This window comes from Manihot esculenta, chromosome 5, assembly GCF_001659605.2.
Source record: "Manihot esculenta cultivar AM560-2 chromosome 5, M.esculenta_v8, whole genome shotgun sequence".
NCBI classification, from domain to species: Eukaryota; Viridiplantae; Streptophyta; class Magnoliopsida; order Malpighiales; family Euphorbiaceae; genus Manihot; species Manihot esculenta.
In genome coordinates, this window is record NC_035165.2 from 4516041 (window position 1) to 4656121 (window position 140081).

At 35.6% G+C, this 140081-nt stretch overlaps 16 protein-coding genes across 27 annotated transcripts in view; 6 read left to right on the forward strand and 10 right to left on the reverse strand.

Moving 5' to 3' along the window:
• Positions 1–783: 783 nt before the first annotated feature.
• LOC110615540 (COP9 signalosome complex subunit 7) lies at positions 784–6171 on the reverse strand. Of its 7 annotated transcripts, none has more exons than XR_002487991.2 (10): positions 5725–6163; positions 5509–5584; positions 4566–4654; positions 3917–4006; positions 3568–3612; positions 3405–3475; positions 3106–3244; positions 1463–1568; positions 1249–1272; positions 784–1169 (listed from the first exon to the last, which is right to left on the reverse strand). XR_002487991.2 is itself a non-coding variant. In XM_021757438.2 (10 exons), the coding sequence occupies exons 1-9, from the start codon at positions 5881–5883 to the stop codon at positions 1251–1253; spliced, it is 825 nt and encodes a 274-aa protein (XP_021613130.1). In that variant the 5' UTR covers positions 5884–6171; the 3' UTR covers positions 784–1169; positions 1249–1250. The 7 variants fall into 7 exon arrangements, 6 of the variants coding, with proteins under 6 accessions (XP_021613130.1, XP_043812656.1, XP_021613129.1 ...); XM_021757438.2 differs by having other exon boundaries at positions 1463–1596; positions 5725–6171; XM_043956721.1 differs by having other exon boundaries at positions 1463–1548; positions 5725–6169.
• A 3417-nt stretch (positions 6172–9588) lies between these two features.
• LOC110616056 (leucine carboxyl methyltransferase 1 homolog) lies at positions 9589–15249 on the forward strand. 2 transcript variants are annotated; one of them, XM_021758364.2, is made up of 14 exons: positions 9589–9711; positions 9825–9935; positions 10175–10263; positions 10366–10508; positions 10808–10855; positions 11035–11116; positions 11276–11378; positions 11954–12074; positions 12228–12275; positions 12475–12558; positions 13144–13208; positions 14053–14104; positions 14351–14389; positions 14779–15249. In XM_021758364.2, the coding sequence occupies exons 2-14, from the start codon at positions 9856–9858 to the stop codon at positions 14851–14853; spliced, it is 1029 nt and encodes a 342-aa protein (XP_021614056.1). In that variant the 5' UTR covers positions 9589–9711; positions 9825–9855; the 3' UTR covers positions 14854–15249. The 2 variants fall into 2 exon arrangements, with proteins under 2 accessions (XP_021614056.1, XP_021614057.1); XM_021758365.2 differs by having other exon boundaries at positions 9600–9935.
• A 3927-nt stretch (positions 15250–19176) lies between these two features.
• Positions 19177–24627, forward strand: LOC110614972 (nitrate regulatory gene2 protein). Its single transcript, XM_021756667.2, has 4 exons — positions 19177–20587; positions 20776–20960; positions 21932–22155; positions 23568–24627. Exons 1-4 carry the CDS (start codon positions 19369–19371, stop codon positions 24352–24354), a joined length of 2415 nt encoding a protein of 804 aa, XP_021612359.1. The 5' UTR covers positions 19177–19368; the 3' UTR covers positions 24355–24627.
• Positions 24628–26114: 1487 nt separating this feature from the next.
• On the reverse strand, positions 26115–31248 carry LOC110615112 (serine/threonine-protein kinase D6PKL1). 2 transcript variants are annotated; one of them, XM_021756823.2, is made up of 3 exons: positions 30939–31248; positions 28628–29974; positions 26115–27159 (listed from the first exon to the last, which is right to left on the reverse strand). In XM_021756823.2, exons 2-3 carry the CDS (start codon positions 29923–29925, stop codon positions 26280–26282), a joined length of 2178 nt encoding a protein of 725 aa, XP_021612515.1. In that variant the 5' UTR covers positions 29926–29974; positions 30939–31248; the 3' UTR covers positions 26115–26279. The 2 variants fall into 2 exon arrangements, with proteins under 2 accessions (XP_021612515.1, XP_021612516.1); XM_021756824.2 differs by lacking the exon at positions 30939–31248 and adding an exon at positions 30461–30861.
• Positions 31249–43966: 12718 nt separating this feature from the next.
• LOC110614732 lies at positions 43967–44596 on the reverse strand. The gene has a single exon (XM_021756370.1). It carries the CDS (start codon positions 44594–44596, stop codon positions 43967–43969), a length of 630 nt encoding a protein of 209 aa, XP_021612062.1.
• Positions 44597–47401: 2805 nt separating this feature from the next.
• LOC110616212 (phospholipase A(1) DAD1, chloroplastic) lies at positions 47402–48801 on the reverse strand. Its single transcript, XM_021758561.2, has one exon. It carries the CDS (start codon positions 48761–48763, stop codon positions 47444–47446), a length of 1320 nt encoding a protein of 439 aa, XP_021614253.2. The 5' UTR covers positions 48764–48801; the 3' UTR covers positions 47402–47443.
• Positions 48802–54185: 5384 nt separating this feature from the next.
• Positions 54186–61979, reverse strand: LOC122723649. The gene is made up of 8 exons (XM_043956519.1): positions 61681–61979; positions 60233–60412; positions 57716–57955; positions 57065–57598; positions 56795–56981; positions 56434–56707; positions 56306–56313; positions 54186–54557 (listed from the first exon to the last, which is right to left on the reverse strand). Exons 1-8 carry the CDS (start codon positions 61977–61979, stop codon positions 54186–54188), a joined length of 2094 nt encoding a protein of 697 aa, XP_043812454.1.
• Positions 61980–69298: 7319 nt separating this feature from the next.
• LOC110614552 (phospholipase A(1) DAD1, chloroplastic) lies at positions 69299–70528 on the reverse strand. Its single transcript, XM_021756111.1, has one exon. It carries the CDS (start codon positions 70385–70387, stop codon positions 69299–69301), a length of 1089 nt encoding a protein of 362 aa, XP_021611803.1. The 5' UTR covers positions 70388–70528.
• An 8455-nt stretch (positions 70529–78983) lies between these two features.
• LOC122723651 lies at positions 78984–80621 on the reverse strand. Its single transcript, XM_043956521.1, has 2 exons — positions 79774–80621; positions 78984–79563 (listed from the first exon to the last, which is right to left on the reverse strand). Exons 1-2 carry the CDS (start codon positions 80619–80621, stop codon positions 78984–78986), a joined length of 1428 nt encoding a protein of 475 aa, XP_043812456.1.
• A 5290-nt stretch (positions 80622–85911) lies between these two features.
• On the reverse strand, positions 85912–92237 carry LOC110615904 (E3 ubiquitin-protein ligase RNF25). Of its 3 annotated transcripts, none has more exons than XM_021758112.2 (8): positions 91889–92225; positions 91363–91401; positions 91062–91199; positions 90407–90546; positions 90176–90285; positions 89162–89277; positions 88348–88713; positions 85912–86170 (listed from the first exon to the last, which is right to left on the reverse strand). In XM_021758112.2, exons 1-7 carry the CDS (start codon positions 92027–92029, stop codon positions 88348–88350), a joined length of 1050 nt encoding a protein of 349 aa, XP_021613804.1. In that variant the 5' UTR covers positions 92030–92225; the 3' UTR covers positions 85912–86170. The 3 variants fall into 3 exon arrangements, with proteins under 3 accessions (XP_021613804.1, XP_021613805.1, XP_021613807.1); XM_021758113.2 differs by lacking the exon at positions 85912–86170 and adding an exon at positions 88095–88182 and having other exon boundaries at positions 91889–92226; XM_021758115.2 differs by lacking the exons at positions 85912–86170; positions 89162–89277 and having other exon boundaries at positions 88095–88713; positions 90153–90285; positions 91889–92237.
• A 2585-nt stretch (positions 92238–94822) lies between these two features.
• On the forward strand, positions 94823–117882 carry LOC110615494 (glycine--tRNA ligase, chloroplastic/mitochondrial 2). The gene is made up of 36 exons (XM_021757351.2): positions 94823–95216; positions 95301–95351; positions 95490–95557; positions 95793–95874; positions 95975–96038; positions 96404–96459; positions 96543–96620; positions 96856–96930; positions 97020–97090; positions 97321–97437; positions 97530–97631; positions 97842–97968; positions 98404–98487; positions 98587–98673; positions 99174–99275; positions 99710–99773; positions 100372–100427; positions 101902–101973; positions 102156–102238; positions 103361–103409; positions 104008–104070; positions 104199–104288; positions 104363–104449; positions 105264–105335; positions 105428–105486; positions 105659–105752; positions 110168–110386; positions 111020–111114; positions 111678–111768; positions 111857–111961; positions 112999–113037; positions 113638–113727; positions 115718–115819; positions 115985–116066; positions 116199–116284; positions 117549–117882. The coding sequence occupies exons 1-36, from the start codon at positions 94971–94973 to the stop codon at positions 117645–117647; spliced, it is 3207 nt and encodes a 1068-aa protein (XP_021613043.1). The 5' UTR covers positions 94823–94970; the 3' UTR covers positions 117648–117882.
• A 1476-nt stretch (positions 117883–119358) lies between these two features.
• LOC110615615 (RGG repeats nuclear RNA binding protein A) lies at positions 119359–123463 on the forward strand. Of its 2 annotated transcripts, none has more exons than XM_021757589.2 (8): positions 119359–119434; positions 119552–119870; positions 120651–120957; positions 121037–121102; positions 121218–121365; positions 121784–121939; positions 122044–122100; positions 122948–123463. In XM_021757589.2, the coding sequence occupies exons 2-8, from the start codon at positions 119666–119668 to the stop codon at positions 123125–123127; spliced, it is 1119 nt and encodes a 372-aa protein (XP_021613281.1). In that variant the 5' UTR covers positions 119359–119434; positions 119552–119665; the 3' UTR covers positions 123128–123463. The 2 variants fall into 2 exon arrangements, with proteins under 2 accessions (XP_021613281.1, XP_021613280.1); XM_021757588.2 differs by having other exon boundaries at positions 119372–119470.
• A 1565-nt stretch (positions 123464–125028) lies between these two features.
• Positions 125029–129701, reverse strand: LOC110616322 (ras-related protein RABD2a). Its single transcript, XM_021758708.1, has 8 exons — positions 129495–129701; positions 128484–128556; positions 127123–127170; positions 126986–127033; positions 126576–126647; positions 126321–126476; positions 126081–126184; positions 125029–125548 (listed from the first exon to the last, which is right to left on the reverse strand). Exons 1-8 carry the CDS (start codon positions 129506–129508, stop codon positions 125452–125454), a joined length of 612 nt encoding a protein of 203 aa, XP_021614400.1. The 5' UTR covers positions 129509–129701; the 3' UTR covers positions 125029–125451.
• A 1621-nt stretch (positions 129702–131322) lies between these two features.
• On the forward strand, positions 131323–132218 carry LOC110616047 (mavicyanin). The gene is made up of 2 exons (XM_021758353.2): positions 131323–131548; positions 131663–132218. The coding sequence occupies exons 1-2, from the start codon at positions 131383–131385 to the stop codon at positions 132070–132072; spliced, it is 576 nt and encodes a 191-aa protein (XP_021614045.1). The 5' UTR covers positions 131323–131382; the 3' UTR covers positions 132073–132218.
• Positions 132219–133617: 1399 nt separating this feature from the next.
• LOC110615984 (protein mago nashi homolog) lies at positions 133618–136440 on the forward strand. Its single transcript, XM_021758264.1, has 3 exons — positions 133618–133928; positions 135064–135240; positions 136161–136440. Exons 1-3 carry the CDS (start codon positions 133710–133712, stop codon positions 136218–136220), a joined length of 456 nt encoding a protein of 151 aa, XP_021613956.1. The 5' UTR covers positions 133618–133709; the 3' UTR covers positions 136221–136440.
• Positions 136441–139355: 2915 nt separating this feature from the next.
• The window catches only part of LOC110616088, a 2700-nt gene continuing 1974 nt past the window's right edge, over positions 139356–140081 (reverse strand). Inside the window, exon 5 of the mRNA XM_021758408.2 lies at positions 139356–139922. Within this exon, the coding sequence (XP_021614100.1) occupies positions 139481–139922 (442 nt within the window). The 3' untranslated portion in view covers positions 139356–139480. The remainder of the gene's footprint in view (positions 139923–140081) is intronic.

Here is a 140081-nt window from a genome sequence, read left to right on the forward strand (position 1 = left end):
TTTTCTTTTCCTCCTTTTTTTATTCATTATTATTTTAAAAAAAATAAAACAATTCTTCTTTTTCTTTCTTTTTTTCTTTTTTATTGTCATCCTCTTTTTTTCTTTTCTTTTTTTTATTCTTTTTTTCTCCTTCATTATTGTCATTTTTTTAAAAATTATTTTATTAATAAAAAAATAATAAATAAAATAAATAAAAACATTTTAATAAATTTTTATATTTAAATATAAAAACTAATTTATTAATAATAATATAAAAAATTTTATTTACCAGTAAAATTAAATTAAAAAAAAATTATTCTTTATTTATTTTTAATAAAAAAATAAAAAAATTATTTCATAAAAAATAAAAACAAAATAAAATCATTTTAATAAATTTTTAAAAATATAAAAATAAATTTATTAATAATAACAATACGCAAAAATTAAATAATAAATATCTAAATAGATATGTATATACAGTTAAAATAAATTATATATTATTATATATATAATAAACTATTAACTGTAGATATTTTTAATAATAAATAAATAATATAATTTATACACGTATTTTACACACCAACGCCACCATCTCAACATAATTTACCGGCGTTTCAACTGCAATTACTCATCCGCTGTCAATTATCTACAACTGTCGGCCATCAGATGTATTAAGCAGGTAAATTAAATACGTCCTGAATCTAATAATTAAAAATTATACTAAAATTTTTAATCCAAAAATGAAAAATTCATTTTCTCATTCTAACTTCCAATCCTCGCTACTGGTTTACGAACACATAAACGAACGAAAAGTACAAAGTGCATAGATTTCAGGTTATTGAAACAAAGACAGCAAGCATTTATCAGGCAGATAGAAGCTTTACCACTACAAAAGAGACCTGTTAAAACTTTCAAGCAGGAAGCAGCTATAATACATCATCTGCAAGCTATTTTTGTGGCAAATTGAGGGGAAAGCATCAGAATTTTGGATTATGGGAATTATAAAATTGAGCTTCAGACCTCGTAAAATTTTCAGCCGCACCACCAACTCTGGTTCCATTCTCTAGCTAACTCAATATGCGTAATGGTAGGTTCAAAAACAAGGCAACAGTTTCCACATATCAATTCAAATTGACAATGAAAACTACAATGTCAGTGCAAGTGCAGTTATCCTTCAAAGCAGCAACCATCTGTTGTTAGAATGCCACGAATGAAAATCTGGCATGTTGCTTAAAAACCCATCCAATGAAATTCTTGATATATCTATACCTTCAAGATCTTGGATGCCGCCTCCTGCAAATTTCCCAAAGTTGACCAGTCGAACAATAATTGATAAAAGTTCCATTCAATAATGATCCAGATAAGTAAATAGTAAACATTATACCCTGTAGAACATATGCTCTAATCCATCTACTAGAAATTCAAACAAATGCAAGTATATGCACAATCTGACTTGCAGAAGAAAAAAATTGCATCATAATACCTTTTGGATCGGCTTCGGTCCTCATAGTCCATCACTCCACCAGGTTGAAAGTAGATCTCGTCATTGCTTCTGAAGTCAATGTCGGCCTGCTTACAGTGTGTAACTTCTGCCAGAACGTAAGTAAGACACATCGACTGAAATATCCCAGAAACTTAATAAAAACACCATTATCTACTATCCAAATTACCAAACTCAAGAAAAGGAATATTGGACAAAAAAATCCAACGTTTATGGTAATTTACGTTTATATCAAACACTTTGCCACAATTATAGCCGAGAAGACTAAATTAAATTTGAAAATGTAAATGACAAATTACAATAGTCTATAAAATTTTATATTATTATAAAACATATAATCCGTTAATTTAAATTTTATATTAAAATTAAATATATCTTATATTTATTATATGTAATGTTAAATATATTATAAATATTTATTACAAATAAATTCATATTATATAAAATATCACATTTCATTGAATGCTTATACACAATACGTGTATTTTTTATATTTGAAAAAGTTTACATTCTATTAATAATATTCTAAATAAAATAAAATATTATATGTTTTAAATTGTAAAGTTTATTTTTTTCCATATTTTAAGTTTAATTAATAATCTATGATATTATATAAAAGTGAAAAAAGGGGTAATAATGGAATTAATAAAAAATGACATTGTTGCAATAAAAATATATATTTAAGGACTATTTTATTAGTCCAATGCAACTTTAACGATTATATAATAATTTATCATTAACTTTTCAAAATCAATTTAGTCCTCTTAACTATAATTGTGGCAAATTGAAAATGTTTAGTTTTACCATCCAAAATTTAAATTGTTAAATATAAATATCAATTACCGTAATCGTTTGAATTTTTTTGCTCTAACACCCCCTCAAGAAAATCATCCTTCAGATGAAAGTGGACCTCATATTAGTTAAATTAGTTTTACATGGGCCCACAGGCATTTGAAAATAAGCGAGTTATGCTAATTCAATAAAGCATAGCTACAGAATATTCTAAATGATGCGCTACTTTCTTCCCTCAAACTTGCTAGCGTGCAGATTTAAAGGTTGGCTTTATTCTCTTAACTACACAATATAGTTAATAACTCCTCATACAATCACCAAAGGCCACAACGACAATGAGAGAGTCGAACCTACCTCCCCCTCCCCTCCTCTAGTTCCCCCTCCCCTCCCGCTTGTTCCACATAAAATATTTTTCAAAAAAATATTTCTATATTCTCTAATGTTTAGCGGTAATATTTTCACGGTCAAACGGAAAATTATGACATTTTAAGAAAAATGACTTCTTTTCAAAAGAGGAAACCATTTTTAAGACACTGAAAATTTTACTAACATTACTATATATAAATTTATTAATATTATTTATTTTTAACATTATAATTACATAATGGAAAATAAGTTTTTTTTCGGAAAATAATTTCCATAGAAAACATTTTTTAAAGTGAAAAATATTTTTGAAATACAAGTTATTTTCTACAAATAAATAAAAACTAAACTCACAAGCTTTGTACCCCAACACCAATGTCCAAAAAAAATGCATGTGCGTGAAATATTTCCTTAAATTAATTTGTTTCCAAATGAATTAAATTTGAAATACAAAACAAGAATCAACTCACCTTGAGGGAGAGGGACTTCTTTACTTCTTCAACCCTATCTTCCACATCCTTTCGGTGCTGCTTGTCCAATTCACTCGTAGTATCGGCCCATTTTATCTTCTCCTGAATTGATACAAGTAGATCCTCTGACGTGGCCAACCTAGACATCAGTTAGTATAAGGTTAGAAAAAGAAATTCACAGCAACCTGAACATAATGATCTCTATAGACAGAATTGAATTGTAATAAGTTGTTGCAACTAGGCAAACAAACATGCTAAGGTAATAGAAAATATAGTGACAAGACTTCCAGATATCCAACCAGTTTGATAGTGTTTGTAACATATTCCCAAGTTGTCCAGGTCTCAGATCCCTCCCAGCTGCAAATTGGACCTATATTTCACAAAACACTAGACAAGTTTAAATATGCTCAAATAATGAAACAGCAGCAGCATAAAGGCAATGTGATCACAGAATTCACAGACCTCAAAGCACCTTCGCAACTGATCCAACTTTCCTCTAACTATCCCCTAAAATAAACAGAAAATGAAATAAAAGCAGCAATTAGTATCTTATTATTTTCTCAAATACAAGTTATTGTAGTCTAAATTCCAACCTAACAACAAAACCTTCCCAATGCAAATGATGAAAACAAGTGAAAATTATATTTGAATAATCATCTGGGCAAAGAAGATAGCTAATAAAATCAACTCTCATCTGCTTCACTTTCAAAATAGATACCTTAAGAAAATAATAATAATAGTAATTTATATACCAAAAAGAGCATGCTATCGTGAAAGGGATAAGAATTGAATCCAGAAGCAATAAACATACCGCATACATGCACTCATTGATCAGAAAATCCTCAAGTTCACGAACATTTGTAACATCTAGCTCTTGCATAAGTTGATCATACGGTAGAACCTGGAGAAGGAAAACATCATAACAAGCTCAAGAGATGTGTCGATTAAATCACAATTCTAAGTGAAGAATATAACAGGTAATCATATAATATCCAACATTCAAATTGGACTGGAGCACACGCACAAAATACCTGAAAATATCAATGATATTCTAAATAGATACTCAATTCACAAAATATAATTTCATTGACTAAGAACAACATATATGAAACAACATTTAATCACAAACACGTAGGCTCCAATGACTTGTGCAATCAATTACCAAGAATTTATGACATTCAAAATCATTAGCTAATTTTTATTTTTTATTCAGTACAAACTCTAGTAATTCAAAATGATTTGAAGTTAAAGCCAATATCATTCTTTGACTCGAAGTATTGCCAATTAATTTCTCAAACTTAGGCCACAGTTTGACTAGACAAACCTTTTTTGCTTTTAATTGTAACTTGTGTCATTAAGTTCTAAGCAGCAGTTCATTAATCATCAGAAAGAAGGTAATAGATTACTCAGATAGACATAACTAGCATTGTGGAAAGGGCTAAGAATCTGAAGAAAGATACCTTGTTTGTTTCAGCGAATGTAAGCACAGTAAGTTGTTTAAGCTTGAGGACTTGATCAGGAATCAGCTCTGGAAGACGACCAGCATTGTCTGCAAATGCTAGGTTTAATTCCCAATTTCATATAATGTCTCCAAGGAAAGTGAAAAAATAAGGGCCGAGATAGAGGAATCTATTGTTTAGTAATCCAAAAATAGTCCCCTGGAAACAAGTCTTATGGGTTGCCTTTAAACCAATGCCACTAACTATCCACAACATATTTCTTTTATAGATTTCCTTCTCTGGAACTATATTTCTCATTGCATATTCCTTCCAACGGAGCAATCCTCAGCCCAACCACCCCCCCCCCCCCCCCCCAAAAAAAAAAAAAACCTAAAAAATGCCCTTCAATTGACTTTCACTTATATTTGGTCTTTTGTCAGCCCATCAAAGATTATAGCCTTTTCTATCTAGGATTCCACATCATGTTCTGTCGAAAAAGAGAACACTCCAACAATAGTGATATGAAGCCTGTAGCATATAATTCAGAACCTAAGATTCAAGCAAGCAGCACTGAAACTACACGTTTCTGAAACGCTTTTTCAAGCCAAACACCCATTTTTGCAATTAGCATCAGCAGACCATGCTACCTATTAGAATAACTGTTGGCAGAGAATTCAGGAGAACAGAACAGGCAAGAAGTACAAAGACGCCTGTGATTGAAAAGGACCCTACAGATTCATGTGATCACATGATCATAGAGAAGAGCGTGTAGCATGGATTTTTTTTTTTTTTTTATTATTAAGGCAGAGTAAGAGCTACAGATGTCAGTACCCTATAATCAAGGCCATTCACATGATGTGAAACTTTTTCCCGCGAGAGAAAAAGAGAGCTCAGAGCATATCCGCATGACCCCAATTACAGAGTAGTACAAAACCTACAGATAAAAAGAAGACTCTAAGCTTACTCTTGTAATCAGTCCATGTGCCATATGCAAACAACCGAAGAACGTCCAGGTACCGCGAATTTTCAGTTCCTTCAAGCTGCAAGAAGTCGATTAGTCATGCAGGAAAAAAAATTTTCACCATTAGCGAAAAAAGAAAAATAATAATCATAAAAAAAAAAACCAATAATAAATACAGTAAAATATCAAAGAATAAATAGAAATGGTTAGGATTCTGACCTCAGCAACGCTGGGTACAGCGAGAATCTCAGAGAACGCGAAGAGGGATGGATGAGCAGTGGCCTCAACAATAAGGGGCGTGAGGAGCGAGACTTGAAGAGTTGATGCTTGCTTGACGAAGTGATTGATAACTTCAGCTTGTTTTTGTTCGATATCCATCTTCAAAAACCCAAGCACAAGTCCTAAACAAATTGAAGTATTTACGAAAATTAATGATTCAGGACATTGAGAAAGAGGATGAGAATGAGTTTGGGAATTGGGATGGCGGTAATTGAGATAGGTTTGAGGGTTGGGTGTTGTCAAATGACCGAGTGTGCGATTTGGGAATGTGGCAGTGGAAGTAGCTTCTCCGATCGACGCCTGGCTTGCCCCTTTTTTGTAGCGATGGATGACGTGTGAAATTTCCCTTGTTAATCAGGCACATTGAGAATTCATTTTGAAATTATTCATTTCACAATGAATTGTGAAAATTTTAGGTGAATTTGGTCGTTATCCACTTCAACGATATTGAGGTGGATTCTATCTATTTTTTTTTAAAAAAAAATTGTTTATTTATAGTTTAGATATATTTTTATTCGTATTTAACCGGATTTAACTAAACATTTTTTCAATAAATCACTCAAATCAAAAATAGATAAAATATAATTATGTTTAATTTAAAAAATAATTAAATTATTCTATTTTGACAGGAAATGTTTGAGAAAAGGTCGGTAGGAAGATAGATCCTGATTCAGGCCGGTCATGATCAGGAATTGGAGTTTCTCGGCCTCTTCTTAATGGGGTTCATCATTTAAGCAATTGTTCCCTGCAGGGAAAAGATTGCTCCATTTTAACTGCTGACCCCAATCCAGCATGCATTAATTATTTTAATAATTAATATCTGTTTTCATAGTAATTAGTTAAAAATAAAAAAAAATCCATAATTTACTTACTAAAAACATTAAATACTAATTTAATTACGATCAAGCTCGTAGTGTAATTAAATGGTATCTATATAACTAATTTTGTTGCCACATATAGGAAGCGAAGAACCTGACCCGAGAATGGTTTGGAGGCAGACATGTTTGCAAATTAATTACCAATACTATCTTTCTTGTGTTTGGCTAAAGAGGAAGAATCAAAATTCCAGACAGATTTTTGACATCCTAAGCGCATTTGAAATACATCATAAGCATGCAGTTGTTCAAGTGATCAAATATTATGTAATGAATTTATCTGCTTAATGACTGGATTTAATGGCATTGAAGCCTTTTCTGTTGGCTGTTGAGAAACAAAATAAAATTTGAAAAGCCAACGTCATTTGAAGAACATAATACAACTTGTCAAGCGGTGGAAACGGTGTGGCGGTGCGTAGTGTCGGTTATGATTTGGATTATTTGTGCGTCATAAATTAAATTTCTGATTGACTTGTTAGGCTGTATTAATTTTTTATATTAAGTAAGATATGTACAACAATTTTAAAATTAAACAAAGACAATATAATAAAACACTTAGTTTAATTCGTTTATAAATTTATTTTTTAATTTATTATAAATAAAAAAGATAATTAATCACCTTATCTTTATAATTTAATTTAATTAATTAAAATATTTATATATTTTTTTAATTACATGAGAAATTTCTCTAATTTAAAATATATTCGTCCACTTATGCTCTTTTTGCTTTTAGTTTATAAAATATCCTTAAAGATAAACTTAACAGAACTCCCAATGCTTTTGTATTAACATAGATTATGCCCATTTTGCAAATTCTTTAATCTACATTTAAAACTAACAAGGGAAAAAATAATTGATGGATCACTACAACAAAAATTTGCAATTTCATACAAATAATATAAGGAGTACAATAATTTCAAAAAAAAAAACCATAGATAAAATAAGTTTGAGAAAAAATCAATATAAACAAACTCCATGTACAAATGAAACCATGAAAAAGATTTGAGCTTGCTTAGTGTGCTAGAATGATAGAAGAAACGAATAAATCAAGGAAGATGTGATGGATTTCTCGTAGCATAAATTGTGAAAAATAAAATATTCATATGAGTAAAAGTATAATAGATAGAATAGATAAATAAAAAAAAAATAAAAGAAAACGCACGTATTTAAGTTTGTATTTACAGTTAGAGAAAATAAAAAAAATTAATTAATAATAAAAAATATATAAAATTAATTAAGAATAATCACTTAAACTCTTTAATTATACACGCAATATGCTCAAAAAATTATTTATAAAGATATATGAAAAGAGGGAAAAAAAATCAATAAAGACTCCACGCAGATTAAACAATAAAAATTTATCAAACAAGTTAGTAAAAAATTATCTGATAAATTACCTTCAATTAAGTTCAAAACTTAATAATCAAGTTGTATTAAATAGAACTTAATAAATAGATTTTATACAAAAAATATAATTTCATATATATTTATGTATCATAAATAATTTCAGTCACGACACAGTAATTTTTAAGAAGGAATTAAGTTGATAATTGGTATCTCAAATTGTTGCGGATCCATCTTCTTCTTCATTACAATTAACCCATTTGAGATTACAACACATTGTATGAGTCGTACCATAATAATTTATTCTCATAAATTATTTTAATCATAGGTTACCTTTTCAAATCGATGACTATTGGGTTTTACGTATTTCAGTAAGGGGACCGAGTCCATAAAAGCAGCATTAGCCAAAGCTCACAAAACCCCAAGCAAGCCGGTCCAGTCCCCTCAGCCCGACTCAATCCCACGGAGCAAACTAGGCCATTCACAAACCCAGGCCCACTAACCATGAGCTCGGTCCAGTGACGTGATAAGAGGAAGGACAGCAGACTTAAACACCTTGCAGTCCTGTCTACGCTCGCCGAGAGAAATTAAATGACCGCATGACATAGAGATACTGTCTGATGTTTTCGTATGTACAAATCTACATGACAGAGGCAGATGATACTGTAGTAAAAAGGTCGTTAAACATCACTAGCAAATGAAAGGAAATAAATAAAAGGAGAGAGACATCTCTCTTCCATAGAGAAGTTTGGACACATATATTATAAATCTTATTATCTAAATCTCAAAACAGCACACACCATACATCAATGGCAACCTTTAAAACAATGTAAAATGTTTAAACACATGTGGGAAACTGAGCAGGTCAATAATGCGCTTGTGGACTTGGAGCTCAAATTTGTCCCATGTATTGGTTCCTTCACCGCAAGGAGAATTCTTGGTGGTAATGTAAGAACGTTTGTGGACATTCTCACTGGTCCCTTGATTTTTGGTCGCTTGTCCTTAGCTCCACGAATCAAGTCAGCATACTTTCTCAAGGTTTTTGACATTTTCAGAAGAGTGGTTTTTGATTTTGTGAATCTACTCCTGAAGTTCTTCCAACTCAATCTTTGTTAGCTTCATTGTTGAGTATGCTGCCATTTTATCCTTCACTTTCCTGCAAAACGAGGTAGAGGGAGTTGGCTGGCTTGGTAAAGCTTTGGGCATGATCATAAAGTTGTTGGCAACAACATCAAAGTTAGAGGAAGTTTATGGCTGATTCAATGGTTAAATTTGTAAAAGTAAGAGAAAATAAAGAGTCTGATTATATAGAGAGTAATTTTGCAATTAAAATAATTTCTCTCACTTTTGATTAGAAGAAAATATATGGATTAACGGCAAAGAAGAATAAAATGGATTTTCTTAATGAAATTAAATTTAATATAACTAAAAAAATACATGGACTTATAACTAATTAGATAAAAAACAGAAATACGGTAATAATTATTCCTAATTTATGTTAAAAGTTGATCTGCCGAAACAGATACGGTCTAATTTTTAACAAATTCTATTTACTGCGATAAAGGGGGGAAAAAACAAAAAATTCTATTTACCTTTCTCATTTTCGCTCCGCCAACAATTTCTAGATTTAGGTTTAGCGCGTAAAAGCACCAAACACAGTTCCTTCTTTCTTTTTGGAGTTAGAGCAGGACAACTCGTCTGATTAGCGGTAATCTGAAATCGCCATTTTGCTTTGCAATTGCATATTGGAAATCCTTCTATTCTCCATCTTTTTTCTCTTCAATTCACATCGTTAAACCTAAAACGGTGCGTTTTCTGGAGGTTTCCCTCTCTCCCGATAAGCACAGTAGCAATGGCAAATACAGCGGCTGATTCGCGCAGCAATAGAGCAGCAGTTCAAGCCACGAATGACGACGCTTCAGCCAGTAAATTGTTCGTAACTTTCAATTCTAATCTTCCCTTGTTTTCATCTCTCCTATATTTTCAAGTTTTCTTCATGCAACTGTTAATTTTTCTATTCTTTGTTGTTTGGTTGCCGAGAAAATTAAATAATATCGGAGAAAATTCTGTCCAATCGAAAATAATCACTATTGTTTTTTGTGCTATTATATGAGATAATGATGGCGGTATTGTGTTCTGAATGATGCTTTCTATCATTCTCGATCTTAAAGGTCCTGTGTTAAGAAGGGATACATGAAGGACGATTATATCCATTTATTTGTAAGACGACCTGTGAGGAGATCCCCAATAATCAACCGCGGTATGAGTTATTGAAACTACATCTCATTTTTGACGTTTTAATCTTTTTCTTTCTGTACTTATTTTTCGCTTAATTTTCTGGTTTTGGTTCTTTGTAATTCAGGCTACTTTGCACGTTGGGCTGCTTTTCGGAAGCTTCTATATCAGTTCCTTGATTGTGAAAAGAATGCTAATGAAGGCGGTCACATCAAGAAGCAGATATTGTCGCTCGGAGCAGGCTTTGATACCACGTACTTTCAGTTACAGGTGAATCACTTTTGATAAAATCAAGACACAACTGAGAGCTGATCTGCTTCATTCTTTTCCCACAAAACTACACTTTTTCACTCTTTTGTGTACTAGCTGTTTTACCAGCTTTTTCACGTGAGCAATTTGTGTTGTCACCTCAGCATTTGAAGCTTCATCTAAGCTTCTGCTTGAAAGAAAAGAAAGAAAAGAAAGGGGGACAGGGGCTGTTATGATCATGGCTGGGCTTTCTGTATTATAGTACTGTGTCAAATTAGAGATTGAGGAGCTTATTGAAGTTGTTTTTCCTAATATGACAGGATGAGGGTAAAGCGCCTTCCCTATATGTGGAGCTGGATTTCAAGGAGGTATGAGTTTCAAACATACATCACTATCATAGGGCTAATTTGGCAGTCAGGCAGGGTACTAGCATATTACAGCTATCTTAGACGTGTTATTATAATATCTGGAATGAACTTATGTAACCTATTTCCCTTGGTGTGACCCAAATTCTCTTTGCTCTCAACTTACATAAAGTTTTTATTAGGTAACTAGTAAAAAGGCAGCAATTATTGAATCCTACAGTCAGTTAAGGGACAAAGTTGGGGCTTCGGCATCAATCTCACGAGGTAAATTTCTTGAATTTCTGATACCTTGGACTTCTGAAGTATGTTTAAAACTCGCACCTGTTTCTGTTTGTCATGGATGTTACACTATTTGGTGTATTGATGATCTGGTATAAATTATTTCACTTTTCGTTTCTGGTCTGTGTTACTGCCTCTTTGTAGAAAAAGGAGAAGTGCTTAGTGACCAGTACAAGCTTCTACCAGTTGATTTGCGTGATATACAAAAACTAGATGACATCATCACATTGGCTAATATGGATCCCAGGTATGTGTAGAGAGTCGGTTTTTCTTCTCTTTTGTTGATGAAAAGCATCAGTCTCTGGGTTTTCCTTTTCTCATTATTTATCCATCTTGCTCTGATTGACATGCTATAAAGTAGAAACAATACAATTTTATGGTACATATAATAGTATTAGTGGTAGTTAGGAAGTAGTTGAGAATGTTGTTAGTTAAATAAAGCTATCATATAAACAAGGAGGAAGTAGATTTGGCAGGATAGTTGTTATATTGCATGAGCTGTATAAATACAGCTATCATGAACTGATGTTGACTACTCTTAAGGAAAAAAAAATTTTCAGAATTCTTCCTCTCTATTTTTCTCCCCGTTCCCACTCCATTCTCTCCATCTTTCTTCTTGTTTCTTCTCTTTCCTTCTTCTAAACCTGGACTGTGACTGATAGGGATTCAAGAATCCTAACAGTTTACTGAATCAAATTACTTTTTATAGATAAAACAATTCTCACTGTCTTGAGTTTTCCCATTTCATTTCTTTGCGGAGTCTGTTTATGTATCTTCATGTTGAGGGAACAATAATTTGCTTCGTTCTGATACTGTTATCAGCTTGCCAACGTTTATAATTGCAGAATGTGTCTTAATATACTTGGATCCAGATTCAACCTGTGCTATAGTTGGCTGGGCAGCAAAGACATTTTCAACTTCAGTTTTTTTCTTATATGAGCAGGTTACTAGACTACCCTCTCCTATTGATATTAGTATTTGTTAACACGCTGATTACCATTTTTTCTTAGATGTTCTCAACTTATTGGTTTGTATATTTTCATATGTTTCTGTTACACAAAACATGTTCCTTTACATTTCACAATGACGGTTACAGATCCATCCTGATGATGCTTTTGGGCAGCAAATGATAAAAAATTTGGAGGTTCGGATTTTACTTCCTTTAATTTGTGCTTTATGATTTCAAATAATCCTTTAAATAATTTGGAATTTTTCATGTTCTTCAACTATTAAAGTTGCAATTCTGTATCGATGCGTACTTGCTCACTGTTTTTATTATGTGTTTCAATATGTTATTGTGTTCAATTAAGTTCTGATGTTTATGTTCTTCCTTTGGTGGTTAGAGTCGTGGCTGTGGACTACTAGGGATTTATGCTACACCAACTTTGCTTGCAAAGAAAAAACTTTTTCTTGATCAGGGATGGCAGGTATACGTTGAGGAAAATTTTACTGGAATAAAACTATATTCCTACTTTTTCCTTGATAAAAAAAGGATATGAAATTGTTCAATGAATATAGTGTGATCAAATGCACAGGTCATCAGAGTTCACAAGTTTCTTGCTCCAGGTGCTTAATGTGTGGATTACAAATGCTCTGTAATGAAAGTAGGTTTATTAGTGATCATAGCATAGTTTTGTGGCAAAGAAATTTGGTACTCTAATCAATTTTTTGGGCATAGAATTTCTTCCTCCTAAGTGTGGCTTAAAGGGTGGTTCAAAACTATTTGTGCTACATGCAGCTGGAATTGAGACATTCAGAATTTGTTATTAGGCGATTGAAGCATTCAGATATTGTTATTAGGCAGTTGAAGAATTCAGATATTGATATTAGGCAATTGAAGCATTCAGATACTGTTATTAGGCAATTGAAGCATTCAAACTTGTGTTATTAGGGAACATAGAAATCAATGCACAGGGTTTTCTTTTCAGCAAAACTGTTTCCCCCTTAGCTTCATTCCTTTGCTGTATTTAATTAACTGTTTTTTCTTTCTTGCGAACTATGCGAGGTCTCAGAGGGCTGTTGCTTGGGACATGCTGAGAGTTTATAGCGATTTTATTGAAGCTCAAGAAAGGCACAGGTATTTGCTTCATTGTTTCATATAATTTCTTTTCTTTTTTATTTCCAATTACCGTTAATTTGATTCCAGAGTTGTCCAGTGGCTATTATTTTATGTAATAGATGGGCATGGGAGGGATTGTTTAGTACTTTGATTTTTCCTGACTTTCTACTGAATGAATCTGATGTGTTATTAAATAAAGTTAGCATCATGCAAGAATGCTGTGCTCTGAATGTTGCACTTTCTGTTGCTTCCTTTTTCACTAACACATGCGCGCACACACACTCTCTTACTTTTCAGAGACGACCTTTTCAATTCTACTGATCTTGAAAGCAAGACTTCTCATTGTCCCATTTCTGTAGATGCAACTCTACATGCTCAAGGGTTCATATGCAAAAAGCATTTGAATGGCCATTCAACCTAATCTAGCAGCAATATGTGACCCCAAGTTGTAACTGTTCTGTAACTCCATTGAACATGCTTATCCCTAGGTGAAAAGATGCCATTGCTGGCTGCCTAGGAGATTTTCTGGAAGTAGAAACTTTAAGAGGATCATATATTAGTCTAGAATAATAAGATATGATGAGGCTAGATTGAAATCACTGCTTAGTGTAAATATGACAGCCTTTTAAGATTCTTGCTTTGTGAAAGAAGGAATCCTAATGTCTATCTTTTTAAGATTCTACCATGTTGATTGTAGAATGATATAAAAGAAAGTTATTTCCCCGTTTGGCTGTTCACCCTTTTTCTCTCAATGTATTTCCATTAATAAATTGTTTATGATCTGTTCTGTACTGTCTAACTTTTATTTTCTTTCCCTCTGTCTCTCTCCCCCCTTCCTCATCTGTTGTACAATGTTCTCTAGGATTGAACGGCTGGAATTATTTGACGAGTTTGAAGAGTGGCACATGATGCAGGCAAGCTATTTCCTCGTTTGTGTTGCAAAAGATGTCAATTGCTATGGATTCTTACTTAATGACAATGCCTGATATTAATATGTGGGCCTAGGCCAAATAGAGTTTTCTGTTTAATGCTCCCATATGGAAGAGGCATTTGCCAAGTGGTGATTGATACTTTTGATGTCCATAAATTGCATTGAGCTTTTCTGTTATTTTTGCTGATGTTGTTAGTTCTCATTTTTGTCATGAACTGCTGTGTTTCAGGAGCATTACTGTGTGACTTACGCGATAAATGATGCCATGGTATGTACACATGTTAGCGCAATTGCATTTGGATATTATCTAATCTAGCCTCTCATCGTTAGCCATGTGATTTTCCATCATAACAATGTGGAATTACATTTTGTAATAAAAAGTCAAGGTGCATTTACTAGTTAGTTAATTCCTCTGCTAAATAAAATATAGCAGAGTACCAATCAACATTTGAAACTTTTCATCAAAATGAATATATTATTGTTTGAATCTGTCAAAAAAGCAAAAAGTGCTGAATGGTGCCCCCAGCTTTTTCTGCTTTTCTTGATGATATGATGAGGTTTATGAAACCATTTTGCCAAAAGATGCATATACTATTTGTTTTGATCCCCGAAGGATAAGTCTTGACACAGCATCCTGGTTTTCTTGTCATGATGCAGGGTCTCTTTGGGAATTTCGGTTTTCCTACCCACCAGCAGCACGTGATCAACAACCCAATTGTAGCATCTCCATGAAAGCCCAAGGTTGCAGTAGACCAGAGTGTGGCTGGTCTTGCCAACTTCGGTTAAACAAGTAGTATCAGAGCAGCACCAATGACTGACACGTGCCAGTTAACCAGGTTAAGAGGTTGTCAGGTAAGAAAGGTCTCTCAAGCTAGTAGTTAGTCTTTAACTAAAAGTCTCCATAAGGATTGATCGCTTGTGTGGATGGATCCCTCTGCATCATTTGTCTGACTCTAGAAGACAGATCCTTTCTTTTTCTTGCTAGCTGTTTGGCAAAAGAAATCGTGGTGGGACCCTACAGCACCGATTGTGTCATATAATGGCTTGGGGGGTCCATGTCATGTGGAAATATACGGGCATCGTTGGTTGCTTTTCAATGTATTCCCCCTAGATTTTATTTTTCCTTCACACAGTTTACACTCTGTTTGGTAGAGAGCAAAGGAAATAATTGGAAAAAGATAAGAAAATTCATTATGAGAAGAAAATATATACATAGGAGGAAAGTTGTTTTATTTAGTAAAAATAAAAGTAAACAAAAACTTCTAAGGATTCATTTGTTACTAAAAAAAAATTCCTCCAAATGAAAGTGATCTTTATAATTTATTTTCTATTCAAAAGTTCCTCCTTATTTTCCAAAATATAAAAGATATTAATCCTTCCTTATTTTCCATCTTTCCAGATTTTGTTATTTTATTTTAAGAATATTTACAATCTAGTCTTTTATGTTATGTTATTATTAATACTTTATTTAGTATTTCAGTTTTGCTTTTATCACTCTTAGATTATTTTATCTATTACTCTTGTTAATATTTTAAAATAAATTATTATTTCATTTTAAATATTACAATTATTTATAATTTCATTCATTAATTTTATATATTTGTTTTCTTTATCTCTCCAATGTTAGATTAGAGATAAAATTAAAAAAATATAATATTATTTTTTAATAATAAAATATTATTTTTTTCATTTAAAATATTAAAAATTTAATATTTTTTAAACAATATAAAAATAGAACTATTTTTGGTTTATTCGCTTACCTTTTTTGGGGGTTTCGCTAAGACGACCAAAATGCCAGTGTAGTAAATGTTACGAAAATCAATGCGAAATTGACCATCAATGTGCCATCCTAAGAACAGAGACCTGACTCTTTAGGTAGTTTGCTTGGATTGTGAGACTAGTGCCTGCATCCACAAGGGAAATTGATGGATTTTCACGTTAGGACCCAAAAGCATAAAACTACTTGCTTCTAATAGTTTGTTTAGCTTCATTTTAAACTGTTCTTTTTTAAAAAAAAAAATTAATTTCATTTTAGAACATATATATGTATAGTTTTGAAAAAACAATTCCCCTGTCGTAATATCTAGCCCGAGGAAGGAAAATGAGATATTTTAGCTCTATTTTCAACCCTTTGTACGCTTCTTATCCCCCAACCCAAAGAATGAGAAGGGAGATATGGTGGAATGGCCCTAAAATGCTTGCTGGCAAACTGATAAATAACAGGTTACGGAGGCACTGACCAAACAATTGTTTCGATAATGTTAAATTGCATAATGAACTTATTGATATTTTTGTTGTGCAATGAGCATCATCGTATGATGTACTTGGGATGTATATGATGCGAGTTTCTTGTGGAGAAGAGTTCCCCTCTTTTTTCAAGTGAAAAGAAAGGCCAAAAAGGGAAGCTTACCAAAGAGGACGTTGTCATGTAGATTGCAACTATAATTAGCGAATCCCACTTGAAAAAGTGAAAAAAGTAGTGTCAATTTTATGTTGTGTATTCTGAATCACTCGGTGGTTCTTTTGACAATGTTGTGCCATTGACAAAAATACTACTAGTCGACGTCGTCAAGTCCAAATAGTCCACGGCATCTTAATTCTAGTATTAGGATCGAGCCTCGTGGTTTCATGATAAATGAAAAGACAAAAATACTACTAAAAAAATGTTTATTAAAGATATTAAATTTTAATATAGGAGTTTTTTTCCAGATTTTCTTTTTATTTTTAAAAAAGTATTTTTAAATTATTAGTTCCTTTTAATTTTTCAACTGTCTCATTTGGGTTATGGGTTATAGTCTCATTTATCCTAATAAATCTTACATGTATGCCCTATGTTCAAAGTAGAAAAGTAATGGTGAGGCCCCACAAACGAGAAAAAACCCCGAATGTTTTAAAGATAAAATTATAAATCTAATGCTAAAAAATGGTACAGTTTTATAAACAGAGAGTGGACCAATGGTCCACTTTGTTTAGCTTTTTGGAAGAAAACAGTTGTATCGTTTTCTATGGATTGCCAATGCCGCCTACCATTTTACTCTGTTTGTTGAATACTCGTAACACCTAAATCCAGGGAAATTTTAGGGTTGCAGCTTTTAAGTGAACTTCCTTCGTTTACAGTTTTGGAGCATCATATTTTTTGTATTCGGTCATTTTTCTACCATTATTGTTCTGGATCCTGTTCCTGGTCCTTCTGCCAATGCATTTTTGTCGTATTCCTTTCCTTTTTCTTCTGCTGATGAAGATTGACAAACACCCATGGACCTAATACTCCCCGAGTTCTCTTTTCCACACCAATTAAATAAATGGGTTCTTGGAAATGTACCACAATAGTGCAAATTTTCTTTTCTCGTTCTACCCCTTTTTATGTGTATGGTAATTTTTCTTATTAAGTGATCAATTTGACGATATGGGCCATTTGGGTTTACTGATATTGATTTGAGCATATCGGCATTCACCTCCCAATCCCCACGCGGTTCAAGAAAAAGAGAGCAAAGTCTTTTTAAGACATAGCTAAAGAAAATAAAGCTAAGAATATATTGAAAGGAACACATCATTTTCTGAAGAATCCGATACTTGGTGAATGACCATGACGATATAGAGGTTGCCACAATTTCACAAAGGCAGGCCAACTCCAGATTAAAAGAATGATCTTTCACACCACTTAACGGTGATTAAAAAAAATTAAAAACTTGTATTTTTTAATAATTTCACAAAGGCAGGCCAACTCCAGATTGAAAGAATGATCTTTCGCACCGTCAAATTTAACGGTGATTAAAAAAAATTAAGAACTTGTATTTTTTAACAATTTTACAAAGGCAGGCCAACTCCAGATTGAAAGAATGATCTTTCACACCGTCAAATTTAACGGTGATTAAAAAAAATTAAGAACTTTGTATTTTTTAACAAACAGCAATAAATAAAAGGTAGAATATATTGTTGAGTCCAGCAGGGCCATGTAGTAGAAAGCTGAGGTCCTTAAGGTTGAGGAGTCCGAAGAAAGCTTAAAAAAAAAAAAAAGAGAAAGCTTTCATTTTCTCCTTTTCCGTCGTCAACTTTTCCCTGAAAGGATACACTTATTGCGGAATATCTATGCTTTTTTCTTTTTGTTTATGTTTAACGGTGATTTGGGAATGTGATATAGCAAAGTCCAAACAGTAGTATAGAGGAGTGTGGATTCTTTTTGGAGACACTCAACTAGCATAGAGATAATAAAAAATAAAGTTAAAATTCTGAAATTGCATATTTTGATTAGGTGGATAGACGGATGTGTGTGAATTTATATATCATTGATGATGAGTTGTTTTAATGTTGATTTTGATTTATGATTACGTATGTATGAGTTTATTCTTCAATAAAAAAATAAGTCGAAAGAAAAATCGGTATATTTATTTCAAAATTACGTCTATAAATTAATTAATTGGGATTTCAAATCAATTTTTAATTTTATTAATAAATATATTATTTATTTATTTCGGATTTCAGATCAATTTTTAATTTTATTAATAAATATATTATTTATTTATTTCTTAAAAACAAATTGAAGCTAAATAATTAGACAACAACCAACACTAGAAAGGTCCCAAAAGATCCGCCCCTTATCTTCCATCTCTTGCCTCCCAGCTCACCCGCTCAACCCCAGCAAAGCACCAACATTAACAAAAAGCAGTCTTCTGCTATACCATTATTTAACCATTAATCAAACGTGATCATGCCCGTAATTATTTCAATATAGAACAAATTTTTTTTTTAAAAGGGACTTTTTATATCGCCAGCAACTGGGAGTGTGACTATGATCAATATAGGAGAAGGAAAAAGACTTCAATTGATATTTAATCAAATTGTTTAGTATTATACATAAATATTCAATTATTTTAATTTAAATAGCAAAAAAATAGATTATTAATTAATATATTTTTTATTAGCCAAATGTATTCTGTATATACAAATAAAACTTTTTCATTTATTTTATTAGTCAGCCAGAATCTAAATTATCTTTTAAATTAATTATGTATTTTTATTTAGTAGTGGATACACATGAGACGTCAACTGGGGAGAGGACCAAGAATATAACCCTCCAGTTGAGCCTGTCGCTCGCTCGCTCACTCGGTCACTCACTTTACAGACAAAACCAGAGGCTCAAATCGGGCGCCACCACCTCAAAACGCGCCATCCACTCCTACACTCTACACTTGGGATTACGCTATCAATCATTTTAGCCCCTTTCTCTGTCCCTGCTTTCTCCTCTACATGGGTTGTACAGCGTCCAAGCTCGACAACGAGGACACTGTCAGGCGATGCAAGGACCGCCGCCGCTTCATCAAGGAGGCTGTCAATGCTCGCCACCACCTCGCTGCGGCCCACGCCGATTATTGCCGTTCTCTTCGCATTACTGGCTCTGCTCTTTGCTCCTTTGCTGCTGGCGAACCACTTTCCGTCTCTGAACACACTCCTGCCGTTTTCCTTCACTCTTCAAATCCCCCTCCTCCGTCAACTACTTCTTTACCTCCGCGTGTTGCTCCATCTCCGTCCCCTTCTGTTCACCCACCTCCACCGCCGCCTGCTTTTTCCCCTTCCCCTTCACCCACAATTGCTAGTTCTAAGCTGCCCCATATCCTCTCCGCTTCAAGCGTTAAGTCTGCTGCTAATCGCCGCCGTAAACCTCCGAAGCTCCCTCACATACTTTCTGAATCTAGCCTTCCCTCTTCTCCTCGAAGTTTGAAATCTAATTTCACTGGAAATTTTGAATATCCCACAGCTTATCAAGCGAATTCGACGTACTCGAGCACGCCATCACAAGCTTCCTCCGTTTGGAACTGGGAGAATTTCTACCCTCCCTCGCCTCCGGACTCCGAGTTCTTCGATCGAAAAGCCCAAAAGCAAAACCAAAATCACCAACATCGTCAGCAACACCACTTAGACACTGATGATGTACAAGACGAAGAGACCGAAACCGAGACAGAGACTGAAACCGAGAGATCGGAGTACGACTTTTTCCAATTACAAAACAAGAAGCACAACTACCACATCAACAGCAATACAGATAACAAGCAGCACAGTACTGTCGACGAGGAAACAGAGAGAGAGGAGGTTCAGTGCAGCGAGTGGGGAGATCATGATCATTATAGTACAACGAGCTCATCGGAAGTGGGGGAGGAGGATGAAGATAGGGAGTCCAGATCCGAGATCGGGACTCGGTCGAATTTCGGGTCATCGGTGCGAGCGGAATCGACGAAGCAGCAATCATTTTATGGGAATGCGACTAAGTCAGATGAGGCCGGGTCATCGGCGAGTTTCAGAACTGGGGAGATCTCTGATATGAGGATGGTTGTGAGACATAAGGATTTAAAAGAGATCGTGGAGGCTATTAAGGAGAATTTCGACAAGGCTGCGGCGGCTGGAGACCAGGTCTCGGAGATGCTCGAGATCAGCAGGGCTCAGCTCGATCAGAGTTTTCGGCAATTAAAGAGTATGTCTCCTAGGTTCTGGGTTTCTTAATCGAATTTGGCCTTTTCTTAGTTCAGATTCTGCTGTTTTCTGAAATGAAAATTGCGAGTTACTTGGCATTTGATTCTTTTTCTTTTTAAAACTAATGTTGAGGTTAATGTTTTCACGATCAGTTTTGATTTGATTTGGGCATTTCCTTTTTAATTGCAGAGACGGTGTACCATTCTACTAGTATATTAAGCAACCTGAGCTCGAATTGGACCTCAAAACCGCCATTGGCCGTTAAATACCGGCTTGACACTGGTTCGCTCAACGAACCGGGCGGCCCCAGAAGCCTTTGCTCCACCATGGAACGATTGTTGGCTTGGGAGAAGAAGCTCTATGAGGAAGTGAAGGTATTATTTATTTATTTTTAGCTGAGAAAACAAAGTTTCTAATTGGGCACTGTCATTGTTAAAGATATGCACTAGTGTCGAAGATTGCCAAGTCGACCGCAGTACCCAATTTACGGTCGGTGGGTTTTTTTTTTTGCCTTTTGACGAAAATGCCCCTCGATGTTTTTAGTTTAACGCTTTCACCTCTTTGTATTATTATGGGTATAATCGTGATTTCGAATGCTGTAGCTCTCGCTAAAAATTCTCTCGTTGTAGTTGCCTTATCCTTCCTTTGATTACGATGTTATCGTCCTGGTTACATAGACTAAAATACCCTTGACAAACTGCCAGAATGACAATAAACCCCTGCCGGTGCACTTTTTCACTTTGCTTATAATTATCGTGTTAGTAGCTCAAAGACTTTCAGTCCCCCCCCCCCCCCCCCCAAAAAAAAAAAAAAAAAAGAAAAAAAAAAAAGGAAAAAATAAAACAATTGGATGAGTTTTGAATATAAGTTGAAAATCTATTGCATAATCCATGATCCGTCTTAATATATTATATATAAATTTGCCCTTTTAATATATCACCCTTTGAAAGTAATGGAAAGTTTCGTTAAGATCTAAAAATCTTGAATCTGTGTTTGAGGCGAGAGTTTTTAGAATAAAGTTCAAAAACCTCTAATGTCGACCCACCAAATTGGTGGTTAAACGAGCTTTTCTCTGGGAAGTGGTATATTATCAACTTAGAATCTTAGATATATGGTTAATTGAACATTTACCCATTAAAGAAGGTTTTGGATTCTATTCTTGATTCAATAGGATATAATGCGATACTCAGACGGAGGTATTTGTGGGTCCATCTAATTTCCATTATGCACAAACTTTGTGTTTTGCCATGCATACATTAAAATTTAAAAGAAGACAGTTTGGTAGAGAGACTTTCAAGCTGGCAATTGCTAATGCAGAAAAAAAAATTGTTTGATGTATTATTAGGCTAGAGAAAGTGTGAAGATTGAGCATGAGAAGAAGCTGTCAACACTACAGAGTCAAGAGTACAAAGGACAGGATGATGCAAAACTAGACAAGACCAAGGCTTCAATAAAAAGGTTGCAGTCCCTAATTATTGTCACATCCCAGGCGGTTTCCACCACTTCAACAGCCATCATTGGTCTGAGGGACACTGATCTTGTCCCTCAGCTGGTGGAACTATGTCACGGGTAATTGATTTCTTTCTATGGAACTCTGTTGAGATTATTACTTTTGTGATAAATCATGTTTCCAAATTTATCTCTATCTTGGCCTCCCTCTTCAGTATTTCCCTATTATTGGAAGAGCTGGATTTTTCCAGGATATATTAATAGAATCCAGATGCTTTGTTCTGTTCCCTATTTTAAAATTTTGCGTTCCCAAATAAAGCACAGGAGTTGAATTTTTGAGCTACTGCCACCTCTTCTTGTTCTTCTTTTTTGGGTTGTGGTGGGGATGCTCTTTGGACACTCACTGTTTTTGCAATTTCTTCTTAGTTTATATTATTGATGGTAATCCTAATTTTTGTATGCCAATTTTGCCACCTAAATTTATATAGTCTGGCATTTTTCTTTAGTAGGTGAATCGCTACAAAGCATTTATACTTTGCCACTTTCTTCATTCCATGAAACAACATGTGCCTTGTTGTTAACTCTCTAATTGCTATACCTCTTAAAGAAAGAGTGGGCCCAACTCTGCACCTCTTCAGTGCTAAAGCTAATTGATGAGCGCAGAGTTAGGTGCAATGGACTAACTGCGATATGACCCACCTTTGTCTTCTATTAGTTATTGTGTGTTAGGTTTTATATTGTAGTAAATTTAGTCAATTTTGACTTACTATATTATATGTCAGAACGTTAATAGCAAGGATAATCAGGTGGCGATTCTGCATAGGTATGGATGATTGATTGCACAATGAACATTCTAGGAAGACAGTTTTGGTTGCTTCTATCTGTGTTTATCATGTCTGGATTGTGTTATGACTTGTCTCACCATAAAAGTAGTCTTGAACATTCACCATAATGGATTGGGAGACCTATATTCTAAATTCTGAAGCTTTATTTAGCATTTTAGTATCCAGGTACTCTGTAAGATTGTTTCACGGATTTACATTTGCTGAGCAGATGGGCAACTTTATTATGTTAACAGGCTTCTGGAACTCTGTTAAGGTGTCCATGCCAAACTTGTACTGATAAACTGAAGTTGGGGTAACTTTGGAGAAGTTTAGCATTTAATAGTGGTATAGAGGAATAGGTTGAGGAAGAGAGAGATTGCCCTGGTTTTGGGGAAGTAGCTATTGACAGTACAACATGTGAAGCGAATGCAGTCTGTCCCACTTTTTCATTTAGCTTTTAATGTTAATATAAACATCATCATTGCTTTCTGTATTTCTAAATCATGACAGATATATGATATGCGTGGTCTGAATGTGCTACTCCCAATAGGTAACAGAGGCAGCATTTGAGGGTGAAACTAAATTCTCCTTTGCACCATGTTTTGACAGCATTCTCCTTCCTTATTATGAATGGTGAAACAGTTTGAATGTTTAACTGATGTCCATTAAACCATTTATGAAGTTGCTTATCCATAATACTCAATGCAGATTCATGTACATGTGGAAATCAATGCACCAGTACCATGAAGTTCAGAATAACATTGTTCAACAAGTCCGCGGCCTTGTGAACCGATCAGCCAAGGGTGACTCAACTTCTGAACTGCATAGGCAGGCAACTCGTGATCTTGAGTCGGCTGTCTCTTCCTGGCATTCCAGTTTCTGCCGTCTAATAAAGTTCCAGCGGGACTTTATACGATCTGTCCAAGGTTGGTTCAAGCTCACCCTTCTGCCTGTGAGCAATGACAATGTGAATGGCAATGTGGAACACTCCGATGCATATGCATTCTGTGATGAGTGGAAGCTTTCTCTTGACCGTGTTCCAGATACAGTTGCTTCTGAAGCCATCAAGAGCTTTATCAATGTTGTTCACGTGATATCTGTAAAACAGAGTGAGGAGCTTAAAAGTAAAAAGAGAACTGAAAATGTATCAAAAGAGCTGGAGAAGAAGGCTTCTTCTCTGCGAAACATTGAAAGGAAGTTCTATCACTCATATTCCATGGTTGGTGTTGGGCTTCCTGATACTGGACCTGATAACGGACAGGGATTGGATGCTCGGGATCCACTGGCTGAGAAGAAATCTGAGCTTGCAGCCTGCCAGAGGCGGGTGGAAGATGAGATGGTGAAACATGCCAAGGCAGTGGAACTGACAAGAGCTATGACACTGAATAATCTTCAGACAGGCTTGCCAGGGGTTTTCCAGGCATTGACCAGCTTTTCTTCCTTATTTACGGAGGCACTCGAATCGGTATGCAACCGTTCCTATGCCATTAAATAGTTATACATTATTTTTCCAGTTGGATTTTTGAGGAAAGCTGAATTCATGAGGGCTGGGATTTTTTGGCTGTGGGCTCTTGTGATAATTGTTATTATTTTTTGGGGGGTATTTTTGACATGTAAATATGTGGAGCCTTTTTGCGGTTTTGTCATCCTTTTTTTCTTTCAGACCAACGGGAGGAAAGTATCTATGTACAGGAATTTGGTTGGATTGTTTTATCTGAGGTTCAAAATTCAGCATGATGAATAAATTATACTCATTTTCAAGGCTTTATATTTAAAATTTCATCAGTGACCTTAATATCTTTGGATGAAAATGTAGAATAATTAAAGAATAAGTAACAGAAACAGGAAGCCAGTTTCAAACTTTCAATAGCGTTTGGCCTTCTTGGGACCAGAAGATAATTCATTTATTGATATGTGGGCTCTGTTTGCATGATAAAAGCTTTGGATCTTGTTGGAGTTGTGTACTTATCCCTTCTTATCTTATCTCTTCTTTAATTTCTTTGCTAGTAGAGGAAGCTGTATGCCTATAATATCAAATAAATGAGCACAATTTCACATGAAGCATTTATTTGATTTATCATTTGTTTGTTCCCTTAAGATTTGATGAATGATGAAATGAAAGAGTCTGTGTTTCAGGCTTTCATAAACGATGATCTTATCATTTCCTTTCATGTCATTCAACCTCATTATTTGTTAATTTAATAGATAACAAAGATTTTTTTCTTTAAAAAGAAAAAAGGAAAAAAGAAAAAACCCATGTGGTTGACAGGTTTGGATGTAAATATAATGGAATGAAGACAGGTGGAGGAAATAATATTCATTATAATTTCCAACTACATTGGAAACTATTATAATTGCAGAACAAGTGGTGTCTGTGGCAGTGGTTGTCAGAGTGTTGCTCTTCCAACATGCCGCATGAGAGGATCTCTGAACTGACAACATTTCATATTTAAATCTCATTTATGCAAGTAATCATTTCAAACTATAATTTCTAGTTGATTCATTATGCTATGATGTATAACTTTGATTTGGAAAGTTGACGATAAGATCTAAATTTAGATATGTTACTAGATTTATAGTGATAATAGAAGGATCAAATTAACAAGTCCTGATGTTAATATTAGAGTATATATTATTATCTAAAAAAATGGATCAACTTTGACGCTCTGGCAGTAGTTTCCTGTCTTCAAGTTTTTATTTTTATTTTTATACATTTATATACTTATTTTTTAGTGTTTTTGAAAGTAATCATACTTGAGTTGAACAAGAATTAGTATTGTCCGATTTCAGATTTTTTTTTCTTTTTTAAAATGATCAATAAATTTAATAAAAAAATCAGATGAAACTAAATCAAAATTAAAGTTAAAAAATGACTTCTTTTTTTTTTTTTAAAGAAGAAACCATTAATCTAGTTTTCAGTCATCTACTCCTGAAATTGGAATCGACATGCCAGTCCAGCTTTGGGCAGAATCCATATCTTGGGAGGCCTAATTTGGATGGCCCCATATCCATATATGCAAAAGGTTTGAGCTTTGACCATGGATGCGAAGTTGGCTGTGCTTCCAAATTTTAGTCACTTGGAAAACAGACAGCTACAGTGCGAAAGCGGCTCATGTGGATGCCCATTTGTGTAATGTTTGAAGATACGAATAATTTTTTTTTCTTTATAAAACTCGGCATTAGTTCTTATGAAATGATAGATTGCCTTTAAGTAATTGCTCAAAATGTCAAAAAACCATAGACCAAGCCATCGAGTGAAAACTAAAAATACTTGTGTGAATTAAAGCTACTCATTTCCAATTGATACTTTTTTACTCCTATGAGGCAGGTGAATTGAAGTTCATTATCAGAACAGAATACAGGCATACTCTTGTTAAGATGAACTAATACCAATACAACACAGCACAGTCAAAGCCTGTGCTAGAAGAACTCGAAGTCCAGATATTTACCTCCAGACTTCATGTCCGTCCCCACCATTCTTTTACTGCTGCTGCCCACCCCAATTGGATCAACTGCCCCAAATTTTCCAGGAAGCTCAGTCTCCATGGGTCTCGGCACTTCTGGAGGTGTGCTGCATCTTATTAGAGCCCAATTTACACCTTCAAAGAAAGGGTGCTGCTTGATCTCAGTTGCACCCCTCTTCACTCCTAACCGGTGCTGTGGTTCCTTCACCAGCAACCCTCGAATCAAATCACGGCTAGCATAGCTGGTTGCTGGAGAGTCTGGGAATCTAAGCTGTTGCCCCACCACATTGAACAGTGTAGCACGGTTTCCTGAGCCTTTGAATGGTGTTTTCCCATACAGTAGCTCGTGCAAGAAAATTCCAAATGTCCACCAATCAACAGCACTACCATGCCCTTCTCCCTTGATAATTTCAGGGGCTAGGTATTCATGGGTTCCAACAAAGGACATGGATCGGGCTGCCGTGGGTTCTGCTACAAGCTCTGGAAGTGCACTAGCAGGCAGTCCAAGCTCTGCTCGAGGTTTTCTGGTCTTTTTCTTACCTTTTTGTGGGAAGATTCGCGGAATAAAGCATGCAGGTTGGATGCATACGGAGGAGGGCTCAATACAGGCAGGCTGAACACAAAAGGCACCACCACCAGCTCGTTTTGAAGGATCAGAATCAAATGAGGTTTTTATCAGTGTAGGTGAAACTGCACATCTAAGGGACAGGTCAAAATCTGAAAGCATTATGTGGCCATCATCACGGACAAGAACATTTTCAGGCTTCAAGTCCCTGTAGACAACTCCAAGCATGTGGAGATATTCGAGTGCCAACAAAACCTCAGCAGCATAAAATCTGCATGAAGAAAAACTAGGATCATGTTCATGAAAAAAATGTTCATGCTATTGAAAGATATTCAAATAAACAAGGAATCATATCATGACACTTTTACGTTTTGTTATCAGCAAGAAGAAAAACTAAGGTTATGCAATTGAAAAATATTAATGCTATTGAAAGATATTCAATAAACAAGGGCAAGCAGTCATATCTCAACAGTATTGTGTTGTCATATCTCAGCATTTACTATTCAAGATATTAGTAGTTGATAGAAAATAAATTAGGAATGCAGTAATTTTAGCTCAATCTAAACACAATATAAGCATACTTGCTAGTTAAACTATAAGTAGAATAGGGGTCCTTAATTTTCATAATTGTAACTTAGTACACTGTAGACTAGAGCTACTAAATTGTGAAGTCTAGCTTCACAAGCTAGTGTTCTTCATACTGCAGTTTGTCAATAAGATGGCAAAACAGGAGTACAGGGAAAATTAAAAAAGAATAGGAAGAAGAAGAAAGAAAGAAAGAAAAAAAAATATTATAAATAAGATATTAATGGCAACTAATAATTTGCGGCAGTAAAACCTATCTTTTCTAACTATTGTAGGGTTCCAACTGTTCTAATAGTTAATCAGGAGCCAATGGTCTTCCCATGCTAGTAAGAACCTTAAAAACATCCTATTTTTTCTATTTAGACAGTGACATTGTTAGTGTTGATTTCAAGAACCTTTAAAACATTCCACATTTACTTATGTAAGGCTTGAGATAGTGAGATGATAATATACACCCTTTCCAATTAATAACCGTAAACCAGGTATGGATAATATAATTTTTTTTCTTACAAAATGATAAAAGACGTTATGCTGGGCAGTTTTAAATTGCCAGTGCAGAAATCAAGTGATGCAAAGTCAGAAAAGAGTTAAACATAAAGAAGGTGACAGGGAACAACTTAAGGCATCAATATTCAATACACAATTTGGAGACCTTATGAATTCTTCTCCAATTTCTAACATTGGTGGTGTGTGCGTAAGGAATTACAAAATTGTGGATAAGGTTCCAGTTCTTTCATAGGATTTGGAACAGCAAACTAGGAATTTATGCTTCATAAGCACTCAGAAGGTATATTTCCGTAAATTAAAACCACTTTGCTGCCAAAAGTCATGAAAGCTGAGGTATGTACATACTACCCACATGCTACTGGTAGATTGACTATCCATACTTTTTTATTCAAATATCGAATCCAAAACTCACAAAATGCAATGTCATGATCATGAGAACAAACTGGAACAATAAAAGAGAAGACCTTGTCAGGTGCTAACTACTCCAAAGGCAGAGCAAAAACTATGAAATTGAACCTTAGGAGTTGGGAGACATTACAGGACACCAGCAAAAAAGAAGAAAGCTGACTAGGGCAAGGTTGGCTCATGGATTAGAAGAGATCCATGCCAAATATAGAGCAAAGCGTGATGTTCTAATAAAAACATACCTCGCAGCATACTCAGAAAAATGTTTCCCAGGTTGCCTTTGCCTCAGAGTGTGCAGATCACCCCCTGGACAGTATTCCATGACCAAACATGAGAATCTGTCAGTTTCAAAATGTGTATACAACGTTGGCAGAAATGGATGATCCAAGAGCTGCAAAATCTCCCTTTCTGTCTGAGCCCTAGTCAACTTCTTCCTGCTTGCAAGAGATGCCTTGTCCATTACTTTCATTGCAAAATAACAGCGAGTCCCACTCAGTTCTGAAAGATACACACTACCAATGTCACCACAACCAAGCCGTTTTAGCAGTCTAAAGTGGCTCATGCCTAAAATTCCATCTCGTGTTCGAATGGCAAGAATAGCTTTCCACCTAGGATCATTTCCCTTGTGGGGCTTGTTTGCACTCCCAGTAATATTGCTCCAATTGCTGTCATCACTGAGGCCACTGCTGTCACTTGCACGGCTAACACTGGTCTTTGCACTCTCCAGTGAGTCTCCTCTAACACTAACACTCCCTTTGGTACTTTCGCAGTTTCTCTCCATGCTCAGCATGCCATCACTTGTAATAACATCACTTCTATAAGTACTGGCACAGCTATTAACGACGCTCATGGCTGTGACAACACCAGTACTGTCGATGCTACTATGTGGACTTACATTACCACTCGGAGGCAAAGAAGCATCCCACACACATTCCTTCTCCTCTGAATCAGGTGGAAGGAGAGAGTTCTCTGTATTTTGTGATGCACGAGGAACTGAAAATGGCGAATACAGAGTGACCAAGTCATTAGGTTCTTCAACCAAACTTTCTGTTGGTGAAAGAACAGCTGGGCTTGGTTTCTTAGGAGGAACCCTAATCGAAAGGTCTTCCAGGAAAGGCCCCTTCACAGACATACTCTTCATGAGGCATCCAGCCTCAGATTTCTTCTGCCCAATTGGTACATACATCATTGTTTTCATTAGATCTGTATCAACTGGTTCTGGTGGATGACTAGCTCCAGAGAAAGAACTGGGACCACCTTCATCAAAGGATTCACTACTTCCCTTAGATGCAACAACATCAAGCATTAGCTCTTCTTGTACAAGCAAAGAGTCTTTTCCCTTCCATAGTCTTACAGGTTCATGTGAATCTGCAACTTGGGAGCCTTGTCCAGTAAATCGTCCTGATACTTCCCTTGCCAAGCCCATCTGCAACTTAGGTACCTGATCCCCTTCTCTCCCCAACACCATGCGTGTATTTGATACCTGGAACACAGCAGGGAATTTCCCAATAAGTGCTTTTGATTCTGTAACCCTCTCCATGTCCGGTAACCTCGTAACATCACATGCAGTAATGTTTCAATGAATAACCCTGCAAATGGAGATTGGAGAATTCAGTAGGAGCTTCATTTTACTGTAGACCTTAATTACCATTAAACACTTATCACTCATTCTATTCCTATTTCCTAATAGATCTACTACGTCCCTTTATAGTCCCAATATGATCAAGGAGCATAAAGCCCTTAGCAAGCCATGAGCCAATCTACAGCAGAAGCTTCCATTTGGATGCCACTGATCTATCTACGGTACAGAATATGAGAAAATTGCAATTCATTGATTTAGTTTGCTAATTCATTAGATACTATACATCATAGCAATAGTAGCAAAGCATAAGCTATTTGGGCTTAAATAAAAGAAAATCGAAATAGCTAAGCCTCAGATTCTTTTCCCGTCAATATCTTCAGCCCAAAATAGAAAAAATGGTTAAATCGAATTTAAGTAAAATTAGCAATCAGTTTATGAAAGGTATTAAGCATACACATGCATGATTTATAAAGGAAAAGAAATCCTCACTAACCGTCTGCCAGGAGCAGAGCACCTTGAACCGGCAAAACCACCCGGGAGGAAACCCTAATTAGAAAAGCTCCTAGAAGAAGCTCACTGGATCAAGCAACTAAAACCCACAAGCGACTCATTGCACTCTTAACATCACTCACAATCAATGGGGACACCAGTACAGAGAGTCTAATCAACTAGGAAAAAAGAGCTAAAAAAGCGAACCCTCAAGTTAAAGAAAGCGAGAAATGCAAAATTCTCCGACGATACTGTATTCACAGTAGCATCCCTATCCTTGGATAACCCTTCATCTCCACGCAAAACAAAAGCCAAAAGAGACCAAAACAGAGAATCCAAAATTACACTGTAGTAGAACACAAAGAGATCTCGAAATCCCAAAAAAAAAAAAAGACCAACCAACATAAAGCACAACGAACGCTCAATCAGAGCAAAAGAAAACGCACAAAAACAATGAAACGAAAAAAAAGAAATTAACGCACCAGCGAAACGAAGAGTAGGAATCTGTACGGAGTATCGAGTACAAGAATCTGAGGGCTTCAGTGAGGGTAGAGCTTGAGAGAGATAACAGAGAGTAGAGTTCTTTTTCTTTCCTCTCTAGAAGCTTTTGAAATAATAGCAAACAAGAGATTTGTAGAGCCCGAGCAAAGAGATCAGAGCTCGAGCTCTTCTTTCTCTCTCCATCTCCAACACTGCAGTTTATCTCTCTTAATTTTTCTTTTTTTTTTTTTTTTCTTTTTGTCCACTGCAGTGTATAGGGTGGCTCTGCAACTAAAAAAGCTTTTGCTGATGGGTTATTAGTAGCTTTTGCTTTTTTATCTCTTTTCTTTGTATGGGCAGCTTAGCGTGCGCTTTTGCTGTGAGAGATTGGTGGGGCCCGTCAACTTGGATGACCCCACATGTGGGATCCACCCTGTTTCTTCTTTAAGATACAATGCTTTTCAAGGAGTGGGGACAATCTTCGGCCCTGTGTCTCGACTCTTGACTATGAACCATATTTCAGGATCGGGTTTGGATTATGGGAATAGAGTCGTATCACTTTCGTTCACATTATTATTTTTTATTGTTTCTGTTAGTATCATAAAATTTTATTAAAATGAGTGATTCACAGGTCAATATATAAAACTAAACCCTATCAATAATCATAATAATAAGGTAGGGTCCACCAATATTGGCCAAGGTGGGCCCTCACCTCTGAGAGCTTGAGCATCTTTGACTTACCACCGTAGGTATTATGTAGTGTTGGTGTGAAATTTGTAGCAGGGTATGGAGTAGACCTAATTTTTTTTAAAAAAAATTCAATTTAAATTTGATAAAATCAACAAGTTGATGAGAATTCATAATTTAATTTGTTAAAAAAAATAAGCGAGTATGCTATCGCGACAAATATTAAAAATTTCATTGGACACTCCTTGTAGTAGTAAAGATTCTGATTGGTGGATTGCAGCAGAATTGGGCTGTGACCGTAACAGTATAGTGCAATTATGAACAGTCCATTATTGGAATGTGTCTGCTACGGCCAAGATGCGTAGTTGGATTGGGCAGTGCGCTAAAAGTATATAATGTCCAAATCACCCACGCGACACCACAGCTAGAATGTAGCTGAAACAAGGGTCATTTTTGACCTTACCAAAAAGGACAGGTACGCGTGCATGGTCAATTGACAACGTCTAGCGTGGCTGTCAATAATGGACAAAACGGTTAAGCCAGTAAACTGTAGAAAAATCACCGAGTGGTCAGCTTCTTCCTGTTCCTGGCTATGGCCGTTGCTGGTGACCGTGTCCCATTGTGTTGCCGCATACGACAGCGTTTCCTACCTCCACGATTATGCAAGGTTTAGTAAAATATTAATCATGTTGGGGAAAGGTGGTCAAAGAAATTAACTTTTTAAAAATATTTGGATACCCAAATCTTAAATTTACATATTAGACTTGGTTCTTTTGAGAGAAAAAAAAAGTTATAAAAAAATGGGTGGATGATGCGGATCATGATTGGTGAACTTTATTGATGGATGGTGAAGATGAAATGGACAAGTGAGACTCTAATCCCAGTAAAGGCATAGTTGGTGATTAAAATGATTAGGGCAATATATATTTAAGGAGTGGGATGCGAAATCCTCACAGCCACGTTTCCGAAAAAAGAAGAAATTTGTAAATGTGGGGGTAGGGTTTGTTCCCTTGCTTTTTGAAAAGGGGAAAATTAGAGGTTTGAAAGTGTGGGTTAAGAGTATTGGAATTAGGAAAAGGGCGGCATTCAAAGGTGGGTTCTCTCATGATTCCATTCTCACTTCATATTTTGGTCCACCACCAATTACTTTCTCGGTGGAACTTCTTTCATTTTACCTGGGAATCCTGCACTAAATGTGGAGCATAAACTTTACTCTTTTTTCCTTTTTTTTTTAATAATGCTCTTCTGAGAAGCACAGCTTAGTATTAATATTAATTTGAGAGAGAATCAAATTTAAATTCAATTGGAATTTCTACTGTCTTATTGACTTGTTGCCTTATATTACAACTGTTTCACTGTATAATTTCTCTGGAATCATCGGGCCATTATGACTGAATGAAGGAATCAACTGGGCAGATGCACGTCAAGTGATCTCCAACTCCCAAGAGGTAAACAAGCCTACACGGCCCACTGCGAATGTGAAGAAATTAAAATTGTAATGATTTGTTTGGGCCTGGAAGTTCAAGGTTCCTAATTGGGCCACCAATGGTCCATATAAGCTCAGAGGCCTTTTATATTGTCGGTAGCTATTAGCTAACCCACATGGAGAATTGGTGAGCAGTGCAGGATCTCTGTAGCTGGACTGCTGAACAACTAGCTGATAAGAGACCTGATTAGCCTCATTGAATAGGGAAAAACAAGAAAAATATCACAGATGGGTTATGTCCCATTACGTTTCAGCTTACTACAGATTTGCTCTGTGCTAATTGTTTTCAATAATACTTCATTTAAATTTGTTTTCAAGTGAAATTTTAAGTTAATAATTAATTATTTAATTTAATAATACAGAAATTGATAGAAAGAAAGTAAATTAAATTAAATTAAATTCTTATAAATATATTAATTTTAATTATGAGATAATGATTTACTTTCCATCTTATAATTTTTATTCATTTTATTTTTTTATAAAAAGATAAAATTTTTAAGTAATTTTTCAATTATATCAATTTTAAAAATATTAAATTTTATTAATTACTAAAATATTTTTAAGAAATTCTGAAAATAATATAAAATTAAATAGACTTCTAATAGTTAATTTACACATTATTATAATATAAAAAATTGGAGAATAATTTTAAAATAATAAAAATAAATAAATAAAAATTATGAAATGGAATAAATAATTTCAGACCTTGTATATTTGATAAGTGGAAATAATAGATATTTTTCAAATGAATTAAGAAAATATAGGTAATATAATTTTTTTAAAAAAGATAGTTATTATAGTAAAAATAATAAAATTTATTTATCTTTTTAATATATCATCACTATTTTTAGGCTCTATTTATTTAGAAATAAAAGTAAACACTTTTGACTTCGTTCCTTGCCATGCGGTTATAAGTCATGCTAAGTTTTCCCTAGCTTAAATAATTTTTCTGATATAAAAAAAAAAACAACTATAAAGTATAAACTGTTTTCAAAGGTTTTATTTTTATTATTTTTTTAACAATTACCTATTTATTAGTAAGGGCTCCTCTTTGATTATTTGGGTCCATAATTGTTATTCTAATATTATTGAGCAATTACATGGTGTTCTTTCACTTCTAGTCATCTTTTTCTATATTCTACATGGTGTATCAAGTGTGTTGCTAACAAGATAAACTTATATATTACGGAGCTTTTCATGTCACAAATTCAATGAATTTATAAAATCTGCAATGCGTTTTATGTAGGAAGCAATATTTGATTTAAATAAAAAATCAATGAAATTAAATTAAGTTAAAAATTCAGTCTAATTTTTTATTTTTTTTATTTAATTTTTATTTTTAAAAAATTTTAATTATTTCGGTTCGGTTCAATTTAATAAAAAACAATTGAAAATCTAACTGAACCGGTTAGTAAGCAATAATATTGATGTGACTGAAATAATTCAATCTACAAGAAAAGGAAAGTGAGGTGATAGGTGCTTATACCAGCCACTCTAACGCTCAAACTAGTAAACTAAAGGAAAGTGTGAGTGTAATGAGATGTTTTGAACTCAAGAGTAGTTGTATCCGAATACATACATTGATCTCTATATTCATTTGCTTTTATACTGTAGAAAGATAGGGTTGGTATTCAAACCTCCTACAAATTTGACTAGCACTAGCCAGTGAATACGGTATTCCGTGATTATAGGTGTAATTGGAATCTGCTAGATTACATTCTCTAATCATAACTTTCCGTGAAATCTCATCCTGCTGAGGAGAGGGCGAGTCTGGTGAAGGACCTTAAACTACGGTGTCCGGATCTTTCTTGCCGTGAGTCCATGACAGGGGTGGTTTCCCTAGAGTGAGGGCTACTTTCATTTTTCCTTCCACCGCTACTAGGGTTCTTCCTACCCATTTGATCGAGGCTTGGTCCCTGACGAGCTGCTCCTCGGGTAATTTCATTTGCTGGAAAACCAGGTAGAGTAATAGATTCACCTTGTTGTCGTCGTTCATTAGCACCTTATGAACCTTGAAGTTATGGATGACTGCTTTGATGATCAAGGTATCATCGTGGAGCATCTGCACCCCTTGTGCATCATCTGATGAGAAAGAGATGGTTAGTTGGGAGTGTTCAGCGACTTGCATCACCTTGGAACCACTTTCATTTTCGTTTCTGCCTCTCTTCTTCCCCTTCTACTCATACGGCCTCTAATTTCTCCAACAATCATGTTGATTGTTCCATTAGAGCCGTCAATTATTGGTGTCCCGATCTATCTCCTAAGCCTTTCTCTCGCTGCACCTTGCTATTGCCTTTGGCCCTCTGGCTTCTTCACAAAATTTTGAAGATGACCTCACTTAATCATCCTTTCTATCCCGTTCATTAACTGATAACAGTCGTTTGTGTCATGACCGTGTGTTCTGTGGTATTGGCAATATTTATCCAAGTCTCTTCTGCTTGCCTCTACTTTCATGGCCTTGGGCCATTGCACAAAATCTTTGTCCTTGGCTGCAACGAGCACCTCAACTCTAGATACGCTCAGGGGAGTGACTTCAGTGGGGAGCCAGGGCTGATAAGGTCTCTATTCCTTTATTTCCCATTGGTGTTTGTTCAATGCCTCCAGTCCCCAGTCCTATCTTCTCTTTGACCTGTCTTATCTTTTGTCCTCCCCAATCCTACCTCTTTCTTTGTCATCTCTCGCAAATCAACTAGTCATCAAGGCGTTATTATGCTTTATATATTTCTTTGCCTTTTTCATCAGCTCTGACAGTGTAGTAAGGGGCTTCCTGCACAGTGACCCAAAGAACTCTGGAGAGGTTGTGCCCTTTTGTATGACTTCTACTGCTTTTCCCTCATCTAGCTCGAGTATATGCAAATCTTCATAATTGAATCTGGCCACATACTCTCTAAGGGATTCATTCCTCCTCTGGCGCACAATTTCTAAATAGCTCATTTTTCTTTCTGAATGAACCCTAGCAATGAATCTGCTGATGAATACATTGATCAGGTCTTTTAAAGTTCTTGATGCTCCCCTACTCCAAGCGCTATTAAACCATGCATGGGGCTAGTCCTGTTAAGGTGGTTGGGAAGACCTTATACATTAGGGCGTCCGAATGGGTCTGCAATTCCATGAATGTCTTGTAGTTCAAGACGTGCCCTCGGGAGTTTCTCGTTCCGTCATAGGCTACCATATGTGACTTCATAAACTTTTTTGGTATGGTTTATTGTTAAACCTATTTCACAAATGTTGATGAGTTGGCAACAGGGAACTGCTTGTTGTCTCGTGCTCCCAATTCCGTCAGTAGTTGCTCTTTTAATCTTTTTAATTTTTTGTCTATGTCTACATCTTCTCTTCTAGGCCTCTTCCAGGCGATAGTTTTTTTCTATCTTTTCACTCTCCAGCCCTTCTACTGACTTAGAAGAGTAGCTCTCAACCCCCTCGTTCTCGATAAGCTCCTTTACTATCATGTCTCTTGCTCGGGCTGTCGGCTCGTTCCTCTGACTGGCTTCTCCATCTCTATTGTTTGTCCTCCTACTGTTCTATTGAGGGATATGATAGTTTAATGTGGGTTGAGACTCATTGGTGTTGAGCCCTTCGGCTATAAGTGGTGTGCTCGGTACTAAGCCCTCTCTACTATAACATCTAGCCTAGCCAGTGAGTAATGTTCTGTAACTAGAGAGCATGCTTTGCAGTTTTTGGTCAAATAAGGTAGTTCGAGGCACAGTCTCGATTGAGTTTAGTGAAGGTTAAACAACATTGGTGACTGATTTACTGGGGCCATTGGGCTAAAAAACGAGAACTATGGACCTTCCTGGGTCGAGTTTAGGTCGTTTGAGATGTTTTCAGTATGGTTTTTGCTGTAGTTGGCCATATGGATATCAGTGGGTGAATTGAGGATGAGAACTCTTGGTGATAAAAAGATCTCCTTCATCCCTACAGACGACGCCAATTGATGTCTGAGATATAATAAGGGGTAGGCTCATAGTATATTTTGGTAAGTTTAGTTCGTTCCTCCCCCTCTGCTTCCTTTTATTCCTATTCTCTTTTATCCTATAGTGACGTGTAATCACCGTCCTGTGCTCGTATCTTTCTATCATAGTCACGCCGATCGTACGTACGGGTATACTGCGTCATTTCCTATCATCAAGCGGCCATTTAATTATATTTGGCGCCATATGGATAAGATCCCAAACATCACGAAATTTGTTGTTCTCCAGAGCTAATAGGTTATTTGTGACCAAGCCCCCTACGTGTAGGCCTGTACACAGCCCGACTCGTCAAAGCAAGTCCAAAGCTTGTACATGGAGTAGGCCAAGTATTGAGCCCTAATAGAACTAAACTCAACTTTCCTAGTGCGGGCTCAGTCATGGCTAGGACGTCCAGGCCCGGTTATCATCAAATTTATTAATTTTGATTTAATTTTAAATTGAATAGACCGAATACTCACCTCTAATCGATCATCATTTTAAAGTCTTGTTCGTATATTATATAGGAAGTATATTTTCAAAAAACTACAAAAAAAAAAAAACTCACTTTTGAGAATTATGATATATTGTGTTTAGTATACACATTAACTTCAAAATAAATAAGTATATTTCTAAGACTAAAAAAAATATTCAGTACATAATTCAAAATAACAACTAATTAAAGGATAATATTAAGTTTTATTGCACTTAATTAAAAAAGTGCATCTTATTAAGACTTATTTAAATTAAAGTAATATTTAAATAAGTTACTTTAATTTACACAAGAGAAGTAAATTACTCCACTTTTCAGGAAGTTAGTTTAATAGTGTAAATTAAACAAGGAAATTTTTGCACTTTTGACTTCCTTTGTTTACTCAGTTTCAACTAAACAAGATCCATGCGTTCAAACTTGATTGTAGAGGATTTGGAACTATGTTATTTGAATAGAAAAAGGAGTAACAATCAATTTTGTTGTTAGACCTCATGTTTTTAAAAAATTTTAAAATTTTATTGAGTTTGAATCTTAATTAAATTCAAATAAATAAAATAATATTATTAAACTAAGAGAATTAAATGTTGATTTTTTTTAGAATAATGTTGAAATTAAAATTTATAATAATTCAAAATACTCGTAAAAGAAAATCATGAGTTATTATAACTTTTCTTTTTTTGGGGGGGAAGTATCTGATTGACAGTGAGATGTGAGTTTTTCTCGTGAGCTAAATTTAGGTAAGAAACTAAGATGGGCATAGCCCAGCCGCAATCACCGTCCAACAACAAAGGCATACATTGATACCGGGACGCGCAAGGAACTAAGAATTTATTTTTCAAAGATATATATTGATAATAAATTGTTTTTTTTTTAAATAAAAAATTACTAGTAATTGAAAATTTATTAATTTTTAAAAATATATTAAAATGATTATAACGTTTAAATTTTTTTATTAATTTTAGTATTAAATATTATAAAAATTTAAAATATTTTTAATAAATTAAAAATATATATATAAATTTTAGTGGGGTTTGATTCGTCTAAAAATCGCATCAATCAGATTGTGCATATTCTCATATATAAAACAATGGGTGAAGACGACCACCGACGCACTCCGAAATCCCAATTTGATGCGGAAAAAAAGAATTGCGGCTGTAAGTATAAGAAAGTTCTAATAACTTCTCAACGTCAAAATGATTATTTGTTAATCTGTCGCCATTTGTACTCTTCTTGTATTGTTAACAATGATTGCAGAAAAAAGGGCAATACCAATACTTGCTTCATAGTGGGACGGAGAGTAGACTGTTGCTTCCGCAGTCTTTTGTTGTATCTGTGTTGTGTGGTCAAAAATCACTTTTTCCCTTCTTAGTTAGATACAGGCATTTTCCACATTCTTTTTTCTTTTTTTTTTTTTGGAAATTTATGTTTGAGATGATAAGTATAAAATAATAATAATAATATAAACATTTTTTTAAAAAATAATAGGAAATTAATGGGTCCATTCCTTTTGTACAAGTGTTAGAAGTTTAGTGTCCTTTGCTAAAAGCTGCTGATCTGATTTTCACCGTAAATTGACGCACGTGGCGCGTTTTTTGATAGTTCAACTCTCCCGTCTACTTACTCGTTTTAGCCGTCCAACTTTTCTACCCTCTCTCTCATTTCCTCCTTCGTTAGGATCGGATCTCATCTCCATTTGGGTTTGCTAGTTTCTTTGACCACAATTATTAACACTAATGAAGATTATGACCCGTTTCTTATTTAAATGAAATATTAAAGAAAAAAAAGTTAATATATATATATATAGTTTTTAAAACTTACAATAAACCTCCCTCATATATTACATTAATGTAAGATAACGTTATTGAATTCTTAATTTAATTACTTAACATTTAAAAAAAGTATGTTCAAATAGTAAAATTATTGTAAATAGTACCATATATATCAACGACATACAAAAATAATATATATATTTAAATTGATCAAGTCAAAATTTATTTTATTAAAGTTAATTTTTATTTTGATAAATTAAAAAATGCTAAATGAGAGGTACAACGAAGAAAAATAATTTATTTAATTAATAAATTTATATTTATATTTTTAAAATTAAATATTTAAATATTTTTATAACCAGTTTATTTTTTCGTTCATTTTGCTTTTAAAAGGGTGAGAATATTTTTATTATCTTTTTTGAATGAATAAACTATACGTAGTACTTAAGTTTTAGTATAATTAATAGATCGAATCTTATATTTTTTAAATTGAATACCTAAATTCCTTTAGAATTAATATGAAAATGTTTTTATTATCCTTTTTAAATTAAAAATATTAAAGAATTAGAATTTCATTCATTTTCTCTGTCTATTAAAATTTAAATATTTTTATCTTTTTTTTATTTGAAATAACACTTAAGTGTTCATTAACTTTTATCCAAATTATCATATTCAACTAAATTTTAATATTTTTTTTTTGAATCAAGAAATACTTTATTTATCTTGTAGAATAATAATCTAAGAGACAATCAGGAATGTTAATTCAAATCTTGAATCTACCATAATGAATAGATTTTCTAGCTAATAAATGTGCGACTCTATTTTCTGAACGTCGTACCCAACGAACATGAATGTTACCATGAGACCGCATAGCATCCTTGCAATCAGAAACAACTAATCCAAACTCCGAAAAGTCATCCAGAGGAGAGCGAATAGTCAAAGCTAAGGATTGGTTATCTGTAATACCCGGCTAGACTCCGATATCGGAATTCCTACCGTCCGGTGGAATCTCGGATGTCAGAAACCTCTAGAAGGGTAAAATCATGTTTTCATAAAATGATTTAATGTATTTTATGGTTTTAAGCAAGAAAGAAATTAAGTTTTTAATGAAAATAGCCTTGTGAGGAAGACTCAGGTTCGGCCGCCGAACATGCATGCACTTCGGGTGTGCTTTAGGCCCCCGAAGGCATAAGTAAGGGAAGTCCAGGTTCGGCCGCCGAACCTTATGTTCAGCCGCCGAACATGGCATGCATGCGGAGGCACGTTAGGCCCCGAAAGTGGCCTGGCCAGCCACCTATAAAGGGGTCCCCATGTCCGAACGGGTGAGCTTTTCTCCCCGTATTTGGCCAAGATGAGTTCTCCGCCGTCCCTCATCGATTTTGAGCTTCTTCCTTCGAATCTTCATGATTTTCTTATAAGTTTTCACTTGGTTTGAAGATATTTGAGCAAAAGAGCAAGTTTTGAAACTTGGAGACCAAAGAGGTGATTTCTCCCCATCTTCAAGCTAGGATCGTCTTTCCTCTCGATCTTCAAGAGGTAAGCTTAGATCCGACCTTTCTTGTATGTTTTAAACAAGTTTTATGAAGATCTATGGGGTAGAAATGCATGATTAGGTTTATGTTGAGTTTTTGGTTTATGTTGTGTTTATAGACAATGTGGGTTGTTTATGCATGTTTGATGTGTTGTAATTGGGGTTTAGGATAGTTTGAGACCCCTATATGCTTGTTGGCTTGAGTTTGCTTGTTGTAGAATAGGTAAATGCATGTGTGAATGGATTGGGAGGTTTTTATGCATGAAAGAGGCTGAGTTCTGCCTTTGGAAAGAACTCAGGTTCGGCAGCCGAAGGTCCTTTCGGCCGCCGAACCTGCCTGTGGAGGCCAACTTTTGGCTGCCGAACCCTGCCCCCGAAATAGGACTTTCGGCTCTGGAAGGGAGTTTCGGCCGCCGAAGGTGCCGCCGAACATGCATGAGTTTCGTCTCTGGAGGGAACCTTCGGCCGCCGAAAGTGCCGCCGAAGGTGCATGACTTTCGGCTCTGGAGGGACTTTCGGCCGTCGAACCTGCCGCCGAAAGTGCCCTGTTCAGCCTTCTTTTGCATGATTTATGTGATTGTTTTATGGTGTTTTAGGGGGTTTTTTGGGGAGTATTTTAGAGTCATGTTCATGGATGTTTGGTCCCTCATTTGAGTCCACCTGTATAGGTTCGGACCCGAGGAACCGAGGACCTCAGCAGTGAGATAGCTGCTTCAGAGTCATTTGAGTTTCAGCCAGAGGTGAGTGGAATAACTCTTCACGTTCAAAAGCAAATAAATAAATTATGAGCATGATACATGCATCATGTATGCCATGAGATATACTAGGTTGTTTGCATTAGAATTCACGAATATGTTGCATTGCATTATTTGATGTTAATGTGGATGGATGTTGGATGATCCTTTAGTCCTCGTATGATATGATATGATGATGATACGGTATGGAAGACCAGTGAGGCCCATTCTACGCCCCTGGCACTATGGTAAGAGAAAGACCAGTGAGGCCCATTCTATGCCCCTGGCACAGTTGGAATATTATGTTATGTTATGCTATGGTAAGAGAAAGATCAGTGAGGCCCATTCTACGCCCCTGGCACGATTGGACTATGTTGAGGACTATTGGTGACAAGTCCATCCTTGATGTGAATTGTTTGTGATGTGTTGCATTTCATGAAAGCATGAAATATAAATTGAATATGTTATTATTCTGTTCACTGGGCTTTATAGCTCACCCTTCTCCCTTAACCCCTAGGTTTGCAGGTACAGGGTAGACCAGGAGGTCAGCAGGAGTAGAGTCATGTTTTTGTAATAGCTAGATGTGGACATGAATATGATGTAATGTAAAAGTATAGTATAGAAATGTAATGTAATAATGCTTATGGAAGTTTAGAGTTGTGCTTGACCATAGTATGAATGTTAATCCCTTTCTAGTACATGATCTTAAATGTTTAATGATAATTATTATAAACCAAGCTTAATGTATGTTATGTTACCCCATTGGAGTTTTTGATGAGGACTCCAGTGTGAGGCTTTATATTATGATTTGTGCATGCACAGGTTAAGCTTGGTGAAGGAATGATAGAATGAATGAATGAGTGAATGAATGACCAAATGAGAAAGTTTTAAAATTTTTATGTAATTGTTGATCATGTATGGGATTAAACAGGTATACAGGATGAATGTTTGGCTTGCTACGGGTCCTGGCGGCCTTAAGCCGATCTGGATCCTAGCGCCGGTAGCGGTCCGATTTCCGGGTCGTTACATTATCCGTAAAAATACAACCAGCCTGAAGAAAACAATCTCTAGCATAAGATAAACATTGACGCAAGGCCAAAGCTTCAGCAATAACAGGTTGCCCACCCCCCTCATAGAAACCCGAAATTGCAATGGAAAAGAAGCCTTCCAAGTCCTCAAATACTGCTGCAAAACCGAATAAATCAGCACTAGCAAAGACTGCACAATCAATGAATGCAATCCAATCAACTTCAAGAGTGGTAGCCTCAACCAAAGGGAGCACACGAGGAACAGATGGGTGGGATAACGTCCTTGGCCGAGCAACAAGTGAAGCCACATAATCAATAAAATAGGAACTAGCAGCATGATGAACCTCACTAGGTGACAAAACTTTATTGACCCACAATCTTTCATTCCTGGCATGCCATAACTTCCATGCATGTATAGCCATACGTGCTGTCCTTTCTCTGCCAAAAGTATTATAAATATGAATAAAGAAATCCATGAATATAGGAAAAGCAACAGCAGTAGAAAAACCAGCAAGTCTCCATAACTCAACATGTAACATCCAAAAAAATAAAATAAAATAAAATAAAACAAAATAAAGTAGTAATAATAATAATAAATAAATAAAAAGTATTAAGATAAAATAAAACTTTTTACATGATGAAGAAAAATAAAAGGATTATGAAATTAAAATATGTATATCTATGTGAATTAATAATATGATTTAGAGTATTTCAAATTATTTGTTATATAGCTATTTGTCATTGGTTTAATTATTGGTCTTAAATGACTTTTGATTTAAATGTTTTATTAAAAAAAAAAAGTTGAGCATCACTAAGCAATTTGCTTAGCGCGTAGGAATTTGTTTTTCCTCGTGCAGGTTGTAGATTTAAGAAACAGTAGAGCAAGATCTGCATCAACCCAGTCAGAGTTACATCATTGACTATCCTGGGGTATATTTTATAAAAAATTTTATATGAACTTGATTTTGAAAATATGGTATGTACATAAAGTTTTAGAGATGAAGTTGTATATGGTTGGTATTAGATATTTTTTAAAATATTTTAAGTTTGATGTAAATATGGATGATTAGTATAAGTTTCTGTGTTGAGATTAATGAAATGTTACGAAGTGTTTGATTTGAGATGAATTTATGTTGATGTTAAAAGAAGTTTGGGGGTTAAGGTTGAAATTGATAGAAGTGTGATATTACTATTCACAGGTGGAATGAAATCCATATTTCAGGGGAAACTCTGCCGGATTTTCGGTTAAAAAAAAAAAGCCATGATTTACTTGATATAAATTAAAGGAAAATAAGAGAATTATTACAGAATGTAATGTCTCCGGCTCGGTTAAGTAAATAACCGGGTAAGGGGTGTTATACAACAGCCATTGGACAATGCAAAAAGACATGTGAAATAGATTCATCATGATCACAAAAAAGACATGCAGCAGGTACATGTATCCCACGCCTTTTCAGAGGATTCCTCACATCCATCCTGACATGAACCCTAACATAAGATTCCGATGCAACAGTAGAAACCCTGGTCAAATCATGGTCCAGGTAATCCCCAATAAAATTAGCCAAGGAACGTGCCACTGATTTAGAAAAAAATCCCGCTTTGAGGTCATGAATCTGAACCCATTCACTAACGTAAAATAAAGGAACCAATAATGGAACCTCCCCAGGTTGAAGAGGGTGTAAAATCAAGAGATGATTATTGAAAAGCCAAGGAGTTCCATTCCAAACACGTTCAAAATCAACAGGGGTATAGAATCGAAACAAAAATCTTTTAGCACCAAGATCAGTAATACTAACTCCCCCAAGAGGATGCCAAAGCTCAGCAAGAACGTCCCGCATTGAATTAAAATTGATACTACTATATGTCAAAAACACACCCACAAAGCATAGATTATAGAAGAAAGAGGAAGTATCCACCAAGGGTACAACCTCCAGGGCTTGATCCTCCTCATCAGATAAGGAAAGATGCTGTAAATTATCCGCCATTGGAGAAGAAAAATGCAGAAACCCTAGGAAAACCCTAGACTTTGAACGAAAAACGTGAAGCACAAGGCTTACGAAGAGAGAGCATCTTAAAGAAGGAAGACTATCAACACTTAAAGAATAAGCACAGCGGGACATGTGAAGGAGGAAATAGGGTAAATCAACATCCAATTCAGCGAGACAGATCGGTCATGGCGCCATACGGGTGGATGAGAGGAGAACATCATGAAATGGAGATTTCACAAACCTAGTCGTCACTCAAATCTAACAGTCAACAGAGTTCATTGCATAATTTCACACAAGGATTGAAGTACCAACCTCCAAACATATTTGCAGAAGATGTGACACCAAAGGACAAAGCCATCCAAGACCAAGTGTTCGATCAAATATCAATTGTTTGTGCAAGCAACATACAAGCGAACCTATGACAACAACTCCATGTGTTATCAAAAATCGAGTGTCCAAGCAGCAGATTGAAGACCTTCGAGAAGCTTAGTCGACGAGGACGTCGACCGTTTAAGTGGGGGAGAGTGTTAGGGTCCTAGAATCTCAGGGACCAAAAATGTAATTTTTCAACAGTAGAGTTTTGGAAAAATAATATTGGGATAAATTAGTATAAAATATTAGTAAGCAAAGAGCCGTGTCAGATATCTAAAATTCTCTTTAGATTATTTATTTAGGGGGGTGTGTCATCTGAGACATATTGATATGACCTACGTGTGAGGGACTCGAGAAAATTTGAACTAACCGATATTGACCATGTATATTGTGTAGCTATCTATAAGCAAGGAAATGGAGTATAACATGATTTTGTTAGAATTCAGTTGGGTTTCAGTCAGGTGTGGTAAAAGGCATAAAACCCATGAGACCAACAAAGACGAAAAGAAAGGCGCCAACAGAGAAGAACGTCAAAGAGGACTAAGGAACATATGTGCAACTCGAGACAATGGCTATGGGGTTGCCATTGGCAGAACAAAGGGAGTCTCTCTTATCAATTCATTACTGTTGAGTTAAAATAGTGTTGCTATTTGTTTTGGATAACGTGTTTGAGTAATTATTATTATCTTAGGAGACTAATGATATTTCTTATGAGACTATTACAAATATAAAGAAGGAAGACTGACGTTACTTAGGAGATTAATGATATTTCTAATGAGACTTCTTCAATTTCCGTTTATTAAAATATTACGGTACTTGATAATTTTAAAATTTTTAAAAAATATTTTATATTTCAATCATTTTTAAGTGATATCAATTAATTTTTAAATAGATTATAGGTTATTATAAAAAATATTTTAAGAAAAAATTTATACTTTTAAAAGTTAAATTAATATCTATAATGGATGGAAGACATGTAATTTTAGATGATATGGAGGATTTAAAAATTTAATTTTAAAAATATAAGGACTAATATATTAATTATACTAAAATTTAGAGACTAAAATATAGTTTACGTAATATAAAATATTTCACTCATACCTATAAGAATCTAATTATTTATGAGAATATTTTAAGTATTTGATTTTTTTTTTTTTTTTGATTTGCTAACTAACAAAATTATAGATAGAATTAACTTTTATTTAAATCAATTAATTATAAAAAAAATTAAAAATTTAATTTTAAAAATAAAAAATAATTAATTAATTATATTAAAATTCATAAATTAAAATATAATTTACCTTTATATTTACCTATATTAACAAGTCCTGTTTGCATGTTAAATCATATAATATTGTGTTTTCATGAAGAAGTGATCGTGAGAAAGAGACTGATTATTTTATTTTATTTTATATATATAACAAAAGAAAAAGCAAAAAGAAAGATTGGTATAATGTATGCTGGTGCATGCAGGTGCAGCGCAGATGATAAATTTCCAAAAATTAGAACTCTAATGTACTCAACAAAAATGCGATAATAGAGCTGTGTGGGATCAAGAAAGAACCTTAGTATTACTGGTTCCTGTCTTAATCTCCGGTCAAATCGCACTTTTCCTTTCCTTCCTTTCCTTTTCTTTTCTTTCAAACAAGGCCTAACAAAATAAAAGCAGAAACGAAAATTTTTCGTATATAACACCTTTATGTCTATATATTTTATGAAAAATATTATGAACATTCACTTAAATATTTTTTATAAGATGTATAATAAATAAATTTCAACTATTCGGTCGGGGTGAAAAGTAGTTGTGAGTATTCGATCGATTTGGTTTAAAATCGAACTGAATTGAATAAATTGAAAATCAAAATTTTAATATTTATAAAAATCAAATCGAATTGATTTTGATAAAAAATCAAATTGAATTGAATTGGTTTAATTCAATTTGATCGATTTAAATTTTTAATAAATTTTTTATTTTTTATATATTATTTTTATCTTATTTTTAATATTTTAAAATTTAATTAAAATATTTTAATATTAATTATGATCTAATTTTAAAAATATATTAATCGGTTCGTTTCGATTTTTTTAATTATTTTATTAAAATCAAATCGAATTTAAATAGTTAAAATTTTTAAAATTTAAAATTGAATCAAACTGAAATGAATAAAAAATCGAACTGAATTTTTAAATTAAAATAGTTTGATCAATTTTTTTTTATTTAAATCGAATATTGCTGAAATTTAATGAAAAGTATTTAATAATCAGTATTTTCGTATTTTATATATTATTTTTTACTACACATATTTTATTTGTTGAGTTGTGATCATTTGAGAATAATATATACTAAAAAAAAGGTTAGGTTGTAAGCAAGAAATGTTAAAGATGTGATGTCTTTACTATGTACATTTTGCCTGTAATTTACATCTACAAATTATACATTTTTCTGTGCATTTCTTCTCTTGAGCAAAACCATCATCTGAATCCTAACTTTTCTTTGTGGTGCTTACTGAGCATCTTCTTTGCCGTCGCTCTAAATGGACACGTGGAGCTCACAAACCCGTTAACTAAATGCAGATACGTGCTCAGCTCGTGACACGTGGCAACATCCTTTTTTCTCAGATACGGTGATTTCTTGCTGCTTAGTCGCAGCTCTCGTCCCACCTCAGCATACACCCACTGCGTATTCTCTACACTCTTCTGCACCCAGCTTGGCAATCCTGACATCTGGATTGTCTGATTTCCTGCCATGTCATTGTTGTCAATCACAAATCCTGGTACTTTTGTGATGATATCATCGGAGTTCACTATCCGCAGTATCTTCGTCCCACCATTTTCCAGCTGGCATCTGAAGCTTCTGTTACCTACGCGTGGCCCACCAAACGAAATTGCGGTTACCGTCGCTGCATTTTCAAAGCTCGACTTTATATCGTAAGCCGTTAGTATAGCTAGTGCAGCACCCAGACTGTGTCCGGTTATCGTGAAACTCAGTGGCTCATCACCGTACCTTTCCAGGACCCTCGCAACCTCCTCCTTCACACTCCTTTGTAAACTAGGAACTGTGGAAGTACTCGATGTGTAGAGGCTCAAAAATCCGCTCTCCACCATTGGCCCATTGCTGCTACGTCCCACATTTCCTTCACGGTGTGGTAGACAAGTTAGCGTGGCGCGTAAATTTTCAAGCCACTCCAAGCAAGTAGCGGTGCCCCTGTAAGCAATAACGACATCACGGCGGCCTAGTCTAGCAATCTCGTTTTTGTCCTGGCAAACGGCAACGAAGCCAATCCAGCTGGATTGGGTGGACATCCAGCTCGGTGCTTTATCAATCCAAAGTGGCAATCGTAGGCCAGAAGTGGCACGGAGATCCTTGGTCATGCGATAGCCAGTTTCGCTTATTCCAGTCCTGGCAAAAAGCGAGTTTCTAGAGAATTTAGATGTGGCATAAGTAGAAGAAGAAGGATCAAAGTCAAAGGACCGATAGGCTGCATCAACAAATTGCCCGTATCGTAAAATCTCACTTCTGAGAGTATCATCAAGAGGGTCAAGCAAGCCCTCCCAGTTGTTGATTCCTTGATATTCCATCCATTTCCTGCCAAGTTTCTTGGAAGTAGTGGTGAGAGAGCAACGCACATGGAGCGAGTTGTGGCTGTTGATAGGCTGCGATAATTTGAGCATCGAAAATTTGGTAGTGAGCAATCTTCGAGACACATGGGAAGTAGGAGAGTGAAGAGTGAGCTCCAGGTGTGTTGAAGCAGAAGGTAAAGTGCATGGCCTAGCTCCAACCGGAAACCTCATATTGTTGTTTGTTGTTATGGGTCGGAGGCTTCCGCTTGGCTTCTTCATTTTTGTCAGGAATATAAGCGGAAATTTATAGCAAGCAACGAGGGAGGAAAGCAAGGACTATAGATAACAAAAAAGTGGACGGCGGAGCATGCACAATAGTTTTGAAAAAAAAACAAAAAATACAATTAGCAAAGCAAGCAAGTTTTAATCAGGAAGGGGATTACTACAGAAAATAAATATAACAGAAAAACGTCTACAGTCGAGCGTTTGACTTGGACACACCACCAAAATATTTTAATAAATAAATGACAAAATCTCTTTCCGACCAATATAACCAGCATGCTGTCACGTGCATTTCACAGGCCGCGTCCCCCGGTCTACTCTTTCACCTCAGCTTTTTAGCTAAACGGTATGCTTAAGCTCGCTCCATTTAAAAAACCCGAGCTTAATCACATATTGTAATTAAATATTTTATAAATTTATAAATATTCCAAATGCTTTTTTTTTTTTTAAGAAAATGGTAAGACTGGATGGTTATAACATTCCACATGCTATTGTATTTTTAGAATTTAGGGAAAAATATTTTAATAACGCTGTGAAATTATTATTTTAATATTATTAAAATAATAAATTAGTAATAATTTAAAACTAATGCAAATAAATTATTATATATATATTAATAAATTATTTATTTTATATTTGTATGGTTATAATTTTAATAATGATTTTTTAAAAACAAAACTCAACCATAATTTTTATTTATTGTTGAAAATATAATTAAATTGCTATTTTATATATGGTAAGATAATAAAAATAAATATAATGGTATTTAAATTATTTCCATCGATTTATATATATAATTTGTAACCACTTTATTATATATGCTGTAGTAACTCATTACCATTTTAAGTAGTAAGATTATAAAAATTTTGGAAATAAATTATAAAGATAAAAGACTAATTTAGTTAATATACAATTTATTAAAGGAATAGTTTTTAATACGACACCAAAAATTAAGGATAAGAGTTGAATTTATTTATATTTATGTTAAAATAATATTAATATTTAAATTTTTTATTTAATTTATTAATTATATTGAGTTTGTATTGATTCTTAATTATATTCGTGTGGAACATGAGCTCCAAACTTAAATTATTACCCCCAATAATTTATGATATATGCATGTTGGAATGGATGGTTTTTCTGCCCCGATATATGGAAAATTAATGAGGATTTATTTTATTTAATCATTAAATATAATTAATAATTGATATTTGATAATGGTTACAGTTAGTCAATACTTGATAACTACTGATGGCTTAATTAAGGTAATTAATCTATATATGTTAAAATAATGATGATAAAACCTTATATATGTATTGTTATTATATTTAGAATGAAAAATTAATAATCAAAGATATATATCGTATGAATTAGTTTACTATTAACATAAGGATATGATTATTATTTTATAATAACACCATAATTTATTTTATTATTTAAAATAAATACATAAAAATTAAATAATATAAAAAAAAATTAGTGTGTATATATTAAAATTAAAGTAGTCTTTTTTATGTTAAAATATCAATAATCTATGATTGATTAACTGAGATCCGGTGGGCTTTCCAAATGTAGACATTTGTACATCGGTTTAATTACATTTGTACATCGGTTTAATTTAATGGAGAAATTAATAGATTAGAATTGATTCAAAAGTAAATAAATGTCGAAAAATAAAAGAAAGTTAACAAATAAAGTGTTAAACTTTTAGATGTTAAGGTTTCTTGAGTGAGGTAAAATGGTGAATTATGTGAAAATTAAATAGTCAGGAATATCCTAACATTGGTTAGATTCACAACAATATATACTTCTGATCGTTCTGACACCCTCATGTTATATTTTATTGAACTGGATAAGGATACTTTGTTGCAGATGTATTAAACGGTTCATTAATGGTTGGTAATTGGTTATTAAATATAGAATTGGCTAGTCTATATACTGTCTAATTTACTATTGGCGAATAAATATAGAGTCGGCTAGTTTATATACCGTCTAATTTACCTGGTGCACATTTGATTTCGGTGATATTCCAAGCGTAGGAAGTTGACATTTTATCTTGATTTTTGTAGACCGTGCTCAATTTACTAAATTTATATCGAAATTAATACTTATCAATTTCTAAAATTGATGAAACTAAAAACATGTGTTTTGATTAGAAAATATCTTAAATTTTATATGTTATCTCTCGTGAACGACTATAATTTCACAACTTCTTAGAGCATTAGTGATTTAGAAGATTTATCAACTGAAACAATATTTTATATGATGTTTGCAACAAAAAGACATGAAAACAGCTATTAAAAAGGAAGATTTATCTGCTACTTTAAATCTCTAATCCAAATGCTGTGGTGTAATATAAAAAATAATATAAATCAGATTCTCCAATTATCTAATACGTTTGCAAATGTCACTTTGGTTATGCTTTTATACCTTACTCATCAGCCAAATGAGTTTTGGATTAGTGTTTCCATTTTCAGATATGCATTTGGTTCAGCGTTTCCTTTTAGAAATTAAGCCTACACAAAACGGCGGCGGATGGATAAGAAAGATTGGATTTAAGGAAGCTAATTACGAAATGGTGATGTTCAGAATCTAATTCTTCTGAGTTTAAATCACATCTAAGATCCTCTCTTATCTAATTAATCACACTAATTAATTAATGATGCCTTCACAACTTTACACGTGTGAATTTGATGACTCCCAGCTCAGGTGAGAAATTAAGAAATCAAGATTGGGATTTTTATTATATTTACGAAAATTGCTTTTCCAAATGCTAACGCGTCAAGAAAGACATCTTTTGGAACGTTTAAGACTTTTCCAATTTAAATACATCCAAAGTTGGTCAAATACTACATATATATAATCACATGCAAAGAATTTCACGTCATTAAAATTTTCAATCAAGTACTTAGATGTAAATTTTTATTTATTTTAAAGTAATTTACAATATAATATAGTAAAATATAATAATTATTTTGTTAAATTAATCGTTAATTTATTATTGATTAAAGAAGTGAATTTAAATTAAAGAAATTAAATTATTATAAATATTAAAATTAAAGATGTTAAATTATTATAAATTATTAAAATTAAAGATGTTAAACTATTTTAAAACATAAAATCTAAAAAATTAAATTATTATAATTTAAGAGTAAAATTTAATAAAAAACTATTTTATTAATGTAATAAATTTTAGAGATTAAATTATTTTTTATTAAAATAATAGTGATTAAATTATGAATTTTATATTTTGGAGATTATATTATAAATCATCCATTATTTTATTTATTTTTTTGGATCAAAAAGAAATATGGCCAGTTTACAAGGATGAAAAAAGAAAAGAAGAAAAATAAATAAAAATTTATTATTTCATCCATATATATATTATAAAAAAATTTATTAATTAATATTTTAATTTTAAAAATATATTAAAATGTTACTAATATCTACCTTTAATTTTAATTATTAAATATTACTATTTAATTTATATTAAGTATTACTATTTAATTTAGGTGATATGAAAAAAATTTTTAATTAATTTTTTAATTTTATAATTTACTAATTAATCACTATTTTAATATTTTTCATAATATTTAATAATTAAAATTAATTAATAATTTTTTAAAAAAATTTTACAGATATTTTAATTTTTTTATAATAAATATTAATTAATAAATTTTTTTTATAATACCGAAATTAAAAATATCTTCTCTAAAAATAGAATAACAGACGTGACCGTGACATACCCCTTATCGAACTTGAAATGGGTGCACGACATGTGTTCCTCGTGCAATTCTTAAATTATCCGCACTATCTCTTGAAAATAAGGAGATGACAAGAAAATGGATTTCGATTTTCCCAAAGATCCTATTCATTTTTCGCTCCTCTCGTTTTTTCTATTCTCTTGTAATCTAGCAGCAAGTGACCATCTTCAGAAAAGCTTACCTAATAGATATCTCTAATGGAAAATTATATAATAAATTTGGAATATCAAAGACCATTATAAAACTATGCTCTGCTATTTATATTTTGAGATGTAAATAAAAATATTAAATGGATTATTAATTATTATGATAACATAAAAAAGTTATAATATTATTTTAATTAAAAAATAGAATTCACTCAGGGGCGGAGGGAAGGTACGGCAAGGGGCACGTGCCGTACCGGCGATCGAAAAATGCTTTAAAGGGGATGAAGGTGCCGCAGCGGCGCAGTCGGTGCTCTACTAAAGGGAAGTTCATGGCTCCACCACTGAATCCACTAAATCATATGTCAAAAGGAGATAAAAGATAGTTATCTTTTTTTAAGGTTAGCATACCTTGAGGATCTCTCTTTTTAAAGAGGTTCTTCTTCCTCTTTGAGAGGGACTCTCTTTTTTTTTTTTATCTTTTTGTCATTATTTTTTATTATTAAAATTTTATTTTAAATTTTATAAATATAATTTAAACGTCAAACAATCTAGATTTCTTTTTTTTTTTGAATCAAGAAAGATTTTATTTATCTTGTAGAATAATAATCCAAGAGACAATCAGGAATGTTAATCCAAATCTTGAATCTACCATGATGAATAGACTCTCTAGCTAATAAATGGGCGGCTCTATTTTCTGAACGTCGTATCCAACGAACATGAATGTTACCATGAGACCGCATAGCATCCTTGCAATCAGAAACAACTAATCCAAACTCCGAAAAGTCATCCAGAGGAGAGCGAATAGCCAAGGTTAAGGATTGGTTATCCGTAAAAATACAACCAGCCTAAAGAAAACAATCTCTAGCATAAGATAAATATTGACGCAAGGCCAAAGTTTCAGCAATAACAGGTTGCCCACCCCCCTCATAGAAACCCGAAATTGCAATGAAAAAGAAGCCTTCCAAGTCCTCAAATACTGCTGCAAAACCGAACAAATCAGCACTAGCAAAGACTGCACAATCAATGAATGCAATCCAATCAACTTCAAGAGTGGTAGCCTCAACCAATAGGAGCACACGAGGAACAGATGGGTGGGATAACGTCCTTGGCCGAGCCACAAGTGAAGCCACATAATCATTAAAATAAGAACTAGCAGCATGATGAACCTCACTAGGTGATAAAACTTTATTGACCCACAATCTTTCATTCCTGGCATGCCATAACTTCCATGCATGTATAGCCATACGTGCTGTCCTTTCTCTGCTAAAAGTATTATAAATATGAATAAAGAAATCCATGAATATAGGAAAATCAACAGCAGTAGAAAAACCAACAAGTCTCCATAACTCAACAGCCATTGGACAATGCAAAAAAACATGTGAAATAAATTCATCATGATCACAAAAAAGACACACGCCTCAAAAGAATATCCCTAGTAGGAAGCACTCCACGACAAGCACGCTAAAGAAAATCACGAACTTTGGGAGGAACATCAAGAGACCAAAGACGGTTCCACCCATCATTATAACCCAGCAAACCAGTCCTACCCGACAATTCTAAGGCACAAAAATAGGCAGATTTAACTGAGTACACACCCTTCTTATGCAAGTGCCAAATTAATTTATCCGGTTTTGGGAATAGAGGCAATGGAATAGTAAGAATAGCTCTCATATCAACAACACTAAAAATATTCATTAGCTTCTCTACATCCCAATGCAACTCACCTTCAACAAACAAATCACATACTCTCATGGCTTCAGGAACAAATATCGACTCATCTAAAGGCATAAAACCAATATCCCGAGGAATCCAATGGCAATTAACAACAAAAACCTGCTTACCATCACCAATTCACCACCTTACTCCACGTTGCAACACTTGTTGAGAAGACAAAATACTCTTCCAAACGAAGCTATAGTTAGAACCTAACCGAGCTGACAAAAAATTCCCATTCGGAAAATATTTAGCTTTGAGCACTCTATATAGAAGAGAATTGGTGTCAACCAACAAACGCCAACCTTGCTTTCCCAATAAGGCAGTATTAAAACTAGCCAAATCCCAAAAGCCCATCCCACCTTCCGATTTACGCCCACACATTCGATCCCACGAGAGCCAATTCATCCCTCTCCCATCCTCACGACAACCACCCCACCAAAATTTATTCATCATGACCTGTAGTGTAACGACCCGGAAACCGATACCCCTCTGTAACGGCCCGAACCGCCACCGGCGCTAGGATCCAGATCGGCTTAAGGCCGCCGGGACCCGTAGCAAGCCAAACATACATACTATCACCTGGTCAAATCCCACACATGATCAAAAACTTTAACATAAAACCTGTAAAACTGAACATACACCAAGCTTGATCCGTATGCTACAACATAACTGTGAACATAAACTTCCCCATGCTAGAGCCCTCATCAAATGCTCTAGCTGGGTCAACATTACATACAACAAGCCTGGTTCTCAACTCAACATAAAAACATTTCATAATCATGCATCAACAGGGATTAACCAGTCTATAGGGCCAAGCACACTCTAATCCATAAACATAAACTCTACTATCAGTTACATACATTATCTCAAATTACATTACATCAACTTATATTACATGTCCACTTCTAGAACTACTAAACTGCAACATAAACATAAAACACACGTCTCTTAATCTTTACCCTGCTGACTTCTGCGCTCTGACTTAAACCTGCAACACTGGGGTTAGGGGAGAGGGGTGAGCTAAAAAGCCCAGTGAGTAGAAACAGGAAAAACAATTCATTAATTACATGCTTTCATGGAATGCGTCATAACACAAGTAAATCACATAACTGTGTCCGTCTCGGGGCTCATACATGCATCTTATCCCCACGAACTGTTTTCTGAGAGTCCTCATGAATTGCTAGCATCTTTACTCTCAAGGATCGGACATGACCCCAAAAATACCCTCTGTCGGTGCCCGGCTCCCCAAAGAAGCTCACAGGACTAACATAGACATAACATGGTGTCTGGTCCACAGAGAGCTCACATGGACTTTCCTACAGGTACTCGTCCGGCTCTCAAAGGACTTAGACAAGACTCAATGACAGATAAGGGCTATTGGAGTCGCCTTGGTCCAAACCTACCTCAGCATCAACATGAAATAATGCAATGCAACATATTCGTGAACTAGTGCAATCAACCTACTATACATAATCATGATGCATGCTCATGCTTTAGGCATTAGAATTTCTTAAAATAAAACATTAAGTTTAGTTCTACTCACCTCCTGGCAGACGCCGACTGACTCTGCACCTGCTAGCACTAATGGCCTCCTCGGTCTCTCGGGTCCGATCCTACACAGGTGGACTCGAATGAGGTGCCAAACATACTCTAACAACTCATAAACAACTCCCCAAAAACATTTTAGAAAACACATTTTACCCCTTCTAGAGAGATCCAACACCCTAGATTCCGCCGGAAGGCAGGAATTCCGATGCCGGATTCTAGCCGGGTATTACATGTAGCTGACGGCAAGTGAAAACAGGTAATAAAAAAACATTCATGCAATATGTTGGAATGGCCTGTAATACAAATTTAATTAATACTTCTCTGCCTGCACGAGAAAGAAAACGATTACTCCAACTACTAATACGTTTCCAAATGCGATCCCTCAAGAAAGAGAAAATTTATTTTTTACTACGGCTAATAAGAGATGGTAACCCCAAATAATTACCGCTACCTAAAGGAAGATGAACATCAAGTATACCAGAGATGGTCAACCGATTTTCCTCAGACACACACGGACTAAACATGATACCAGATTTATCAAAATTTACAGCCTGACCTGAAGCCTTCTTATAAACACCAAGAATTTGCTTAATCCGTATAGCTTCCCCCACTGTACCATCAAAAAATAGTAAGGAATCATCTGTAAAGAAAATGTGAGAAACCGGGGGGCAACCAACTTTCGCGCAACACCCATGCAAAAGGCCCCTATTTTCACTATCCTGAATCAACAAAGATAGTCCTTCAGCAACAATTAAGAATAAATAGAGAGAAATGGGATCCCCCTACCGGAGACCCCGACTTGGAACCACAGGACCAATCTCTGCTCCATTAACAGCAATGTAGTAGCTCATGTTTGAAAAACACATATGCATCCAACCAACCCAAGTATCAGAAAAGCCCAATGCAGATAACATCGCAAACAAATATGACCATTCAACTCTATCATAGGCCTTAGCAATATCAATTTTCAGAGCACACGACCCCACACTACCCCTATTTTGTAATTTCAAACCATGCATGGTCTCAAAAGCAACAATAAAATTATCGTAATTAGTCTCCCAAGAATGAAAGCAGACTGATTTGGCAAAATAATTTTATGCAGGACCCTCTTCAATCTATTGGCTAAGGCCTTAGACAAGATCTTATAAATCACATTACAGAGAGCAATAGGCCTAAAATCCTTTACATCAACAGGATTCACACATTTCAGAATAAGAACAATTAAAGCACTAGAGATTTCAGAAGGGATGTTACCTTGTGCAAGCCACAACCGATAAATATTGCAAACATCCACCCCAATAATTGGCCAATATTTCTGGAAAAAAGCCAGATTAAGACCATCCAACCCAGGAGCTTTATTCGGGTCCATCTGAAAGAGCGCTGAATGAAATTCTTCATCTGTAAAATCTGCTAATAACTCGACATTATCTTCAGCCCCAATTCTAGGCTGAACCAGAGGGAGAAGCTCCGCAAAATCAGTAGGTGAATTGGAAAATAAACCCGAAAAATATTGCAAAAATGCATCCTGAATAGTACCCACATCCGAAGATAATGAACCATCCGATGTCACAATTTGCTGAATCCGATTACATCTACGACGAGCTTTGATACTATTATGGAAATGCTTTGAGTTCCTATCCCCATGTCTAAACCAGAACTGTTTTGCTTGTTGGCGTAGTCTAATATCCTCCTCTGCCAAAATTTGATTCTAGACATCCTTCAGTTGCCGCACTACCCTTGTATCAAGCGATTCAGAACACTCCCCCAATCTCTTCTTAATTCGTTCCTTTTGAAGCCAACGCATGCGGTTTCTATTCTTCCCCCAATACTGAACACGCTTCACAAGCTGGTCTTTACGTTGAATAAAATCCAACCCCAAACCTTGCTGCCAAGACGTCAAAACCACTTCCCCTAACTCATCATCCTCAAGCCATGAATTATCAAAGCGAAATCGTCGATTAGCTTCCCTAACTTGAGTTCCAACAGTTTCGATCAATAAAGGAGTATGATTAGAAACTGAAGCTGTAATACCCGGCTAGACTCCGGTATCGGAATTCCTACCGTCCGGTGGAATCTCGGGTGTCGGAGACCTCTAGAAGGGTAAAAGCATATTTTCATGAAATGTTTTAATGTATTTGATGATTTTAAGTAAAAAGGAAAATGAGTTTTTGCATGAAAACAACCTTGGAGGAAAACTCAGGTTCGGCCGCCGAAACTCGAGTTCGGCCGTCGAATATGCATGCGCTTCGGGTGCGCCTTAGGCCCCCGAAAGCATAAGTGAGAACCCGTTGAAGTGGGAGGTCAAGGGTTCGAGTAGTGGGGGAGGCGACCTAATTTCCAAAGGGAAATTTGGGCCAAATCCACTTGGGGAAGGATGCGATGCGAGAACCCAAGGGGACAAATCCTGCCAGGAACCCGTGAGGGTGAATGGATGTTAAAAGCTGTTCACGACGCCAGTGGAAAGCCCGAGGTGGCACAGGCCAGGCGAGGGATAGCCCTGGGCCGTGAACGATGACAGTGCTGGTGAAAGGGCCGGGCTGTTACACCTTCCTTATGAAGCTTTGTACGGAAGGAAGTGCAGATCACCTGTTTGCTGGGAGGAAGTTGGAGAGAAGGCCTTGGCGGGGCATGAGCTAGTAGAGATCACCAGCAGGGTGGTACCCATAATCAAAGAAAGGATCAAGACTGCTGCAAGCAGACAGAAGAGTTATGCAGACATCCGCAGAAGGTAGGTAGAGTTTTAGGAGGGAGATCTGGTATTGCTCAAGGTGTCTCCTATGAAAGGAGTGGTTCGCTTTGGGAAGAAAGGTAAACTAGCCCCACGATACATCGGACCCTTTGAAATCTTGCAAAGGATTGGGAATGTGTCGTACAAGCTGGATTTACCTGCTTCAATGGAAAGAATCCATCCGGTTTTCCATGTTTCTATGTTAAGGAAATTTGTGTCAGATCCGGGCAAGGTTCTTAGTGAGCCTGATGTGGAGATCCAAGAGGATCTCACCTATGTTGAGCAGCCAGTACGGATCATAGACACCCAGATCAGGAAGCTGAGAAACAAGGAAATCCCGATGGTGAAAGTCCTGTGGAACCACCACAATATGGAAGAATGTACTTGGGAGACACGGGAGTCCATGCTCTAGCAATACCCTTATCTTTTCTAAGGTTAGTCTCTTATGTGTTTTATGTGTATGTTATGTTGTATGCCTTGCTATGTGCTAGTTGAGGAACATTCGGGGAAGAATGTTCTTAAGGGAGGGAGAATGTAATACCCGGCTAGACTCCGGTATCGGAATTCCTACCGTCCGGTGGAATCTCGGGTGTCGGAGACCTCTAGAAGGGTAAAAGCATATTTTCATGAAATGTTTTAATGTATTTGATGATTTTAAGTAAAAAGGAAAATGAGTTTTTGCATGAAAACAACCTTGGAGGAAAACTCAGGTTCGGCCGCCGAAACTCGAGTTCGGCCGCCGAACATGCATGCGCTTCGGGTGCGCCTTAGGCCCCCGAAAGTATAAGTGAGGGAAGTCCAGGTTCGGCCTCCGAACATGGCATGCATGCGGAGGCACGTTCGGCCCCCGAACGTGGCCTGGCCAGCCACTATAAAAGGGTCCCTTAGCCGAAAACGGGCGAGCTTTTTCCCCATTTTCGGCCAAGGTGAGCTCTCCGCCGTCCCTCACCAATCTTTGAGTTCTTCCTTCAAATCTTTCACGATTTTCACAAGTTTTCATCTTATTTTGAAGATTTTCAAGTTTTGAGCAAGTTTTGAGCTTGGAGACCCAATGAAGTTGAAAATCTCCCATCTCCAAGATTAGGTCGTCTCTCTCTCGATCTTCAAGAGGTAAGAGCCGATCTTAAGCTCATAGCATGTTTTAAGTAAGTTTTATGCTAGTTTATGGGGTAGAATGGCATGTATAGGTTTATTTGAGTTTTTGAGTTAATGTTGTGTTTTTGAACAATGTGGCTTGCAAATGCATGTTTGATGTGTTGTAGATGGGGCTTAGAATGTTTTGAAGCCCCTAGGAGCTTGTATGCTTGTGTATGTATGTTGTTGATCATGTATGGGATTAAACAGGTTAACAGGATGTATGTTAGGCTTGCTACGGGTCCTGGCGGCCTTAAGCCGATCTGGATCCTAACCCCGGTAGCGGTCCGATTTTCGGGTCGTTACATAAGCAACTAAATTAGACGAAATCGCATCAGGAAAATGAGCATCCCAGGTTGCATTAGAACAAGCACGATCCAACCTCTCCTTCGAACACTGAACAGTACCCTCTCTATATGTATAAGACAAAAAAGACCCCACAGACTGAATATCATTTAAATTGGCATCAGCAAGAGCATTACGAAACCCATTAATCAAAGAAATACAATGAAGAGGACCACCAACTTTTTCCAACGGATCAGCAATATCATTATAGTCACCACTACATAACCAAGGAAGCTGACTCCTATCAGCCAAAGCCCTCAACAAATTCCACGAAGTTCGGCGACGACCCGACTCAGGGCTAGGGATGTAAACGGGTAGGGTACCCGCAAAATTGAGAGTACCCAAATCCGAACCCGATTATATATCCAATTCCCGAACCCGTCCCAAATCCGTTTAGTATTTTAATTATAAAACCCGTATCCGTTCCATATCCGTTTAACAATACCCTAAGGATACCCGAACCCGATTTTTTTAATTCAATTCAATGATAAAAACTATCAAATAATCTATCAAAAATTGTAAATCAAAGATTGTGCAGAATACATCCCAGCAAACCCAGCAAAAATTGTAAATCAAGGATTGTGCAGAATACAACCCAGCAAACCCAGCAAAAATTGTAAATCAAAGATTTTGCAGAATACAACCCAGCAAACCCAGCAAAAATTGTAAATCAAAGATTTTGCAGAATACATCCCAGCAAACCCAGCAAAAATTGTAAATCAAAGATTGTGCAGAATACAACCCAGCAAACCCAGCAAAAATTGTAAATCAAAGATTTTGCAGAATACAACCCAGCAAACCCAGCAGTCAGTGAAGTAGGGGAGAGAATATGTCACCGACTGGGGAGAGAGAAGGAGATGTCGCCGATGCCGACCGAGGAGAGGGAAGAGTTGTCTCCGACTGGAAAGTGGGAGATGTCGCTGCTCGAGAGAGAAGGAGAAATCACTGACCGGGGAGAGAGAAGATTTATCGTCGACTGGGGAGAGAAAGGAGACGTCGCCGGACTGCCGGCACTCGTCAGTGAAGGAAGTGGGAGATGTCACCGACTGGAGAGAGGAGGAGACATCGCTGACTGGGGAGAGAGAAGATTTGTCGTCTCTAGGGAGAGAAAGGAGACGTCGCCGGTGCCGATTAGGCCGCCGGCAGTCGTCAGTGAAGGGGAGAGAGGCTGGGAATTATGGGAAGGTACGCGAGGGAGAGAGGCGGCGACGGAGAGAGGGAAGCACGAGTAAAATGTTAAAAATGAATAGGGATTAGGGTTAGCTATGTTTATATAGCGAATCGGGTTCGGGTAACGGGTATCCGATCACTTAATCCCGAACCCTACCCGAATCCGAAACGGGTATAATTTTTCAAACCCGAATCCGCCCAAATCCGTTTTAGAAAAATCCAAATCCGTCCTAATAGGATTTGGGCGGATCGGGTACCCGTAAAAACCCGCCCGCCTGACATCCCTACTCAGGGCAACCATAGAACCCAGTAAACCTCCAACAATCAGAACCGTCCCCAATTGTAGAATCAATAAAATTAGAGCAATAACCTGTAATGGCTAGCTTGACATCATCTTTCCACATAAGAGAGAGAGCACCCCCAATACCAACACAATCAACAAAAAAACAATGAGAAAAACGTAATAAAGACTTTATTTGTTCCATCCTTACACCATTAGCTTTTGTTTCCATAAGAAAAAGAATAGATGGTTTATAATACTGTATAATATCCACCATAGCGTTTACTGCCTGAGGATTGCCCACACCTCGGCAGTTCCAGCAAATTATCCTCATTGTTGACGGGCGACCCGCTCAGCGGGTTCGGCCGATAGAGAAGAAGAGCCTGACCTTGAATCCATAGTATCAGAAATAATTCCAGTAGAAACAACCTGTTGACGCTTCTTACCATCATCAGGCTTGTATAAAGGATCATTCTCTCCTGCATCCTGCTTATCCCCATTACAATCAGTCTCCATAGAACCAGCACTAATATCATTTTCACCATCCGTAGCAAGCACTCCCAAAAAAGAATTAAGGAAAACCTGTGAAGGCAACTGGTTCTGGAAAGAAGAGTTCCCACCAGAAGCAGGAGCCTGTGAGTGTAAACTCAAATTTTCAAACCGCAGCCAAGAGCTAGTTGGACATTGGTACCTATGCTGAACAGCTTTTAACTCAGGACCCCATTGAGGCGTCAAAGACTCCTTCTTATGATGGAGCAAAAGGTCACAAAAAGAATCTGTATGGCCCAACCGTCCACACAGAAAACAAAAAACCTGAAAGTGTTCATAAGCAAAACGGGCAAAGAAAGAGGTACCATCAGGGGCAACTAGTCGACGACGCCTTTTCAGAGGATTCCTCACATCCATCATGACACGAACCCTAACATAAGATTCCGATTCAACAGTAGAAACCCTGGTCAAATCATGGTCCAGGTAATCCCCAATAAAATTAACCAAGGAACGTGCCACTGATTCAGAAAAAAATTCCGCTCTGAGGTCATGAATCTGAACCCATTCACTAACGTAAATTAAAGGAACCAATAATGGAACCTCCCCAGGTTGAAGAGGGTGTAAAATCAAGAGATGATTATTGAAAAGCCAAGGAGTTCCATTCCAAACACGTTCAAAATCAACCGGGGTATAGAACCGAAACAAAAATCTTTTAGCACCAAGATCAGTAATACTAACTCCCCCAAGAGAATGCCAAAACTCAACAAGAACGTCCCGCATTGAATTAAAATTGATCCTACTATATGTCAAAAACATACCCACAAAGCACAAATTATAGGAAAAAGAGGAAGTATCCACCAAGGGTACAACCTCCATGACTTGATCCTCCTCATCAGATAAGGAAAGATGTTGTAAATTATCCGTCATGGGAGAAGAAAAATGTAAAAATCCTAGGAAAATCTTAGACTTTAAACGAAAAACGTGAAGCACAAGACTTACGAAGAGAGAAAAAATCTAAATTTCTAACTTTATTTTTTTTTATTATGTAAGTCTTTATTTAACCTGGAATAAAAAGAAAATAATTAATAAGATTTATTTTTTAATCAATTCACTTACATTATTTTTAAAATAAAAAATTTTATAAAAATTTAATTCAAATAAACTTTTATCTAGCAAAATTATTGTTTGAATTAAAAAAATTCAAATTTTTTATCATATATAAAAATTAAATTATGAATAATTGTATGAAAATTTATTTAAAATTTTTTTTATAAAATCATTTATATTAAATGAAAGAGTGAATATATTTATTTTTAAAAAAAATAAAATAGATTTAATAATAAAATACAAAGCCAGGTAGTTGCGCATCCAATTTTTGGTAGTACGTACCAATAGACGGTCGACGCGTGATCAACATGAATCTGATGAAGCACAGTGGTTTGCCCATAGGGAACCGCAATCCAAAGTATGACGTCTAAGAGAGTACTATCTAAAATAGTCCCTCAAGTTTCACGCCACCAACAACAATTACATCTCTATTTTTTTAATGAAAAATAATTTATCATCTCAATTTTTTATTTGTGGGTAAAGATTATTAGCAATTGTATTTGGAGAGAGAGAAAGTTTGAGATTAGGATATTGTGTTTAAAAAATTTTACAATACACTTATTATATATAATAACTTTATTATAACTCTTTGATATATATATATATAATTTATTTATTTATTAAATAGTAATTTTTCTATATATAGTAGCTATATTAAATCATTTGTTTATTTATTTATTTGTAAGAATGGGCATTTTATCGTTGGGCTCTTTCCAACCCAAAAGATCATGTGTGCTGTTTTTCTGACGCGGTGGAGCCTTTTGATAGAAAGCATTTTTTAATTTTTATGATAATCTCCAACCGGTCAATTGGTTGGTGCTAAAGATCTCCCAGGTCCGGGTTAGTTAAAAATCAAATCAAACTTGATCAATGTGTCACGGACTTAAATTACACTCCAATTGTCTTAAATAATATTTCCATTTTGAATCCAGCTGGATCATGACCAATAATCTAGACCTCTTTCAATCCAGCCGAAAAAGAAATCGGTTCAAATGAAACTATAACAAAATTAAATATTGAGTTATATAAATAATTAATAAAATATATTTTACATATTTTAAATAATAGTTATATTTTTAAACTTATCATATATTAAATAAATAGGATTTAATTATTTAAAATATAGTTTTGTTTTCAAATTATATTTTATGCAAATTTAATATATTTTAATAATAATAGTAAATTTAGATAATTTAAAATAAATGTTAATCGAATTCAAATTCATATAGAGTTTGCAGTTATCTTACTCACCAACATAACATCCCTTTCCAATGACGCTCTTCAGTTGGTGAATACCAAACATTCCTCTTACCCCACAAAACTGGGGCCCATTTATTCTCTGGTTCAGAGTTTCAACTTACGGACAAAATTCAACACTGCCCTGTTTTCATTTTTAATTATTTTTTTTATATTATATAGAAAAGTGGAAAGAGAAAAATAATGGAATTGTTTATAATATTTTATAATTATTTATAATTATATTTAATTATTTAAATAGTTGATAATTTTATTTTTTAAAATAGATACTAATATTATATTTTATATTAATTTTAATTAATTAAAAAAATTTTAAAAAAATATATAAGATATAATAACATTAAAAATTAAATTTTTAAAAATAAGAATATAAATTAGATGATAATTTTATTATTTATATTATATATATATATATAGTATAGTTAAATTAGTATAAATGATTTAATAATATGCTATAATATAATTATTATAAAATTATATCACATAATAAACTAAATATAAAAATAATTTTTTGAATATTTATAAAAATATAAAATTAAATAATTTTATAAATATATACGAAGACCATTTATTTAGTAATAATTAATTAATTAATGATATTTATAATTCAGATTTCCTATAATAGCATATTAATATTATATTGTATAGGATATAATAATTATTGTTAAATTTGATTAGAGTCATTGTATGAATAAAACTATAAATTTAATAAAATACTTTTTTATATTATTTTTTAAAATAGATGATAATATTATATTTTATACTAATTTTAATTAGTTAATTTTTTTTAAAAAATATATAAAATATAATAATATTAAAATTTTAACATATTTACTATTAAATTTATAAGTTTTGATAATATATATATGATAATTAAAACAATTAAAATACTTATATATAATTATTAAAATAATACACTTAAATATTATTTAAAAATATCAAAAATAATTATCACAATATTAAAATAATAAAAAATAATAATTATTTATTTAAATATAATTGAATTATTATAAAATAATAATCAGTCAAATTTAATTAGAATATAAATTCATAATATTATCACTTATATATTATAAATATCTGAATTGTTAAATAACATTAAAAATCTTATTGGACTATATTATTTATATCGTATAATAAAAAAATTAATAGGTATTAATAGATTTTTAATTTGATTGTTACTTATTATCGTGTGGTTAATAAAATTAATAGAGAATTTAATAATTTCTCTTATTTTAATTTAGTATTTTAGTAATATATGAAGTTTATGTTATTAAGTATTTAATTTGATGTATTTATTCAAATAAAATGTAAAAGATTAAGTAATTTATGATTTTATGATTTTTTTATTATTAGATTGGTTTTATTTTTGTATATATTTAATTTAATTTTTAAATATTTTATATAAATTTAAGTTCAAAATATATAATTTTTTATATATATAAACATCCCATAAAAAGGTAAAGAAAGAAAAAACAAATATTAAATTACATATTATTTTTATAATGTTCAAGGGGAGGTAGGGACACAACACAACAACAACTATTGCTTTGTTTATTTTTAATTGAAATTCGAATTCATTATTTTCAAGCTTTTATTAAATTTGTTAGATTATTATAATTACTGTATGGATATTTTTTTCTTCTTTCCACTTATATTATGAAACAAAAATGCATACATTTCGAATGAATTTATTTTTAAAAGAAATTATTTCATACAATCCTTATATATTAATCATTAATTATAAAAAAATATGAAGGTGAAGGACTACCAAGGTGGAATGAGTGAGAAGTTAGGACCCAATCGTACCTGCTTTGTCATTGTGGACCTGCTTGATGCAATTTTATTATTCATCCTCCGCAACCATCAGACTCTTTTCGTATTTTAGCCTACCATTATCTGCATGACTTTTTTTTTTTTTTTTTTTTTTTTTTTTTTTTTTTCTGGTCGAAGTATAATTACATTAGAAAAAGGCAGTAGGCTCAATAATACACCATCCGGGCCTAGAGACTCAAAATAAAGCACTCATGCCACAACCAATGAGGCTCTCAGCCCATGCATAGCGTGCCAAATACAAAGCTCTCGTGTGCCAAAAGATTACACGTAAACTCATAAAAAATGGCTGTTTATTTTAAAACTTAAAATTTTATTCTTTATGATACTGTCAAATTAAAGATTTATTCCTGAATAGAGTTTGAATATAATAACTAAATTATTTATTTTTGAAAAATTTAAAAATAAACTGAGATAATTTAAGATTAAAATATGTATATATAATGAATCTGAGCAATGTACACTTCCAAATGGCATCTGCTCAAAACTCATAATTTATGTTTTTTCAAACTACTAAATAAGCTTTATCATCTAAAGCGTGGACTCTCCACAGATTGAGCTCATTCTAGGATCCGATTCTGCCAGTCTAATCTCAGCCACTAAGGCCGCCGCCCAAAGCCACAAGTCCAAGCATCCAGTACATTTTCGCCTTTCTTTTTGACTCAATATATAGAGCTATCCCTTATTCAAACAAAACAGCAGATTCTCAATTGTTCTCCCACCATAAGCTTCCTTCATTATAATTGGCTATCAGCAGCCACCACACCCGTCTAAACACTCTTATCTCTGATTTTATCAGGCAAGTTTAAATTTGCTTCCACACTTTTTTTTTTTTTTAATCGGGTTTTTAGATTTAAATATTGACTTAGCATTCCCTGTGATTATTCAACATTGCAGGTCTTAAGTTTGGTAGTAATTGAAAGAAGCCTCACTCACTCATATCTTCAAAGACGCAATTGTCTGTTTTATTGCAGCAAACACTTTTTCCCTTTTTTTAATTATTTAGGCCGTCTAATCGTATGAATACATACTTTATATCAAAGCCGATCAAGAAATAATTTTCAGTATTAAAAATTTCAAAATTTTTGTTTTCATGTTTCTATATTTAGTATGTGAATCCTGTTTTGATGAATGAATTATTATTGGGTAAAATATTATTATTTCTTTATATTTTGACATTAATTATGACCTTGGATAATTGTCAAAATTATTGTTGAGGACTTGAGGGAGCTGCTGACATCACTCCCCCTTGCAACGTATTAAATATTAATTAACACAGACAAAATAATGCACGAAATATGGGTAACATTATTGAGCAAAGATGAGGTATACCCTTCAGCTCTCTAATTTAATTTTTTTTTTATTAATTAAAAAAAGGAAGAGAAATTAATAAATTGGGAATTGTTAGATTAATTTATCCATTTCACCACTTAAATATTGATAATATTAAATTATTATTCTGTATAAATAATTTTAGTTACGTGATATAAAATTTTTAATTTAATTAAAATATTTTTAAGCAACTATATTTCAATAATATTGCGAAATAAATTTTAATTAAATTGATGCCAATCTTTTATAATCCATAGTATATCCTTTGATGGAATCATGGAATATCTTTTTAAAACAAGATGAGGGAAGTCAACGAAAAATAATATGTTAATTAATATTCTTAGGCAATTAAGTCTTGCTTAGACTTTATTTAATAATATATATATATTATAGTTGGTGTTAGCTAAAGTAATATTTCTGGTCTATTATCTAATTTATTAAATAATCAAATAACTAAAAAATTATTTTAAAAGCTATTACCCATTGAAGTGGGTGCTTGTAAAATAATTTAATTTATATTAGAAATACAAATAACTAATTGTTTATTAGTTATTTTTTTTAATTTATTAAATACTTAATTTGAGTGTTTGGGTGTTTATCAACTTGCATTTAACATATAAATCAAATACTCTAAATGTTTTATACTTCAAAAAAATATGAAAAAGATGGAAGTTTGGATTGAAAGTACGTTTCTTGAAAAATCAGCCAGCAGTTTAAAAGCTCAAAAAACGAATACAGTATCCAGTAACGCATATCACTTGTTTGATGCATTATTTTCTTTTAACTGATGGAAGGCAAAAGCCAAGAAAGGAAAGAAAATACGAAATATTACACAATCGAGGATGGGCAAATCTGTTCCTGTCATGAAGCAGCAAAATAACCTGGTTTTGAGGCACTTGCATCAATCATCACCAATAATTAAATTTCAGTAAAGCTGCATGAGCTCTACTGACGAGTGATCACTCTCTTCATCATCAGGTGCTTTATGCTTTGATTAAATCTCACAACTGCACTACCCCAAAAGTCAGATATTAGGTTCCATTTTCTAAAATCTCAAATTAGTGTGAAGCATTTGTCCTTTGTTTGATACAAATTCGAATGAATCGGAGTTTATAAACGCTAAGTCAAAGAAGAAACAGTAACCTTAAGACTTATATTAATAGTCCAGACTTGTATATTGGTTACAACTATTGTTGCCCTTCTCTTGATACAAATATTAATTGTAGCTATCACCACCTACCTTTTGCTTCAATACCAGCATCATCAGTTTGTCTCATATAAGCAAGTCGGTTATTGAGGCTAGCTAATGTCTGACTTGTTTGATAACCGTACCGTTCCTTGAGCCCGACTTCCCGATTCTCTAAAAACTATCACATCACGTCATCGTATTGGAACCATTTTATAATATTAAAAAAATAATGCAGTGATTCATCTATTCAATCTCTGGACGGTGGAAGCTCACTTGTATGTCAAAGTTTATGAATTTAAAGTCTTGCGTGGCAGACCCATCTCACAGCTGGTACCTAAGATATTAATTCATTTTTTTTTCTCTCTGTTTACATTGACGAGATTCTGTTAATAATCACAGGGTTTAAAGAATAATGATGATTATCTAACTGCTAGTCAGAGTTTTTATTATCTAGTCAGAACCGGAACCCTTTTGGCCGTGGCTCTGAATGGACAAGAGGAGCTCACAAAACCATTCACCAAGTGCAAGTACGTTTTTAGCTCATGACAACTAGCGACATTGACGCTATTTAGGTATGGAGAATCCTTGCTGCTAAGTTTGAGTTCTCTTCCGACCTCTGCGTAAGCCAACTGCGTCTCCTCCACTCGTTTTTGGATCCAGCTAGGAATGCCTGCAACGTTGTCGTCCTTGTTTTTTGCTACCTCATTGTCTCCGTCGATCACAAACCCAGGTACTTTTGTTATTAGATCATCGGAATTCACTATCCGAAGAACTTTTATGCCTTGTTTTTCTAAATGTTTGCGAAAACTACGGTTTCCGACACGTGGACCGCCGAAGGAGATGACGGTCACGAGTGGTGCGCATTTGAGGGTTGTTTTGATGTCATAGGCAGCGAGGATAGCCAGAGCAGCACCCAGGCTGTGACCTGTGATGGTCAAGCTAAGAGGCTCGTCCCCGTAGGATTGAAGAAGCCTTTTTGTCTCTTCACGGACCATGTCTTGTAGGCTTGGGCCCATTGTGGTTCCAGAAGTGTAAAGGCTCAAAAAACCACTTTCCACCATTGGTCCGTACCTTTCAGGACTCTTGTCAGTGTCTACGTTCGGGAAGTGGGCCAAGGTGGCTCGTAAATTTTCGAGCCACTCGAGGCATGTAGCAGTGCCTCTAAAAGCCATCACCACATCCCTTCGTCCAAGCCTCGTAATTTCATCTTTATCTTGACAAACTGCCACGTAGCCAATCCAACTAGACGGAGTAGCCATCCAGCTAGGTGCTTTTTCTATCCAACGTGGGAGTTGGATACCAGAAGTAGCACGAAGGTGTTTGGTTATACGGTAACCCGTTTCAGGCAAACCAGACCGCTCCAGCAATGTGCTTTTCGGGAACCGGCAGGTGGCGTAGGTGGACGATGAAGGATCAAAGTCGAAGGACTTATATGCAGCTTCAACAAAATCTCCATAACGTAGAATCTCTCCACGTAAACTATCATCAAGCGGGTCCAGCAAACCTTCCCAGTTTCTGAAACCTTGATATTCCATCCATCTGTTGCCTAGTTTAACAGGTTTGTGTGCCGCCGGGAACCAGGACGGTATCAACTCGCTATCAACAGGGTCCAAAAGACGTTCCCACTTTTTCAGAGGTTGGTTTTCTAAAGACTTCCTATTTAGACTTATGGGTTGTGTGAGGAGCGTACAGTGTGTTGAGAAGGAGGTTGACGGGAGCATACACGGCGGTGTAAGTCCCAGATGAAGAGACAGCCTCATTGTTAGACTACAGCAAGAGCAAAGGAGTGTTTGGTAGGCAGCGAGGGAAAGAAAGAATGATTTGAAGGTGATGATGTTTGTTGCTCCCAGAGGGTTTTTGCAGTGGCCTTTTATAGGGCAGAGTGAGTGTTAGAAGAAAAACGGCAGTTGCAGCATTTAATGAATAAAAAGGCATTGCAGAGAAAGTGAGAGATAGGTAATTAAAGGAGAAAGAGAGAGACAGAGCCTTTGAGTCCTCAATATGGAAAAAGTCGTGAGGGAGAGAAAGGATTAAATAGGTACATATGGTTATGACGGAGCAGCAATTATACAAATATAGCCTCTCTGTGATGAATTATTAAAATATTAAAATATTAAAATTTTACTAAAATTAACTCTATGATGGATCTCAATAGTTTCGAGATATATAAAATTTTAAACAACTCGAGTATGATGACTGCTGCCCGAAAAATATGCAAGTATCGTATGTAAAATTTGGTTGTATATCTGAAAATGATAGCAGCAGATGATGATATTGATTTGTCTCAAACGTTAGCAACGTAAGTTGGCTTTTGTCTGCTTAAAATTATTAGTACCCAATCTATGAAAAAACACAATTATCAATTATCATTATTTAATTTAAAGGTTGTTAAATTTATTTTTATGTGAAATTAAATGTTAAATTTATATAATTTTAAGAGAATTAAAAGAGTAAAACCTAAAACTTGTATACATATTATCAAGTTAAATTTGTGAATACATATGTTATAAATTATTAAAAGAAAATTAAATATTTAAAAAATTTTCAATTTTTAATGGTAGAAAGAAAAAATGATAATTAGCGGTAAGTCTTAATATAAAGTCATTATCAGTCAATGTGAGAAGCATTTGTACTATATTCTTAACGGAAAATACTTATTTCGACCTTATTCACGTAGAATAATATAATTTTAAAATACAAAGAAATGAGTTTTTTCATAAAAAAAAATAGATTCATTTTAATATTTCTTGAATTCGTAATAGATTGAGTCCATACAAAAATTTCTCTAATTTTTAGTATTTATTGTTCTATTGTTGAGTAAAAGTTGTACTATTTTTATGTTTTTTTAAAAATTTATTGTTCAGAAAATGTGGTAAAAAAATTTTATTAATTAATTATTCAATTTAAAAAAATCATTAAAATATTTTTAAAATTTTAAAAATTTATTAATTAGTCATGTTATATTTCACAACAGTCACCTAAATTAATTTTTATTAAATATTTTAAGAATATCATATTTAATTCTGATAATCTGAGATCCAGAAAAATAGAATTTTACAATGGTTGAGTAAGCTTTTTTTTTAGAGGAGAATACTTCTCTCCTTTTATTTTTTTCTTTGTCTTCTAGTGACGTGTAACGGCTTCACTGCCATTGGGCCACCTGTCTCTGCCATACGGATACGGACGTACGAGAATATCAGATCTCTGCTTCATGCATAACGGCCATTTAATTCCCCCCTGGCACGCATGCGGATGGACCCACTAAGTGAATGGGCTGGCTACCTTTTCTCCCCCGGACTGGGCTGGTTGGTGAGATTAGGACTGAAGTCCAGGGGAGGTCTGATCTTAGGGCCGAAAGGACTGGGCCGGCCCGATAGAGAGGCTTCAGGGGGGTCCGGTCTTAAGGCCGAGCGGGCTGGACCTGGTTCATTTGGGAGGCTTAAGGGCCTTCAAGTAAAGGGCTTTGATCATGGGCCAGGCCTCAAACTGGGGTGATGAAATCCAGCGGTCATCAATTGCCCCTTTACCTTCTCATCAGTTATTGTACGAATGATGAGGGGGTAAATATCGAGAATCATCATGACCGCGCCGCCCAAGGACAGTTTTCCTCAAAACGTTTCTTCGTCTCATTGCTGTTTCAAATTTCAAATTCTCTCCGTCTTCTCGAAACTTTTGCTCTCCTCTGTTCTCTGTGCGTTTTGCTTGCTCTGTCCATCTGCTCTAACCGCTTTCCAGGTACGCTTCTCCTTTCACCATGGATAGCCCTAAGCTTCCCGAGGTCTTTGTTCTTGAGTCTAGTATCACCCCTGCTACTCTAAAAAACTTCTTTTCCAGGGAATACCTGGATACCACCCTTTTTCATATCCGGGCTCCTTACCGGAATGAGAGGATCGTTCTTCCTGATCCTCCTCCCTCTGGTTTAATCGATCCTCAGAAGGATCTCAGCTTGGTCTTCTTCGCCAAACAGAGGGAATACGGTTTAACCTTTTCCTTTTCTCCCTTCTTCATCGAGGTCTTCCGGTACTTCGAGATAACTCCTCGGATGCTGGCCCCTAATTCGGTTTTGTTCATGTGTTCCTTCGAGTCGGTTTGCCTGAGCTGGGGGTTCACACCGACAGCGCGTCTGTTCGTCACTTTCTTTAGGCTAGTTAGGGCAAGCCAAGGTTTTTACTATTTTGCCCCTCGCGGGGGACTGTCAATCTTTACGGGTCACAAGGACTCGATAAAAGGCTGGGTAGAGGGGTTCGCAGTGGTCGAGTTAAAGAAGGACTCCGGGTTGTCCTGGGAGGTGGACCTCTCCTGGGAGGACATCCCTCTGGGCTGCAACGATCTGCCACAGCTAAGCCTTACCGAGCAAGTCGGGTACATTCGACTGATTTCTGTGGAAAAGAAATATGATGTCGAAAAGTGTATGTTCGCGTCCAATCTTCGGGATATCAAGGACGCGGGTATTATACTTGGTTTAATTGTCTTGCCTTTTATTTGTGATTTTTACTGAGGGTTGTTCTAATTTGTTTTGGTTTTGGATCTTTGTAGCTTCCGACGCTAAGATGGACCAAATTAAACCACCAAAGAACTTTACGCTATCTCGGGAGAGCATGAATGTTGCTTTGGACACCCTCTGAGCTGGGCGATCGGTAGGAGAGACTGCTCAGAGGGTGGCTGAAGTCATTTCCTCCAGGTCAGCTGGCCGGCCTGCTGCTCCAGCTCTGGTTCCTTCTCGAGCTTCCAGGTCGAGCTCTCGACGTGTTAGGACCTCCAGACCTCCCAGCCGTAGCAGGTCAAGTTCGGCTCCCTAATCTCCTCAAGCCCCCAGGTCCCAACGGACCTCTACTGCGGGGACAGAGAAGGCTCCAAAGGTTATTGCCAGGACGGCTGAAGGCACCGTACCGGTGAGGGCAGATTCTGGTTTGCCTTCTGGGGATGTTTCCGAGGAGAGGCTCGAGACCTCTACAACCGATGAGAGGGTTCCTAAAGGGGGGATGGAGATTATCCCCGCTGGTGAAAGTGTCCAGAGGGCTTCTGTTGAGGTCGCCCCTGTTACCGAGGAGGGGGAGCCCGAGCCAGTTAATGATGTTGTCTCTGAGGGCACTATGAAGGGGGCCGGGAGCAAGCGTCCTCCTTCTTCTAAAGTTCCTGCTTCCAAGAAGTCCCGGGCTTCTAAGAGACCAGCTCCAGCTCTGCATCCTCTTGAGAAGGAGAAAAGTTCTGTGGTGCCTCTGCTGTCTGCCCCCGACAACGACATTTTGAACGCGGAGGATATCACTCGCCAATCTCCGGTGAGCGTTGTTGTAGAGATCTTGCGGGAACGGATGTTTGGCGGGACCACAGAAGCTTCGGATCCTCATCTGCTTGCTCTCACTGGCCTTTTGGCGAGTTCTACACCAGAGCAAGTAGCATTCCGATCTCAGACTCGGGAGGAGCTCGGAGGCACAATTAGGGAGATGCTTCTGATGGTGAGCAGTTCTTCTTACTTTTGAATTCTTTCTTTTGACTTCTGTTGTCTATCATTCTAATATTTTTCTTTCTGCGTTAGCTGATGGGCCTCTTCATAGAGGTAGACGCCCGCGACGAATCCACTCGGAGCAATGTGGACCGTCAGATCGAGGAGGCACGCCTTGAAGAGAATCTGACTGCGACCAGTGACGCCCGGGGTCACCTTGCTGCAGCTCAGGAGCATTTGAAGACCCTTCGGGAGGAGCTGGCCCATACCAAGGAGGCTCTGGAGGGGGCTGATAAGAGGGTAGTTGCTGCGGAGGTCCGCCGTGATGAGGCCTTGGAGCAGCTGTCCTCCTTAGAAGAAGCTCGGAAGGAGAGGGATGAGGCCGTGAGCCAAAGGGATGAGGCGCGGCACCAGCACGAGTCATTGAAGGAAAATTTTGATGCCGTGTGGACTCAGAGAGATGAAGCCCTAGCTCGGGTTGTGGTCCTCGAGCAAGAATTGACCAAGTGTGCTGATAATGAAAAAGACCTGGTTCTGGCAGCAGAGGCATCTAGACTTCAAAACCAGCATCTCTGCCAGGAAGTCGAGGCTCTTAAAAAGAGGTATTCAGCCTTGCTCGAGGATGCCAAGCACGCTGAGGACAGAGTCCAGTTGGAGTGTGAGGAATGGCTGAGGGAGTACAAGGAGTCGGCAGAGCTAAAAAAGGAGATTGAACAGGCCTGTGAAGCTCGTCTCCAAAGCTATAAGGACTCTTCTGAGTTGAAGGTTAAGATAGTTGAGGCCTGAGAGGAGCGACTTGCGGAATTTAAAGCCTCTGACGAGATGAAGAATGCAATATGGCACAAAGGCTTCCGCATGTTTGTCTCCGGTTTCAATCGAGGCTTGAGAGAAGCCAGGCATGCCCCTTCCACCCTGCTAGCTGAACTCTGAGCTGCTGAGGTAGACTCCAATGGCGAGGAGGTGCTTTATGGGGAGGATGACAGACCCTTGCCCAAGGGAGCTCCTCACACTTCAACTGGGCCCCAAGGAGGGGAAATTGTGCCTTTTGTAGGTAGTAGTGTAGATAATGATGTAAATAATGATGCTCCCAAGAATGTAAGTCCTTTAAGGACAATTTTTCCTCCAGTAGTTGTAAATGATTAGACTAGGTTGTAACCCATTTTCTTTTTGTTTAATGAAATTTAACTTTTATTTGTTGTTCATACTGGAGCTATTCCTGTCTTTGTTTATTTTTCTGGCCTTGTCAAATTATTTAATTTGTTAAAAGCCTAATTTACTCAATCTGCCAATAAATTAAGGGCTAAACCTTCAAGCTATATGCTTATTCAATGATTTCCCAAAGGAATCAGCCATACTGGATTGACCAGTCTAGTTGCCAATTTTCTTGCCCTTGAGCTAATCAGGGTTAGGATTTAAATAACTGATTAAACCTCTAACTTATAAATTTTTGTAATCTTGATATAACATCTCTATTTTTTTTTATCCTGTTGACTTATCAATGATGCAAGCTCGGACATATAATTCTTGTATAACCAAAGTAGGTAAGGTAATGTACCTTCGTTATAATGATGAATCTGTTTTCCTATACTTGCTTTATGTCTTGTGTGGAGCGGAACTGAGGTTGTAGTGTTATTCGTCAGTCCATGCTTTTGATTTGCCTCTTGGGCTAGAGGAAATTTGTAACATTCAGTTCGCTCTTGAACTTCCTGAGTCCTGCTCTCTTCTTGCTTGGTTTTCCAAGCTCAGGTTTGTGTGTCTCAGGTCGGGCACTTTTGGCCTCACTGTGGTTTTCGCCATTTGAGGTGCCGGGGTCGCTTTGGGGGTCCCGGTCACCTACTTCACTGAGGTCTTGCGCAAGATTCAGGCACTGTGGCCTTACTGTCGCTTCGTCATCTCAGCCGGTTTTATGGTGCCGGGGGCACTTGGGGAGCCCGGTCACCTACCTCACTGAGGTCTTGCGCAAGATTCAGGCACTGTGACCTTACTGTCGCTTCGTCATCTCAGTCGATTTTGTGGTGCCGGGGGCACTTGGGGAGCCCGGTCACCTACCTCACTGAGGTCTTGCGCAAGATTCAAGCACTGTGGCCTTACTGTTGCTTCGTCATCTTAGCCGGTTTTGTGGTGCCGGGGGCACTTGGGGAGCCCGGTCACCTACCTCACTAAGGTCTTGCGCAAGATTCAGGCACTGTGGTCTTACTGTCGCTTCGTCATCTCAGCCGGTTTTGTGGTGCCGGGGGCACTTGGGGAGCCCGATCACCTATCTCACTGAGGTCTTGCGCAAGATTCAGGCACTGTGGCCTTACTGTCGCTTCGTCATCTCAGCCAATTTTGTGGTACCGGGGGCACTTGGGGAGCCCGGTCACCTACCTCACTGAGGTCTTCTAGCATCTGTTCTTTCTTTTTTAAAGAAAATTAAGACGCATAATAATAGAAACAACATTGCTTGCTTAAATGATGTTATTCAATTTATTCATATTTTCAAAGTACAAGAGTTTTCTTCAAGTTACAAACACTTTAAGGGAAGTACCTCTTCAGATGCTGGATATTCCAAACATGGGGCTCAGGGTTTCCCTGCATGTCCTCGATTCGATATACTCCTGGTTTGACTACTTTTATTATTCTGAAAGGACCCTCCCAGGTCGGCGCCAGCTTTCCTACTACTGCTCTCTTTCCAGTAGCTTCTAGATTTCTCAGGGCCAAATCTCCTACCTTCAGGCTTCTTTCCCTGACCCTTTGATTGTAATAACGAGCCGCCCTTTGTTGATAAGCGGCTGTACAGACTTGGGCTTCCTCCCTGACTTCTTCCAAGGCATCCATGTTACTTCTCAGTTTATCACTGTTGGCGTTCTCGTCATTGAACTGGACTCGATGTGTAGGGACTTGTAGTTCAATGGAACTACCGCCTCAGTGCCAAATGCGAGTGCAAAAGGCGTCTCTTTGGTGGACGTCCTGGGGGTAGTTCGGAGTGCCCACAGGATGCTGTTGAGTTCCTCTGCCCAGTTTGCCTTTGCTCCATCCAGCCACTTTTTCAGTCCTTAGAGAATTGCCCGGTTAGTGACCTCTGTTTGGCCGTTGGTTTAGGGGTGAGCCACTGAAGAGAATTTGTGCCATATACCCATATTCGTTGTGAACTCCTTAAAGGTTCTGCAGTCAAACTGCTTGCCATTGTCTGATATGAGCACTCTTGGTATTCTGAATCTGCATATGATATTGCTCTAGACGAAGTCTATCATTTTCCTCGCTGTGATAGTAGGGATGGCCTCAGCCTCAGGCCATTTTGAGAAGTATTCCACAGCTACTACCACAAACTTCTTCTGGCCTGTGATCTTGGGGAAGGGACCCAGGATGTCTATGCCTCATTGTGAGAATGGCTATGGGCTGGATATGCTGGATTGAGGTGTGGCTGGAATGTTGATGGCATTAGCGAACCTTTGGCATATGTCACATCTTCGGATGAACTCCTCAGCTTCTTTCTTGACAGTGGGCTAGTAATAGCCTTGTCTAAAAATTTTGTTCGCCAATGTCCCTGCTCCCTCATGAGTCCCACATGTTCCTTGGTGTATCTCTTCCAGCACCTTGACTGCTTCGTCTGGGCCTACACATCGAAGCCATGGAGTGGATTTTCCTCTTCTATATAGGGTTTCCCTTATTGCTTGGTAATTGGCAGCTCGAGCAGCTATTTTCTTTGCTTCATCCTTGTCTTCAAGGAGCTTTCCCTTCTCAAGGTATTCCAGGTATGGGGTCATCCAGCTTTGGCCTTGCTCAGCCTGCATTACAGTGGCCGTTTTGTCAAAAGCAGGTATGCTAATGTATTGTATGTATACCTCGTCAGGGAGTTGTTCCAGCTCCTCTTTAGACAATCGGCTAAGTAGGTCTGCCTCCTCATTGTCCTCCCGGGGTATCCTCTGGTATTGTACCATAATCCCCTGTTCGACGAGCTCAGCCTCTATGGCTTTTACCTTCGCCAAGTAGCTCTGCATGGTTTGGTCTCTCGCTTGATATGCCCCTGTTATCTGATTGATCACTAGCTGGGAGTCGCTATTTATTTCAAGGTCGGTCACCCCTACCTCCATTTCAATTAGCATCCCATTTATCAGGGCTTCATATTCTGCTACATTGTTAGAGGCTTTGAATTCCAGGCGCAGAGCATAACAGACTTTGAAATCCTCAGGTCCTTTTAGCATTATTCCTGCACCGCTGCCCCCAGCCCTGGATGCCCCATCCATATACAACTTCCACCTGAACTCTTGTGAGGGCTGTCCCTCTCTTTCGCCCTCTAATGCTTCTGCAGATGACTCACCCGGTTTTGCTTGTTTTTCGTTGAAAGAGCACTCTGCTATGAAGTTAGCCAGAGCTTGAGATTTTATGGTGGTCCGAGGTCGGTATTCTAAGCAGTAAGGGCTAATCTCGATGGACCAGGCAAGCATCCGACCTGACGTTTCCGGCCTGTGGAGAATCTTCTTCAACGGCTAGTCTGTCATCACTACCCCTTGGTGGCTTTCTAAATATACTCTGAACTTTCTGACCGCTAGCAACAGGGCATATGCTATCTTTTCAATGTTCAAGTATCTTACTTCGGCATCCTTGAGCACTTTGCTGACATAGAAAACTGGCTTCTGTTCTCCTCCTTCTACTCTTACCAACACAGCACTGACAGCTTGTTCTGAGGCTAACAAGTAAATCAGGAGCTATTCTCCTTCCAACGGGCTACTGAGCACATGTGGCGAGCTAAGATAGCTTTTGAGCTCTTTGAAAGCTTCTCGACAGTCCTCGGTCCATTCGAAGTTCGGAACTTTTCTTAGCTTTTTAAAGAACGGCAGGCATCTTTCGACCGACCTCGACATGAAGCGATTGAGCGCTACTACCCTTCCAGTAAGTCTTTGGACATCCCTCACGCAGGTCGGCTCAGACATTTTCAAGATAGCTTCTAACTTCTCTAGATTGGGCTCAATGTCTTTTCCGCTCTCCATGTATCCAAAGAACTTCCCTTCCCTGATGAAGAAAGCGCATTTAGCCGGGTTCAGTCTCATTCTATATTGCTCCAGTACTTCAAACACCTCCCTCAAGTCTGTTAAGTGTTGTTGAAAAGTCGGACTCTTCACCACCATATCATCCACATATACTTCGACATTCCTGCTGATCTGATCTTTGAAGATTTTATTCATCAATCTTTGATATGTTGCCCTGGCATTCTTCAGCCCGAAAGGCATGGCCCTATAGCAGTAGGTCCCATCTTCTGTTATGAACGAGGTCTTTTCTTCATCCGACCTGTCAATTGGAATTTGGTGGTAACCAGACATTGCATCCAAAGACAACATATAATCAAAACCGGCCGTGGAATCGACCATTTTATTAATATCAGGGAGGGTATAACAATCTTTGGGACATGCCTAATTTAGGTCAGTAAAGTCTATACATATCCTATATTTGCCATTGGATTTTTTGACTAATACAGGATTTGCTAGCCATTGGGGGTACATCACTTCCCTGATAAACCCTGCCTCTTCTAGCTTTTGCACCTCCTCCCTGATGGCCTGCTGCTTCTCTCTTCCCACCACCCTCTTCTTCTGTTTCACCGGCCTGGCTTCCGGCAGGACGTTCAGCTTGTGAGGCATCACCTCCGGGTCTATCCCAGGCATGTCAGACGGCTTCCAGGAGAAGCTTGATGCATGACCTCGGATCAGGGCCATTACTTCAGTTTTTTGCTCCTCAGTTAGGCTGAAAACCTTGTCTGTCTTTGCTTCTGATAAGGAGAAGGTTTCCAGCTCTCCAACCGGCTCTGTTATGGCCTCCTTCTTCTCATCTCGGACCTCTGAGTCAAACCTTTTCCCTGTTGAGCTCGGCTCTGATACCGTGGCCAGGTACACTACTCTCGCCTCTTCCTGACTTCCTCTTACTACTTCCACCCCTGCTTTTGTCGGGAATTTCATGGCCAAGTACCTTATGCTGGTCACGGCCTCAAAGTCAAATAGCATAGGCCTTCCCAATATTGCATTGTAGCTCAGGGGGAGTTTTACTACTAAGAACACCACGTAGTGGGTTCGAGTTCTGGGTGCTTCCCCGAGGGTGAGAGCCAGCTTCACCTTTCCTTCCACAGGCACTGGGACTCCTCCGATCCCTTTGACTGGGGCCTGGTCCCGAACCAACTGTTCCTCGGGGATTCTCATCTGCTGGAAGACTCTGTACGGCAATAAATTCACCTTACTTCCGTCGTCCACCAAGATCTTCCTAACCCGGTAGTTATGGATGACGGCTTCAATAACCAGAGCGTCGTCATGTGGCATCTGAACGCCCTGAGTGTCTTCTGAGGAGAAAGAAATAACCATTGGGGAATGTTCTGATACCTGCATGACTTCAGCACTGCTACCTTCCCCATCCCGGTCTCTTTTTCTTCCTCTCCTGCTCATCCGACCTCCAGTTCCTCCGACGATCATATTGATGGTTCCACTGGAACCATCATTCACTGGTCCTGCTCCCGTCCTCTGAGGTCGTTCTATCGCAGGGTTCTGCTGAGGCCTCTCTCCCTTCGGTTTTTTCATAAAGTTCCTAAGATGTCCCCTTTTTATGAGCCTCTCTATCTCACTGATCAGCTGGTAGCAATTGTTGGTGTCATGGCCGTGAGTACGATGATACTGACAGTATTTGTCAGGATCTCGTTGGCTTGCTTCTGCTCTCATAGGCTTGGGCCACTGGAGGAACTCCTTGTCCTGAACTGCCATGAGCACCTCGGCTCTAGAGGCGTTGAGTGGAGTTAGGTTCTCTGGAACTCGCGGGGGGAGTGGTCTTTGTTCTGGAATCCGAGGAGGGAATGGTCTCTGGTCCCTTCGGTCCAAGGCTGTCTGTATGCCTCCAGCTTCTTTCTTTGCTTCTTCTCATGCCTTTTCGACCTCCTTTCTTCCGGGGCCTATCCCCTGTCTGATGACTCCTTAGCAAATCTGCTCATTACCAAGGCATCATCCTGCCTTATGTACTTCTCTACCCTCTTCATCAGTTCTGCCAGCGTGGTGGAGGGCTTTCTACTCAATGAGCCAAAAAACTCGGGGGAGGTGGTCCCCTTCTGCATGGCCTCCACCGCTCTGCCCTCGTCCAGCTCGGGGATTTGTAGGGCCTCCGTATTGAAATGAGCAACATACTCCCTTAATGACTCGTTCCTCCTCTGCCTGACCGTTTCCAGATAACTCATTTTTATGTCCGCTGGCACTCCCGCTATGAACTGGCTAATAAAGATGCTGGCTAGGTCTCCGAAACTCCTAATACTTCCAGCCTCTAGACTGTTGAACCAAGCCCGTGCCGGACCCGTGAGTGTTGTGGGGAATACCTTGCACATCAAGGCATCCGACAAAGTCTGCAGCTCCATGAAGGTCTTATAGTTGAGGACGTGCTCCCTTGGGTTTCCCATTCCGTCATAGGCTGCCATGGGTGGCATCATAAACTTCTTGGGGATGGTCTCCTGCTGCACCCATTTCGAGAAAGGTGAAGAGATGGGCAAGAGGGCTTGGTTGTGGTCCTTCGCCCCCAACTCGGCTAGGAGTTGTTCCCTCAGTTTCTGCAGTTTCTGATCTATATTCTCTTCTTCTTGTCTGGGCCTCTTCCCCAGACGATACTCCTCTTCCTGCTCCTCATCTTCCGTCCTTCTTGTTGTTGTTCTAGCCGAGTAACTCTCTGTCTCATCATGCTCTATCAACTCCCTTACCCTTCTTCCCCATATTCTAGCCTCCGGCTCTTCCTCTTCGCCTGCCCTTCTCCCCCTTTCCCCAGTTTCTCTGCTGTTTGTTTGAGAGTGGTTAAAGGTAGGCTGAGATTCGTTGGTTCGGGGTTCTTCTACTACCGACAACATGTTCATTGGGGTATTGAGGCCCCTCTGTTGCATCATCTGCCCCAGCCAGTGGGCAGTGTTTTGCAATTGAAGGGCCATGGCTTGGAGGTCTTGGTTGGATAGGGTGTTTTCGGGCACATTCCCTGCCAAGCTCGGCGATGGATTGAAAGGGACTGGCGGTTGGTTGTTGGGAGTTGTGGGGCTGAAGAAAGAGAACTATTGCCCCTCATGGGCGGAGCTCAGGTCATTAGGGGTGTTGACAATGTTGTTTTCGTTATGGTTGGCCATTGTGGATCTCAGTGGGTTTTGTAAGAGTGGTACTCCGACGATGAAAATATTTCCTTCGTTCCTACAGACGGCGCCACTTAATAATCTGAGATCCAGAAAATTAGGGTTTTACAATGGTTGAGTAAGCTTTTTTTTAGAGGAGAATGCTTCTCTCCTTTTTATTCTTTTCCTTTGTCTTCTAGTGAAGTGTAACGGCCTCACTGCCATTGGGTCACCTGTCTCTGCGATACGGATACGGACGTACGAGAATATCATATCTCTGCTCCATGCATAACGGCCATTTAATTCTGCCCTGGCACGCATGTGGATGGACCCACTAGGTGAATGGGCTGGCTACCTTTTCTCCCCCGGACTGGGCTGGTTGGTGAGATTAGGACTGAAGTTCAGGGGAGGTCTGATCTTAGAGCCAAAAGGACTGGGCCGGCCCGATAGAGAGGTTTTACGGGGGGTCCAGTCTTAAGGCCGAGCGGGCTGGACCTGGTTCATTTGGGAGGCTTAAGAGCCTTCAAGTAAAGGGTTTTGATCATGGGCTAGGCCTCAAACCGGGGTGGTGAAATCCAACGGTCATCAAATTCTAACTATTACTTTCTTAAATATAATATAGTTTTTCTATTCGAGTTAGAATTTTCGAATGAATTTTGTTATCATGAAATTTTATTATTAAAATACTAATTACTATGATTTATAAACTTATGCACCCAAATGCAATTAGAAAATTTTCAATTGTTATAATATAAATTTTTTTTCCTAGAAAATTTGAGTTAAAAACATGGTATTACGTTATGATGCAGAAGAATGTGAAGAAAAGAAGAGGAGCACGACAGTTGTTTGAATAAAGAAGGCATCAAAACATGTTTGTGATATAAATATGGTTTGTTAGATTATTTTAAATAGGAAAAAATGAGTTAATAGTTATTTCATACAACACATTAATCTCATGTTCAAATTGTTATGATCCTCTTTTGTTTTTAAATTCACGTTTTAATGAATTAATATCCTTTTTAGAGTTGGTGTATAAATCCCCTTCTTCTGTGTTTTCTTGCCTTTTCCTTTTCCATTTTCTTATTGCTTTGTTTGGCAACTAAGTAATTAAGTGTTTTTACGTTATCTGGCTTCTATTTGTTTTTGGCCTAAATGCTTTGTTAATTTGTTGTCAATTCAAGCAGTCGAGAATCCACTTATGAACGTGGCTCAGGATCCTTTCTTATTAACCTTTAAATAATTATTTATTTATTTATTCATAAATATATATCGTGGCTAGGATCAACGAGTTTCTGTTTGCATTCATAACTATCGCTTTTCCTTTCAGTAATACTCATTTTCATGACTTTACCCATAACTAAATTTAGGTATATTTATAATCTAATAATTGAAAATAAATTAATTTTTAGAAAAACTTCTGTAAAAGATCCATTATAAAAAAATTATAAATTAATGAAATTCAATAAATCATTATTCTAAATACAGTCCGTGAAAAATAAATAATGAAATAGATATTTTAAATAAAATAATATTATAAATATCTTGGGAAGCAATTGCAGTGACGAACTTATGTGGTGTGCAAAAAGGCCCACCTTCTTTTCTTTCTTTTCTTTATATGCAACATCAAAACGACTCCCAATTATTGGACTTATTCTCATAAATTTGTATCGTTTTTGCAATTTACCCTTATTTTGGGTGATATTTTTAGCAAATTATACAATCCTCCACGTCACATCTATATAATTTAATATTATAAAATAATAAAATTATATGCACATTAATGACTTGTATTATACATTTCATTTTTTTAAATTTTTTTTTTATCTTTAGTTATTTATTAAATGCGATAAAAAAATAATTACTCAATTAATTTTTTTTATTTTTATACTATTTTTGATATATTATACTTTTATTGATTACACGAACCTCAATACAGTATATCGTTTATTATATAATTAGTATGATGATACGATACCGTTTATTATGTTATTTTAAAGGATAAAAAAATTAAATTGATTTTTTTTTATAAATTTAATTTGAATTGAGTTTTAATTATATCTGTTATTTTTAATTTTTAAAGTTTATACGTAATGTATATATAAAATTATTTAATGCTATTAGATGTCTTATAATTGTATATGTGAATTTTATTTAAAATAAACTCTTAATTTAAATTAAAACATAGTTGTGAGGATTAATTAGCATATTGATGTAATGGAATTTTAGTTTATTTATTGTGAAAAACATCTGAAGAAGAGAAAATAATATAGTAATTTATCATGTGGTGATGAAAGGACCACTTGGATGATGAGTATTTCAGTTTGAAAGATTTTTATATATTTTTTTAAATAGTAAATAATCATTTAATGTATATTATAATTTTAATTAATTTATTATTTATAAATAGATAGGTGTAAAAATCTTTCATATATGAGAACCTTGGACAAAAGCACGGTTGGTGAAGGGACAGTTTGGCTGCTAAGGAGATGAGCTGCGATATAACTCTTTGGCTTATAGAGACAACTGGACTTTTTTTTTTTAAACTATTGAAAGCTGATATGGGACGTTGAGATCCATCAGCACATAAAAAAAATAAAACTGAATTTTTGCAATATGGGCAAATTCCTTCTCTATCATTAATTCAACACCCTCTGCTCTGATGTTCATGTGGTAGCTAGGCTACAACCAATTTATTGCTTTTTTTTTTTTTTTGGCAAAATTAACATACAGTAAAATTATATAAAACTATATATTTATAAAATTAATATAAAAGAAATCTAAAATTTAAAAATAAACTCCACAAAACAGATCGCACTGCAAACAATATTCTACTTCCCAATCAACATCCTACTTTTACTCTAGCCACATCCTACAAAATTAAAAATAAACATTTCATTTTTTTACACAAAATAATACTTAAAAATAAAAAAAATCATTTCAATCATTACTTTTAATGATAGGTCTAATTAAAAAAATAATAGCTTTTTTCATGTGTCAATCAACCTCTAAAACGATATTTTTTAAGACATTTGTTAAATTATCAAAATTATGAGTTCAAAATTAAATTTATAATCTGTATTATTCGCTTTTACGAAAGACGAAATAATACAGTATTAATAAGTGAAAAAGATTGTCAGGATCTTTATAATTCAAATATATCTAACTCTCAATGACTAATATCTTTTCCGCATACAAATTCAATAGTAAAAAGTATTCAATGTAGATTTACAGCCATTATTTCCAATCACCTTATTAAAAAAAAAGTTTTTTTTTTCTTTTATCTTTAATTGAAAATTTGAAATTCATTATTACCACAGATTTTTACCCAAAAAAAAAAAAAAAAGTTTTTATCCCATTTACAAGCAATGGTTTGGACCAAACCCAATATTGCTTCAAGGAAATGGACTACCGACGGATATTTCAGCACTTTTGGCTGTCATTTAAAAATAAAATATTTAAATAAGTATTTTCATATGTTTTTTTTATTATATTGAAAAATATAGCTTTCTATTTTAAAAAACACGAAACTCTGTGCAGGAATAGTTTTATATAAATAATGATATTTTCTTTTAAATATAAGGGGTCCATAATGAAATTAACAAACTAAGTAGCAATTGAAGAAGGAGGCTTGATAATGAGCAACTACCACAATTGAGGCTCCATAGTTGGTGTTTGTATAATTGCTGCATCACTCCAATCTATGTGAAATTTGACAATGCCCATATCCAACACGTCAAAGCTAGTAGGCTGCCATAGTACTTAGATGCTTCAGGCATAACGTTTTATACCCTATCGATCTCCCAAGGAGCCGAACAATAACCAAAAAAAAAAAGGCAAGGCAGATTGATAAGTTATTAAGGTTATAAAAGAAATAAGCAGAGAAGCGTGGGCAGAAGAATGATCTGTTGAAGACATTAACTAGCAAAAAGCAACAAGATGAAGAGAGATATAAAAGAAATGACTATATTTATTAAGTTTTTTTTTTTGATGTAGATGGTGGGAGAGTTGCATTATATTTTATTTGAAATGAATTTCTCAATTTTAAAGGGTTGATTAATGTGGCATAACTAATCGAGATCGGGATTTTTATTACTTATTTATGGGATGAAGGTAGTTGTCGACATGAGATTGCATCCACAATGTTCCAGAGAGTGAACACAACACACAAAAATAATTGCCCCACAAATCTATGCATGGGGCACAATTTAATTCTTTTATTTCTCAATTTCACTTACCACTATTTTCAGCTTCTTACCAATATTTTAACACAACATAAACACATAAAAAGGGGATATTTTATGCTTATTTTATTTTTTTAATAATGAAACGAATTATTTTATCATTTAAGAAATAGTTATTTTTTAGTTTTAACAAATTAACTACCCATTTTGAAAAAAAAAAACAAATTAACTACAGAAAACCCACCAATGAAGAATATATATATACACATTAAAAAATACCTAAAGATCTCAATTTTCAAACCCATAATTAAGATTAATAAGAATAATAAAAAAAGCCAGTCTCAACAAATGTCTTTAAACTTTTCCTTAATAATCATATCCTAAATATAATCACTGAATTAATAGTATTTGTTGTTATAAAACTTAATAACCGTCACATTAACTGCGAGATACAGTTACTTATAAAAATGAGTGTAATTATAAGAAAAATGTAAAGTTTAATTTTTTTTTTTTGTCATTTTTCTGAAAATTATAAATTAATTATAAAATTTTACGAGAAAAAATATTTTGTTATAATAATTATCGACTTTATTTTTCGTTTGTTTTAATAAAAATAAGAATATAATAAAGCAACAATATTTTTATCATTTATTTATTTTTTAAAGAAAAAATAGATTATTTTAATTTAAATTAAAAATTTCCATTAATGACTTTTTATTCTGTTTCTATGTTATATTTTTTCCAAGCATAGGAAAGATGCATCTTTTTTTTTCAAGCTACTTTCTCAAAATAATTATACGACTTTTCTAGTTTTATGAACAAATAATTTTATATCATCAAATTTTAAAAATATTTATTATTAATGAAATATACTAGTTTTCTACTATCTGATGAAAAGGAAAAGAGATAGATGAGTGTAATAAAAAAAATAACTAAAAAAAGAAGCTTTTCTTGTAAAAAATTAAAAATATAGAGAAAGCAAAGAAACTAAGATTAAGAAACTTTTTATAATTTGCTCTGAACTTTTTTTTCGGTAGTTATCATTAGGAACTGTAGGATCTAGTTCATTAAATAACAATAATTTTTGGTATAATTGTCAAGAAAAAAATATAGAACTTTAATGGTTAAAAACTACTAAATTTTGGAGTATTTTTTTCAGCCTTTGCTTCTGATTAATAATATAATTAATATTCTGCGAATCAGACCATTTTTAAGTTCTTAAAACGACCGATTTTTTCGCATTCTGTTCCAAAGGAGATAAAGTTTTTTAAAGTATAATTTTATCATGCAAGACTTTTTAATTTTTAAACCTTGATCATTTTTTATTGTTTAGAAAAAATACACCAATTTCAAGATTTTTGAAAAATACTTGAAGGGTTTCAAAAATCTTGAAATTGAAGTTTTTTAGAGGTCTCTAAAAACTTTCAAAAATCTTAAATCTTGAAAAACATTCTATTACTTTAAAAAATCTCCTCCCAAACATAGTATACATAGTGTTAGAATGTGAAGACTGAAAATGGGCGGTGCAAATAGCTCTAACAAATGCAAGCATAAACTTTTATAAAAAGTTGGCGGATTGATAAAAGCCGATTTCCGTCATTATGCTCCACAATCATATTCCTAGACCATTGTATAGTATAAACTAAAACTAAAGAGTCAGAGACGGGTAATGAGATGTAATGGTTCTGATCAGGATAAAGATTAGACTGCACCCCATGTTTGTTGCGACCACTTAGGAATTTTAACATAAAATAATTAATTTTAAGAAAAGCTTTAAACATTTACCTAATTTGAAGGACCACCATCTTTTCTGACCCACTGTTTAACTTGTTTTCTTGAATTTTGTATTCTCTGCTTCCTCCAACCCAAGTTCCTGTGCTCACTGGAGCTAGGTCTATTTGAAGAACCCCCAGAATCCACGGATACATTTCTTTGCTGTTCTTCCGTGGTTTCTTTATTCAATGTCTGTGCTGGCAATGTGACTGGCTGAGCAAGATACATACCAGGTAAAACAACTATCTCTCTTTTTGGTTCAATTATGCCACTATTTTCTTGCTGCAGGTTTAAGATGGCCTCAAACTTCTGTCTTCTAATCTTCTCTGAATCAGACTCGAGTAGTTTCTCATCTTCAATTTCAGTTCTGTGAGACCTCTGAGATCAAGAAGAGTCGGTGAATCAAAAACTTTAAAATCTATTAAACTAGTAATAAACAAATTAGCAAAGGAGAAGGATACACTTGAACAAAAACAAAATCTAGCATAAATTTTACAAATCCCAAATTGCCAGGCAAAAAAGGGGGAAAATTTTTCCAAGATTATCATCTGAATCATCTTGTTTTGTGCTAATGTAAATACTATATGCAAAAGCAGGGATATAAACAAAAATGATCTAACGAGCTTTGGCTCAACTAATATATAATAGAGTCACTTGAGGACTTTTTATGAAAAAAGACAAATCAATCCCTAGCTGGAGTCGTTTTTTCCCTAATAATAATGGACTTATCTAAACATGAAAACCAAGATTCTCTGCCAAAAAGAAAGAGACAAGATAAACAAAGCATAAGTCTCAACTCTCAACAAAATCAGTGACTAAGGAATACCAAGTTAGAGTCATGCGTTCCAACCAAGCTGAGCACATGTTCAAAATCCTTGACGTGAAAAACCTTGCGGCAAACTGGACAGCTCCCCATACTTTCTTCTTTTAAACCAATTATGTCTAATAACACCAGTTCAGGCATGAAATTAATATCATGATAGAAAAGGAAAAAGGTCGTCTACAAAAAAACAAATTGCTGGATATGATGCAAATAACTAGGAATATGTTTGGTTATTAAAACACCAGAATAACATGAAGTTTATTCTTTTTTTGAGGGGGGGATTGGGGGGGTGGGGGGGGTGGGGAAGGCATATGCTTGAACATGAACAAGTGAAAGTGAACTCATCTAACAAAATGTTTCCACCACCAAGATGACATTTTTACTCATAATGAGGAGAATAACACAAAAAAAATCTGTGATGAGGATTTCAAATGTTCATCCAGTACAACACAATCATGTCATATGCTATATAATGATGTACACAATGAGGAGAATAACCCAAGAACTGATTCTTGGGCTGGAGCATATCGCATGACATTCTACATATTCAAGCTAAGCCTCCAACCAAACACATCAAAACTAAGAACTGATAAATGTAAGCCCATATGTGGCAATTATACCTTAATGAAACAGTAATAATGTTCTAAAACGGCTTCTAGAGGCCACATACAATAACAAGCATGCCAGTATAATCAATATGAAATATAACCTTGACCTTTTAGACATCCTACCACGTAGCCAGACGAAACAACCAATACATTGAATACATTTTCAGAGATGAGTAGTCAAAATGTCAAATAGTAGCACTAACATTAGCATAATTTTTTTTTTTCAAGAAAAGCTTATATCTGACAAGTGTCAAGTTTGAGTTTCACATCAATGACAATTCCCCAACCCACCTAAAATAAATGAACCCTTACACCTAAGGCAATGTTTTCGTGCTACTAAATTGTTCCATAAAACTTCTAGTTAAGCTTGGATACTTTTACCGCACCTTAAGCTTTGACCCAAACATACCATTCTGATTTTCCCCATCTCTGATGGAATGTAGAGTTGTAGTAGATGAGATGTTAATGTCACTTTGTTTCTCTTTTTGGATCCAATTCCACCAATTCATGATGCATTCACTGCCAAACAGTGAATATAATACATTACTTCCATAATTTCTGTGGTGGGAAAGAAGAAAGGGGATGAGAAAGGTGCAGACCAAATATGGCTAAGACAGAACAAAAGAATCAAGAACCCTACCAGTGAAAGCAATGGAAACAAGACATCAGCTTCATAAATGGCAAGGTTTCATTCTGTTCATCTTCTAGGAGCAAAGGGTACAAACACAATGGACAATTGCCATCAGGGTGATTCATAATAGAGAGCTTCTCCACTGCTTCCTGGAAATACATCTCAATCAATTTTTGCAACTACATAAGTCAAAAAAAGAAGGGTAAAAAGGAATATTACCTGAATGATTCTTCAGCAAAATTAGCACTTTAGCAGACACTTTAAAATATATGTCATCAAGAAGAAGTAGTGATGTCCCATGAGAAAAGTTTAACCCTTAGGGAGGATTCCTCTTTTTTTATTCTTTTTTTTCCTTTTTATTTTTTTTTTAAATTTTGTTTAGGAAAAATAAAGGTAATTAGACAATAAGTTCATGATAAAGAAGGAAAAGGCAGCAACAGAATAAAATTTATCCTCATAGTCAAAGAATGGGCAAAACATATTAGCTCCTGCTTAACGTTACGCCTACAGGTATTTACTTCTCATAATCATCATGTACTTGATGAAAATTAACAATCCCTTAAACAATGTGGATATCAACTATCAGGCTGCTAATGCAGTTTTCTCAAATGGGCAACATCATGAAGTATCTATACCAACATGAACAAAACATCACAACCATTACCTCACAAAGTGCTACAAGCATCAAACATGAGGAGAGTTCACATGCTTTGTCTTGTATGCTTTTTATTAGTTCCTTCTGCCTTTCTTCATCAAGCCCCTTCGATTCTATAAAATCAATACTGGGTGGTTCCTTTGGATACTACCACAAGCAATCAGGCCAGAATTAGTGCATAAATAAATAAAATCCCAGTTATTGTTAGAGGATATTATTCGACTATATGTGACCTTGATATAACAATCAACTGCCGACGAAAGGATGAATCCATGGCATTATGGAGAAACATAAGGTGCACTGCAAATACCTGGGAACATGCTCGTATCCCGATAACTGCTTCCACAAACTGCAGTAAAAAGCACGATCAAGATATACACCATTCAAATTAACAGATGGATGTAAAATTGAGAATAGTTAAATAAACTGTTTATGCAAGCAATAACTTGTCTGTACAATGACATCAAGTGTTATAATTTATAAGGGAAAAAAGATCATCTTAAAGCTATCAAGTTACAACCTAGCATATAAGGTAAGCAAAACAATCAACAACATCATCAATGATGCTGGTCTACGCACATTAGGATCGATTTTTTATTAATTTATGTTTTTGAGTGACAGGATTAGGTGGAACAGAAATCCAATTTTGTGAATTGTTAACAGAGTTACAACTAGCCTCGGCAAAAAACATAGTAAAAAATGAAAACTGAGATAAGACGTCTAAAACTTACAGCATGATCCAAACAGGCCTACAAGAAACATGGGAGAAAATTTACACACACTGCTCCGAACCCTAGATATTAAGATCACGGAATAAAGGACATAGAGGGTGATACCTGTTGGGAAGATATATCGGCGGTTCGGGGTTTGATGTGGACATGAAGATGGGGAGGGAAAGAATCTAGAACCACACAATCGTCTCCGTACACCGCTTGCACCGCTTCCACTTCTATCAACACTTCTTCTTCTTCGACCATCTTTCCGGCGTTCTAAAGAGCTTTCTGCGAATAGAGAGGGAAGGATGTCGAGAGGACCTTGACCAATCTAGAGGTGAGTCTGAGTATGAGCAGCTACAGAGTCGTCTCGGCGATGGCTGGCGCTAGTACTGCGAGTCCTTTGTTTTTTTTAAACGTTTCAAATTATACTTATATTCTTAAAAAGAATAATTTATTTAGCATAATATGATTAAAATTAAATAAAAGAGCTATAATTCTATAAATTATTTAATTTTAATAAAATAAACAAATGCAAAGTGTATTATGAAAAAAGGTAAAAATTTATTGGTTTTCAACGGTTAGTTTCCTTCCTAATTTTTTTTGAACGACATAAAAGATTCAATATAATTATAAGGCTTTTAAGAAAACAGCAAACTACAAAAATCTAAGCACCATAAGTAGAGACCATGTCCTCTGTTGCGGTGTTAACTGATTTTAAAGCGCTAGCTTAGCTGCCGTATCAGCCCATACATTCGCTTGGCAAGGAGTAAATTTGAGCAAAAATTTATGGAAGTGTGAACTTAAATGAAGAATAAATCCAACAGATAACAGAAATATTCCATAGTAAAAATTGAAAAGATTGGTGAACGGTTCCACATATTAGAGTCATCAGTAGAAGTAATAATAAAGACTACAGCAGTAAGAAAAAACTGATCATTCTATACAATATCACAATTAAATTTAATAAGGCTTGAAGGAGGATTAGCCTAATTAGAGTTAGGCAATTAATGTTACCTGGAATGTGAAGAATAAAAAAATATTATATTAGTACAAATGGAAAAAATCGAGTGAAAGTGACATGTAAAATCAATATGAGTAAAGCCAATAGAAATAGATTTATATGCGCAAAGACTAATAAACTAGCGAGAAGACAAAAGAAAAGTATATGCTTTAAGGTTTCTAAAGCAGAAAGACAACCATGACATAGAGACCGATTGGGATACAACAAAATGGACATCGAATACGTCGGTAGGGGTGAGCATTCGGTCGGTTCGGTTCAAAACCGAACCGAACCGAATAAACCAAAAATTAAAATTTGAGTGTTTATAAAAACCGAACCGAACTGATTTTGGTCAGAAACCGAATCGAACCGAACCGGTTTGATTCGGGTCGGTTCGGTTCAGTTTGATCGGTTTCGATTTTTAATAATTTTTTTATTTTTTACACTTTAGTTTTTAATATTTTAAAATTTAATTAAAATATTTTAATTTTAATATGATTTAATTTCTATATATTATTGAAAAAACATATTATTATTACTAATCGGTTCGGTTCGGTTTTTTCGGTTTTTTTCTGATCAAAACCGAACCGAACCGAAATAACCAAAATTTTTGAAATTGAAAACCGAACCGAACCAAAATATATAAAAAACCGAATCAAATTTTCAAATCGGTTCGGTTCGATCGATTTTTTTGATTTGAACCGAATACTGCTTACCCCTATACGTCGGGATGGCATATAAGACCGATTGTATCATGATAGCGTGCCCCGCAAGAGATAAAAGCTTATATTTTCAAGATTGTGTCTTATAACGTATTATATCTTCCACTGCCTTCAAACTCTATTGCCAAGTTCTAATGGGTGCTGATGACACTTCTGGAAAAATTTAATGGGTTAACTGGCAATGTATTTACATATTTAAGTCTTGGGGTGATTAGGCTGCCGAGACTTGAAGATTTTCAATTTAGATTGTCTAGCCAAGCAATATTGGTGACCCCTTCATCATCAATCAAGTTTATGGGCAAGGATCTTGAAGGCTTTATATTTTCTTGTTTCTCTTTTCGGTAGGTAGAGCGTAAACATCATTCTTCTTGGCTTTGGAAAGTCTTTTAGTAGATAGAGAGATACTTTGGATTGGTATTCTTATGGATATTGGCGATGGGGACAATTTTACAATTATCAAACCTCTTCATTGCATTGTTGGCATTAAACGTGTAGCGGACTTAATTGATCACCGTAATCTTGATTGGCATCATTAATTGGTTTTTAGTTTGTTCAATTGCCAATAAGCTAGTCTTATATCGTCTATTTTGATGGCACCTATTTGTACATTAAATTTTTTTATGTGGCATTTTAATGAGTTTATGTGATACAATGTTCGTTGTGATTATGAGTAGATCTATTTTTCAATCATTGATCCAATATCATCTATATGTCCAAGTCCTATACTTTAAAAGTATTCGGTTTCTTCAGGTTCCATCAAAGTTGAGATTTTCCCATTGGCATTTGCTCCATTATGCCCAATCTTGTTAGGTGAGGTATTATGAACGTACCTTTTATACCCTATTTGTAAGACTCTAACATAAAAACCCTTAAACATGCTTTCTTTTAGTCCTCCTGTGTTCAACGGGTATGGTTTTATAATCCTTGCAGCGATCGTCCAAAATTTGAAGGCTTTCCTTTTTTTTCCATGAGATAATTACTTAGGTTCTTATTTTTTAAAAATTTCCTAATTTATCTCTATTTTAAAATTAATTAATAAAAATATATTTTTTTAAAATATAAATTTTTTTAGTTATTCTATCAAAAGAACTGTTAATCAACTTATTCACAGTAAAAATATTTAAAATTATATAGTAAAAATTATAGTGATTAAATAATATAAATTAATTAAGGCATCTAACAATTTTTTAACTTAATAATTAAAGAGTTAAATTTTATAAAATATAATGACATTTTAATTAAGTGATTTTGAAACAGGAATGAACCAGTTAATTTCGTCTTTTGCATTTGCATTCAATTCCAAAAAAAGCAGTGAGACTGAGCGCTTTGCTTTTGCATTTTAACTGCGGCTGATGAACGTTGCGAAGAGGTAAAAATGGCCAAAGCTCTTCTCCAGTCCCAACTCCCCAAAGATAAAAGACCACGTAATTGGCCAGTGGCTAAGGTTCTTTGAAGCCTCAAACGCGCGAGAGAGGCAGCTATGACAATCCTCGCGCTCCCTTTAGTCATCTCCTTTCTAAAACCTCAAGCTGCTCGCCTATCTTTGTTCCGTTCATCTGCTAGACCAAAACCTAGCTGCCTCGGCTTCAATCACCGCCACTTTACTAGAACCTCTGTCTCCGCAATCAGTACCTCTGCAGCTCCACAACATTCGTCAACTGACCCCAACAATGAGCCCCTAAAAGCCTCTGTCCCTACGTTTCAACAAGCTATTCAGCGACTCCAGGTCAAATTCTTACTTCAATTTTAATAATTTTGCAGCAGTCTATTTATTCTCTTTATTCATTTTTATTATATTAATTTTTTATAGGAATATTGGGCTTCGGTTGGATGTGCGGTAATGCAATGCAGCAACACGGAGGTAATATTCAGTGATTGCTTCTACTCCAAAAGGCTAATTAGTAATATTCCTTTCATTTTCGCTAACTTTTATAGTTTTTTAAGGTGCAGTTTTGTTCATTTCTCGTGTCTTTTTCGTGTCTCTGTCTATTTTGATCAGGTTGGAGCTGGGACTATGAATCCTCTGACCTTCTTAAGGGTTCTTGGTCCAGAACCATGGAATGTGGCGTAAGTATGCTTTGCGTGCAAGTTTTCTCTGTGAAGCTTGTTGCATTCTTTTAAAATAAGCATGAGATGGCATAGAAATCACCGGTTAATAGTGTTGATTAGTGATTTTTTTTTAATTTCCAAGTTGTCACAATTTTGATCAATTATATGCATTTAAGGCATATTGCATAGGTTGCAGAAGATAGATTTCTGAAGTTCGCTATGTAACAACTTATGTGGAGTTTTTTTATGACAGGTATGTGGAGCCTAGTATTCGTCCAGATGATAGTCGTTATGGGGAAAACCCAAACCGCCTTCAGCGCCATACTCAATTTCAGGTAATATTGGATTTGGTTGATGTAATTTTGGAATATTGATGGAGCTTTCTTTTGGAATTGAATTTATGAGATTAAGAATTTGATTTCTTCTTTATTTCAGGTTATACTAAAACCTGATCCTGGAAACGCTCAAGACCTCTTTATTCGCAGCTTATCAGCTTTAGGTAGTAATTTTCACCTTTATTATGTGGTTTCGAATAGGTTGTGTTTGTTTTAAATAGTGGTGTGTGTATCCGTTATCTATTTATAGTTCTTATTAAGATGGAGACAAACTCTTTCAGTTTCTGAATAAAGGAAAAAAAAAGGAAAAAAAAGAAGAAGTATCCCATTAATGGTCTAAAAGTGCATGTGGTCAAGTATTAAATTAATAATTTTCCACTGACTAACTTTTTGAGAAAGCCTTCAGCAGATGACACTGTTAGTAACAACTAAGAAGTGTGCATCTCATATGCTTTAATTTATTAATGTTAGCCTTAATTTTCTATTTTGTTTTGATACTGAATTGATTTTTATCGCTTACTTTTCACAGGTATTGATGTTAGTGAACATGACATACGATTTGTGGAGGATAATTGGGAGAGCCCAGTAATATATCTACTTTCAGCAGATGGTCGCATATATTATGCTCTTAATGAATCTTTTTTTTCTGACATGGAAAATGCTTGTAGGTACTTGGTGCATGGGGTTTGGGTTGGGAAATCTGGATGGATGGGATGGAGATCACTCAGTTCACCTACTTTCAGCAGGTTATTCGCCGTATATACATCAAGATATGATATTTTCCAGTTTTTACTTATGTTTTAATGTTTGGCATTTAAAATTCGTTCCTTTAGGGTGATAGTTTAGCTTTGCGATGCTTGTTTCCCCTGACTAAGGTTTGAACTTAAAGTTTTTATGATTTGCGGAAGTTTTGTGGGTTTCCTATTTATTTTTATTTTTTGGTTGCTGTCTTTCTATTTCTCTCTTTCTCTCTCACTCTAGGCTGGAAGTCTTCAATTGGCACCAATATCTGTTGAGATCACTTATGGCCTTGAGCGGATACTCATGTTGCTTCAGGTCAAATAACTATCGTTTCTTTTCTTTTTGTTCCTTTGCTTTTGTATGATCTGTAACCTGGACTGAAGTTACTTCCAACTGATTGGCAGGGAGTTGATCATTTTAAGAAAATTCAATATGCCAGTGGAATTACTTATGGGGAGTTGTTCTTAGAAAATGAGTAAATGAACTTTTTTTCCCTTTATTTCTTTTTCTCTTGAAACAATGCTTTCAATTGAATTGCATGTTATGCTGATTATTCATTGATCTGTCTTTCTTTTTAAGTATCTTTTAATTTTTTTCATCCATATTTTTCGCATGTAGTACGTAATCACGCTGCAGCTTGAATGTTTTTTCCTGTCTAATAATGTAAAAAATGCAAATCATGAATACATTGCAGTTCTCTTTCAGGAAGGAAATGAGTGCATATTATTTAGAACATGCTAGCGTTCATCATCTTCAAAAGCACTTTGATTTTTTCGAGGAAGAAGCTCGTTCCTTGCTTGCTTCAGGACTTGCAATCCCTGCGTATGTTTGGGAACTTATAATTTATTTTCTACTAATATTATTAGCATTATTTTCCATGTTCTCTTAAATTTAATGTTTGCTCAACTTGCTAGGTATGATCAGCTTCTGAAGACATCTCATGCTTTCAATATCTTGGATTCTAGAGGTTTTGTTGGGGTAACTGAGCGTGCTCGTTATTTTGGTCGGATGCGTAGGTGAGGTTACAAACTAATTGCCTTTTCAGTGCAAATCATTTTGGATTGTGTCACATTCTGTTATTTGATGACATCAATATTGAAAAACAGACGTGATTTTTCAAGAAAAATAAATTCAAACCGTTCTTTATTGAGAAATATATTACTTGATAAAATGCCACTTTTTAGATGAGCCCTCCTTGTCTTGGTGCCTTCTTGTTTATTTATCAGTTTAGCTCGACAATGTGCCCAACTTTGGTTAAAGACCAGGGAGTCCCTTGGACATCCACTTGGTACTGTTTCTGAAAACATTCATCTTGCATTTGCTAAGGATGTTCTAGAGGCAGCAGTCAAGAAGGTTAGTTTACATTACTCTCTCTCTCTCTCTCTCTCTCATGCTTTTCTATTATTTGGCCTTGCTCAAGTTTCAACCTCTGCAATACTTGATGATATCTCATGTGCAAGGGATACACATTCCCTTCCCTTTCGGCTGGGGCAAAAGGCTGAAGGATATTATTACTTGTGCAGAGATGTCCACATCATGCTGTTTAGACGCATAATATAGAGACTTGCATGTATCCCAAAAGATACACATGCAGATCTACTTTTATAATATTTTTCTTGATATTGTATTTATAAAATTCCTTATAGACAGAAAAAACTTGGTCATTTTTTGCCTATATGAATAATTGGTGATTAAAATTTTAAGATTCAGTCTTATGAAGTCATAGTTGACATGTATCAATTGTTATCTGTTACTTTGAGAAATTTTTATTTATTACTTTCCTAACAGGTCCATGGCAACTCAAGGTCATTTGTCCTTGAAATTGGGATTGAAGAGATGCCTCCACAAGATGTAGTTCATGCAAGCCACCAAGTATGATATAGTTTCATAGAAGTGTGTTACCTGTTATTTGTCCAATATACTGTTTCCTATGGTTCGCTAAGTCTGGTTGCTGCTTGCTGCTTGCTACAGCTTAAAGATTTAGTGCTACAATTACTAGAAAAACAAAGATTGGGCCATGGTGAAGTGCAAGCTTTTGGCACTCCTCGCCGATTAGTGGTATAGCTATTTTTTCTGCCTCTCTGAATACCAGTTGCTACATCTTTTATGTGGCATGGTTAATCAGCCTATGATAATTGGCTACTGTTGTATGCATTAAGTTAATGCCCAACTTATGGCTAGCTTTTTGCCATTGGGCAGTTCGCTCTTGCATTATGATATTTATTGAATGTCAATGAACTCTCATACAAGTATGTAAATAATAGTTATGCTATGTACTTATGAAAGAACACGTATTTATGATGAATAACCCACTAATCATTAAGATTGATGAATCTTAAATGCTCATGCTTATATCTCATTCCATTGCCTATGCAATCTTTCTTGTTGAGATTTGTGTTCTAGTTTGCTGTGAATTATACATGTTGAGCTATGGTAGCACCTATTAAAACAATTGGCAATTTGTGTGCGAATTCATCAACTTTTATTATTCACCCTTCAATCTTTTTTGTGAAAAAATGCAACTGGTAAAAACCTTACCCTTATTCTTGCATTTCCAGGTTTATATTAAGGGTCTTTCCACTAGGCAAGCAGAGAATGAGGTTGAAGTTCGAGGTCCTCCTGTTTTGAAGGCATTTGATGAGCAAGGAAATCCTACAAAGGTTTTTCTTGTTTTGCTAATTTTTCCCCTGTATTTTTGAAGCTTATCCTATATTTTATACTGGTTTGTGTGTTTTTGTCTAACAAATTTATGCTTATCAAAAAAAGGGGAAGTGGCAGTGAGTGCTTTTGTGATGTTTAGCATTTGCATTTATTACTAATTGCATTTTTTTTTCAAAAATTTAATTTCATTTTCCCTTGGTAGAAGAATTCGCAGGCTTCATATTTTCTATTTTGCAATCGGATTTTTTTAAACCTTATGTTTAATGTTTTCTCATATCTATCAAAACCCCACAAGAATACTGATAGCTCCTCACTTCTTTGTATGGATTGTATAAGTGATGATTGCTTTTGCATGTTTCCATTCCTCTGGATCTGGTGTATAAATATCTAATATCAATAGCTTAATAACATTTAGGTTGTTATTTCATGCCAGGCTGCTGAGGGTTTTTGCCGAAGAAACAATGTGTCAGTGGACTTGTTGTTTAGAAAGGTTGATGGTGAGTTGGCCTAAATACACACAAACAACTTTAAATCTAAAATTTACTTCATATTTACGGTAGACAGATTTGCTGTATGTTCATGTAATAATTTCATATAATATTCTTCTCTTTTAAACTGCTGTTATTTCCTGTCTTTGAACTTTTTAGGTTGCTTATACTTCGAAATAATGTTATATCAAATGCTGTACAATCATCCTCTTACCCCCTATAATAAGTAACCTATCTTTTCTATCTCTCAGTTGTTTTGGTTTCAGTTGTCTTGAAAATATTTCATATCTTATCCTCAGTTGATGTAGTTAATCAGGTACATGCATGCTGATCCATAGGTCCTCGGTAATGTCTTCCTAATGATGTCCAAGCGTATCATTTTTATGCTTCCACAACTAGCTTGATGTTTATGTTATTGTAAATAAGACATTTCAATGGATTTTTGAAAAAAAAAACCTGTGTTTCAAATGAAATAAAAAACCCAAGGAAATACTATTGTGCCTTTTTGTTCACAGGGGAAAGAAAGGATTACTGGAGTTTGTAAGGGACCTAAACTTTGTAACTCTTGAAAAGTGTAATAAAGAGGTTCATCTTTTTTCTATTGCAGGAAAAACAGAATATATTTATGTCCGAGTAACAGAAACTGCCCGACTTGCTTTGGAGGTTGTAAATATGATCTATCTCTTTTGCTTTCTATACTGATGGTCTTAGCATGTTCGATTTTGGGTAGTAGTACTCTTACACAATGAAATTGCTGGAGTTTTTAAAGGCTCTGGTTATCCTTTGAGCTTTGCAAAAACAGTAAAACACTGAAGTGATGTCAAGGAATAACTTATTTTATAAAAAAATTATTTTCCTTATTAATGTTTAACAAATAACAAACTGTTGAATAAGAATAATAAATAGAAAAAAAATATGATTAAAAATCTCTCCAATCTACATTTGTAATACTAAAATATCAGGCTCACATATGTTTAACAAAATTATTTCTTATTACTATTTTTAAAAATACTGATCAGTTCAGCTGAAATGACATTCTTGTCTTTTATATGCTGTATTGCATAGAATTAATATGTATATAGTTTAATTTCAGCCAATCGAATGCTAATATTATAATATAATATATATTATTAATTTACTATACTGCATTGAATTACATAATTAATCATAAAAGAAATTATTGTAAAATTAAGTCATAAAAGAATATGATAGATTAATGGTAGTATTAGTTAAAAAAAATAAAACTAGTAGCCCATATCATAAACATAAACATAGTACATCATACTAATAATGTTGGTAGATTAGTAGTCAAAATGGTTTTTGCACATTGTTTTGAAATTTTCTTTCATTGTTAAAAAAGGATGCGAGCATCCTGATTATATAAGATTTAAGGTAAATCAAATTTAATTATTATTACAATTATCAGCTATGAATAAGGGTGCAATTTATAAATGTTGATATGTGAACTAAAATTTATATTATTATAAAACAGTCAATATAAACAAAAATAACTATTAGCACCATTATAGCAATTAGTTTTTAAATAAGTTTGTAAACAATTGAAATAGACAGAATAAAAATTAATTTGAATTATTATATAATCATACTTAGGTTGAGGAATTAGAATGAACTGAAGTTAAAAAAAGCAAGAAATACTTAAAAGGAAGGTACTTTATTATTTATTATTTTTTTTTTTGGGGGGGGGGGGATGTGGGGGTTACTGCAGGGCGGAGGCCTGGTGTGGGAAGTGGCACTGGGCTAGCTGGCTGCGCACTCTTTTGCCAAAAGGTTAAACAATTCTTGTAAAAGGGCACTTGGCCCAATTGTAGGAACAATATCAGAGGAGTCAGTTTTAGTAATAATAATATTAGCAGGTCTGGTCCTCTTTTTAATCTTTCATAAAACTGTTTCTCATGAACAAACCAAGTTCCTCGTGCAGAATGATTGGAGAGCTTTAAAACTATATATCAGAGAGAAGTTAAAATCATATTTATTGGGGAAAAAGTTAAAAAAAAAAAGAAAAAAAAAACAATGGAAGAGCTCTTAGAAATGTTGGGGGGGAAGACTATATGTTACATTCATTTGGTTACCCAAATACCTGTGCTTTACACTACTTTTATTTCGTATGTCATGTTAGATTCTCTCTGAAGATTTGCCAGTTACCATCAGTAAAATATCATTCCCAAAATCAATGCGCTGGAACTCTCAGGTAATTGCGTAGTTGATTTTCTGCTCAGAGGTCTCATATGTTTTTCATTTAATTATTTTTCTATGGAATGTAAAGTTTCTGGGAAAATAATATAGCCATTTAGAAGTAGCCTTAAGTATCTGGAATGTGTTTGTATATGTATCCAATATGCTGCTTTTTTTTTTAATTCCTGTGTGATACAGGTCATGTTCAGCAGGCCAATTCGTTGGATTATGGCCTTGCACGGAGATGTAGTTGTTCCATTTAATTTTGCTGGAGTTTTGAGGTATTTATGACTATCTATATTTATCTCCATCTCTTTCTCTCTAATATGCTTCATAGTTGCATGCCAATTAAATTGGCTTGCTCGGCTGGGATAGTGACATGTAAAATATTGAGGTGCTGAATATTGACCTACTATAAGTGTTTATTTTTTTTTTCCGGGTGGAAATTAGTTGGCGTGATACCTGGATAGTTGGAATTTATTTTTTTATTTTTTTATTGTCTGAGCCTCACATGTGAAAGTCATATAACTGCCCCTTGCCCCTTTCTTCTAGCTCTTAAACCTTTGTCATGTGTGACAACAGCAACTAATTAGCATTGTGTAAGATTACATTTGAATAGCCAAGACTGCCCCATTAGCTGATAGTACAACTCCACTCAATTAAGCCTCAATCCAAAACTAGTTGAGATTGCCTGTATGGATCACTTTCCTCCTTTCCACCTGTTTTAGGAGTTAAGAGGGCTACATGTTTCAGAGATGTCTGTAGCCACTAAGTTTTATTTTTTATGCTTACCTTCCTGTCATAGCTTTACCTCTTCCCTTCTAACTCCTAACTTTTCAATGGCCTAAACTTTGATACTACAGAATTTGCTCCTCTATGATGCATGCGCCATTTTCGGTTAGCAATTAGTTCACAATATTGATTGAATTTGGCAGGACTCACCTACACAACCATTTTTAAAGTCTATAGGAGCATATTAAGAATTTCATTATTCTCAAAGAGGCAACTGTGATGGCAGTGTTTTCTATTGTAGGGTTATTCCCTTATCAGTATTCAATTTTTATCTTCATCTTTTCTCTTTTAGCTCTTGGATGTAACATCACTGGTGGTATCAACGACTTTGATACTCAATACATGAGAAATGACAAAATGCCCTGTTTTGGCCCATGAAAGTGACACCCTTAGTTGTGATGTCTACATTCATGAGTGGCAGGGAGTAAATGCTTTAAGATTGATGTGCAATGTCCTTTGATTGAAGGGTCAAAACAATCAGTAAATATATCAATACCATGCTTAAGCAGAGTAATCCATAGTTTTCATACACCTTATTACCTTTATCTGCATCAGATCTTCTTGCAAGTAAGGTACATCCTTTAATTACAATTACCTGTTTGTTACTGCAGTGGCAACCTATCTTATGGCCTTCGTAATACTCCTTCAGCTACCGTTCAGGTTTGTATAAAAACTAACATTTTCAGAATTCTCCGATCTCCCTTTGCCTGTCAAATGAAGTACAATTTTCTAATTACAATGTTTTAGATTATGCATACATCAGAAAGTGATGTGAAGAAACTTGCAGGAATGTTCTGCACTGCATACTCAAAAAGTTCATCTTACTAATTATCATTAGTTTGTTCTATGTTCTGGTGCACAAACATACATATATAAATTGCAGAATAGTAATCATGTTTTAGTGTGCCATAATAGGAAACATATCTCATCAAAATCTGACATCATTGCATCAGAAAAGCAATTAGGTGTCCTTGAGAAGATTTTGAAGGTTTCTGTGGGAGTGTGGGTTATTATTTCCCCTTGGCTCATCATTTATATTCTTCCAATTTCAAATGGCATTCTCCCTTTTTCATCTTTATAATGACTGAAATGGTGAAACCATTATATGAGTGTTGTTGCTTTAGTCCACAGTAGAGATGTATAAGTAGTGTAATTTTAGAGATATGTTAGAGTCCTTATGTGCATTTATCTTGTTAATCCACTAGAATATGTTATTTTGCTCAAGTGTTCCATTCACAACCACAAAAAATTTCCACAGGTTGAAAGTGCAGACTCTTATGAAAATATAATGCAGAATGCGGGTATTTGTATTGACATTGAGGTATCGTTGAATGGTTTGTAACGTGTTCTTTTTTTCCCACTTATGAAAATGGGTTTATACTAAGTAGACTTAGAATTGGGATGGATTTATTTTTACCCTCAGGAATAAAAGTTTATTTTTATCCTCAGGAACGAAAGAGAAGAATCTTGGAGCACTCCATGGCACTATCAACAAGTATCAATGGACATGTCCTTATTCAGGAAAGCTTACTTAATGAGGTAGCTGATTTCTCTTTTGTTGAAATTGGTAAGGATAAGCATGCATTTTAAACTATTTCTGCATGATGCTTTAGGTTGTAAATCTTGTTGAGGCACCTGTCCCTGTTCTGGGGAAGTTTAAAGAGTCCTTCTTAGAGCTTCCAGAAGATCTTCTAACAATGGTAAGTTTTTTGACTTTATGCACATGCTTTAATATGTACTCTAGTTCAATAAGTGAAGATTCAATGCTAATCAGATGCACATTTTGGTTTGCATTTACAAACTGAAAAGATGGGATGTGAAGATAGAACACTGTCAGTTAACTGATAAGCTTGGCTTTAGAACTTTCCTCTTTTTTTTTTTAATTTTTTTTTCCCCTCATATGTTTGTGTGGTATTTGTTAAAAAAAAGGTAGTGGGATGGTTTTTAAGTTGTCTGTATTTTGGACAATGTAGTGTTCAGCATAAAACTGGCTGCACTATAGTGGAGCTCTTAGATGAATAAAGTCCTAATCCTAGGAAGAAGAAAAAGATTCTAGTCTAATTACCTTCTCTAAAATGGTGATAAAGCAGGCACAATTTTATAGAAGCTATTATTTAACAGGATTTTCAGAATGCATGATAGATCTTTGGTTCTTATACTGCAGAACAGTGAGTTTCTAACCTCAGTGGCCAACCACCTTGATAATTTCTTGCTTCAGCAAACCACTTAGTTTGTGCATTGGTTGAGGTTGGCCTGACTCTATCCTTTGTTGAACTAGCTTGGCAAGGTTTTTTGTTTCCATACAGAAAAGATATTAGAGTTGTTTGCATGTTGGAGAAAGCTTGTCTCTTTGTTGAACACAACAGTGTTGCAGTGTTGGGTTCTCTTTTAGTGTGTATCTGGCCATTTAACTCATCTGAAAAATTTAGAAAGAAAAGAGCTTGGCTAGTTTGCAAATGGTAAATGTGATGAATGATGTTGCGAGATTAAATTATTGGACACCAATTTTTGCAGGTTATGCAGAAGCACCAAAAGTATTTTGCTGTAGTTGATGATAGTGGAAAGCTTCTGCCTTACTTCATTGCTGTGAGATGTGCTTACTACTCATGCTTTTTAACTTAGTTGTTACTTACAAGTTACAACTTATAGGCCCTCTGGTGATACATATTTCCTTTTAGGTGGCAAATGGGGCCATTAATGAGAGGGTGGTAAGAAAAGGGAATGAAGCTGTGCTCAGGTAATCTGGTCCTACATAATATTAATAATACTTTGCTGGAGGGGAGACCACTTCTGTGGATTTCTGAATTTCTTAATTTTTAGCTGAAAATTTTCAATAAACCTACTTTAATTGGTTTTAGCATGTGATTTCATCTTAAAAGATGAGCCAAGCAGTTTATTATTCCCTGCAGAGCTCGTTATGAAGATGCAAAATTTTTTTATGAGATGGATACCCGGAAGAAGCTTTCGGAGTTCAGGAATCAACTTAAAGGGATTCTTTTTCATGTAAGTTATCTATGTTGAATATTCAAAGGAAAAGTTGTGCACATTGTCCAGGAATCAGGGTGTTTCTAAATACTTCCTTTCTGTAGAAGGATAATATTTATTGTATATCACAATAGAGATTACAATCTATTTATACATGAGAGACGGTAACTAAACAGGAAGGAAAATCAAGCCTATGATTATACAATCCCTAAGATTGAGCAACTGACCCATCTATCAATATTTACTTCCTATATTAACATATTTACTTTCTATAACTTATAACACTCCCCCTCAAGTTCGATCATAAATGTTAATCATGCCCAACTTGTTACATATATAATCAACTCGAGTCCCATTTAGAGCTTTAGTGAAAATATCTCCTAATTGTTCTCCAGTTCGGATATGTCCTGTTGATATTATCTTTTGTTGGACCTTTTCACGAACAAAATGACAATCAATCTCGATGTGTTTAGTCCTCTCGTGAAATACTGGATTGGAGGCAATGTGGATAGCTGCTTGATTATCACACCACAACTTAGTAGGCATCGAATTTGTGAACCCAACTTCTTCCAACAGTTGACGTACCCACAAGATTTCACAAACGGCTTGTGCCATAGCTCGATATTCAGATTCAGCACTAGAACGGGTGACCACATTTTGCTTCTTACTTTTCCATGAGACCAAGTTACCTCCCACAAAAATACAATACCCAGTAATTGACCTCCTATCAACTTTCGAGCCTGCCCAATCAACATCACAAAAGCATTCAATATTTGAGTGCCCATGGTTACCATAGAATAGGCCTCTCCCTGGGGCCCTTTAAGGTAACAAAGAATCTGTCCCAGAGCATCCCACTGGGCAACAGTAGGAGAAGACATAAACTGACTTACCACACTCACTGAATATGCAATATCAGGACGAGTCACCGTCAAATAATTCAAACTAATCTTCTATACCTTCCAGGATCTGCAAATGGCTCACTGTCTTCTGTGGTAAGTTGAAGGTTAGGGGTCATTGGGACACTACAAGGCTTAGCACCCAATTTTCCTGTTTCTGCCAACAAATCAAGAACATATTTTCTTTGAAACAAGAAGATGCCTTTCTTACACCGCATAACTTCGATTCCCAAGAAATATTTCAAGGAACCCAAATCCTTTGTATGAAACTGTGTTTTAAGAAATTCTTTTAAGGATGTGATGCCAGCAATGTCACTTCCTGTGATAACGATATCATCCACATATACTACAAGCATAATTACTCCACTATCAGAATTTCTATAAAACACTGAGTGATCACACTTACTCATCTTCATTCCAAACTGTTGGACCACCTCACTAAACCTGCCAAACCATACCCGAGGACTCTGTTTCAAGCCATAAAGCGATTTTCGAAGTCTACAAACTTTACTTGACTCCCTCTGAGCAACAAAACCAGGTGGTTGCTCAATATAAACCTCCTCCTGAAGATCACCATGAAGAAAAACATTTTTAATATCCAGTTGATGCAAAGGCCAATCATGAGTAGCCGCCAAGGAAATAAACAATCGGACAGATGCGAGCTTGGCAACTGGGGAGAATGTATCAGAATAGTCAACTCCATAAGTTTGTGCATAACCTTTGGCCACTAAACGGGCCTTGAGGCGAGCAATAGATCCATCAGGATTTACTTTCACTGCAAACACCCATTTGCACCCAATAGCCCGCTTTCCTGGGGGCAAAGACATCAACTCCCAAGTACCATTAGTGTCAAGGGCCATCATTTCCTCTTCCATTGCAGCACGCCAACCAGGATGGGACAAAGCCTCAATAACAGTTTTGGGAATTGAAATAGAATCTAAAGCAGTGACAAAACAACGAGAAAAGGAGGATAATTGATCATAAGAGACACAAGATGAAATAGGATAAGTGCAAGTACGTTTACCTTTGCGAAGAGCAATGGGCAAATCCAAATCACATAATGAAGGATCAGTAGGAGCAGGATCGGTCGACGAAGAAGCGGGTAGCGGAACGGAGTCAGAGTCCTCTAAGCGTCTGGAATACATATGAAAGATGGGAGGGCGACATGGCACATGAGCGAAAGGTGTAGGAGTAGTCTGAGGAGACGAAGAGCGAACAGTGTATAACAAGAGGTCATCTTCCTCCTCCTGGGTGTTATAAACAGATGATGGCGGAAAAAACGGAGTGAACTCAAAGAATGTTACATCCGCAGACACAAGATACCGATTCAGATCAGGAGAAAAACAACGATACCCTTTCTGACGTCGAGAGTAGCCAAGGAAGACACATTTGAGTGATTTGGGATCCAATTTAGTAACCTGTGGACGAACATCACGAACAAAACAAGTACAACCAAAGAGACGTGACTCAATAGGAAACAAAGATTTAGTGGGAAATAAAATGTTATAAGGGATATCACCATGAAGGATGGAGGAAGGAATGCGATTGATCAAAAAACAAGCAGTGGATATAGCATCAGCCCAAAAACATTTAGGTACCTTCATTTGGAATAAGAGGGCTCTGGCTACTTCAAGAAGATGTCGATTTTTTCTTTCATCAACTCCATTTTGTGAAGGAGTGGCAACACAAGAGGACTGATGAAGAATTCCTTTTTGTAACAAATAAGATTGAAATTCCCCAGAAAGATACTCTTTAGCATTATCACTTTGCAATATACGGATGGAAGTATTGAATTGGATTTGGATTTCAGCATAAAATGCACAAAAAATAGAAAATAATTCTGAACGACTCTTCATTAAAAATAACCAAGTAGTACGAGAGAAATCATCAACAAAGGTAACAAAATACTTAAAGCCAGACTTAGACACAACAGGACAAGGACCCCAAACATCTGAATGGACTAACTCAAAGGGAGACGAAGCCCGTTTATTGACTCGAGACAGAGTAGGTAAACGATGATGTTTGGCAAATTGACAAGACTCACAATCTAGAATAGACAAAGAATGAAACTATGGATATAACTTCTTCAAAACCGAGAGAGAAAGATGCTCTAAACGACAATGAACATCAAAAGGTGTTAAACGCGTGGAGCATACCAGAGATCGAGGAGATCGAGGTAGTTGCTGATCCAAGACGTAAAGACCCTCTGACTCACTTCCTCTACCAATAATCTGCTTCGTCGAAAGATCCTGAAAAACACAATGATCAGAAAAGAATGAGACACAACAATTCAATGCACGAGTGAGTTTACTCACGGAAAGCAAATTAAATGCGAACTTAGGGAGACATAACACAGAGGATACAGAAAGAGAAGGGGTTAAGTTGACATGACCATAACCCATGACAGACGATTTAGTGCCATCAGCAAGAGTAACATAAGAAGGCGATGTATGAGACTCAAGATTGGACAAAAGGGTAGAATCACCTGACATATGATCGGTAGCACCAGAATCAATAACCCATTTGGAGGATGAAGACACAAGACATGCAGTAGAGTTATCTGACTCGGCAATTGCAGTGATAGAGGAGGAATTAGAAGATTTTATAGATGCCTGGTATTGGATGAATTGTGCATACTCATCTGCAGATATCAAAATTCCTTGATCGGAAGATCCATTCAATTTGTATTCCGTGATTTTAGTCATCATAGGAATCACATCAGTTACGGTGGTGGTTTTAACTTCAGCCATAAGGACAACCAACCCAAAAACGATAGCAACAAAAGAAACACAGAATCAGAAAACAGTACCCGGCGTGAACAGTACCACGTGAACAGTACCGATGAACAGTACTGTGAACAGTACCCGTGAACAGTGCCGTGAACAGTACCCGTGAACAGTACCAAATAAAACACCTCCACCCAACACCCGAACGGCAAACAAACCTCAAATCTGACAAGGAGTCGGTGTGGTGACTCCAGCGATGGTGAGATCCAAATGTTACCCTTTATGGATAACTCAAATGAACGGAGCCCTAAGTCTCCAAAAAAAATTTTAAAACTTTACGAGAGAGAAAAGAGAAAAAAAATCTCTATGAGAAAGGCTCTGATACCATGTAGAAGGATAATATTTATTGTATATCACAATAGATATTACAACCTATTTATACATGAGAGACAGTAACTAAACAGGAAGGAAAATCAAGCCTATGATTATACAATCGCTAAGATTAAGCAACTGACCCATCTATCAATATTTACTTCCTATATTAACATATTTACTTTCTATAACTTATAACACTTTCTATAACTTATAACACTTTCTAAGTTCTGAATTTCAGCATATAAACATTTATTCCTCATTTTTTATTTTATATTATAAACATAGTTAATTGACATATATAAGATTTTATGGCAAATTCAATTAATTGTTTAATGGAAAACCTTGCTTCTTATAACAGTATAATATGGGAGTGTGCTTATTGATAAATAGATATTATTCAATCTCTTATACATTTTTGTCATGTCAAATAAAACAGGAGAAGCTTGGAACAATGCTTGACAAGATGATCCGCATTGAAAACATGGTCACCAAACTAAGTTTACAGTTGGGGATCAGGGAGGATATGCTTCAGATTGTCCAGGATGCAGCATCGCTTGCTATGTCAGATCTTGCTACGGCAGTTGTAACAGAATTCACTTCCCTTTCTGGAATAATGGCACGCCATTATGCTCTTAGGGATGGCTACTCAGAGCAGGTCCTTGATATTACTCTAGTATATTTGTCTTCTGATATTGAAACTGTTGCCCTCATCAATGGGGTATGAGGCAAAGTGCTTTATATGTGACTTATATATTCTTCCCCCCCGGAAGGTGTCTTTTAGAATAGAGTTAGTCCAGTCTATTTTTCCAACTTGGTGTCAAAGCCGACCCTAGCCTCGATGTTGGGCCAACAGCAGATGCCCATTCCTGCACACTCCATCCAGATGATCCAGATGTCTAGTGTTGGGCATGGGACAGTGTGTTGTCCCACATTGACCATGTTAAGGCAAAAGTGCTTTGCATTTGGCTTGGGAAATCCTCCTCCCACAAGGTGCTTTTTAGGATGGAGTTAGACCCAGTTCTTTTATCAACAAACAGAAATAGTCTTCTAGCAATGTAAGAGAAGGGTTGCTTATGTCTGTCCTCTCCAAAGCTTGCAATATAGGAAGCTTCATGCAGTGGAAGTTTGGAAACTTTTTGTTTCAGATATTTTCATATAGGGCTGTAATCCCTTCATCAGAATTTATGTTGTAGAAACTCATTGTTTTCCTGCTGAATATCTGTTTCACGCTATGTAGTTTCAAAGTTTAACCATGTTTCTTTCTTTCTTGTTCTTTCCATTGCTGCAGATAGCAGAGGCCTTGTTAGAAATCACACTTCCTAGATTTTCTGGAGATATACTTCCAAAATCTGAAGTCGGGATATCTTTGGCAGTTGCTGACAGGTGAAATTAAATGGGAACTTTTGTTTTCTATTCTCTCTGAGTGAAATTACACTATCAAAGTATTGCGATAGAGGGCACGTGCATCATATGTATGTTGATGTTTGGCATGTACATATTCAAAATAGACGTTTTCTTTTCTTCTATGATAGTAAAATTCATTAGCAACCAAATTGTAAAGAAATGAGGCACATAGTGATGGTAAACCTCTGCCTTCCGAAGATTAAGATATAAAATGCAGAGTGAATGTGTGAGACAGAAGCCTTGTAGGCTTGAACCTGTGAAGCTTAAGCGAGCATAATTACCCTCCAAAGATACAGCGACAAATGAAGTTATTTCTAGCCAGTTGATCTCGCCATTCAGATGACCTTTTAGAAAGTGTTGGATTCCTTTGCTTCTGAATTACCACCAAAGGCTGAAGAATTGAATATTGTAGTAATGCCAAGAATGCATATAGGCATGTGTTTTCGTGTGTGAGGACTGAGGAAACTATCATTTGACAGATTCATCCTTGTGAACTAGAATGATCTCTTTAATTTTCATTTGATATGAATGCTGTTTTGTAGATTGGACAGCCTTATTGGCTTATTTGCTGCTGGTTGTCAGCCTAGTTCCACTAATGATCCATTTGGCCTGAGAAGAATTTCTTATGGCCTAGTAAGTTAATTGATCTTTTCTTGTGACTTGGGAGGTTTTGAGGCTTAACTAGGTCTTGTAATTAAAAGAAATAAATTTGTTTGTTTAGGTACAAATATTGGTGGAGCAGGATAAAAATTTGGACTTGGTCCAGGCTTTAAGACTTGCAGCTGATGTCCAACCTTTTAAAGTTGATGCCTCCATGATAGATGATGTAAGAACAAGTTTCTTGTGAATTATTATGAAAATTCAGCATTTTATTGTTTTCTGTAGTATCACATCCAATTTTATGGTTCCAGTTCATCATTTCTCCTTCTTTTTCATCACTTGGATTTTTTAAAGAAAAAATAACTTGCATGCAACTTCCATGAAAAATATCAAAGAAAAGGCTCATACACAACTAACAAGGGTAAAAAGACGAAATGATGAAAAATAATATATCCATGAATTTATGTAGTTAGCTTGAAAATCCATCTTTGAGGGAGAAGAGACACAAAAATGTTGTTCTTAAACTTTAATACCTACAAATGGCCTACCCTTCTAAAGAACATAAGAATGAAGCATCCTGTATGCTATTGTTTCCATAGCTGATCCTCTTGATGACATCTCTTCCACCAACTTTTCATATTACCCTCCATTAATGAAAGATGCACATATCAATCTACCTGCAAATGGAAAATAGATCATCATTCAATTGCACTAACTTTTCTGAATCATATATTAGAAATTTAGCATATGAGATAAAGCCAAGAACGTGTGTATGCGACAAATGCATAGAAACATGCACACAAAAATCTGATACTAATATGAGCTTGTCACACCACTTTCCGTATCAACTTGCTTCCTGAATGACTGTATGATACCGTCCATATGGATTTGATATGAGACTGCACATTCTGCTATTACATATCCTATTTTTGGCCATTAACTACCTGAAATATTCTTAATTAAGTGAAGTTCATGTGAGGACGTAGGAAAGCAAATCCTTTGTCAAAATCATCTTCTGATTTTCTCAGATTCTACTTCCTATAGATTGTTTTGCTTATCATGTAATGGATGTGACTCTGTTATCTGTTTTCCTTCTGGCATCTTTTAATATTATTCTCTTCCTTTGCTTTATTAGTATTTTCATTGTTGCACACGAATATTACACCCCCTGGCCCCCTTCTTTTATATATGGACTGCCATGCTTGTACTTTATTGTGACTATAAAAGTGGCAATTGACTGTGACATTTAATTTCCTCTTTTAGGCATATCTGTTTGTTACTCGGAGACTAGAGCAATATCTGGTAAGTACGCATTTGTCATCAAGGAATGCTTAGCTAGTTTATTAGAGTGTAGTTTCTACTTGATTTTTGTTAGTAAATTTTTGTAAAAAGAATTACTGGACAATAGTGTAGGACAGAGAATGAAAGTTACATCACTTCCTCCATAATATGCTTCATTGCAAAATATGATAAATTGTAAATCTTATCAATAAGAAAGGTTAAAGGGAAAATGAAGGCAGATTGCCAAAGGGCAAAAAGTAAAAAAATTGAAGTGAAACCACAACTGTTGGGTGAACAATATTACTCACAGCTTCAAAGATGGTACTCTTTCTGATGTCATTTTTGTACTTGTACCAAAAACTGATTACAAAAAAAATTTATTGTCATAAAGTGAATTTGTCAGATATACCTCAAACTATGCAGAATTTCTGATTTTCGCATTTGTCAAGGGGTATATTATCCCTTTTTATGCTTTATTATTTTTGTTCATGTACCTCATGTAACTTAAAAGATTATTCACCTGCTGTTAATAATGATTTTAACTTCAGCATATACTGTTGTGATTGATAGCATTGTTGGAGAGCAATATCAGAATATTTTAGTAATGTTGGGTGTTTTCAGGTGGACAAGGGAATAAGTCCAGAAATTGTTCGATCTGTTCTTGCAGAGCGTGCGGCTTTTCCTTGTCTAGCAGCAAAGACAGCATATAAAGTAAGAGTCCAGAAATTGGTTCTCTTTTAGTGTTCTCTTCATTTTGCATATTGTTTTTTAGTTGTTATTAGGGATGTAAACGGGTAGGGTACTCGTGAAATTGAGAGTATCCAAACCCGAACCCGATTATATATAAAATTTCCGAACCCGTCCCAAATCCGTTTAGTATTTTAATTTTACTATCCGTACCCGTTCCAAATCCGTTTAACAATACCCGTATAATACCCGAACCCGACCGAATCCGATTTTTTTAAATTCAATTCAATGAAAAAAATTTAAAAATTTAGATATTATAACCCAAATATCAAACCCTGAATTAGAAAATTTGCACAACCTGAATTAGAAAATTTGCACAACCTGAATATCAACCTATCAAACCCTGAATTAGAAAATTTGCACAATCTGAATTAGAAAATTTGCACAACCTGAATATCAACCTCAATTATCTATTCAACGTAAAACTATCCCTAAGATATGCACAACCCAGCAGTAGAAAACTAGAAATATTGGAGAAATGCTCAGCAGTAGAAACATTGGAGAACAATAATCAAATAGCAAATATCCAAATAATCAAATTAATAGTTCATAAATTCTAAAATTCTTTAATAGCAACTAAAAATTCTTTAACAACATGCACATAAGGCTCTTGATTATCAAAAAATTTGATTGCAAACCTAAAGAGAATTCCAGCCAAAGGAGATGTCGCCGACGCAGATTGTGGAGAGGCAAGGGTTGTCTCCAGCAGTCGTCAGTGAAGTGGAGAGAGAAGCGTCAATCGGAAAGAGTAGATGTTACCGACTGAGGAGAGAGAAGGAGATGTCGCCGATGTCGATGCCGACCGGGGAGAGGGAAGAGTTGTCTCCGACTAAGAAGTGGGAGATGTGGCCACTGGAGAGAGAGAAGGAGATATCGGGAGAGAAGATTTATCGTCGACTGGGGAGAGAAAGGAAACATCGCCGGTGTCGATTGGGTTGCCGGCACTCGTCAATGAAGTGGGGGAGAGAGGCGTTGACTAGAAAGTGTGGAATTGTGGGAGATGTTACCGAACTGGAGAGAGAATGAGATATTGATGATTGAGGGAGAAGAAGATTTATCGTCGCTAGGGAGAGAAAGGAGACGTCGCCGGTGCCGATCGGCCTGCGCCGGCAGTCGTCAGTGAAGTGGAGGAGAGAGGCCGATTGGGAATTATGGGAAGGGAAACAGGGAGAGAGGCGCCGACGGAGAGATGGAAGTGAAAATGAAAAAAAGGAATTAAGGATTAGGGTTAGGGTTAGGGTTAGTTTTGTTATATACTAATTGGGTTTGGGTAACGGGTATCCGATCGTTTAATTCCGAACCCTACCCGAATCCGATACGTTTAAAATTTTTTAAACCCGAATCCGCCCAAATCCGTCCTAATAGGGTTTGGGCGGATCGGGTACCTGTGAAAACCCGCCCGCCTGACAACCCTAATTGTTATGACCTAAAATTGTGATATGCTGCATTATCAGAGATATCAACCAAATTGTATTTCCCAAAAGGAAATAAAAGTAAAAAATTTATGCAAATGATGCTTCGCTGCAAATTGCCTTTTTTAAAGCATTAGCAGTTAACCTCTCATGATATCAGGGGTGCTGGCTTACACCTTGCTAAAAATGGGGATTGGATGGATAACTAGCTGTAATTATATTCTAGTTTAAGATAGTTTGAAATAAATTTCTATTCTCTTCATGTTATCAGGCAGTTTGAGCATCACTAAGTCTCTGTTCTGAATAAGCTTTTTAGCCATTGAATTTTGGTGCCTCTGTATAAGCCTCCTCCATCTTTCTTTTTAATTTCTTTTTTGAGTGGATCGAAGTTGGCAATATGGGAACTTGTTCAGTGGAACAAATGACTGATTCTTTCTTGTTAATGAGCATCAGAATAAAGAAATAAAAAGATATTTCTTATATACCAATTTCCTAATTTTCTTGAATGATGTATCAGTTTCATGATTTAAAATTGGATTCAGATGGAAGCCTTGTCAAAAGGCAATATTTTCCCCAAAGTAGTTGAAGCTTATTCTCGTCCTACAAGAATTGTCCGTGGAAAGGATGTGGAATCTGATATGGAGGTATGTTCTGCACTAAGAGTAGAAACATTAATGAGGTTTTGGCCTCATTAAAATTGTTCTTATCATTTCATTCTTCAGTTTCTAATTTGCTTGGAGGGGATTCTTGAATATAGTTGGACATGCAGTAGCATGTCTCCTTATGACGATTCAAACTTGTGTAATTAGGTGGATGAGTCTGCGTTCGAGACATCGGAGGAGAGAGCTTTATGGAGCATCTTCCTGTCCACAAAAAGCAAAATTCATCCTGGTAGTAACATTTTCTTCATTACATTATAATTCTCCCATAGGACAAGTATTTTTGCAAGGCATGTTGCTTTTGGAATCTAAATGGTTAGTATTTTCTTTTCAACCTGGAAATTAACTATAATCTTTCTTACAGGCATTGAGGTAGATGATTTTGTTGAAATATCTTCGGAACTGTTGCAACCACTCGAGGATTTCTTCAATAATGTCTTTGTCATGGTGGTATGTTTTCTACAGAGCTGACTAGTTTATGTCCTTCAACTTCAACTACAATATCATTACTGGAGTTACAACGTGAAGCATAGTTAATGTGGTTCTGATGTTCCTTTATTATATGACCTGATGTTAACAGCATAGGCATGCAAAAATTTAGCCAGTCAATCCTCTTCTATTGCATACATTTTTCTCCATTCAAAAGAAATTTAGATAAACTATTTTATTTGTCATCCATGTAAAACATAATTAGAGGAAATCCATTTTTGAGCCTTTATTTTAGTTGGACTGGATACATCTAGACCAAAATAAGCTGCTTGTACTTGGGGTTTGAGCAAAGATCGGACCAAATATTTACTCAGCATATTTATTTACATTCTGTTTGGAATCAATTCTATTGAATTTTTCTATCAATTTCTTTTGTTTGGAGTGGAAGCATTCAATTCTTTTTAACTTAAAAAATAAAATCGTTTTGACAAAATTGAAATGCATGATTTATAAAAATTCATTTAATTTTTTTTCTTACAAAATGAATCGTTCCAAATGAAGCTATAAAATTCTACATATCTGTGTGTTACTTATAGGTCAACTATGATTATTATCAACATATTCCTGGGGGTTTATATTTCGAATGAGATATATAGCACTTAACCTGAACCAATCTATATTTATTTTGGATTTCTTATTGGCTTGTATAAAGCAAAGTTTATAAATTCCCCAACAACTTATAGCTATCGGTTCTAGAAAAGGAACTAGAACTGATGCTTTTTTCGTTATCACCACCTCAAGTGGACCGCTTCCTGTTATCATTGCAATTTGCTTAGCCAAAAAATATAACAATAGTAATTATAATTAATTAATTAAATTTGAATCGGTCTAATAAGGATAGAGTAAGAACATAAATTAAATTGGCCATTTACAAATAAGAGGGGTTTTGATGTATGTCATTACCACTGCAAGTTACTATAAATAATGAATCATTGATAATTATTATATGGGGTTTTTACGAATGTTGGTTTTGCAAGTTTGTTGAGTGCTCTTGCTAGTAGAGATTCAAATGCTTGACTGCTGGGTGAAGAACATGGTATTAGCGTACCTATGTGAGAAGTGAGACATTATTGTTTATTTATGATTTTTCATACTTGATCGATAGACTTGTTTTATTTTGATATTGTAACAGTTTATTTACTGGTAATCAATTGATCTATTTCATGTTTTACATCATTTGATTTGGATTAAAGTACAGCATAACGTTGCTTTTGCCTGCAAACAGGAGGATGAAAGAATTAGGAAGAACAGGCTTGCCTTGCTGAAGAAAATTGCAGATCTGCCAAGAGGTATAGCAGACCTCTCAGTTTTGCCCGGATTTTAGATGTACGCAACCGTGCTTTTAAATCATTAGGAGAAGAGGAAGGGTGACACAGAATAAGATGAAGAATATGTAATCTGGGAGATTTTGATAGGTTTATTTGTTTTTTTTTTCCCAATCAACTTGTACATAAAACCTCGTGATAATCTCGAGGCGGCATTAAAATTTTGTAATATTTATCTCAAAGGTGGTTGTAATGAATTGTACGTAATAATTCATTCTCTTCCCTTATGCTTCATTCTCCCCAAATACTAAACAGAACTTTTTTTTTCAATAACTTATTCTTTGAGGATATCAATATGAGGTTTTAACTACTATTATAACCACTTTTTGAGTCCGCATACCTTTTTTTTTTTGAAGTCAGAGTCCGCATACCTATTATCTTCAAGGAAATTATATCTTATAAAAATGTGTTCTTTTTTTCAACAATTGATATAAGGTTGGAATTTCACCAGTATTTTTAAGATAAAAATGGATTTTTTTAAAAAATAGCATTTGGGCTTCAGAATAATTTGGTAGTTTACTTGCTGATAGATTGAATTATCTAGTTCTTACAAAATAGATAATCTTAACTAGGACAAAGGATGGGAGATGTTCTTTCTTTCATTGTTGTCTTTACACACATTGCGGGGTCTATTTTCCTTTCTCCACTCATTCCCACATAGTTATGTGGAGAACTCCAAATTCATTCCCAAATACGGAAGCAGTAATTGCTTTGGCAAGCAATGCATGCAACAGGTTTTTGTAATTTTAACCATGCGTTGCAGTTGAATAAATTTGGCGCAAACATCAGTGTGATTGTTTGTCTGAGACTACTTCTCCCTCGCTTTCTTAATTCGGCATTAAGAAACTCGGACCACAAAAAATATTGGGAATGCTCAAGAAAAATGAGAAGGATATGGGTTCTACTGAGGGGCAAAAATATGTGCCAAGCCGACAAGGCATGTTGATTTGAATATATTGTCTTAGTGGAAGTTTAAGCTTAGTTATCGAGGGGACTGTTGCGTCTAATGCATCATATTTATCTCTACAAGGTTATGTTGCTTAAGACTCTCGAGGAAAGAGAGAAGATAGCTAAAATTTTATATGCTTCGCAATTGTAAGTCTAATGTATGGAATGTTGTGTCTTAGGCTGGAAGGTGATTAGTATCACCACCAGATACTAGGAGTAGTGACGAGTATCTTTAACTATTTTAAAAAAAAAAAATTATTAATGACTAGTATTTTTTAAAATATTAAATTATTTTGTGTATTTTGAGAATTTTATTAATATATATTATTTTTTATATTAAAATTAAATAATAAAAACAAATTATTTCATTAAAAATATTTTTAAATATAAATTATTTTTCAATAAATTTATAAAGATGTGCTTAAACCCAAGCAAGTGGCATGTTTCGTCTCCATCTCAGAAATGGCATATCCGTAAATGGCGCAAAATACAGGCACTAAATTGAAAACACAATGGAACAAAAATAAATAAATAAATATTTTTTTTCATAATTTTTATTATTTTTAAAATTATAATAATATATAATAGTATTATTATTATTATTTTATTTTATTTTATTTTATTTTATTTTTAAAAAAATAATTTTTTTAATATGTAATAAAATTTAAATATTTAAAATGAATATAATTAAAAATTTATATATAAAAAATAAAGTAAATAAAAATTACAACTAATATTATAGGCACACGCCACCCCACGAGCTCTTGTAGAGTGAGCAATACAAGCGAACAGCAAGTACCAACTTGAACGACAATAAATTGTGACCGTATCAGATTAGGTTTCACTCTTCACTCTTTCTTCCCTTGCGGCTAGGGTTTCTCTCTATCTCTCTCCCTCTTTGCTTATTTTATTTTCTCTTTCTAACCATAATCCTATTATTCCCTCTTGTTCACAGATCTCTATAATTTTCTCATGGAGGACTTGTTATCTTAGGGTTTCCTGGTCGCCTTTCTAAGTAGAGTCCTCGAGTGTTTGAGGGATTGTCTGTTTACTGCTGATTTTATCGGAAATGGCGACCATGAACCCTTTCGATTTGTTGGGTGACGATGATGCCGAGGACCCTTCGCAGCTGATTGCAGCTCGGCAGGTCGCTCCTGCCGCCGCCCCTAAGAAATCTCAGACTCAATCTCAATCCAAGCAACCTGTCCAGTCTGACTCTCAAGCCAAGCAGTCTGCTAAGCTCCCCTCTAAACCTCTACCTCCGGCTCAGGCTGGTGAGCCGTTCTTGATTTGCTTTGCTCTCTTCTTGTTATTCGGGAGAATGTTTATTTTAAATTTCTTTTAAGTGATGGAAGATGGACTCGGTTGATGTTTGTCTTTCCATAGAGTGCGGAAATTTTTAAGTTTATTTGTCTCGATGCTAGCGCTTACATGCCCATGCAACGCACAACATATGGCACATAGCGATTACAAGAATTTGCACATATCCATGGTTTTATTTGTTGGTTGATCAATTTGTTTCTGCATCGAATCTTCTTTTTTTTTTTTCTGTTGTGCTAACTTATTTTTTCAGAAAAAGGAAGTTACTTGGCTACTTCAATTTTTTTAGGTTCTGTCACACTGAATGCGTTTGTGCGACGCCCTTGTTTCATAAAAAAGCCATGTTCTGACTTCTGAACCACCATAATGCCTTGAAATTGAGTGCAATTTAAAATATTTTGAAAGCATGTCAATATGCTTGGGCGTTCACATTATTGAACGAAACCCGTTCTTTGAGAACTGCAAGTCCCACCGGTGCTTCTAGCTTCAATATTGTCGTTTGCAAATTGTTTTCTATGCTTTTTACAATTTTATCATTGGGCCAATTTTAGAAGGTCAGGATGTGACAAGTCATAAGTGAAATGGATGCACTTAATAATTGAATTCTAGCCTCATACATCACGTTGGAATGAAAGACCATTACACTGTACTTCAGATAATCAAGAATTTCACTTCTTTATATGGCCTCGTACTTCTTTGCATGTGTTAAGTTGTATTTACTTTCATTTCCAAAGTGAGGGAGGCAAAGAATGAAGCTGGCCGTGGAGGAGGTCGTGGTGGAGGACGTGGATATGGGCGTGGCCGTGGTGGCTACAATCGGGACACCAACAATGAGAATTCATTCGGCAGTACTGGAGGACCTGCTGCTCAAGGTGCTCCTGAAGATGGAGAAGCTGCCAAGTCCTCTGAAAGGCGGGGATATGGTGGACCTCGTGGTGGTTACCGTGGCGGTGGTCGCCGTGGTGGTTTCACTAATGGTGAAGTTGGTGATGGCGATCGCACTCGTCGGCAATTCGAACGTCATAGTGGGACTGGACGCAGGTGAATATTTTTGTTTTATACTTTTAATATGTCTGTGCCATGTGTTTATGCATCTAACCTGGCTTATTTTTAAGTACAGAAATGAGATCAAACGAGATGGATCTGGTCGTGGGAACTGGGGAACTCAGGCTGATGAACTTGCTCAGTAAGCGATGATATGTGAACTTTCATACACATATTACTACCCTATTTGATGTTGTGTTTTTTGGTTGGGGGGGAAGGTGGGAAGCAGCTATTAATTATTATATTTGCTATGTTAGGGTGACCGAGGAAGTTGTCAGTGAGGGCGAGAAGAACTTGGGTGATAAGAAGCCTGTTGGAGAGGAGGAGATAGCAGATGCAAAAAAGGAGGGAGCTTCTATTGAACCTGAAGAAAAGGAACCAGAAGATAAAGAACCAGAAGATAAGGTGAATGTTTCTTTATACTAGGTTAGCATTTATGGTTTTTTTTTAGTCTATGATTTCTTGATCTATTTTTGGTTTCTTCTGTTCAATAGAAGTTGCTCAGTACCTAAAGATTTGATCTTTTCAGCATTTCCTGTATGCCATTTCTTAAAATGGACTATGAGGATGAAACAAATGCCATTTTAAGATTACATTTGGGTCTTGCTTTCATCCGACAGTATATGTTTAATTAGCAATCAACTCAGATTTATCTGTAGCATATTTGTTCCTCTACTTTTATTTTGCAAAGATTCAACTTTGAGAATATTTGAACTCGTAGAATGAAAGATCTACTTCTTCTTATTTGTGTCGATCAGTAGCAAGTTGTTATTTTGCTGAAGAGTTTATGGCTTATTGTACCTACTACTTTCTTTCTATTTAGGAAATGACTCTTGAAGAGTATGAGAAGGTGCTGGAAGAAAAGAGGAAGGCCCTGCAGGCACTCAAGGCTGAGGAAAGAAAGGTGGATGCTAAGGTGTTTGAGTCCATGCAGCAGATTTCAAGCAAGAAGGGGAATCATGAAATCTTTATTAAATTGGTAAAGTCTACCATAATCCCTTCAAAGTTTTTAACCATACATTGATGTTGTTAAGCCATCATCAAGTAAATTAACTGTTTCTTTTCCTTCTATCCATTTTGAAGGGCTCTGAAAAGGATAAGCGGAAAGATGCTTATGAGAAGGATGAGAAAGCTAAAAAGGTAGCATCCCTGTTTGTTCTTCTTCTTTGTCTTTACAACATGCTTTTGCATTCCAGAGCTCTATATTTGTTTAAGGCTTAATTGCCAATAAAAAGATCTTGAATGTTTTAGTTTTAGCTATTAGGTGTTTGAACTTTGATTATTTTTCAGTTCTATCATTGAATTGGTTTCAAGTCGTCCTTCTTGCATTTCCAATGACAATAAAAGTAGTCGGAGATACCTCTAAACTCATCAAAATTGCAGCTTTCATTTGGAACCAATGGTGAAAATTACAGTAGTTGGACAAAGGAGATTAAGGGGAAGGGGACTGAAAGTCTGAAACTCAAAATGGTCAATTTTCCTGAATATTCACTTTGTTGACTTTGTGCTTCCAGTGTAATGATCAATTGATGTGGATGATTGAATTAACTGGCAATCACCTAACTGTCGAAAATAAAACTTTCTATTTAGAAATGAAAAACCATTTTCTTTTTTTTTTTTTTTTCTGGCAGTTGGCCCTTTTAGTTACATGTTGTCTATACGTTTATTTTGTTCCTATGTGATCCTTTTCAACAATGTTGTAATGGCCTTGAAATGGGTTAGATGGAGACATCAGTGCCAGTCATGCATGATAGGAACTGTTGTGTGATTGTTTTGTTGTGCTCCTGAGAATCATGAACAATCATTCACAAACTTACATGCGAGTCGTCTTGTTTGCAATATTCTTATTGGCTCCCATTTTTTAATTATAGGGTTCCATTACTCCCCTTCTTTCCTCATCTAATTTGTATTTCTTATTTAGTATTGCCGTCATTGTGCAACAAAGTGAATACTGACCAGTGCATCTCTAATGTTGTGATGGTTATAGTCTGTCAGCATCAATGAGTTCTTGAAGCCTACTGAAGGGGAAAGGTATTACAGCCCAAGTGGTCGTGGTCGAGGACGTGGCCGAGGTGCCAGAGGGTTCAGCAACAGAGATGCAATGAGCAATGTGGTAGCCCCCTCCATAGAAGATCGTGGGCAGTTCCCAACTTTGGGTGGCAAGTGAGACTTCTCAGAACCCTGTATTAAACCTTGTAGGTTGCCATTTTTGGGTTCTTTTTTCGTCCTAGTCTTGGCAGGAAGTTGACTACAATAATGTGATTTCCTGTATTTCAAAAGAACTATTTAATTTTATGCATTAAAAATGTATATTTCAAGCATTTCATTTGCTGCCCTACCTGTAGGCTCCTTTTAAATGGTATGATGTCATTTTGATGTTTTAAGAATTTGGGGCATATGAAATGGGTTATTTATGACTAGAAATTGTTCTCAGTTTTGTTTTGGAATAGATGGAAGACTTGTATGTATTTTCCCTTCTAGAAGGAAATTTGCAATTTTATCACTTGGTTTTGTGCAAATTATTCAACACTTGGGAGGGAAACAAGAGGAGTGGGGTTTTGAGGAAGCACACGACGATTGTGTCAATCTCACAACCATGTTTGATGAAGAGTTTTGGTGCCAGGTTCGACGCTAGCAGCTTTAATCTTTCCATTTTTTTTATATGCCTTTTTTAAAACCCGAACTCTCAATTTAGGCAGCATTAATTATATTTTTGGAAGTGTAGGAATAGTGATGAACGGTAAATATTATTACTCTGGCACAGCTCATGGAATTTGATCATAGAATTTCACGTAGCCCTTATTTCAACTTCTCAACGTTTCAAATCGTAGAATAACTATGAATTTTAAATGCTGTATGCATGTTTTTTGTTTTTGGGAAAAAAAAGTGCCTTTATTGGAGGATGTGAATGGGTACCTGTTGTGGACGAGGACATTTACCTACCACGTGTAATCACTTCATCACTGGGCATAACAGACTTGAGCAAGTCCAAAACACAACATTAAAGTGGGGGTGTTGTACTTGGCGATAGAACTTGTCTTTAGCATTTAACCGGGTATATCGTCCACTCGGTCATCCCTCACTGCATCCTCCCATCAGCAAAACTTGTCTCACTCGGTACAAAACCAATAGATTACTGGACAAAACATTATACAATTTTACCACAAATTCAGTTATGTTAGCTCTACTATTCACTCATTTCCCACTCACCGTTAACCGGATCCCAAACCCTAATTGCCAGGGCAGATCAAGATATGTGTTTCACGGAAGTCGAGGTTGATGGTTGGTTATCATTCCTTCTCTATGTTAATGTGTCAATAACAGCGGTTAATTATAAACTTACACGAGCTTACTAGAATTTTCGTCACAGATAGATTGAATATGAAAATATCATCTCCCATTCAATTTGAAATTTTAGATTTATTTATTAACTTAGCCAAACAAAAAGTTTGATGAGCTTATATTCTTTAAAACAAAAAGCGCTTTTTTTTAAATGGCTCAAACTACAGTAAAAAAATCTATGGGTTATAAACTTTTTATCTTTCTTTAAGTAATAAAATTGAATTTTAAAGACATTCATGTTGATCGTGAAATCATGTTTCTAAATAACGTCATTACGTATCATAATGATAGTATACATGTTTTTAACCTTCATCATCATGACGTCCATTATTTCAAAGGAAATTCATATGCATGTAATGGCTTTTCTAATGATCATTATTTGCTAGTAATAGTTCACTACCTTACTTCAAAATTTTAAAAAAAAAAAAAAAATTCTAAAAGGGACATTTCATCTATTCTTTGTCCTCTGTGTTTGATTTAATGAGTTTTACCTGCTGTATCTTTCTTTCAAGTTTTCATTTAAAATTGTTTATCCTTGTATAAAATTTCCACTTTTAATTTGTTGTGTTAAGATTATCAACTATTTTCCTAGTTCCACACATCCATATCTTGAGAATGATGAGCCTTTTTTTCCAATTTTAAATTCGCTTTCAGCAACAACAACGAGACAGACACCGGCAGGTATACAATAAAGACTTGACAAGACTGACTTGGGGCAAAAAGATGTGATCAGAAGTAATAGCAAGGATTTCCACAATATAATAATAACAATCAACATCTGTCCACGTAGCACAAATGAGAAGTTCATCTATTATTCATTTGCTTGAACCTCACACACGTGTGAATGCAATCAAGCCTAGGATTGTAACGTACAGTTAGGAGTTGGAGAATACATTCAACTTAAAAGAATGGGCCACACAAACAACAATATGCAATATATATTAAGCATTTCTACTTTGTACAGGACACCTGTATTCAAAGAACACATATTGTCACAGTTGTATAATCATTTAAAAGAGACCATTTTGATGAGCTGGTTCATCTGGAACAGGTTTGTAATTGCAAGAGAATGAAGACATATTGCAAATCTTACAGGCGACGATATGTAGGCAGAGGAGACAGCAGAAGCCACGAACGCTTTCTTTTGGCCTAGGATGAGCAGCAGCCACTCTTCTGTGCAACAGGCTGTCCACGGATCTGCACTGTTGGAGGTCTTGAATTGTACGAAGATGGCTGGCTTGCCATTCTGCAGCCATAGTAATACTTCGAGATAAGTACAAATACACAAACTAATCAACAATCACCTAGGAAATTAACTTAAGCAGCTTCATAATGACTTCAGTATTAGGTTTCAGAGTTCAATAAACATGATGAGAAAGGAAAATGAGGAGCTCTTGTACGCATCAACCAGAGAGAGCTATCTCGATGTTTGTCTGATTTCTTGGTTCACAAATGATCTAAGTTTAGAATATTTATTTGAATCTGGTCATTTGTGTTCCAGTTGACAATCACATAAGGATAAAGTGAAAGTTAACCAGCTGGAAAATTCACGGCAACTACATAGGGATTGAACTTAAGGTTTGCCAAATTAATAATTTATCCTTATTGCTAGCCTTTTATTTGATTTTCCAAGTCAACATTAGCCATTGGAGCATTCCACGGCCGACAAGCTAACTGCATAAATTGAATTGAGAAGCAATATCCACTTCTAAAAACAGCCACAACAAATATCATTGCTGCGATTTGTTGTTATTTATAATATAAATATTACAACATACCTATCCTTGATAGAAGCAGCCATGGCCATGAAAGCTTGTTCCACATTAGTAGAATCTTTTGCACTGGTTTCCATGAAAGGAATACCAATCTCATCTGCAAATGCCTAAAAGAGAGGAGGCAAAAGTAAAATTGATGACCATGGATCAGAATAAGTGGAAGAGAAAAAGCAAGTTCAACCACCAAATTCCAGTTGATAAAGAAATACACATATCAGTCCATCAGACAGGAACTGGCTATACCTTTGCTGTTTCATAGGACACAACTCTATTTGCAGTAAGATCACACTTGTTTCCAACCAGAAGTTTGTTGACATTATTGCTAGCATATCGATCAATTTCACTTAGCCACTGCTTGACATTATTGAAGCTCTCTTGGTCTGTCACATCATAAACAACCTGCAAAAGATCCCATACAGTAAGGTACTTATTGCAAGGATAATCAATCAAGGGTGACATCAAACAAGAAAGAGTAATATTAAAGAAGAGATCACCCACTATGATACCATGTGCCCCTCTGTAGTAGCTACTGGTTATCGTCCTAAATCGTTCTTGCCCAGCAGTATCCCACTGCATTTTGTAAAATGCAAAATGAGCGCACAACAAATTGTTAGAAACTGCACAAATTTGATGCAGCAGAAGCTCACAAAGTAACCCACACTCACACATGAAAGTGAAAATTGAGATAAATTCACCTCTGGGTTTCATTCGATAAAATACTGAAATTAGATTTTTGGCCCATCGATAGAGATTCTAAACTCCTAATCTTAATAGGATACAAAATTCATACTCAGTGCTAGAAAAAATTTAGCTTAAGTTTAGACTTGTAAGTAACACATAATGGTAATAGTAAAGAATATAGCAATATCCAAATGGTATATCTGCAGAAAAGGACAGAAAGCTCATACAATTTGGAGTTTTATGGTCTTCCCATCTTGCTCCACTGTACGTATTTTCTACAATATAAGAAAAAAAAAGAAGATATAACTAAGCTGATAATGTTGTCAACAAAAATAAATATGGCCATAAGGTATAATTCACTTACAAAATCAACCCCAATGGTACTTATGTAACTCTCTATGTATGAATCATCCTGCATCGAAGAAACCAAGGAATTTGTCAAATTATTGATTAGAATTCCAAATTGCATTTGGCAATAGAGAAAATTCAAATATGTGTGCCTGTATTAATTTTTACATCATGGTTCCAATTCATATATTATGTAGTATGTAGTATAAACCGAATCAATGATGAACAGTTTGTTATTTAAACTCAATGGCAACCAGAAATTCTCACATGAATCATAAATGTCATCAAAACAAAACTGCGGCTAGCTTAAAATTTTCAAAAAGTTAAGAACCAAGGAATATCAACACTTGAATGGAAGCAAGATTATGGCACCCATTTTTTGTTAGTAAATGGCAAATGAGCACAATATATGCTAATTCTACAGTTAGTCTTCTTTGACATAAGCCCAACCTCACTTCCAATGGACAGAGGTGATGAACATAGAATAAATGAGAAGGAGAAGAGAACAGAAGATTCCAGAGAGAGAGAGAGAATAGAAGGCAGAAAGAATAATGAGAAAGAGAGTGAGTATCATATTTTTTTATTGGATGAATGTGCTGTAGATCATATTATTTCTTCTCTTACTCTTTACAGTAATGAATTAATTCTTATTTAACTAATCTATTACAATTAACTAACCCCATAACTGTTCCCCACAATAATAACACTTGGCTCACAATTCTCCAGCTAAGCAACCCATTCACACGCCTAACTATCTACTATCATATCTGAATTTAATTCATTTTTCCCCATCACGTGAATATGAAAAAGAAAAGTGAAATTCCATATTAACTGATTGGAATAATTAGAAAAGAAAAAAAAAAATCAATTGAGCATACTTTCCTCATTCAACTTGATAAAACATCATCATTGAGTAAGATTAGAGCGAGTCCTTGAAAAAGAAAAAAAAAAACAAATATGGAAGGAAAACATACATGCCACATGGGCAAACTGGGAAGAAAAAGAAGAACATTAAGCTTGCACGATTTAATAAGAGAGGGGAAGGCCTAAAAAGCATAAGGAAAGATAAAGGGAGGAAGGAAGGAGTGGAAAAGAAGTTTATGACCACAACTTAGGTAGTCACATGTGAACATACACCATAATGCTGAACCTTTACCATTTTTCACTAATAAAGTATGGGAATTCAATTGTTGCAACTGAAGGGTTGAGAGTAAATTGAAAATCCAGTTATATTTACTAGTTTTATTTAAATATGCATTTCAGTTCCTTAGATAAGTTTCATGTAAAGAAGCAATATTGATCATGTAAACTGCAACTGATTAAGTTAATAATAAGACAGTTCAACATATATTTTTCAGCAGCGGAATTCGACCCTACCGCGAATCTCAGAAGAAGACAAGATTTGCCGACACCAGAATCTCCAATGAGAAGAAGCTTGAACAGGTAATCACTGCATAAAAAAGAAGCAATAAAAAATTTAAGCCTACTTTAATATGTAATTAAACCAAATGCATCAATTAATTGGCCGAGTTACAAAAGAATGGAAACATTATCAGATTCTAAGACAGCAAAACTCCTAAGAAAAGCATGCATACATCAAAATGCACATAAATACATATAGGCATCATATCCACCTATAGTTGCCACCTCAGAACTTCCAACTTCGACCATATCATTTGTCAGTGAAAAGTTAGCGAACCTTCAAGCTGAAACTCATGACTCAGATTATCAAATTTAGGGGTAGCAATCAAACAACCATATTTAACAACTCCAACCATATAATGATTATGAACTGATTATGTCCTATACCTGAATGAAACTGAGGCTTGTTTGGAAATAGTAATAAAGATGACCTTGAAGTTACTAAAAAGAAAATATAATGATCTATGTAGTATAATCTAAAAAATTCAAAAACAAATCATTCCCTTTGTGATTACCAATATCAGAAATTATGTAACAGAAATCTATAACTTAATTTGTTTCACTTGGATACTACCACCGAACCTCGAGACCAGTTTCAGAACAAATACTTCTAGTTCTGTCGACCAAGCGGTTACTGTTAGCTCCCCTTCCAAGCTCCACTCGGACAGCTTAACGCTAAAATCAACTACCCTACTAAAAAGAATTTTAATTCTAAACCCTAAAATAACTTACCAGGAAATAGACACTATCTAATGCTTCCTTAAGAAGAAAATTCATTTAATAAACCGATCTACAACAGAACTACTGATTAGAAGCTAAATCGAGCATAGGATCATAATTAATCATGATTTTAACCTTCAATCTTCAAATAGAGCATAAACTATAAACCCAAAATCTAGATGCATATTATTTTGTATGGTTCAGCTGGCTGATAAACAATAATTTGATTATTGGATTAGAACTTACTACTCTGGAGTCATTATCGTGATGTGGTAACAGAAAGTTGTATAGCCGGAGCGCGATGTTTCTCCGGCGAGAAGATATCCCTGAGCCGAGATTACTGCCGGTCAAAGCAAACAAGAGACGAAAAACAGTAGTTGACGGTGAAAAGAAAAGAAATGACCACTATTACTTTAAAGAAAACTCTAATTTGGGTCCAGACATACTTCAGGGCTTCCATAAGCCCATAACTTAAACCCAATACATTATTTTAATTTCAAAGGTGGGTTTCATTCAATTTAATCATGCCAGCAGAAAAGCGTCCATGTGAGAAATGTCTAGGGGTGTAAATGAACCAAATCGTTTATGAGCTATTCGAGATTCGATTCGATAAAAACTCGACCGAACTCGATTCGATTTCTAAACGAGTCAAGTTCGAGCTTAATTTTTAGGTTCGTTTGGTAAACGAGTCAAACTTGAGCTCCATAGTATTCGGCTCGTTAAGACTCGTGAGCTCGACTCGTTTTTGAGTTCATGAGCAAGCTCGCGAATAGGCTCGTGAAGAGTCTCGTTAAGCAAACTGAAATTACTATCATAAGAGAAATAAACTCAAACCCTGCATATACTTTAATGAGCTAAATCTAAATTTTTTAAAATTCAGCTCTATATAGTTTAGTTACACTCTTAAACTTGCATATATTTGAATCATTGAGATTTAAAAACTCATTTTTATAAGTTTACATGCTAATTTGTAGATATACTTATTTAACTAAAATTATTTTAATTTTAAATTTATTAGTTTAAAACTAAAACTCATTATACATGTAAATAAATTAAATTACTCGTAAACTATTCGAGACTCAGTTCGATTCAACTCGATAAAAACTTAACTCGTCTAAGCTCGTTTGCTAAACGAGCCAAACTTGAACTTCTTAATACTTGGCTCGAGTTCGATATGAGTAAAACTCGAATTCAGCTCGAGTTCCAAAAAATTTTAACGAATCAAACTTGAGTTCTTCAAAACTCGGCTCGGCTCGGTTCGTTTACACCCCTAGAAATGTCATCCTCATCGTATCTAATTTGGCCTCTTCGTTTAATTTGGGAGGCGAATATCTCATAATTTTCTTTCCAATTTCGTTTCAATTTAGTCAAATGCAATCATTTGAAATTATTATGCTAATTTGTAAATATGAGGGTTGACAAACAAAGGCAGCAGCCTGCCTTATGAGATGCAGCCAAGTGGAATGAATTTCTTGCACTGAATGGTTAGTCTTTAGTTAGGCAATGATAATAATATATTAAGTGCCATATGCTTTAACAACCCAACCAACTCCTCATGAATTTCAAAGTCAATACCTTATACATATACGTGACAGCCATTTTTCTTTAAGGAATAACCAACACAGTGGGATCATAATGCCAACCTAATCTCTCCATGATTATGTTTCTTATCTTTGTATTAGGTGGTTCAATAGAAAATTGCATAAAAATATGAACTTGTATTACTTTTCTGCTGCTCCAGCTCATCTTATTCTTTAAATAAATTCACTTGGAAGCCAAGCCAACCCAAGCCAAGCCAAGAAGCAAGTTCTTTAAGCAACTTTCCCATTACTCTAGCCAACAGCTCGTTGCTTAATTAGCCATTTCTTCTGAACCATTAAAAAAAAGCCGATTTAATTAATTAATTTAATATCTCAATGCATTAGGTAGATTGACAGAGACTAATTGAAGTTAGTAGCATGAAATAAATAAACAAGCAAGGCTTATTTGGAGACGGCTTTTATTTATGTTTTTCTTTTTTATTTTAATATTAAAGTTATTGCTATGAAATTTGCATATACTGTTTTGTCTATATATAACATGTAGAGACGTTTCCCAGTTACACCAATTCTTGTTGAAGTCTGAGAATAGATACATGGCAATGGCATTGGCAACAGCTTTCGTAATTCTTCTAGTGGCTGCTGCTCCAGCGGCCTACGCTACGCAGTACGTGGTGGGTGACAGCGCAGGATGGACCAACTTCGGCACAGACTACGGCACTTGGGCCTCTGGTAAAACATTTGCTGTCGGGGATACTCTTGGTGAGTTTTCTATTTTTCTACTGTTCTCGTAATTTCTGGCAATTATAATTCAATCACATATGAGATATTCATTTGGGTCTAACACTTTTTTAACTTTTTAAAATAAATAAACAGTATTCAACTATGATAGCTCCACCCACAAAGTGGCTGAAGTATCACAAAGCGACTACAACAGCTGCAGCGCCAGCAATGCCGTCCAAACCTACAGCGATGGAAGCACAACAATTTCCCTGTCCAAGCCTGGTTCTATGTATTTCATCTGTCCTACTGCTGGTCACTGTAGCAGTGGCATGAAGTTATCTGTCAGTGTTGTGGCTGCCGCCACCCCAACTACCCCTGCCCCTCCATCTGGCTCCACCACTCCTGCTCCTCCATCTGGTTCCACTACCCCTTCAGCAGGTACCCCACCCACCACCCGTGCTGCATCACCTCCGCCGCCTGCTGGTAATGGAGCAGCTTCTAGTTTTTGTAACATGTATAGTTTGATCCTCGGTTCCTTGCTTATACTTGCATTGATGGGCTAGGGGAGAGGCAGTGCTGTTGAAATTGTGTGATTTTGTTGCATCAGGGATCGATTATGTACGTATTTTTGTGTTTTTATGGTCATATTTCCTGAATTCTTGATTTACGTGGAAGTGGATTGTTAAAATAAAAATTCTTACTTGTAGAACTTTAAGATCTTCCATAACATATATATAATTAGCTCATTTACAATTACTGTACTAGTTCTAATGTGGGACTTAATTTTTAATAATTAGGATATATAACTCAATAGTTAATCTTAAGATCCTCGTCAGTCTGTAGGATAATCAACACATTTTCGTCTATCATAAATAATATAAAAACTTTTCTCTTAATATTAACTGTACTAATTATGTTCAAATTATTCAATTTTTTTACTTTTTAATCTCTTTAAAATAATTAATTTAAATTATTTAATAATTTTGTAATAATTATTATATAAGTTAATCAAACCATCATTTCCGCATGTGGGAACAGCATCCCCACATTCAATATAATTTTATTATTTAAACAAAAAGATACCAATGTCTAACATGGTTGGTCGCCGTTGATGGGCCTTGTATTATATGCACAGGATGGATGTCAACAAATGATAAATCTAAATAGAAGAAGAATCCATCAATTATAAGCCTGAGACTACATAGCACTTAACCAATCAATCAATAAGCTTTAACTCAATAACTTGGGTTAATGTCAACCACAACTTAAAAAAAAACATTAAATTAGAAAATGTGAATCAAGTTGAGCAAATATTTGCACCTGTATACTTAGTTTAATAATAAGGATATCTGAGTAAATTTAAAAAATTTTAATTTTTTTTTTTAATATTTAATTTTCATTTAAAATAAAATAGTTGAGAGCGGATATTTGAAATCATAATAGAGAGATTATCAAGTTTGCTCAAATCATATATACTGTATAATATATTTATTTTCCTAATTTTAGGAATTTAGACATTTTATTAAAAATAAGAATATAAACAAACAAATTAATTTATATTAATAATATTTAAATTTATTTTAAATTTAAATAAAAATTAATTTAAATTATTTGAATTCATTTTAAATTTAATTATTATATTCGAATAAATTTATATATTTGAATTAATAATTTTCAATTAAAAATTTAATATTTTTAAAAAATATTTAAAATTTAATTTTTAAATAAAAAATCTATTTTATATTAAATTAATAATTTAATAAATTAGTTCAGACAATAAATACTCTATAAATAAAATTTAAATTTATTTCAAATTGCAACTAATATTATTTTTAAAATTTAAATTTATTTTAAATTTAATTATAATTATTTAAATATATTTTATTAGAATCCGCTCACATTAAATATCCGAAAATACTTGGAAAAATTTTGTTGTACAACCGTGCTTACATACAATCTGAATACCAAGTTTTTTAATGTGCATATATACAATATATTTAGCTTCTAACTGGCCATCTTTCAACGAAAAATGGGCCAATAAAATAAGCTCACATGGATTGAGCCCGTCAAGCTTCCTGAGAGTCGGCCCAAATTTGGAAATATAATAAGCCCTGGAGTTGTCGGGCAGGGAGGCCGTTTCCTTCTCTTCTACTGTGTTGGAACAGCCTTTGGCATCCCTGCCAGAGCGAGAGAGACAAAGATGGCAATGGCTGCAGAAGACGATGAGTTCTACCTTCGATATTACGTGGGACACAAGGGGAAATTTGGCCACGAATTCCTTGAGTTCGAGTTTAGGCCAGATGGCAAGCTTCGATACGCCAACAATTCCAATTACAAGAACGACACCATGATCCGCAAGGAGGTCTTCCTCACCCCTGCCGTCCTTAAGGAGTGCCGTCGTATCATCTCAGAGAGCGAGGTTTTCTTTCTTCTCCTTTCTCCTCCTTTCTCTTTAATTTTTTAATCTACAAACTGGTGCTTTCTCTCTCTTAGGGTTTGTTGTGCTTGCAATTGTCAGTTCAACTAAGGGATACGTTAATTGAAATAACAAAGAGAGAAAACGTAGAGAGAGCAGCGAGAGAAGGGAAAAAGCGGTAGCGTAACCTTGACTCCCGCGGAGGGCGTCGCTTCACCTCGGCGATCCCTCCGCTCGTGGGTTTTTTGTTCTTGTATAGTTTTCTGGATCTTGGGTTATTTGCGAGGTGTGATTTGCAGATCTGGAGGTGTTGTGGTTTTTGGGTGTTCCCCCTTGTTGGTGATCGCCGACCTGTTGTGATGTGTTTATGTTGTTGCTAGTTGCTTGCTGCCATAGGTTGTTTAGCAAGTGGATTCTCGCCTCTTAATTCGGTGGAGCTTGTTGCATCCGCGCGATGGTGACGGCTCCGGGGAGTATCCGGTCAGGCAATAGGTCTGGCTTCCCTTAGTCTGCAGAGATTAGGCCGGTGAGCGTCTCTCTCGCCCATCTGAGTTTGTGCCTTGTGGTTCCCTTGGCTGGCTTTTCACAACCTTTGTTCGGTTCCTGTGCTTCTGCTTGCTCCCTTCGGGGATTTCTGGTGAAGTTTGGTTGTCCGGACGTCGTTTCACCTAAAGGAGATGCTGATTGTTGGTGGTTTGTGGTGATCGGCGATTCTGGATGCAGAGGCGGTGCTCCGCGTTGCCCTTGGTTTGTTTACTGTGGAATTTTGGGTTCTGGTCTCTGATCGCTTGTTTTGGGTTGGTTTGGATTGAGTTGGTTTGATTTGGATTGCTTTGGGCTGCGATGGGTTTTTTGGTTGGGCCAAGTTATGCGAGCCTTTTGGCCATGGAATGCATTTCTGCAGTTACTTTATTGTTGTTGTTGTTATTATTATTATTTAATAAACTCCTTTAAAATCCTGCCATCATATAACAATCATTTATCTTGATTCCTATTATTATGTGCATTGGAAGTCTGTGCGCTTTAATTATGCGGTATATAGATGCACACACTGCGCTTGCACACAGAGAGAGAGAGAGAGAGAAAATTATATGATTTCTTCCTGATTTGGTTCAAATGATTTTTTTTTCCTCCTCAGATAATGAAGGAAGACGATGCCAACTGGCCAGAACCAGACAGGGTTGGGCGACAAGAGCTTGAGATTGTGATGGGTAACGAGCATATCTCCTTCACTACCTCCAAGATTGGGTCGCTTGTTGATGTCCAGAGTAGTAAGGATCCTGAAGGACTTCGCATCTTCTATTACCTTGTTCAGGTCAAGATTTATACTCCCCTTTCTGTGTTTATTCTTTTTGCTTTATATTATTTAGGTGTGGACATAAGTTTTGAATGCACAATCTTTAGCTTATTTTGTGCAAGCAGAGGACTGAGAACCAGACTAACTTGTGTGTATTTGAACTTTTACGCTAATAGATATGATGTATTTAGATTGCCAATGTTATTTACCTGATTTGTGATGTTGATTCTACTTGGTTTGATTATTAAGTTCACCCATAAGACAAATAGCTTTCCACTTTAAAGAAAAAGTTTTGTAGAATGTAGAGTGCAGTCATGAGCAATTTATTAAAGTATACCAAATGTTTCCGCACTATATTTTTGATAAGGACTCTCGCTGTATTCTTAAGCTATCTATGCAGCAACCAATTAGATATTACACTCTTAGCAGTGGGCCCTAGATTTTTTAGATGGTCTATCGTTTATGTCCACTATCTAGTTAACCTACTTAAATGCTGAAAACTCAAGAGTGGCATCTTCCTCTTTTCTTTCCATTTCTTCCAAGTTGCTTATGTCAATTGTAATTGTGATCATATGAAAAGTATATTTCTAAAGTATTCTATGTTTGAAGTAGATCACTACGAGTATTTGTAATCTAGGGGGAGGCGACTAGCCTTTGACTCATTGTATGAAGTAAATTAATTCAAGTGTTTCAGGGCCAACATGAAAGATTGAAATGTTGGTGAGGTTTGTGGGGTTCATGTGGATATAAGTGGATGCTAATCGGAAAAGAAAGCTTCCCACTCAGTCTCAGGGGGCCTTTTGCTTTGATTTTCTTATTTTATCTTGTATGTTGGTTATCATATTGTAGTATTGTAGCATGACCACTAGTCAGCAAGTAAAAACATTTGAGAGTTTACCATAAATACTGGTCCTTAATGGCTTTTTATGTGGTTGCAGGACTTGAAGTGCTTTGTCTTCTCTCTTATCTCACTACACTTCAAGATCAAGCCTATTTAAGTGTACTTGTGCTGTCCATTCAATTTGTATGAAAGGGGTTTATTTTTGATATTTTCTGTCTTTTGCTGGTAGGATTTGATGTTTAAGTGACTTGATAGTTTTATTGCTTCTCGAGAACTGTTTGAGGCTGTGCACTGATGTATGGGCATACGGTTTCATTGATTGAGAATATTTTCATGAATAGGAATGCTTCAGTTTTATTGAAGCTTCATTTTCATCAGATGAGTGTTTGTTTGTGCGCTAGTAAACTAAATAAATTGATAATCTAAGCTCGTTTTATTGAATTAAGCATTCAAATATATGAATTTCCAAAATCCAAAAAGTGAATATGAGATTGCTAAGGTCATATGATGATTGACTTGAAAAGTTGGATGTATTCTGATTATGGTAAACTCTTTGCACTAAATAATTCACATTACTCTCTCTCTGTATAGACAGGATATTGTAGTTATTTTTCTATAGATAGATTCTTCTGTCTTCTTAATGATTCCTATTGAAGGGAAGAAGCTTAACTAGGCCGTATTAACTATAACCAGAGGTTTACATGGAGGAATTTGCTGCAAGTGGAGGATGTTCTGCTCTCCTCATCTCTTTCCTTCTTCTTCCTTTGTTTTTTTACCCGTTTTTGAATGCTTCTTGTTAGGCTAGAAGAGGTTTTAGAGGTGATTTTCGCTTCTCTTGCTCCATCCGCCATCTTAGTTCCCGGCCTCACACTTGTCAGTGGCACCCAGCACTTCGCTATCTGCAAGGATTCTGCAAAATTTAAGCCGCTTTATCTTTATAGCTATGGCGTATAATTTAATCTTACTCTAAATTTCTTATGCCCTCATCCCTTGGAGATTTCAAATGGCGTTAGTAATTGTGGGATCATGAGTTCCGTTAAGAACGGACCTAATCTATACCTAAACCATGCATTTCAATTCTCAAAGAATAAAAAAGGATTTAAATTTAAAGAAGATAACATAAGAAAAAAACCAAATTACATCCAACTATTATAAGAAGTACGAGCTACTCTATAACAATTTAACACCTTGATGTTTTAAAACAGGATTACAGAACTCAAATTCAAGTACATGGAAACAACAAAATAGATCAACGTATTAGAAGGTCCATCTCCCTTCAATCATTCACATGGTTATGGTTGGAAGTTTTGTGTTTCTAGTTTGAATATGGAGGATACTTCAGCTTCAAAAGTGTTAAAAGCAAGGTAATTTTCGGGATTCATCTTTCAATGAAGTGGAATGGGGCATAATCCAAGCCAAATATAGAGTAATTTTGACTTCACAACATATTATACAGGGAAGAAGTGTGAAAAGAATTGGTGATGGTATAGACATATGGAGAGATCTCTGATTGTTAGATCCTCGTTAACTATTTGTACAAACAGAATGAAAAAACGCTATTTCACTTAATATGATGGCTGATTTAATTGAGAATGGGCAGTAGGATGTTGAGCTTGTGAGAATTATTTTCCAAGAAAGAGATGTAACGCGTATCTTGCAAATTCCACTTTTGCGAACGGTTAGAAAGGATCAATGGGTGGGAACGGTTAGAAAGGATATAAAATGACGATTGCCATTCCAGAACAGCAGCTTTCCGATCAAAATTTTCCTTAGGGAAAGATTTGACAAGTACAAGTTCCAGGTAAAGTTCATATTATGGTGTGGAGAACTTTGAGGCAAACTTTACAATGTGATGTTAATCTTCAATACCGCCATGTTGAGATTAATAACCACTATCCGGTTTGTAATCATGAAGCAGAAAACGGAGATGTACATTCTTTATGACTGTCCAGTAGCGCGCCAAGTCTGGTTGTTGTCATCATTTGGTTGGTCACCGGTTCAGTCACTCCATCAATGGCTCTTGCAAGTCTTGCAGCAGCAGTTGAGGTCGAAGGACAAAGAGAAGGTGTTCATGATTATGTGGAGCTTATGGATGTCAACAGCTAGTTTAGTGCTTTCGGAATGGAGAATGGCGAGGAAAGGAAAGCAACTGCAGCAATCTGGTACTAAATGTGGGATATGAAAATCTCCAACACTAAATATATAAATGCAATGTGGATGTTTCAGTTCAACTGAATGGTTTGTTGAGTCTTGACATGATTATTAGAGATAGTAATGACTTATCTTGTGCTGGTCAGCTTGCTATTCATATGGGTATTAATGATCCAACAATAGGAGATGTATTATGCTTTTGTAAAGCTTTGAGTTGATTAAAGTCTTTTGATTTTTTTTCTAATTTGTGCATAATTTGATTATTTTATTTTGATTTAAGCTTTAAGATTAAAAGAAGATGATAGACCTTATTTTTCGATACTTGTTGATAATTGTATTTTTTTTTTTGGTATAAAACTTTAGAATTTAATTGTAATAATATGTGATTAGGCGCAAACTTCTGTTCATAAAAAATTAGAGCAAAATTATAACTGAACATAGAGTTGACATTAACCTTGAGCACGATTGAAGATTCTGTTTTTATTGCTTTTAAAATGAGCATGCTAATAACAGCATCAAATCCAAAATTAACCCTACAACTTATATGCTATATGCTATAAATAAAATAGCGAAACGAAGGGTACTTAATTTTAATTGATTTTGACTACTAAATGACAATTTTATCCTTCACTTATTACTGCATTTTTTCTGAACCCAGTATAGACTTTTTGCTACTCCTGTGGGCACCAATATATTGATGTACGGCAATTTCAGTTCAGTATTTCTTTTCAATCTTCAGTAATTTTCAGTTTGGTCCCCAATTAAAACGACGTCGTTTGTTCCAGATTCAGAATGTCTGTGCTTAAGTTTGTTAGGCCATCATTGCTCTACCTCCAGCCCTAGTGTATATATAAACACTCTAAATCTATATTTTATAATATAGGTGTCTGTCTCCTTATATATTTAAACAAAAAACAATAAATTAAGGTGTACATGTATCTTGTAAAACATAAAACCGAGTGCTAAACTGGAAGTTTAAGCTCAAACTTCCCAATAAAATGAGGTTTGACTTCTTTTCTTATAACTCTCAAAAACCTAATCAATAAAGCATTATCAAACAAACTTCAGTAACCTTGAATTATAAAAACTAGCATGCCATGTAGATGACGAAAAGGATAAATTCTATGCTACTCTGACCCTATAGGATCTCTCAATCATGTGTGGATTGGATCTTGAATGTCGTATATCTGATGCTTTGTCAGCCCAAAGAGCATTCAAAAAGAAAACCTTTCATATTTACAGACCAACAACATAAAAAGTGAAATTTTACACACCGTCTGGATCAGACCACCTTCTCTTTACCTCAGATTTCCACCGAACTTCCTTGAGCATCCCATCCAATCCATAATCCCTTTCCATAACTAGGTTGATTCCCTCATCGGAGTACCATCCAACACCAATGCAGAGGATGCCATCTTTGCTAACATCAACATATCCTGTGACACCACCTGGCAGCCAAAGAACAGTCACATCCTGCATATCTACTATCTCCTCCTCCCCAAAGTAGATTGGATTTTCAGGCAAGCTTCTCTTTTTCAAGGTTTCTGCACAAAGGTAGACGTATGGTGTACTATTGCTGTCCTCAGTTACCAGCTCGTCTCCAAATACTGGAGTAGCATTCACCTCAAAAACTTTCCATGACCCAGTCAGCTCTGAAGGCTGAGTTCGTTTCCTCTGAGAAAATGGCTTTACATCCAATTCCATATCACTGTTCACATCATAATAGGCACAAAATTAGCTCATCTTTTTGGTCGAACGCAGGAAGAAAGACATATGAGAAGAAACACAAGAAATCAGAGAACCCAGAAAAAAAAAAAATCAATTTCCTAAAATATGGAACTATGGGAAGTGAGTACAAGGAAATGTG

Bases quoted from the DNA above. Each gene is read 5' to 3' on its own strand.
- LOC110616322 (XM_021758708.1), bottom strand. The intron at 127,034-127,122 runs GTAAGTGAATTA...CTTATATTGTAG, and splicing joins GTACCATTGGGGTTGATTTT to AAAATACGTACAGTGGAGCA. The intron at 126,477-126,575 runs GTGGGTGATCTC...GATCTTTTGCAG, and splicing joins GAGGGGCACATGGTATCATA to GTTGTTTATGATGTGACAGA.
- LOC110616056 (XM_021758364.2), top strand. From the start codon at position 9,856: ATGGCAAATACAGCGGCTGATTCGCGCAGCAATAGAGCAGCAGTTCAA. The intron at 11,117-11,275 runs GTAAATTTCTTG...GCCTCTTTGTAG, and splicing joins TTCGGCATCAATCTCACGAG to AAAAAGGAGAAGTGCTTAGT. The intron at 12,276-12,474 runs GTTCGGATTTTA...TTTGGTGGTTAG, and splicing joins AAATGATAAAAAATTTGGAG to AGTCGTGGCTGTGGACTACT.
- LOC110615904 (XM_021758112.2), bottom strand. From the start codon at position 92,029: ATGGTCGAAGAAGAAGAAGTGTTGATAGAAGTGGAAGCGGTGCAAGCG. The intron at 90,547-91,061 runs GTAATGGTTGTG...ATGTATTTCCAG, and splicing joins TGCTTGTAGCACTTTGTGAG to GAAGCAGTGGAGAAGCTCTC. The intron at 89,278-90,175 runs GTATGTTTGGGT...TGGTGTTATTAG, and splicing joins AGATGGGGAAAATCAGAATG to ACATAATTGGTTTAAAAGAA.
- LOC110615494 (XM_021757351.2), top strand. From the start codon at position 94,971: ATGACAATCCTCGCGCTCCCTTTAGTCATCTCCTTTCTAAAACCTCAA. The intron at 98,674-99,173 runs GTATAGCTATTT...TTGCATTTCCAG, and splicing joins GCACTCCTCGCCGATTAGTG to GTTTATATTAAGGGTCTTTC. The intron at 104,289-104,362 runs GTAGCTGATTTC...ATGATGCTTTAG, and splicing joins AGGAAAGCTTACTTAATGAG to GTTGTAAATCTTGTTGAGGC.
- LOC110615112 (XM_021756823.2), bottom strand. From the start codon at position 29,925: ATGGAGAGGGTTACAGAATCAAAAGCACTTATTGGGAAATTCCCTGCT. The intron at 27,160-28,627 runs GTATGTTTTTAT...TTCTTCATGCAG, and splicing joins TTTTCTGAGTATGCTGCGAG to ATTTTATGCTGCTGAGGTTT.
- LOC122723651 (XM_043956521.1), bottom strand. From the start codon at position 80,621: ATGGTTATTTCTTTCTCCTCAGAAGACACTCAGGGCGTTCAGATGCCA. The intron at 79,564-79,773 runs GTACCCCCAATG...TCCAATTGACAG, and splicing joins GGGTTTATCAGGGAAGTGAT to GTCGGATGAAGAAAAGACCT.
- LOC110615984 (XM_021758264.1), top strand. From the start codon at position 133,710: ATGGCAATGGCTGCAGAAGACGATGAGTTCTACCTTCGATATTACGTG. The intron at 133,929-135,063 runs GTTTTCTTTCTT...TTTCCTCCTCAG, and splicing joins GTATCATCTCAGAGAGCGAG to ATAATGAAGGAAGACGATGC. The intron at 135,241-136,160 runs GTCAAGATTTAT...ATGTGGTTGCAG, and splicing joins TCTTCTATTACCTTGTTCAG to GACTTGAAGTGCTTTGTCTT.
- LOC110616047 (XM_021758353.2), top strand. From the start codon at position 131,383: ATGGCAATGGCATTGGCAACAGCTTTCGTAATTCTTCTAGTGGCTGCT. The intron at 131,549-131,662 runs GTGAGTTTTCTA...ATAAATAAACAG, and splicing joins TGCTGTCGGGGATACTCTTG to TATTCAACTATGATAGCTCC.
- LOC110614972 (XM_021756667.2), top strand. From the start codon at position 19,369: ATGGGTTGTACAGCGTCCAAGCTCGACAACGAGGACACTGTCAGGCGA. The intron at 20,588-20,775 runs GTATGTCTCCTA...TTTTAATTGCAG, and splicing joins GAGTTTTCGGCAATTAAAGA to AGACGGTGTACCATTCTACT. The intron at 20,961-21,931 runs GTATTATTTATT...ATGTATTATTAG, and splicing joins AGCTCTATGAGGAAGTGAAG to GCTAGAGAAAGTGTGAAGAT.
- LOC110614732 (XM_021756370.1), bottom strand. From the start codon at position 44,596: ATGGCGGATAATTTACAGCATCTTTCCTTATCTGATGAGGAGGATCAA.
- LOC110614552 (XM_021756111.1), bottom strand. From the start codon at position 70,387: ATGGAATATCAAGGTTTCAGAAACTGGGAAGGTTTGCTGGACCCGCTT.
- LOC122723649 (XM_043956519.1), bottom strand. From the start codon at position 61,979: ATGAGGATAATTTGCTGGAACTGCCGAGGTGTGGGCAATCCTCAGGCA. The intron at 57,599-57,715 runs GCAACTGAAGGA...TTTCCATAATAG, and splicing joins CTTGATACAAGGGTAGTGCG to TATCAAAGCTCGTCGTAGAT. The intron at 56,982-57,064 runs GTCTGCTTTCAT...ATTACAAAATAG, and splicing joins AAAATTATTTTGCCAAATCA to GGGTAGTGTGGGGTCGTGTG.
- LOC110615540 (XM_021757438.2), bottom strand. From the start codon at position 5,883: ATGGATATCGAACAAAAACAAGCTGAAGTTATCAATCACTTCGTCAAG. The intron at 3,613-3,916 runs GTATGTTTATTG...TGTTTATTTTAG, and splicing joins TCAATGAGTGCATGTATGCG to GGGATAGTTAGAGGAAAGTT. The intron at 3,245-3,404 runs GTTGGATATCTG...ACTGATGTCTAG, and splicing joins TTACAAACACTATCAAACTG to GTTGGCCACGTCAGAGGATC.
- LOC110616212 (XM_021758561.2), bottom strand. From the start codon at position 48,763: ATGAGGTTTCCGGTTGGAGCTAGGCCATGCACTTTACCTTCTGCTTCA.
- LOC110615615 (XM_021757589.2), top strand. From the start codon at position 119,666: ATGGCGACCATGAACCCTTTCGATTTGTTGGGTGACGATGATGCCGAG. The intron at 119,871-120,650 runs GTGAGCCGTTCT...TCATTTCCAAAG, and splicing joins TCTACCTCCGGCTCAGGCTG to TGAGGGAGGCAAAGAATGAA. The intron at 120,958-121,036 runs GTGAATATTTTT...TTTTAAGTACAG, and splicing joins CATAGTGGGACTGGACGCAG to AAATGAGATCAAACGAGATG.